Source organism: Mercenaria mercenaria, chromosome 11, assembly GCF_021730395.1.
Source record: "Mercenaria mercenaria strain notata chromosome 11, MADL_Memer_1, whole genome shotgun sequence".
NCBI classification, from domain to species: domain Eukaryota; kingdom Metazoa; phylum Mollusca; class Bivalvia; order Venerida; family Veneridae; genus Mercenaria; species Mercenaria mercenaria.
In genome coordinates this window covers 27,773,880-27,918,058 of record NC_069371.1, presented here as the reverse complement: position 1 = coordinate 27,918,058, position 144,179 = coordinate 27,773,880, and the positions used below count along the sequence as shown (strand labels likewise).

Genomic DNA, 144,179 nt, shown 5'->3' with positions numbered 1-144,179 from the left:
GATTGAATCTTGGTCATGTAGAATAAAAAACTAGGTCACCTGGTCAAATCAAAGGAAAAGCTAGTTAACACTTTAGAGGCCACATTTATGACCATATCTTAATGAAACTTGGCAGAATGTTTATCTTAACGATTATCAGGTCAGGTTCAAATCTGGATAAGGTGAGGTCAAAAACTAGGTCACTAGGTCAAATCTAAGGAAACGGTTGTTAACACTCTAGAGGCCTCATTTATGTCTGTATCTTCATAATACTTTGTCAGAATGATGACCTTGATAATCTTTAGATCTAATTTAAAGCTGGATCAGGTGGAGACAAACACTAGGTCACTAGGTCAAATCAAAGTAAAAGCTAATTAACACTCTATAAGCCACATTTATGACCGTATCTTAATGAAACTTGGTCAGAATGTAAATCTTTATGATGTTTAGGTCAAAATAAAATCTGGATCAGGTGGAGTCAAAAATAGGTCACCAGGACAAATCAAAGGAAAAGCTTGTTAACACTCTAGAGGCCACATTTATGACTGTATCTTCATGAAACTGTGTCAGAATGTTAATAGGTCAAATGCGAATCTTGGTTATTTAGTGTAATTAGTCACCAGATCAAATCAAAGGAAAAACTAGTTAACACTCTAGAGTCTACATTTATGACCATTTCTTAATGAAACGTAGTCAGAATGTTTATCTTGAAAATCTTAAGGTCAAGTTTCGATCTGTGTCAGATGGGATCAAAAACTAGGTCACCAGGTCAAATCAAAGGTTAAGCTTGTTAACACACTAAAGACCTAATTTTAAGTTTGGAACTCATGGAAATTGATCAGAATGTTTGTCTTGAAGACCGCTAGGTCAGATTCCAATCTGGGTCATGTAGGGCCAAAAACTAGGTCACCAGTTCAAATCAAAAGTAAAGCTTGTTAACAATCTAGAGGTCAAATTTATGATTGTATCGTCATGAAACTTTGTCAGAAAGTTAATCTTTATGATCTTTAGGCCAAGTTGGAATCTGGGTTATATTGGATAAAAAACTAGGTCACCAGGTCAAATCAAAGGAAAAGCTAGTGAACACACAAGAGGCCACATTTATGACATAATTTTTTGACACTTGGTCAGAATGTTAATCTTAATGATCTTAAGTTTAAGTGCCAATCTGGGTCAGCTGGGATCAAAAACTAGATCACCAGGTCAAATCAAAAGTAAAGTTTGTTAACAATCCAGAAGTCACATTTATGATTGTATCTTCATGAGACTGTCAGAATATTAATCTTGATGATCTTTAGGTCAAGTTTGAATCTATCTGGGTCATGTGGGGTAAAATCTAGTTCACAAGGTCAGATTAAAGGAAAAACTTGTAAACACTCTAGAGGCCACACTTATGACCATATCTTAATGAAACTTGGTCAGAATGTTAATCTTGATGATCTTTAGGTCAATAAGTCAGGTGAGCGATACAGGGACTTCATGGCCCTTTTGTTAATGAATGTATTGCAGCTCACATAAGGTGGGACAAATATTCTTCATATCAAGATGAAATGTAAAATTTATGACTCACGCTTCTCGCTTTAAGCCAGTGCTGTATAGAAACTACCTTTAAACTAGGTTAAAATGAATCCATCCCTTTAAACCAGTTTACAATGAAACTAGCTTACAACGTTACGAAAACGTTTTAAACATACTTGTTCTTTTTATGTCTTCGGTGTTTAAGAACTAAACCCAAAAAGTTGCCATCAAATTCAAATAAAACTCTGTTGACATCATCAACATGAAAGGGACTTGAGAATTGCATCGGGACTTTTATGCCTTATTAATTTTTCTGGATTTGTTGCCCTTTTGGACTTAAAAATAATTCATCTCATATTGTAAAATTAAGTCTTATATTTTCTATCCATCTAAATTGAAACTTTGGATACATCAACTGCATGAATAAATATTATTTTTGTACTTAAAAACATTATTAAGCCGTTGGTATACTATATCATTAAATGAAACATTTTCTGTCGACACCATTCTAGTTCCCTTTGCAACCTCCGTGAAGGAATATTGTCAGACTGTACCGATATGGGGAAATTACGAAAGACCCATGGTGACATTTAAACTTCATTATTTCTCGCTTTCTGCCAAGTGATTTCACGATTTCCACTTCATGAATTCACAAATTCACGATTTCTACTTCCTGATTTCACGATTTCCACTTCATGAATTCACGATTTCACGCAAAAACTTCACAATTTCACGATTTCAACATAACACTTCACGATTTCTTGATTTCACGATTTAAACTTCACGATTTCATGAATTCACGATTTCATGAATTCACGATTTCACCATTAAACTTCACGATATCTTGATTTCACGAATTCACGATTTCACCATTAAACTTCACGATTTCTTGATTTCACTAAATCACGATTTCACCATTAAACTTCACGATTTCACCATTAAACTATTTCCAGTTGGCCAATCCATTCCGTAACTCTCCATTCAATGAAGTGTATACGTAATGAATGGCCTGGGTTACCGAGGATGAGTTTATACTCCTGCATACGTCTGTGTGGAGGTTGGGGAGGGATATTGGTGCCTGTACCAACACAGTATTGGATACATTCAGCACTGATAGATGTATGAATACAATAAGATGCCCAAGTAGCTACACTTTTTTAGACAATTCCAAAAATGAGTATGTTTGTTATGCCCCCGCCATTTATTGCGACGAGGCATTAAGCCTTGCAGTTGTCCGTCCGTCTGTCCGTTATTTTGGAATCCGTCTTTCCGTCCACAGACACGTTAGTTTCCTTTCGTTTAAAAAAAGAATGTTTACATGGATTAAATTTATATTTTGTATGTATATCCTTTCCACGCCAGTAACGTAGTAAAAGGTCTAAGCCGCTTTTTTACGTTTAAAACGGGCCTCGTGGTAAGGCCATCCTCTTGATCACCTCATTTTGCATACCATTTACACAGCAGGTGGAAATAGCTTACATGTGAATAAGATGCCTCGCTTTTCATTGATTCTAAAACCGAAAAAAGGGACTGGATCAATTTCACATTTAAAGCAATAATGCTTTCTAAAAGTATTGTTTGTAAGTCTATTTCCTCATCAGTTGAGGCATTTTCGGCCAGTTTCCACTTTCAGTACCTAAGTTTGGTTGTGCAAATATATAACACGCCATCTTACATGTAACGAATATCACCCGCGATTTTCTACGTCATACATTAGCCATGTGACTAATAAAGTCGCGAGAAGTAAAAATTGTACTGTTATGAAATCATGAAATCGTGAATTCGTGAAGTGTAAATCGTGAAGTTTTAGTGTGAAATCGTGAAATCAGGAAGCAGAATTCGTGAATTCGTGAAGTGGAAATCGTGAAGTTTTAATATGAAATCGTGAATTCTTGAAGTTTTATTGTGAAATCGTGAAGTGGAAATCTTGAAATCAGGAAGTAGAAATCGTGAATTCGTGAATTTATGAAGTGGAAATCGTGAAATCATGAAGCAGAAAGCGTGAAACAATGAAGTTGAAATGTCACCACGGGTCATCGTAGGAAATAACACTGTTTTGGAGTTTGGTTCCTTTTCCAGCACTTTCTGAAGACATGCTAAAACACCTAAATGAAGGCCGTTATTGGCATAATTACATTTATTTGATATAACAGAGCTCAATCAGAATGACTGCGATATGTTTTTTGTAAACACTTATCATTTCTGAGTACAGTAGATATGGTACCTTAAAATTTAAATTGCATCTGATCTTACTTTCTGTTGAAAACTTAATACCGGAGGACCTCAATTATATAATGGTTTAATTTTCATACTTCATTTTCATGTTGAAAGGCAAATTTTAATCTGAAAAATTTGGTCATGCTTGGAAAAGTGAAGCCAGTGATAGATAACTCTTCTTAGACTACTTTGTTATCTGAACAAAGTATGCAAAGATTCGGATGTGTTTCAAAATAAAATAATCCAAATACTTCAAAATCTATGAATAATCATTCAAACAAAAAAGCTGAGCATAATCTTTATTTTCAAACGACCTTTTTCAAAGACATTTTTTTTTTATTTATTGCTGGCGCAGGTATGGTATGATCATAGGAAAGAAAACTATATTCGTGAGAGAAAAAAATAGACTACACTGTGTATATGAATTTTACGACATCGTTTCACTCAACATTTTACAAAATTCGTTTGCCTAGAGTTATCAAGGCCTCAAAAAGTATGAGTTAAACAACACCATAAGCACTTCAGCTTTGAACTTTGTTTGTTGTTGTCGTCGAATACTAAGCCATAAGTGTACCAGCTCTACGTACAGACTGAATGTTGAAAATGACTAGTCTGGTAGTCAAATTATTCAAAAGACGTAAGATTTTTTTTCCAAAGTTAGGAATGATTACGCATTTATTATATTAAACAGAACGTTTGAAAAAAGTAAGATAGTTCAATGAGGCAAATGATTTAGAGTAGAATATTTTGACCAAAAACCAACGGCGAATTATTCTTGATTTTTTTTATACTTTTTGACTGTACTATTGGAAAAGTGTTATTGGATCTATAACATCTGTTGAGAATGATAATCGGTATAAAGAACTCTCCCTTAAGGTAAACGGCGTAAAGAACTATCCTTTATTATATTTGGCGGGAATCGGACACGATTTCTCCGTGCAATATTTATATTTATAGTAACTAAAAAGTAGTCCGTCATGTCAACAAAAGACGATGAAAACAGTCGTTTGAAGCATTCTAAAGTATATTTTTAAACGTGAATCGTCAGCCTTTTAAAAACAATTAGGGTAATTTAAAGGGTGGCAGGAACTAGATACATGTCTTGTCTGTCTATTAATACATTTTAAACGGGTTCCGCACGTATTTTGAAGCAGCCCTTGAATTTGAAAAAAACATGACCAATTTTGTTTTCAAATTCTTCATCGTACGACTTATGTAAGAGTCGTTGTCGTAGTTTGACTATCTGGTCGAATACTTCGTTCCTAGACGAATCCAGAAGTATATACTTTTTATAACTTTTGTTCAGAAACAAACCCGCAAATCTAAATTATTTAGACCCACTATTTTTCCGATAGAATGAACCTTAAGGCATATAAACAATAATATGAACACAAAAAAGTAACACATACAAAGTGAATTGGGCCACGAGTTATATCAACATCAGCAAACGGCCTGTTCCACACTTCATTTTTCTCAGAAACGAAGTCTTTTCGTTTGAACTATATGATGTTGAAGTACTACAATTATTGAGATATGCTATTGATGGTATCAGTTATTAGTATAATTGACGTTATTACTTTGACAGTCACTGCATTCTATTAAGCAGGTTTAGAAGGGAAACTACTCTTCTGGTCTTGACTGGATATAGCGCCTGATATACATGGGATAGCATCCCCTGGTCTGTACGTTTGTTAGAGTCCGATACTGATTTTCTTTTTAAATAGATATACAAAATGTATCATATTTTCAATCTTGGAACTTGAATCATTCGCTCTAAAATGTTCAGTTGAGCAGCCACTAGTGTAGAATCAAGCCCGACTTGACACATCCGTGGAGTGCTTAAGACCTTCAATGAGGCATATGTCTGAGAGTAGAGCGCCTACATGACCACACACGAGTCAGTCAATACTAGACAAAAGTTGCCTCCTTTATCGGGGATAAGGCTGTAAAATCTAGGGATGTTCTGATGTGTGCTGCAGCCATTGGATATATGTCAATTTTATATAGAATAAACAAGAACAGCTATTTAATGTGTTATAACCTATATGGTCTTAATCTCAAACATTCTATGGGGGACATGTCTGTCACAAATCCGCATATCATTACTGACTGTATATGCCACTGTGAAGGTAATTATCTACCTAAGGAGGCAGTAAACAGTTTTCTGAGCTCCTCAGCCTAGAGTCGCCTACCTAACTTTCAAAACCTCACACAAAAGTCTGTAACCACACACCTGAAATAAAGATATTGCAACATTAACATCACTGTATGTCTATCGTTACAAACCATCTACAATACATCTCTAATATCTAGTTTTCTGTTTACAAGACCTGAATTTTGTGCTCTCCCGGTCGCGGAAACTGATGACGAAAAAAGCTAAATTTGCCAATTTTTAAATCGCTGCAGAAAATTTCCTGAAAATTATAGCCCCAACTGCTACACTGTTCCATACTCCAGTAACACTGTAAAATCTGAAAATAAGCTCAAATATATGTGCCATCCGTACCGTTTCTTCACTGTTCCAGTTTTCCTGAGGTCCCTGCTAAAATGACAACCCCACTTTAAGCTAGCTCAGAGGAAGCATGTATACGCTCCTGCAAGTCATTACGTCATACTATCAAGATCAAGGCTACTCAACTGATTTTTTTTTAAATAAGTGAAACTCAATTCTAGCCGCTGAAACTTCAATTCTAGCAATTATTATAATTTAGAAGTTCAAATATGCACTTCATTCCTTAAATTGCCTCTTACTTGTAAATTTCACCCCGGCCAATTCGACACTAACGGCTCAAAACTGTTTACTGCCTCCTAATGTTTGCCTGTGAATTGACCAAAAACGAAAGGATAAATGGTAAAGAAAATCAGGTTAAAAGGATTTTATCAAGAAGCTTCTATTTTTCTAATGTTGAAAAAGGAGACGTGGCGGATAAGCGCATTGTGTTATATGTATTTATGCCAAAGATACTCGTTTGTTTTCTACAAGTGTGGCTCTGATAAACATGTGTTTTACATCCATCCTTTCTTATATTACGCTTTTCCTACAATTGAAATTACCTCGATATATTCACATCCATACCATTGAAATTGAAACAGTATGTAAGGTGTAAATCTTAGTTGTCCGATGTTATGTCAACTGTGTCATAAACAATTGGGGGAAAACTGATCAAATGTTAATTTCGATGTGAAACTACGGGAAAAGCGGACCTGTTGGTTTTGCAGATAAAAGTATTGATTGCAGTGTAAACTCGCAGAGTAATAAAATGTTTAATCACCGTTAGATTACCTTCGTTGTCTTTCTGCTTTAATTAGAACCGAAAGTAATACTTGTGTAAGTTTCAGTAAGCAGTATTAGTTATGGACAATACGTTTCTAAAGTGGTTGCTTTAAGGACTTTAATGCTTTCAACTGTTTTAATTAGAACTACTTTTAAATCACAGTTCGTTGCCGAACAGCTTTTAAAATTTAGATAACTGGAAATGAGCCCCGTCATGATTAAAGCGTATATGGGTGGTATTCCACACTGCCGTTGTCTTTAATGGGTATATAATACTGAAGATAAGATAATATTGTGATACATGTAGTTTTATTTTCGACACGTGAATTCAAAACTCTAATGAATAAAAAAGCATTATCGTCAACATTAGAAACAACTACGAAGTGCGAATTATAAAAAACGCAAATAATTTTGTTATATCTAATCTTGAAAAAGAATTGACGAAAAAAGTATCCAGTCTACAACACTAAATGGTCATAAGAATCTGGATCTTTCTGTAGATTATATACTACAAATATATCACACCAGCTAATACACATTTATGGTCCATTACGCATTATAATTTGTAAATTCATTTCATGCGAAGCATCATGAGAATGGTTCTTGTGTAATTGTTTTTATTCTTGTTCATTTTATCTGTATTTATTCAGCGATTTTGTGGCATATTTAACTTCTTTATATAATGCATCTTTTCAGATATGTTACACGTCAACATATATATATATATATATATATATATATATATATATATATATATATATATATATATATATATATATATATATGGGGGTTTTTTTTGTTTTTTTTTTACTATACCGGAGAAGTGGGCAGATAGATATACGTTTGATCTATAGATCCGTAAACGGCCGTAGAAGTAGGCAGACTAACGGTACTGGAATTGAAAAGAATCTGTCCAGATTCCGTAAATCTGGGATATATAATTATATTCTGATTATTTTAATCTTCCTGCACAGGCATTATATATGTATACGACAGAATTTAAAAATAGTATACAAGTAAAAAATTAAAGTCACTTCATCTTAAACAATGCATTTAAATCATGGCTAAGCCAGAAGGAATCTAAAATTAACATAAAATTTTATAAAATGCAAAAAATACATTTATTCTCCAACTTCATGTAGTAAACAGTTTGCTTTCATTTCATACTTGTAGATGCACTAAATGAAATCTACGAAAAAGATCCTCTGGCAGCACAGACCACAACCAAGCAAAATGATAACAGACACGATTTAACTGAATCTGTTCTTTTCACGAGAGTGTGCATTTTCGCGCTCTTGAATGGCTGCGTTTGTATGTATATATCATGTACATGTATTTATGTATGTATATATAGTAGTATGTATGTATGTACGAACGTACTTATCATGTAAAGTGTCATATATAAATTCGTATATTAATATGTGTGTTTACAGAGACTTCAACTGCTGCACACTAGTGCAAAAGCTAGAACCTACGGATGGTTAGCATTAATCTGACTTTTGCTGGCTATGAAACGTTGTTGCTTTGTTTTGTGTGTTATGCTTATACGAAATATAGTGCACATGCTCATTTCATTTTACGCGGTCTCATATTTAGTCGTAATTTGTTCCCTTTTATATTTTTTTAAATTTCAAGATCCATGTCTACTTTTTGTAATATGCATGGAAATAAGTAATGTATACATTATCTTAACCAATATATATAATGTTATTGACATTGCAAACAGATTCTATTTCACAGTAAAGCACTTCATATGTGTGTATGGGACAAATATCTAGCAATTATATTCCAATCGAAACTCGCTAATTGGTTTCAAACAAATCAGATTGCGTCAATACTGTTTTATTAAAATGAAATGGTATATCTTGAGCATCTGCCTTGAAAAATTTCATTATATTTCCATAGGTTTTGTTCATAAATGCATCTCAAGCTACTTCTGCAGTAAATATGCAAGTTCGATAGATAATTGACAGGTTACGAGTACGGGATTAATGATGGTCCCTTAGTGGCACCTAGATATACAGGCTAAGGTACTTGAATTGATGCCAATATAATATGCAGTGATAACATCTTTACAAAAAATGACATACAAATTAACCAAAGAAGACACATTACCATACTGTTTAAAAGATGGCGAGAAATATCATTCAGTTTGGTTTTCATTGATAATCATTGTATATGACTTGTATACCAGGTAGTTACGAAATAAAATATACTGACAATCATCCGCGGATAGTTTCTCATATACGCCTACTCATACAGGGTGGTCTAAATCCCATTTATTTAAATGGAATATGAAGGATTTTTACATGAGCTATATTGTTGCAATATTTGTGCCGTGTAATTCACTTTATAAAAAGAAAAAACAAACAAAGAAAAAACAGGAACTTGTTTTATCCATAACAGCCACTATAAGAGAGAGTGGCAAATCGATTTCTAATTTAAACCATGCAAAATGATGAGATAAATATCATTAGGTTATGTTTTATTATATTCTAAGTCAAATTCAAGTAATATCCTAAACTGGTCGGCCAAATCATGCAAATACCCTTACGTTTGTATTTTACAGTATATTTTATCAAAAAGAACATACAGTTCACAGTTATATTAGAAGATAAACATACACAATGAAAAGAATACGAAATAATTATGAGGTAATAATTTAAAAAAGAAACTAAAATGTTTACATTTTATGTTAATTTCGTACGTGCACTTAGATCTTGTAAACCGTAAACAAGTTTAGAAAAATATTGAATATTTCATAAGAACCTTAAATACACTAAAATGCATTTTATTTTAGATGCGTTTATGCAACGTGAAGTGCGTAAAGGTATAATAGGTATTTAATCTATTTCAGTTGATAAGGGTTACTTTAAGTTTTATCGTTACCTGTCCATAAAATTAAACCCACAAAAAATCAGGAAGTTTCCAGTATGCGAATAAAACAGTGATTGTGTCAAAGAAAACCCTATTTGCACATATTTTCACATATAAAAATTCTTTTCGCCACGACCTTAAACTTAAAAATATAACTTCTTCAAGTTTTAATCATCTTTTTAAGCAATAGAAATTTGCGACGATGGAATAAAATGTTGGCAAATTATATTCCAGGAACCTATAGAATTAAATCTGCCTTCGTTAAGGGTTGTGGACTTTAAGCTATTGACGTTGTCTTGGCACCTTGTTTTATGCGATTAAATCCAAGTATCATGTTCTTGTTTCCGAATCACTTTTAATTCTATCACCCGCACTAGCTTACATAATTTTGAAAAAAAAACAGTATCAGTAGCTTTATTCTCAAATAAAACGGTTGAAAAAAACGATATACCTAATTTATGATAATGTTTGTGATGACAGAGGTCCATTTAGGGTCGATCGTTGCACGGAAGATCGAAGCAAACTTAGGTTGTAACGTCGAATGTCTGTCACATAATCTATAAACAATATACGTGTATACAGGAGTATGTTATATCTCAGCCAAAGCTGCTTATATACAGTCAACAGCACAACTTTTCAAGCCAAAACATTTCTTCTGAAGGTACCATTGTTACAGTGTTCAATCTATATAATATTTGTTTCTCTTTTTAGCATTGCAATCATGCATTTACCGGTTTCCCTGTGGGATTGAATTTCCTGTCTGTAGTACTGAATCCCAAACCTTTTCGTTTCTTTCTTAAGGGATGATACATGGATTACTAAGAGTTTGATGTTTTGGTCTTGAACAAAGAAGTCACCAGTGTGCAGGAAAAATGCGAGGTAACCCATGCTTACCATTTTATCATGCTGTCAACTATTTTACAAAAAGCGTTTACGGCATATGCACTTAGCAAGACTGACTTCCTACAGAGCAAGACTGACTTCCTATAGAGCAAGACTGACTTCCTACAGAGCAAAACTGACTTTCTATAGAGCAAGACTGACTTTCTATAGAGCAAGACTGACTTCCTACAGAGCAAGTATGAACATTTCATTCAGGACATGTCTGTCACAGGTTTTCAGATTGGCCGACTATATTGTGTCACTTAAATGTAATAATACACCTATCTTATTTTTATTTGCTTCTTGTTTCCATACAAAAACAAAAAACAAAAACAAAATCAGACACAATGAAACAACACCAGCCTTCAGAGGCATTCTTGAATAGTCTCAGCTCCTCAAATAGCAAATTTTATTATTGTTTTGGCTTTGGAATGGCATTTGTCAGAATACGTATTCATTTAAACTGATAAGACGATTAGGGCGTTTTATTAAGGAACTTTTACTATATTTACCTTCTTTGCCGTTGTGTTTCATCTAGAACAGAATGTAATAGCCATGCAAGTTTCAATACACAATACCAGTTATAGACAATACTTTTCAAAAGTAATTATTTTTGATATTTGAAAGTTTTTCGACAGTTCTGTTAGAACTACATTTAAATGAAAAGTATGTAAATTATTTTACGTCCAAAATAATTTGACACGAACCCCGTGTTATGTTAGTTTTCTATGGATTTAGAATTATCCACCGCTGTTTTCTTCCTGGGTCTATAATACTATAGACAGTGTATATTCGCGATAGCTTTATTTCACTATTTGTCGCGACTAGAGCAATACCACGGAATAATAAAAAACATTGTCTCCAATAGTAGAAACAATTACAAAGAGCGCATTCTTCAAAATACTAATTTCAAATCGATAGAAAAAAGTAGTGCGGAATTTATTTATAGTACAACATGGTTCGGTGGCATGTAAATAAGAATTTTACCACTCTGTTGATGATATATTACTAATGATGTTTTAGCAAGTAAATAGGAATCTGGATCTTTCTGTAGATGATATGTTACTGAAGGTCTGGTGGCAAGTAAATAGGAATCTGGATCATCGTGTAGATGATATGTTACTGATAGTCTGGTGGCAAGCAAATCCTGTAGATGATATGTTACTGATGGTCTGGTGGCAAGTAAATAGAAATCTGGACCATCCTGTAGTTGATATGTTGCTGATGGTCTGGTGGCAAGTACATAGAAATCTTGACCATCCTATAGATGGTCTGTTTCTGATGGTCTGTTGGCAAGTAAATAGGAATCTGGACCATCCTGTAGATGATATGTTTCTAATTGTCTGGTGGCAAGTTAATAGGAATCTAGATCATCCTGTAGATTATATGTTACTGCTGGTCTGGTGGTAAAATAAAAAAGAAGTCTGGACCATCCTATAGATGATATGTTTCTGATTGTCTGGTGGCAAGTAGATAGAAATCTGGACCATCCTGGAGATGGTATGTTACTTATTGTCCGGTGGCAAGTAGATCGGAATCTGGACCATCCTGTAGATTTAATGTTTCTGATTATCTGGTGGCAAGTAGATAGAAATCTGAACCATCCTGTAGATGATATGTTTCTGATAGTCTGGTGGCAAGTAGATAGAAATCTGGACCATCCTGTAGATAATATGTTTCTGATAGTCTGGTGGCAAGTAAATAACAATCTAGACCATCCTGTAGATGATATGTTTCTGATTGTCTGTTGGCAAATAAATAGGAATCTTGACCATCCTGTAGATGGTTTGTTACTGGTGGTCTAGTGGCAAGTAAATAGGAATCTAGACTATTCTGTAGATGATATGTTTCTGATGGTCTGGTGGCAAGTAAATAACAATCTGGACCATCCTGTAGATGGTATGTTACTGATTGTCTGGTGGCAAGTATATCGAAATCTGAACCATCCTGTAGATGATATGTTTCTGATTATTTGGTGGCAAGTAGATAGAAATCTGGACCATCCTCTAGATGGTATTTTTCTGACGGTCTGGTGGCAAATAAATAGGAATCTGAACCATCCTGTAGATGATATGTTTCTGATGGTCTGGTGGCAAGTAAATAACAATCAGGACCATCCTGTAGGTGGTATGTTTCTGATTGTCTGGTGGCAAATGAATAGGAATCTGAACCATCCTGTAGATGGTATGTTACTAATGGTCTGGTGGCAAGTAAATAGAAATCTGAACCATCCTGTAGTTGATATGTTACTGATGGTCTGGTTGCAAGTAAATAGAAATCTGGACCATTCTGTAGATGGTCTCTTTCTGATGGTCTGGTGGCAAGTAAATAGAAATCTAGACCATACTGTAGATGATATTTTATGATGATCTGGCGGCAAAATAAAAAGCAATCTAGACCATCCTGTAGATGATTTGTTCCTGATTGTCTGATGGCAAGTAAATATGAATCTGGATAATCCTGTATATGGTATGTTACTGATTGTCCGGTGGCAAGTAGATCGAAATCTGGACCATCCTGTAGATGGTATGTTTCTGGTGGCCTGGTGGAAAATGAATAGGAATCTTGACTATCCTGCAGATGATATGTTTCTGACGGTCTGGTGGCAAGTAAATAGGAATCTGGACCATCCTATAATTGATATGTTTCTGATTGACTGGTGGCAAGTAGACAGAAATCTGAACCATCCTGTAAATTGTATATTTCTGACGGTCTGGTGGCAAATAAATAGGAATCTGGATCATCTTGTAGACGATATGTTTCTGACGGTCTGGTGGAAAATAAATAGGAATCTGGACCATCCTGTAGATGGTATGTTACTGATGGTCTGGTGGCAAGTAAATAGGAATCGAGACCATTCTGTAGATGATAAGTTGCTGATGGTCTGGTGGCAAGTAAATAGAAATCGGGACCATACTGTAGATGATATGTTTCTGATTGTCTGGTGGCAAGTAAATAGGAATCTGGACCATTCTGTAGATGATATGTTACTGATGGTCTGCTGACAAGTAAATAGAAATCAGGACCATACTGTAGATGATATGTTTCTGATTGTCTGGTGGCAAGTAAATGGGAATCTGGACCATCCTGTAGATGGTATATTTCTGATTGTCTGATGGAAAGTAAATAGGAAGCTGGACCATGCTGTAGATGGTATGTTTCTGATTGCCTGAATGCAAGTAAATCGGAATCTGGACCACTCTGTAAAGGGTATGTTACTGATGGGCTGGTGGCAAGTAAATAGAAATCTGGATCATTCTTTAGATGGTATGTTATTGAAGGTCTTGTGGCAAGTAAATAGGAATATAGACATTCTGTAGATGGTATGTTTCTGGTGGTCTGGTGGCAAGTGAATAGGACTTTGGTCCATCCTGTGGATGATACGTTTCTGATGGTCTTGTGGCAAGTGATTAACAATCTGGACCCTCCTTTAGATGATATGTTTCTGATTGTCTTGTGGCAAGTAAATAGGAATCTGGACCATCCTATAGATGGTATGATTCTGATTATTTGGTGGCAAGTAAATAGAAATACGGACCATCCTTTAGATGATATTTATCTGATTGTCTGTTGACAAGAAAATGGGAATCTGGAACATTCTTAGATGATATGTTTCTGATTGTCCGGTGGCAAGTTAATAGGAATCTGGACCATTCTGAAGATGATATGTTTCTGATATGTCTGGTGTCAAGTAAACAGATTTCTTGACCATTCTGTAGACGATATCTTTCTGATTGTCTGGTGGCAAATCAATAGGAACCTGGATCATCCTGTAGATGATATGTTACTGGTGGTCTGGTGGCAAGTAAATAGAAATCTGGATCATCCTGTAGATGATATATTGCTGATGGTCTGGTGACAAGTAGACAGAAATCTGGACCATCCTGTAGATGATATGTTTCTGTCGGTCTGGTGGAAAATAAATAGGAATCTGGACCATCCTGTAGATGGCATGTTACTGATGGTCTGGTGGCAAATAAATAGGAATCTGGACCATCCTGTAGATGATATGTTACTGATGGTCTGGTGGCAAGTAAATAGGAATCCGGACCATCCTGTAGATGATATGTTACTGGTTGTCTGATGGCAAATAAATAGGAATCTGGACCATACTGCAAATGATACCTTACCGCTATAGTTATTGTTGTTGTATCAGTTTAGTTTAACACACATCCATTACAATTTTGAAATGTGTTTTGTACGTGTGTATAAATACAGAAAAAGTCTAGTGTTAACATATTTAACCTTGTTCATTCTGGCATTTTTTCTCTTCTTTTTCCTGTAAATATCGCACATCTTTTTCGAATGTATTATATGAAACAAGTCAAAAGACAGCTGTTATAACAAGCACTTGTTGATCAAAACTTTCATAAATTCTGACTGTCTTAAACTTCCTGATTGACTTTAATGAGGCCACCTCATCAAGAAAATATCGTGTGTATTTCACAAAATTTAAAAATAGTTTTCAAGCAAATAATCTGATTCAAACCACTTCATCTTAATAAACAATGGGGTGAAATCATGGTTAGCCAGATGGTAGCTAAAATTAAAACAAAAATTTAGAAATGGTATTTCATGTTGATGAAGCGTTGTGCTAGTTTTAATGACGCTAGTTGCATACTAACCCAAAGCATTCATGTCGAAAGTAGAATACAATCTTCCGAAGCATAGATTTATTATTTTTTTTGTTGGGTTTAACCTCGCACCGACACAATTATAGGTCATATGGCGAGTTTCCAGCTTTTATAGAGGAGGAAGACCCCAGGTGACACTCCGTGCATTATTTCATCACGAGCGGGCACCTAGGTAGAACTACCGACCTTCCGTAAGCCAGCTGGATGGCTTCCTCACATGACGAATTCAACGCCCCGAGAGAGGCTCGAACCAACATCGATGAGGGGCAAGTGATTTGAAGTCAGCGACCTTAACCAATCGACCAAGGAGGCCCCTAAATAAGCATAGAACGAAACTAGGCAAAGTAATTACAGACTCTGTCTGAATGAGTCTGTTCACGAGAGGTATAGCATCGGCTTAAAAACAAGAACAAATATCCAGCAGGAAAACCCACGTTCCAACCACGCATCCTCCCAAAACCACAACCCACAGCAGCACATGCATAAACTTGCATACGACCAACACACACACACACACACACACACACACACACACACACACACACACACATACGCACGCACACGCAAGCTCGTACACACACACACACACACACACATACACACACAAGCATGCACATACACGCATGCACACACGCACACACACAAGCATACAAACCATTGGAACGGTCAGCGGAAAAACCACCACTTGGGAGATTGAACCGATTATAGTGCGCACCAAACCTAACAACTCTAACCATGCTCCAAAATCACGGGACATTCGAAATAAAAAGTTTTCAAATGTGTGCAAAGTACAAAAATCTGATCAAATAAATTTCTCACATTCATCCACGTTCTTATGTCAAATTATTTTCAAACGGTTATATGTTTGAAGACTGAAATCCAGATTTGAAAATCACGGCAATTTAAACATGCATGAAGGGGTATATAAGAAAAAGTCACCTTTATATTCAGTCCCGAAAACATGTGCACAAAATATTATTTTAATACGACTTTGGGTTATTTAAAAGAAAGGTAAAGTAAAACGCTCGATCCCTTTGAATTCGAGATACAGAGTTTCAACTATGTATATATATGTACATATATATGTATAACAACAGAGATAAAGGATAATGTGCCAAGGTCGCAACCCGAAGCATAGTCTGTATGTATGTGTACAAAATTTAAATACAAATGTAGACGAAGTTATGAACATGTTATAGACAACAAAAACGAAAGCGAAACACAATGAGGCACCGCCTTTGAACGGACAGGAAAGGACGAGGTGTAGCAATGAATTCTTGCCTGGTCACTTAGATCAGTTGAAGCATAGGCAAAAAACATTTCCAGTATTAAATCGTCTGCCTTACGAGAGCACGATTTCATAAAGTTCTAAGAACCTAATGTTTTTGCCAAAATCTGTTTCACTTTGAATCTAGCATTTGAATATTAAAGTGGGCGTAAAAATATTAATTTTCTCTGGTCACTGATTTTCTTATTGGACATATTCCTAGACAGCTTAATGCGTTCATATGTTGTGTCCATGTATACACTATATACATATCCGTTACTGGGACAGTATATTCCTTTTTAGATTTTTACTCTAGTTTACTTTTTGTTTGTTGACAAGCTTAATCAATTTTAGATTGGAAAGGAAATGGGCAAACTGTTTTATGTTTTACTAGAGAAATCTACTTGTATGATGCTTTATGAATGTTTTTCGAAGGTTTAATGACTGTCTCAGTTAATAATCATCACATCAAATATTCTAAGGTGTAGTTTTACAACAATTTTATAAAACATATACAAAAGACATGACACACATTGTTGTGTTCGTATCTAATAAACACAAAATGGTATGTACATCACACGGATGCGGCTGGATCTAAATATTTCATAGAGCATTTATTCAATAAAACAGATCAACGTGGATAAAATGCGTCAATGCCCATACGTAAATAGGTAATATAGTATATAATTCATCTACAACTGATCTACATGATATGTCAAACTACTTTTTCTTCAAAGTACAAAAGAATCTAAAAAAACAATTACCGACCTGGACATTTCTAAACTGAAGGCTGTACATAAGACAATATCATTTGCGATCTTATAGGCTACTCGGCGTAATACTTGATAACTAAATACCCCATAGAAACGTGTGCATAATTAATGATGAGCAATGCAAGTAATGAAATACACTGGTGTTTTGAAGAAATTACTTGATATGTTTCAGTCGTTCGTTTTTACTTATACTTACTTAAAACTGAAAGTTTTCGGGTTTTTGTCTCTGTTTATAACTACAAACAAGAAAAGTAACTCCCTCGCGATTTTTTTTAGTATTTGAGAACCCGAATGATTTACTTTTTGCCTAAATAATCCCCAATTTTGTATTAAGTGCCTTAGAATTTAAGATTAAATGTATCTGGGATTTTCATGGACGATGTCAAACGCTAATACAAATGTACTGATCATTGTAGTTTAATAATGGTATACCTGAGTATGCTTCTTTTAAGGTCGGAATAAAATGCCATGACTTTGATCATATTAATGGCTTTTTCCTTAGGCCGGAATAAAATACTAGAATCTATGACCTTGCTAATGGTAATGACTTTTTCCTAAGGTTGGAATACAATGCTATGACTGCTAATATTTATTAATGCTTTTTCTCCTAAAGTCGGAATGGAAAGCTTTTATCTACTTTACTAATCAGGAATCGGTATAAAATTATATGTGGGTATTAAATCGATGATATTGATTCTATTTATCACATTCAACGTCATCATAAACGTCTATATTAAATTAATTCTATTCAAGTCCTACAAACCACAGGTACGCCTACCATTGTGTCTCTTTATACAAGACAAGCATTTATTTGGTTCCCTTTCAATCCGTCAACAAACAAACAGGCCAGTCATTTCACTGTAACTATGTACTTTAAGTCCAACTTAAAATTCACTTATATTTTAATAATACAGAAAAAAAAGAACATTTCAAGTTTGACATGTGACTCTACGAAATGAAAAATCCGTGTTCTCTAAAAAGTTGCTGAGTATATGATAGTATCTTTAACCTTGATAGACCAGTCCATTTTAGAAATTTAGCAGGACAAAGGTTAAGAAGATCCTTATGATATCTATGATGGACAGGAAGTGTAAAGCATTACAAATTATTTTACATCTTTTCATTTGATTCAGAGAACTTTTGATGAATAAAAAGAGAAAACAGATTCCAAGGAAACTGCACATGAGACTGAAAATATTTAGACAAACAACTAAAACATCAAAGAAACTGGTCTGTTACTGCAGTGATTACGAACCGACCCCGACACACCCATTCATCTTTTTTTTTTTTTTTTCTTTCTTTTTTTTTTTTTTTAAATATTGAAAGGCATATCTGCAAAACATAGAGTAAAATGCTGCCAAAACATCGGTACTTGTCTGAAAGAACAATGTAATATTTAAGTTCATAAAACTTCCCAAAATATTCTGATATAAACACGTTACCTATAGCATTGCGTGAGTTTTGGTCTTTTTTTAAAATTAGGGTTTATTACGGCTTACAAGCAGAGATCCATTAGAAGCAAAGAGGGAGTCGTAGCATAGAAGTATGTATTTACATAAGTAAGTAAAAGGATTCATGTCAGTTGCTACTAAGAACACCGTTGCTTTCATGTATGGGTTTTAGAAGATGTCTAATTTCAAAATGAATCCCAGCAATGGCATTTGTTTAAACTCTCATATACATTTACATAGGAGACATGTGTTTTTGTTTTATTTCAGTCTAAGATTATAATATCTTTCATCGAGTGAACATCAGATGCAATATTTTGAGAGACGTTACGTTCTGCGATCGTGATCTTATCGTACTTGTTTTTTCTGTGCATGTAGGCAACTCTAAATCTTTCGAAAACAAATTAGATTACGTCAACCTTGCTTTCTAAAATGAAATGAAATATCTTGAGCTTCTGCGCATTGAAAAAGTTCAGCCTACATCAGTAGGATTTTTATTCATAAACGCGTTTGATATGAAGAGATTAAAAAAGTGCATTCTGACAAATCCAAGTTCAATAAATGATTTCACAGGATATGGATTTTTGATTAAGGATCGTCCATTAGTGGCACCTAAAAATGCAGACTAAGGTACTTGTATCGATACAAATAGATAGCGTGAACGAATCGTCAAGAAAAGTCTGTAGTGTGAAGTTTTTTCTCAAGCTATTGAAATATGAATAGATCAATGCCCAATTTCCTTGATAATAAGTTAGGTGGTATTTTTGTTTAAACTTAACTAATACATTCGATAAATTAAACAAATATCCATCAACAGGTTTTGATAAGACTTATAAACCAGGTATTTACAAATGAAATGTACTGACAATCATTCTCGGATATGTCCACATATACGCCTACTTGTAAAGGGTCGGTTTCGATTTGAATGAAAGATTCATGATTTGTTTCGTGATTTGGATTATTGTTCTAGCAAAGTTTCTTTCTTGCGGAGAGGACGGGCGGCGGGCGGCAGGGGAGGTGGGTAAAATGAGGAAAACATTATTAGATTTGGGTTTAATTACGTTTGCGTTATATCTGAACTCGCCTCCCATATGCAAAAACGCAAAGTCGTGCAAATAGCCCGCACACATTTTAAATGTTTGAAGTTGTTTTATATTGTGTTCTACATGTTATCTGCAGATCCCTTACAATAATATTGTATCGAATGACTGCTTAGATAGTTTCTTTTTCTTTTCTTTTCAAATTAAATTTGCACTGTGTCAATAATTCCCATACTATAAGGTAGGTACATATTCTCAAACACTAAGTTGTAAATTGACGATAAAATTTAGTTGTCTTTAATGGAGAGAAATATACCATACATTGTGGTCAGAACTCAAATCTGCTGGTAGCGGGTAAATCAATATCAAAATCAATATGAATCTGCATAGAAGAACATAGAAGAAGTTTTATTCAGATTTCCACATATACAAATACATATTTGAACTAGGCCCTAGTGGCCCATGGTCAAACGTTATATACACTATACCTAAATATCATTCAACATGGCGGAATCTGAATACGTTTACATTTGAAGTTTATTTCATACATGTAAATTGTACAGTAAACATAAATTAAGTTTGGAAAAGGTGTATTATTTCATAAGATCCTTAAATACATCAAAATGCATGAAAAATCAGATATAAGAGGTTTTACATTAAATGCGTTGGTGCAATATGAAATAAGTAGGTGTAATGCGTGTTTGTATTTTTTGTATTGATATTTTATACGATTAAACTTCATTAAAGTTTATCATTACCTGTCTTTTAAATTTAACCCACATAAATTCATAAGTTTCATATTTACAGATAAAACATGGATTGTGTCAATCAAAACCCTCTATAAATATACCTATATTGAAACCAGGTTTTAATAAAAATAAAGTTTCGTTTTACCACCATTTGAAACTTTTCCAAATTTTACTTCAAATTTTGGAAACAATAACTTATTTCCCCAAGACGTAAGAGGCGAAAGTCAAATATCATATGTTCTGAAAAATTATAGAATTATAATATTAAAAGGTGTTACAAAATATCATGTTTTGTTGGAAGTACAAAACAATCTGAAAACCATTAACTACCTGAACATTCCAAACTGAAAGCTATTCATAAGACAATATCATTTGCGATCTCATAAGCTACTCGGCGTAATACTTCATGACTGAATACCACAAAAAAATACGTGTGCATAGTTAATGCTGAGCAATGCAAGTAATGAAATACACTTGTAATTCGAAGAAATTACTTGATATTTTTCAGTTGTTCGTTTTTACATATACTTACTTTACACCGAGAGTGTGCGCGTTTTTGTTTCTGTTTTATAACTGCAAACAAGAGTAGTAACTCCTTCGTGAAATGTTTTGTTCTTTTTTTTAATTTGAGAGCCTGAATGAGTTGGGGTTTTCTCTTCTTTCTTGTTTGTCTTAATAGTCTCCAATTTTGTATTAAGCGCTTAAGAATTTGAGACTGAAATAACTTCTTTTTCATTTCGATGTCAAACACTAATTCTGATCATAATAGTTTGATAATAGTATATCTGAGTAGGCTTCTTTTAAGGTTGGAATAAGATGCCATGACTTTGATTACGTAAATGGCTTTTTCCTAAGGTCGGAATAAAATATGACATACACATAAATTCATAAGTTTCATATTTACAGATAAAACATGGATTGTGTCAATCAAAACCCTCTATAAATATACCTATATTGAAACCAGGTTTTAATTAAAATAAAGTTTCGTTTTACCACCATTTGAAACTTTTGCAAATTTTACTTCAAATTTTGGAAACAATAACTTATATCCCCTAGACGTAAGAGGCGAAAGTCAAATATCATATGTTCTGAAAAATTATAGAATTATAATATTAAAAGGTGTTACAAAGTCTACACCAATCTCCTTCCTGGAGAAGCTAACAGGCACACAGCCGTTACAAGACAGAAGACATGCAAAGGTTCTGCTTCAAGCAGAGAAGTTCAGGTCTTTTCAAGACCATCCCATGAAAGCCAAGCTAGATGGCTACACAAAGAATCGGCTCAAACGTAGCAGCTTCGTACATGAGGCAAAGAAACTCAACCGAGAGTTCAAAACTGAGCTGAGCATACCAACGACTCCCCTAGATAGTGAAGACATTATAAACCCACTAGCGAATGATCTGTCCTCAGTGACTGTGAGACTTGCTGTTCCTCGTCTTGACCGCGGGAAGCAAGAGGATGAAGGCATTCGAAAGAGCCTCACACTTGCTATGATCAATGAAGACTATCCTCCGGAATCATGGACTCATGTCTATACAGACGGATCAGCCACATGCGCCGTCAAAGATGGAGGAGCAGGCGTTTTCATTCAATACCCATCTGGCAAGAGAGAAACACTACATGCAGCCACAGAAAAAACACTGCAGCAATTACATGGCAGAGACTGAAACACTCATGAAGGCCGTCTCAATGGTTGAAGACTCGGCAGAAGAAACCTCCTCAGTCGTCTTTCTCACAGATGCACTGTCTGTAATGGAAGCTCTAATCAACAATAAAGCTCCGCAGCTAGCCAGGAGAACGCAGAGCCTGAGTATAACCTGCAATGTAGCACTTCAGTGGATTCCATCCCATTGTGGACTTGCAGGCAATGAAGAGGCAGACAAACTGGCTAAGCTAGGAGCTCAGTCAGAACAACCAACAGAACCTGTGAGTTACAAGGAGAAAGTCACCATCATCAAGGCACTAATGAGACTAAGGATGGAGGAAGATGCTTTTCATCTCCTTGATCGGTCTGAACAAGTGATGATGGTCAGGCTCCGCTCAGGGCACAACAAGCTCAATGCTCACACGTACAAGAAATACCGACTGACATCATCGCCAACTTGTCCATGTGGTGAAGAAGATCAGACTGCGGAGCAAATACTTCAGAGATGTAAAAGGCATGACCAGGAGCGAGCTGCCACTTGGCCGATAGATACCTTAATCCACCAGAAACTGTATGCAGGCATTGAGGATCTGCGGCAAACCACAAGTTTCATCGAGGCTACTGGTCTGACAGTGTAGTCGCGAACGAAAAGAAGAAGAAGATAATATTGAAAAAGAGATTGTCCTTTGTTAGGGATTGTGGAATATACCTTGGTACCTCGGTTAATGCAATTTACCCCTTATCTCTCCTTTTTGTTCATTAATTACTGCCGTCGCAAATAACAACGTGTCCGTTGAAATATATTATATATATTGAAAAATATCTAATATTTTTTCTTGTCCTTTTTCTTTTTAACTGAATCTTATAATATCACACTTCCTAGTCTGGTTTATTTTGAAAGAACTCGAACAATGTCAATAACAGTATTCTTATAGTAAAAGTGAAAATTCTGAAAGTATATTTCCGATGACAGAGACCGCTTTACTGTAGGGAAGGCTACTTCGTAAGGACAACTGGGTTAAACCATGATTCAGCTGTGCCAGTTAGTCTAAAGGTAATAACACCGATGGTTTGGTACATACTCTAAGAACAATATACGTTCAAGAATAAATGCCCTCATTCAGGGCCAAAACTATTTTTTCTGAATTTGCAATTCAGTGTATCACAAATATCATGTAGCTTTCTCTTTTTAGCGTCACGATCACATAATAACTGATTTTCCTGTTTGTTTTTCTCGTCCGTTTGAAATTCATATCTTGTATGTTGAATCCCACAACTAGTTATTTCTTTTAAAAAAAACAACAGTTGGATGTTCTTCATCTTATGCGCGAATGTCGAGAGATTGCACATTTGCGAGGCTATGTTTTCCGCTGATACATGCCATATAATATCATGTTCTCAGTTTCTATACGACATATAGCAAAAATGATTTTCTATAGAACAAGTATTTGGTTTTAATCTAACACATTCCATGTACTCTCAGATCATTACAGATTGTATGTGTCACTGTACAGGTAATTATGGACCTAATTTGATTGTGCTACTTGTAACAAGGGAAATATACTGAAAAAGAATGAAATAACAGCGATTGTTTTTGCGGAGCTACATTTACTTGACAAGAAAAGAAAGAATGATGGGTAAAGAGCAGCTTCTTTTCAAATGTTTGAAAGGAAACGTGACATTGTGATATATGTATATCTGCCAAAGGTAATCAACAAGAGTGGCTCTGATCTACATGTTTACACCAATATATTCACAGCCACACCACTGAAGTTGATACAGCAATTCAGGTTTTAGTTTAGTTACTCGATGTTAAAGGTGAAATGTTGACAAATAATAATGAAACTACATATTATTTGAATTATCAATCTAAGGTGTGAATTTTAACTAAATTAAATTCAAACATACAGAAGTAAGAAAAGTGCATATATATAGCAGATATTATGGCATTGCATGTTATTTCCCAATAAGGATTTTTAATGAAGTTTCGGTATGAAACTATGAGAAAAGAGAACATGTGGGTTTTGCAGATAAATATATTAATTGCAGTGTAAACTTGCACAGTAATGAAATGTTTAATCATTAACATTTCGATAACGTTATCTGACCGTGTTTTAAATAGAACTGAAAGTTATATCTTTGCAAATTTCAGTATGCAGTATCATTTACGGACACTGACTTTCTAAAGTGGTTACTTTAAGACTTGTAATGTTTTTAAGTGTTTCATTAGAAGTACTTTGAACAGTTTGTTACCGGATAGCTTGTAAAATATTTAACGTCCAAGGTAATTGGACGTGAGCCCCTTAAATAAAGCGTGTAATGCCAGTTTTCTGTTTGTGGTATCCCACACTTCTTATGATACTATAGGGCAATATTGGTGATAGTTTTATTTTCGACATGTAAATTCAAAACTCTCATGAATAATAAAAAGCTACGAAGTGCAAATTCTAAAAAAAAAACACGCAAATATCTCTGTTGTGTATCATATTTTGAAACAAAATTGAAGCGAAAGAAATATTCATTTGGTTTGATGGCCTGGACCTTCTTGTTATAGATACATTACAAATAAAACGTTCGTTCTTGTCAAATCATTTAACACACATTCATTGTACATTATAATTTATAAACGTATTTTATGTGTGTAACTACAGACTGGTTCTTGTGTAACCATTTTTATTCCTATTTGGGGATATTTTGGTATTCATTTCTTTCTTAATATCATGCATCTTTTCAAATATTTAACATGTCAACATATACTTGTTACAAGTCTTTTTTATACGATTGTTTTAAACTTCTTGAACAGGCTTTTAAGAAGCCACATCATCGAAAGAAATTATAAGTGTATACGACATTATTTAAAAATAGGATACAAGTAAAGAATCCGATTCTTAGTCACTTCATCTTTAACAATGACGTTAAATCATGACTAGCTAGCAGTTAGCTAAATTTAACATAAAAATTAATGCTAAAAATACATTTTTTCCAACTTCATATTGAAAAAGCCTTGTGCTGATTTCACACTAATACAATCTATGAAAAAGATTCTTTGTAAGCATAGAACACAACCAAGCAATATAAAAACAGACTCGGTTTTACTGAATCTGTTCTGTTGACGACAGTTAATGACATGTGAAAAAAACTTATACCCCCAGCATTGGCTAAAAACGTTTTTTTTTTAATCTGCAACACAAATTCTAAGCGTATCGAATTCTTACACATATTCACGTTCATGTACTGAAATATTTTTAAAAGACTGTATATCTGAGGTTTGAAATCGTGGTCGGGAAATAAATTATTTGTAGGCAAAGCGTTAAAGAACACAGCTCCTTTAAACATAGCACGGATGTATACGTGACTAAGGGTAAGTCCCATATTTTGAGAAAAAAATCAAGCAACACCAAATCATAGAAAGAAAGGGTTGTTTTACATGAAAATTTAACAGACTATAAAACTTGTATATCACTAAATTAAAACAAAACAATTGTCAATTTACTGATATATAGTTTGATTTTCGGAGGACTGCAGAAAATGGACAGTTTATCACCATTTTCAAAGAGCTGTTACATATCTTCGTTTTGATGCATTTACAATAATATCCCAGTAATGAAATTTAACATAACTAGGTGCAACGTAGTTTTCAGCAATAATTGTTTCCCAATAGCATTCATTTTTCAACTTGTGAAAATATTTTAAGTATCCAGTCGTAGGGGACAGTATGGTAGAACTTGTAATCGACTGGTGTTTTGTTGGTAAAGATGCTGGATTATTTTACCAAATATTTCTGTGTTTTCGATGATTATACTCCTAAACCTTAAATATTGACAAAACTACATATTTTCACGAAGTAAGCATTACAGACAAAGAGCACGAAACGAACAAATAAAGGAGTCATTTTCATTTATTTTCAATATTTTCCTCTTACCTACAGAATCACTTTAATTCGTTTACATCATCTGAAAATTGTTCTCAATGTTTTCTTTACTTGGAATATGTAGATCAGGTCAGGGTATAACTAACTGATAATTGCAAGATTTACTCACTTTTGCAATATTTTTATATGTGGTCAGATCTTTGACTGACGCTTTGAATCAAGGTGTTTGTTTATTGTTTTCTTTTCTTTTCTTTTCTTTTTATTTGAATAACATCTGATTGTGACACTGCTGTATATGGCAAAGAAATTGTCTAATAAACCAGGCTGAATTTTATATATGCACTACTGCCAATAATGGCAGAAAACACTACAACAGTAATTGTACAGGCCTCTAAAATTTATTTCACATTTGGTTTAAACATTATTTTATTCATATATATTTACAACATGAAACGTTACATAATTACAGCATGACGGATTGAGTAGAAAGCCAAGTCTCCTTGTCACATTTATTCACTTACGTAGTAGTTTTTGTAATGTGTCAGCAGTGCCTTAATAAGAAATCCCTGTTTTATAGTAAAAACGTTAACTGGTTTCGCCTTTTCCTTGATAATATTGGTTTAAGGGCAAACTGACAAATGTTGTCTGTTTAGCAACCATGTTTAAAACAACTGCAGTACAAACGGGGCGATAGAATCAAAATGCTGAAAAGAATAATAATACAATTACGATACATTTTTATAAACTTATGGCTGGAAATAAGTGCATCACAAACATTTAAATTTTTGTTAGAATTTATTAATATTACTTTTTTATTGTCTGTAGATATTTAAGTTATATTCCTCTTACAGCAAATAATATAGATGATAATTGTTTGTTTCCAGTATGAGATCAAAATACATGATAGGGAACAGAATATCGTACTTAGTCACCATTTACATGAATATGTACAATCTGGTTTTCACGGCTGTGAAGTGAAGATTCAAAACAAGAACATTGTTGTCATTCCATACCCAGAAACTCTCGAAACTTCATATGCTGAAACTGTAAATTGGTTTTGTGATGTTTGTAGATTTTAACAAGATATGGCGTTTGTTACCTTTTTATAGAAATTCAATTCTGTCAATAGCACAACATGATTTTGAAGATAGATTTTTATATTACATGATAAACTAAACAGGATGTTATATCGTGAAACACTGGAAAACATAAAACGACTTTTTATCATGAAACAACTAACTTAACAACTGTACACACGTCCACAAGCAGTGTTTAGCGGGAAAATATTTCATGATAAATCCCCTTATCTGTCCTCGAAAAGTCATTTCCTTGTTGTTCATTGAACGTTTATTTATACGATTAAGGGAAAACTAACTTCGTTTTGTGGTTTTGTTTGTGATTTGTTGAGTTTTAAATTTATACAGACACAGCTGTAGTGTAGGTCATATAGCGACAGAACAACATAACGCTACTGCTTACACAAAGCACGATAAAAGAAAACATGGTTGATAACATTAGTATTAGGAAAACGTTTATGTTGTCCCAGTGGATATTAAATGCATGTATAGATGTATCAAAAGCTCCTTTTTGTGTTAAATTGTATCTGAAAGACTTTTAGAAACAAATTTACGGAATCTGTTCGTTATCCAAATGAGCTGTTTGACTATATCGCCCAGACATATCTATGGTTATAATGCTCTGTGAATGTTTAGCTGTATGACCGTCTCAGTTAATTGTAACGATATCAGAATGTTTTTCTGGATGTAACACTTCTCGTGGGGGAAGTTCCCTAGGTGCACATGTGGACATTACTTCATTCACGAGCGGTCACACTGGTAGAACCACTGACTTTCCTAAGCTAGCTGAAATAATTCTACATCCCTAGCGAGGGTTCGAAACCCACATGGTAGACGATTTAAAGTCAGCAATCATTTAACTATATTTAACCACTCGACTAAGAAGGTCCAATATCAGATATCTTCAATGTGTCGTTAAGTGATAATTTAACAGTATAATACTATTCGAAGCTATGTACTGTCTAATAAACAAGTTGTGGGCTGGGTAGTTTTAATACCCAAAGCATTTGTTTGAAAAACAATGTCCCACGAAGATAAAATGTGTCAATAACTACACGATAAACTATAGTACGGTAATTAATTCATTTGCACTACTGTCTGAATCATTGGCGAATGTTTTATATATCTGACCCACCCGATATGTAAAATTCTAGTTCAAGATATTTATGAAATTATCAGCCCGGGCAAAATTTGAACGTGTGAGAAACCTTTTATAGACTTGGAAGTTGGGATGGTTAACAGGGACATTGATTATGATTGCCTGTCTGGGTGAGGCGACAAGTTTGCGTCTAATGTAGTTACAGTCATGACATTATTTTAATAAAAGATAAGTGAATGCTACAAACTAACATTTTTATTTTTGTTTAGTGTATACACATAAATTACCTTTTACTTATCCCTGCCCAGGCACTGGAAATTTCTGAGATGCTCTTAAGTGTTTCCCACCTAACTAAGAGGCCTGTACTGGTTCTTCCCAGGAAAGACAGCTTCGTGTGTATCGGTGCTTTACAGCGGGCACGTTAAAGAACAAGACTGTCAATTCGCAAAGAGCTAGGCTAAGTTAGCCGGACAGGCTTGTATCTAAAAAGTGATTTCTCTCTATCTGTTCGGCTTTATCTTACTCTGACCCTCTGGTCGCTAGTAGAGGATGAATTTCGGGCCCTGCGTGGCTGCGTTTGCTATATTTAAAGCGCCTTTGAAAAGGGGGGCTATATAAATCTGGTACAATAATAATAATAATTATTATTATTATTGTTATTATTTATTTATTTTGTTGGGTTTAACGTCGCACCGACACAATCATAGGTCATATGGCGACATTCCAGCTTTTGATGGTAGAGGAAGACATTAGGTGCCCCTGCGTGCATTATTTCATAACGAGCGGGTACCTGGGTAGAACCATCGACCTTCCGTAAGCTAGTTGGGTGGCTTCCTCACATGAGGAATTCAACGTCTAGAGTGAGGCTCGAACCAACATCGATGGGGGTCAAGTGATTTGAAGTCAGCGACCTTAACCACTTGGCCACGGAGGCCCCAATAATACTAATAATAATTATAATAACAATACTTGATCTGTTTTGACCAAACGTTACAGTTACTTAACATTGAATTTTTAATCGACATAGACGTACATGTGTATATAATTACATGTTTCGCTCTTTTTTTTTTCAAAATTTTACATCAAACACAAAACTCAGATGAACTGATCCACGTGGACTCCAATTCTGTATTACTGAATCATTTTAGATTCAAATATAAATTTATTATTTCATTTTATTGTACGTAAAATACATGCTACTTGTACTGAATGATAGATCTATAACATAGGCGGGGTCATTTGAACTTTATTTCCAACATTCCGAATAAACTGCCATTGCCTTCCTAATGTTAATTGTGTTTCTAGCACATGTGTCAATGTGTATATCAAAATGTTTTGTTTAAAACAAGTAGCTTTATCTAAAATGTATCCGATATCAAAATATAATTTATTTACAGCTGAAATTGACGCATTAATAAAGTCTTCAAAATTACTTTAAACGTTATATATGTAAAATTCTAAATTTAAACATGAATATTAAAGCTTTTGTACTAATGTATAATCAAATATAGGCTAACTGAGTCGATATATTGACCCTATTTATTAATCGATTCCATTTAAATTACGGCAAGTACGTCAGAATCTGAAATCGATAGGTGGCTATTTATATCAGTGATGTTTAAATTATTAATTAATCATTATATTTTTTTCTAAACTTCATCACAAATGTGAATATAAGCAACTGTATGTTTTTTTCTTATAAATCTCGGGTATTGACAAACTTTCACATATATCATCAATTCTCTTTTTAAAAAATCAGAATCGTTTATTTGCTTTCCCTATCAATCTAGTCATCAAGCAAACAAATATATTGGCCATTTGTTTTTCATAAGTTCATCTTTAATTAATTCGTTTACTGACCTGAGAACAAGAGGAGTTTTATGAAGACTGACGTGAGAGGCTACAAATGACAAAATGTTTTCTTTCTAATGTTCCTGCGAGTAAATATAGATTTATAATTATAAGATTGTGAATATTGATAATAACCCTAAAGCAAAAGATATTTTAACGATTTAAAATGTATGTTTATTTCATTGTTTGTTTGCAATTTCTTTCTCAAAATACTAAAAACGAACAGGAGTATAAATGCGCGACTTACTTTATGTTAAAACGATAACATGAAACAAAACTAAACAGTAACACTATTTAAAATGTACTATGTATGAACTTTTCTTTAAGGTGACTGTCAATTGTAAGAGTGAAAGTTGCTGCAATTGGACTCTTATAAATCTCATAATATACTTTAATAGAGTAATTCCACTTTAGAATTGAGCTGATAAGACGAGAAAATCTATCTGTACTTTTTAAAAAGGTAAAAAATTGTCTTATCATTCATTGTACTAGGTGGATGTGTTAACACTTCAACGCGTCACTCGATGCAATTCGTTATCGTTATCTTTATATAAGTCCTATATTGAACTATAAATGGAAGCGAAACCGTACTATTTTCCCTAAATAGTTTGACAAAATATTTACTATATCCTTCATTATCAACGAAACATGATTATACTGAATTAAATGTCTGAATATTAGAAACATTAAATTGCATCATTTGTATCTATAACGTACTATGTTGTAATATATTTATGACGGTTTGTGTTGCTAATGGTTAAATTAATCTGCTAATTTAGGTCCTTCCTACAAGTACCCATAGAGGCTATACTGGTGCTGCGTGTTATACTGGTACTACGTGTTTATATCAGAATTTGCCACAAGCTAAAAAGTAAAATTTCTAGAAGCATTGAAATCAAAGGCTTCCAAAGTCACAAACTGCGCATCGAACCACTCACATCAAAGGCGGCTACAGGTGACACACAGAACATCAAACCACTCACACCAAACGCTGTCGCTGTTGCACACAGCACATCGAACCACTCAATCAAACGCTGTCGCAGCCGCATACCGCACAGCTAACCACAAACATCAAAGGCTGCCACTGTCACACATCGCATATAGAACCAGTCATATCGAATGCTGACACAATCACATACCGTCAATAGAAACGCTCATATCAAACGCTGCCACAATCACACACCGAACATAGAACCGCTCACATCAAAGGCTGCCACAGTCAAGCTGCCACAGGCACACACCGTACATCGAACCATTCACATCAAAGGCTGCCACAGGCAATTTGATTGCAAAATCCTACGACAACTTAGATTTTAAACGAAACACTTTTGTCCATTTTTGTACGTCTAGTTACATTTGTATATTATCGTAAAGTGGGGTCAAGCTGAAGTTTCAATTAAAGCACTGAGTAGTTTCAAACGAAAGGATGAGGCTAACGAAGAGACGACAAATGCATTAGTCAAAATAAACAGGAATTTTGAACTAAATGGGCTAAGTTTGCAAAATGCAGACTCTGTTGCATCTCTTTTCGAACACCTCTCTATATTACGGTACGAAACAGAACAAATGTAGAAACTGAGACGCTTTTCCGTTTGAGATGAGCATTTACTTATTCAGCTACTTCTACTGGTACTGTGAAACACCTTAACTTGAAGTTCAGTTTTTTATGGTATGCTTTAAATTTGACATTTAATATGCCTATCAATGAAATAATTGTTGAATTGTGTCTCCAAACGAGCCCTACTTCAGGCCATTGTTTACAGCAAGTAGACGAACATTAGTACTTGACTGATACGAATGTGTAGGATGATGATTAAAAGTTCTGAAGGGTGACAACAATTCTGCTTTTAAATATAGCACTGGGATTAATAATAAACAAAAAAACATCTTCATTCGTCTATTTGCCTGACTGCTTCGCAATATATCATTTTGAATTTTTTTGATACGGCCAAATGGGTGGCTTGGAATGCCTAACTAGGCACTGATACCCTGTACGAAAAGTATGTATATGATCAACTGATATTGTCTCATTAAAGTATTCAGTTATACCAGAATATACATGTCACGTGCTGCTGTTGAGAATTCAATATTTTTGTTAAAATTGGTTTACACTACAAACTAAAGGTCGCCTAACAAGACATTAATAAAAATGTTGCAGGTTCACTTTTACTATGTCTTCGTTAAGGAGTGTGTAGTATACTAAGTCGATGTTGTCTTGTCAACTTGGTCAGTGCGACTAGTCTTGTAGTACTAAGCCAAACCCTAATCCTATAGCGATTATATCCCCCGCGGTACATTAACTATTGCCTTCACAAAAACAACCTGACGGTGAAAGTCACCTGACCGTTACAAAGAAATTCAAACCGTATTTTCTTACTTTTAATTTGGTTTCATTCTGACATGTTTATTTTGAAAGTACTCAAACAATTGCAATTACTATATTCTAATACCACAATATGAAATTTTCTGATAAAACATTTGTGGTAACAGAGGGAAGTCCACTGTACAGAAGACAGAGTGCGCCAGTTAGGTCGAAGGTAATAACGTTGAATGTTTTGGTACATAACCCATGTGAAAAGTACGTCCGAGTATACAGTTTCTCAGCAAAACAACCGATATGTAATCAGCATTTCATTTTCATATCTGTTGTGTTGAATCCCAAAGCTAGTTGTTTCTTTTACAATAAACAGTTGAATGTTCTTGACCTTAAGCATGGACGTCACGGGATTGAGCTTTTGGGAGGCTATGCAAGTTATCCGCTAAATTGTAAGTTCCATTTATCATGCTCTCAGTTTATTTGCAGACATCGTTTACGATATATGATGCGAAGCTTTCTATGGGCCAAGTTAATGAAATTATAAAGGAAACCAGTAACTTAACAACTGTACATACGTCCACAAGCAGTGTTTAGCAGGAATATATTTCATGAAAAATCCCCTTATCTGTCCTCGAAATATAGTTTCCTTGTTGTGGTTTATACACTTATATATACAATTAAAGGAAAACTAACATTGTTTTGTGGTTTTGATTGTGTTTTGCGGCAGCAACAAAATAGGAAACACGCAACTGCTATACACATCGGACGATAAAAGAAAAAAATGGTTGATAACAATAGTATTAGGAAAACTTTTATGGTGTCCCAATATATATTAAATGCATGTGTAGATGTATCAAAAGCTCCTTTTTGTGTTAAAATGTATCTGAAATACTTTTAGATACAAATTTACGGAATCTGTTCGTTATCCAAATGAGCTGTTGACTATATCGTTTAGACATAGCTATGGTCATAATGCTCTGTGAATGTTAAGCTGTATGACCGTCTCAGTTAATTATTACCATATCAGAACATTTTGTTGGATGTAACACTTCTGGCCCAGAGCGAGTATTCTGCTAAATGGTTGGGGAAACTAAGGGCACATCTAGACATTACTTCATTCACGAGCGGTCACCTAGGCAGATCTACTGACCTTCCTAAAGCTAGCAGCTGAATAAATTCTAAACCCCAAGCGATGGTTTGAACCCAACATGGTAAGCGATTTGAAGTCAACAGCCAGTTAACCATATTTAACCACTCAACCAAAGAGGCCCCAATACTAGATATCTTCTATGTGTGGCTTAGTGATAATTTAACAGTATAAGACTAACCGAAGCTATGTACGTACTATCTAATAAACAAACTATGGTGAAACATAGGAAGGCTGTGTCGTTTTAATACGACGGAAATAAAATGTGTCAATAACTACAAGATAAAATATAGTATGGTAATTAATTCATTTTCACTGCTGTTTGAATCATTGGTCATGTTGCATGTGTCCGACCCAATCGATATGTAAAATTCTAGTTCAAAATATTTTTAAAATTATCAGTTAGGGCAAACTTTGTACGTGGCTCTAATTGCATGTGATAATCTTTTATAGACTTGTTTTGGAATGGTTGAGAGTGACATTAATTTAAAATTGTCTACATATCTGGGTGAGGTGAGATTTTTGCATCTAAGGTAGTTACAGTTACCCTTTTTTGGTTCACGACATTGTTTTAATACAAGATAAGTGAATCCCACAAACTAGAGTTTTTATTTTTTTTTAGTGTATACACATAAATTACCCTTTTACTTGATCTTTGTTGTCTAACGTTACACTTACTTAACACTGATTTTTTAATCAACATAAAAGTATATGTGTATATAGTAACATGTTTCGCTCTTTTTTCAAAATTTTACATCAAACACAAACCTCAGATGAACTGGTCCCCGTGTTCTCCGATTTTGTATTACTGAATCATTTTAGATATATAATAAAAACGTAATTTATAATATCATTTTATTGCTTATCTACGTAAAATACATTATTTTGGTCCTTGTACTATAACACAGAGTCATTTGGAATATATTTCTCAAGGTCTGAATAAACTGCCATTGCTAGAGTTAATGTGATTCTAACACATGTGTAAATGTGTATATCATAAACTGTTATTTAAAACAAGTAGCTTTATCTAAAACATATCCGATATCAAAATATGATTTATTTACAGCTGAAATTGACGCATTAATAAAGTCTTCAAAATTACTTTAGACGTTATTTAAAATTATAAATTTAAACCTTGCGCTAATGTATAATCAAAGTGTAGGGTAATTGAGTCAATATATTGACCGTATTTATTCATCGATTCCATTTATGTAACGGCAGATAAGTCAGTATCTGGAATCGATAGGTGGCTATTTATATCATTGATGTTTAAATTATCAATTATATTTTTTTAACCTTCATCACAAATGTTTTACGAATAATTTCCAAGCCAATACTACAAAAGCAAGTGTATGCTCTTTATAAAACACAGGTATTGGCAAACTTTCACATATATCTTTAATTCTCTTTAAAAAAATCACAATCCTTTATTTGGTTTCCCTTTCAATTTATTCATCAGGCAAACAAATATAGTAGCCATAGTTTTTCATGGGGCATACGTTCATCTTTAATTCATTTCCTGACTACAGAAAAAGAGATGTTTCATGAAGATGTGAAATGCTACGAATGGCAAAATGTTTTCTTTCTAAGGTTCCTACGAGTAAATATAGATTTATAATTATAAAAAAAATGTGAATTTTGATAATGACCCTAAAGCAAAGATATTTGACCAATTTGAAATAATGTTTATCTTAATGTTAGTTTGCAAAATTTACTCAAAAACTAAAAATGACGAGAATAATATGAATGCGCGACTAACTCCAGTTTATGTTAAAACGATAACCAGAAACAAAACGAAATTTTATTTAAAATGGTCTATGTATGAACTTTTCTTTGAGGTGACTGTCAATTGTAAGAGTAAAAGTTGTTGCTATTGGACTCTTACAAATCTCATAACATACTTTAATAGAGTAATTCCACTTTAAAATGTTTTCATATGTATAAAAGTTCGTACAGTGCGATTTTCAGCTGAAAAGACGAGAAATTCTATCTGTACTTTTAAAAAGGTAAAAATTGCCTTATCATTCATTGTACTATTCTGAAGGTGGATTTGTTTACACTTGTTTGTTCAACGCGTCAATTGACGCAATTCGTTATCGTTATCTTTACAAATAGTCCTACATTGAACTATAAATGGAAACGAAACCTTGCGATACTTCCGTTACAATTTTCTCTAAACGTTTTTACAAAACATTGGCTGTATCCTTCATTATCAATGAAACACGATTGTACTGAATTAGATGTCTGAATATCAGAAACATAAACTTGTATCATTTATATCTATATGTACTCTGTTGTTATATATTTATGACGATTTGTGTTCCTAATGGTGAAATTAATTTGCTAATTTAGGTCCTTCCTACTCAATCAAAGGCGACCACAGGTGACACACAGTACATCGAACCACTCACACCAAACTCTGTCGCTGTTGCGCACTGTACATCGAACTACTCAATGTCGCAGCCGCATACTGCACAGCAAACGCTGCGACAGTCACACATCGCAAATAGAACCAGTCACATCAAATGCTGACACAATCACACACCGAACACAGAACCGCTCATATCAAAGGCTGCCTCAGTCACGCACCGAACATAGAGCCGCTCATACCAAAGGCTGCCACAGTCACACACCGAACATAAAACCGCTTATATCAAAGCCTGTCACAGTCACACACCGAACATAGAACCGCTCATATCAAACGCTGCACACAGTCACATACCGAACAAAGAACCACTCATATCAAAGGCTGCCACAGGCATACATCGAATATAGAACCGCTCATATCAAAGGCTGCACACAGTCACATACCGAACAAAGAACCGCTCATATCAAAGGCTGCCACAAGCACACACCGAACAAAGAACCGCTAATATCAAGGGCTGCCACAGTCACACACCGCACATAGAACCGCTTATATCAAAGGCTGCCACAAGCACACACCGAACATAGAACCGCTAATATCAAGGGCTGCCACAGTCACACACCCTGCACATAGAACCGCTCATATCAAACGTTGCCACAGTCACACACTGAACATAAAACCGCTCATATCAGAGGCTGCCACAGTCACACACCCTACATAGAACCGCTCATATCAAAGGCTGCCACAGGCACACACCGAACATAGAACCGCTAATATCAAAGGCTGCCACAGTCACACACCGCACATAGAACCGCTCATATCAAACGCTGCCACAGTCACACACTGAACATAAAACCGCTCATATCAGAGGCTGCCACAGTCACACATCGAACATAGAACCGCTCATATCAGAGGCTGCCACAGTCAACACCGTGCAACGAACCGCTCATATCAGAGGCTGCTACATTCACATACCGAACATAGAACCGCTCATATCAAACGCTGCCACAGGCACACACCGAACATAGAACCGCTAATATCAAAGGTTGCCACAGTCACACACCGCACATAGAACCGCTCATATCAAACGCTGCCACAGACACACACCGAACATAGAACCGCTCATATCAAACGCTGCCACAGTCACACACCGAACATAGAACCGCTCTTATCAAAGGCTGAAACATTCTCACACCGAACATAAAACTGCTCACATCAGAGGCTGCCTCAGTCACACACCGTACATCGAATCGCTAATATCATAGGCTGCCACAGTCACACAACGAACACAGAACCGCTCATATCAAACGCTGCCACAGTCACACACCGTACATAGAACCGCTAATATCAGAGGCTGTCACAGTCACACACCGAACATAGAACCGTACATATCAAACGCTGCCACAGTCACACACCGAACATATAACCACTCATATCAAACGCTGCCACAGTCACACACCCTACATAGAACCACTCTTATCAAAGGCTGAAACATTCTCTCACCGAACATAAAACCGCTCACATCAGAGGCTGCCTCAGTCACACACCGTACATCGAATCGATAATATCACAGGCTGCCACATTCACACAACGAACATAGTTCCCCTCATATCAAACGCTGCCGCAGTCACATACCGCACATTGAACCGCTCATATCAAACGCTGCCACAGTCACACACCGAACATAAAACCGCTCTTATCAAAGGCTAAAAAAATTCTCACACCGAATATAAAACCGCTCACATCAGAGGCTGTCTCAGTTACACATCGTACATCGAATCGCTAATATCATAGGCTGCCACAGTCACACAACGAACTTAAAACCGCTCATATCAAACGCTTCCACAGTCACACACCGTACATAGAACCGCTCATACCAGAGGCTGCCACAGTCACACACCGAACATAGAACCGCTCATATCAAACGCTGCCACAGTCACACACCGAACATAGAACCGCTCATATCAAACGCTGCCACAGTCACACACCGAACATAGAACCGCTCTTATCAAAGGCTGAAACATTCTCTCACCGAGCATAAAACCGCTCACATCAGAGGTTGCCTCAGTCACACACCGTACATCGAATCGCTAATATCATAGGCTGCCACATTCACACAACGAACATAGAACCGCTCATATCAAACGCTGCCACAGTCACACACCGTACATAGAACCGCTCATATCAGAGGCTGCCACAGTCACACACCGAACATAGAACCGCTCATATCAAAGGTTGCCACAGGCACACACACCAAACATTGAACCGTTAATATCTGAGGCTGCCACAGGCACACACCGTATATCGAATCGCTAATATCAAAGGCTGCCACAGGCACTCGCCGTATTATTATTATTATTATTATTATTATTATTATTATACCACATTTATATAGCACTCTTTTCATGAACGTGTACACGTTCAAAAGTGTTTTACAGAATAAATTGCAAACAATACAAACAAATAAGCATACAAAAATAATGCATTCCACATTAACAATAATCATGAATGTAAAACATATATATTAAAAAAGACAAACATACATATATATAATTAAAAGTATTTAAGTGACCCTAGGATAAAATACTGTTCTACACTGTTTTTCGAAGAAGAAAAAAAAACATCATTGTATCGGTTAGTTAACAAAATATTGTACAAAGAAGTGGATTTTTAGCAGGCTTTTGAAAGCAACAAGCGTGTGAGCTTTCCTGATCTTGACGGGAAGGGAGTCCCAAAGCTTTAGAGCAGTGAACGAAAAGCTGCGATTGCCATACATCATGGTTTTAGTTTTTGGCATAACCAGTGACAGCGTGTCTTGTGATCTTAGGTTTCTGACCGGTTTAAACACTTCTATCATATCCCTAATATAGGCAGGGGGCTGATTGTGTAGGCCTTATAAAGGTGTGGGTCAGAACCTTGTCCTGCACCCTGTATTTCACTGGCAACCAATGGAGCGCCTTCAGAACCGGTGTTATATGATTGCGACGGGGCGTCTTAGTGCTGACGCGAGCTGCCGTGTTCTGTACATGTTGCAACTTGTTAAGTGTGCTGTTTGGAGTACCACTTAACAAGGCATTACAGTAGTCTAACCGTGAAGTAATCAGGCTGTTGATAAGGGTCTTTGTGGCATCACTGGTAAGATACCGTCTGATGTGACCTATTCTGCATAGTTGTGCATATCCAGCCCGGCACACAGAGTTGACTTGTTGTTCCATATCCGTACCGTACATCGAATAAGTCTTCGCATTTATTCATCTTTGAACATGGTTGTAAAAACGAATAACTAAGTTTAATTCATTGTAAATTTCACCGGAATCAAATAATGAGTAACTTTAAATATGATGATGGCACTGTCACATTCACTAATTTGCTGAAGGCGCTTTGTTCGGATGGTTATAGAAGTGTAGTTAAGCTCAAGAAATGTGCTTTGTAGGCGTTTTCATTTTTGGAACTCCTTGTACATTCGTGAGGAATTAGCCCACTCAGAGTTGATAAGGATTCTTAATATAGGTACCTCGAAGTAAGGAAAGTATGAGAACTAAGACAGACGTTTTCAGTCGTAATTACACGGTTTGAAAACTCTAGATGCACATCTGGACATTACTTCATTCACGAGCGGTCACCTAGGCAGAACCATTGACATTTCTAAAGCTAGCAGCTGAATTATTTCTAAACCCAAGCGATGTTTTGAACCCGCATTGTAAGTGATTTGAAGTCAACAGCCAGTTAACCATATTTAACCACTCGGCCAAAGAGGCCCCAATACTAGATATCTTCTATGTGTGGCTTAGTGATAATTTAACAGTATAAGACTAACCGAAACTATGTACTATCTAATAAACAAAGATGGTTGTGTCGTTTTAATACGCAAAAACAATGTTCGACGGAGATAAAATGTGTCAATAACTACACGATAAAATATAGTATGGTAATTAATTCATTTTCACTGCTGTTTGAATCATTGGCCATGTTTCATGTGTCTGACCTAATCGATAGGTAAAATTCTAGTTCAAAATATTTTTAAAATTATCAGTTTGTGCAAACTTTGTACGTGGCTCTATTTGCATGTGATAATCTTTTACAGACTTGGTTTTTGGGATGATTGAGAGTGACATTAATTTATAATTGTCTACATATCTGGGTGAGGTGAGATTTTTGCGTCTAAGGTAGTTACAGTTACCCTGTTTGGTTCATGACATTGTTTCAATACAAGATATGTAAATGCCACAAAACTAAAAAATGTATTTTTGTTAAGTGTATTCACATAAATTACCCTTTTACTTGATCTTTGTTGACTAACGTTACACTTACTTAACACTGATTTTTTAATCAACATAGACGTACATGTGTATATAGTAAAATGTTTCGCTCTTTTTTTCTAAATTTTACATCAAACACAAAACTTAGATGAACTGATCTCCTTGGTCTCAAATTTTGTATTACTAAATTTTATTATAAAAACGTAATTTATTATTTCATTTTATTGCCTATCTACGTAAAATACATGAAAAACTGTACAGGAAAAACTGTTCTTAATGATAGATCTATAACATGGACAAAGTCATTTGGAATATATTTCCCAAGGTCCGAATAAACTGCCATTGCAGAGCTAATTTTAATGTGTTTCTAACATATGTGTAAATGTGTATATCATATATTTTTGTTTAAAACAAGTAGCTTTATCTAAAACATATTCAATATTCAAATATGATTTATTTACAGCTGAAATTGACGCATTAATAAAATTACTTTAAATGTTACGTAAAATTCTAAATTTAAACATGAATTTCAAAGCTCTTGCACCAATGTATAATCAAATGTAGGCTAATTGAGTCGATATATTGATCCTATTTATTCATCGATTCCATTTAAATTACGGCAAGTACGTCAGTATCTGGAATAGGTGGCTATTTATATCAGTGATATTTAAATTATTAATTATATTTTTTTTCTAAACTTAATCACAAATGTGTATACGAATGATTTCCATACCAATACTACAAAAGCAAGTGTATGCTTTTTATAAAACACAGGTATTGGAAAACTTTTACATTTATCATCAATTCTCTTTAAAAAAAAATCACAATCCTTTATTTGCTTTCCCTTTCAATCTATTAATCAAGCAAACAAATATATTGGCCATTTGTTTTTCATGAGGCATATGGTCATCTTTATTTCGTTTACTGAAGTTCGTACAGTGCGATTTTCAGCTGATAAGACAAGAAAATCTATGTGTACTTTTTAAAAAGGTAAATATTGTCTTATCATTCATTGTACTAATCTTAAGGTGAATTTTTAACATTTCAACGTTGGCTTGGAATGCCTAACTAGACACAGGTACCCTGTACGAAAAGTAAGTATGTGATCAACTGATATTATCTCATTGAAATTGTCGGTAAAGTATTCAGTTACACCAGAATATACATGCCATGTGTTGCTGTTGAGAATTCAATATGTTTCGTTAAAATTGATTTACATTACGCACCAAACGTCGCTCAACAGGACATTACTGAAAATGTTGCAGGACCACTTTTACTGAGTCTTCGTTAAGGATTTTGGAGTATAAATAATAACCCTAATCCAATAGCGATTATTTCCCCTCGCGGTTCGTTAACTATTACCGTAACAAAGACAACGTGCCTTGCCGTTGCAAAGAAATTCAAACCTTATTTTCTTACTTTTAATTTTGTTTCATTCTTTCATACTTGCTAACCTTATTTATTTTAAAAGTACTGAAACAATTTGTTACTGTATTATAATACCACAATATGAAAATTTCTGATAAAATATGTGGTAGCAGAGGGAAGTCCACCGTACAGAAAACTGAGTCAAAGCATTATTCAATTGCGCCAGTTAGGTCGAAGGTGATGATGTCGAATGTTTTGATACATAATCCATGTGAAAAGTCCGTTCGAGTACAAATTTTCTTAGCAGAAGCAAATAACATTCAATCAGCAGCTCAGGGCCAAAATTAGTGTTCTGAATGCATTTAGAATTCCTCATGTAACGCGAAACTTCCTCTTTTTACCTTTTCTACCAAATATCAACTGATTCCCCTGTATGGTTTTGTTTGGTTTTCATGTGCATTACATTTTCATATCTGTTATGTTCAATCCCAACGCTAGTTGTTTCTTTTAAAATAAACAGTTGAATGGACGTCATGGGATTGAGCTTTTGGGAGGCTGTGCAAGTTTTCCGCTAAATTGTAAGTTCCATTTATCATGCACTCGGGGGTTTTTTTTTGCAGACATCGTTTACGATATATGCACTCAGGAGAAACAGCTTTCTATGGCCAAGTATATGGTCTTAACCTCAAGCATTCCATGTAGGACTTGTCGGTCACAGGTTCTCGGATCACTTCTAGCTATATGTGTCACTGTAATAGCAGATATCCACGTGCTATTTGTAATCACGCAAACATCGTAAGCGAAACATACTCTGATTTCGATGAGCCACATGTACTTGACCAAAAACGACGGAGTAATCGTTAAAGAAAGTAAAATTCCACATAATATTTCATCAAAGAGCTATACACATCTTAATGTTGGAAAGGGGACGAGGCCGATAAACAAATGGCAAACTGCCGAAACTTAAGTTATGACAAAGTAATCTTGTTTTTTTCTACACCAAAAATGGCTCCGATCTACAATTTCAAACTACATCAGTATATTCACGCCCATACTACTGAATGTGATACAGTACTCAAGGTATAAAACTTGAATACTCGAAGCTCTAGGTGGAATGATAAAACTAAATATAGTCCGAAACGGGAACGGTTAATGGTGCAATAAACCACGGGGAAATTAAACCAGAAAATAACTTAAAACATCTAATTATAGCAAATATTTATTATTATGGCATTGGTCTAATGTCCGCATACGTTTGTGAATAGCATGTATCAAATTTAACATAAAACATAATTAGATGTGCCGCCCTATCATCATTTTAACAATACGTATAATGCCGGTTACTAGTCTATCCTTGATATTTCGCCTTTTCTTCTGCTCTGAATTTAAGCTTTTCATCTCTCTCGTTTATATGATTCTGTAGAGTGTGTTACGTTTTGCAGTTGTTTTATTTGCGCTAGTTTTGCTAGGCTGCTGCGCTGCGTGGTTGCTAGGCTGCTGCGCTGCATGATTGCTAGGCTGCTGCGCTGCTGGGTTGCAAAATTGCTAGATCGTCAGGCTTTTGAAGTGTTTTTTTTTTCATTAAACCGACTTCAGTGTTTATGCTGAATAAAAAACCGGGTATCGTGACTTATTCAATGATAGGTTGATATGAGCAGCGCTGTGCGGAAATCGTTGTCACATAAACTAACACACATTCATTGTCCATTATAAAATGAAAAAAAAGCTGTTTTAGATCTATGTGAATAACTACAGAATATTTCTAGTGGAATTATATTCACATTTTTTTTTTCTACGAGATTGCCCTGTGTCTTTTCCTTCTAAAGGGCATGCATCTATTACATAAATCATTAAAACTACTTTAACATGTGCATTTTAACAGTTGTTTTAATCTTCATGAAAACGATGTAATGAAGCCGACTCAACGAAAGATAAGGTTAGAATTTAAAAATGGTAGTCAAGTAAAAACTCCGATTCAGAAGCCACATCATCCTATAAAATGAAGTTAATTCATGGTAATCAAGATGATAGAAAAATTCACAAAATGCTAAAAATACATTTTTATCTTAAGCTATGTATTTCATGTTGACAAATCTTTGTGGTTAGTGAAACATGCTACTTGTTTATGAACACGACGTATACTTGTCGATATAATTGAGCCGTGCCATGAGAAAACCAACATAGTGGGTTTGCGACCAGCATGGATCCAGACCAGCCTGCGCATCCGCGCAGTCTGGTCAGGATCCATGCTGTTCGCTTTTAAAGCCTACTGCAACTAGAGAAACTGTTAGCGAACAGCATGGATCCTGACCAGACTGCGCGGATGCGCAGGCTGGTTTGGATCCATGCTGGTCCCACACCCACTATGTTGGTTTTCTCATGGCACGGCTCAATTATGAATAACATCTACTTAACCATCTGTGGAATCATAGAACGTAACCAAGCAAATTAAGAGAAGATTCAAATGGGTCTTTTTTCATGAGAGCAATACCTATCTCGCCAATTAGCAGCTACAGGTGTGTGTACAACACAGCCATGTTGTGTATCAATTTCTTACATAGATTCAAATTCTTATAAAGATATGTATGTCTGTAGTCGGAAATTCAGAGTCCTTTTTATTTAAAGATACAACAGAGATAAATATCCAAAAGTAAAAGCCCAGCAACTACATAGTAGTGTACCTATGTGTATGCACTGATGTGTTTATAATAATATATACCCAAAAATACATGGACAAAGTAAAGAAACATAAACGATGACGAAACAAACAAATAAAGAAAAACAGTTTTAGGCACTGCCTTGGAACAGTCAGTTCCAATAAATCAACATAGGTCATCTTCTTTTTCGACTTTTTTTCATTTTTACCACAATCCAGGTAGTCACTTAAGTTTTTTGTCAGTTCGTTGACTGGCCATTTGCGGTGTCAGATTTCTGGTAGTAAACTACAAATATGGCAATATATTTAACGCTGCAGTTTGATTTAAATCTTTTGCATTGAATGGCGTAACTTCACACAGCTGAAAATAATGCCAGAAAACTACATGAGCATTTGTATATTTTAGTAGAGTGCCAATTTCGAAAGATCTAGACAGGTTGGACAAAAGGACCAAATTTTGTAAAACCATAGCTTGGGACAATATAAGACTTTTGGCTGTAAGGGCCAAGGTCACAGCTCTTTGGAATTCTATTTTTAGAACATTCAAAATGGCCACCATTTAAACAAATAGCTAGTTAGTAAAAGTTAGTTTTGATCATATTCTTGTTACATATTTATGTGTAAACTGATTCATACTTACACTTAGGGTCAAGTGATGCATTTATATAAAGTTAGGTCATGCCACATAACGGCCTGTCCGTACATTCGTCCGTACGTACGTTAAAAATGTCATCTTTTTTAAAACCGTAAGATTTTACGAACGTACATCATGGGCCCTGTAATGTGCTGCTTGATCTCAATTGATCTAGAGGTGATAAAAATGTGTAAAGACTAATTTATTTCTTTGTAGAAGATATGTTCCATTTGCTTCGTTCGTCTGTCTGTCTGTCTGTCTGTCGCAAAATCGTGTCCGCTCTGTATTTTAATCATACCGAGACCACGGTAGCTTGGGACAATATAAGACTTTTGGCATTAAGGGCAAAGGTCACAACAGTAGCTTGGGGCACTATAAGACTTTTGGCTGTAAGGGCCAAGGTCACAGCTCTTTGGAATTCTATTTTTAGAACATTCAAAATGGCCGCCATTAAAACAAAAAGCTATTTTAGTAAAAGTTAAATTTTATCTTATTCTTGATACATATTTATATGTAAACTAATTCACACTTACTGTAAGGGTCAAGTGATATATTTGCATAAAGTTAGGTCATGCTACATAACGGTATGTCTGTACATTCGTCCGTACGTACGTTAAAAAATGTCTTCTTTTTTAAAACCATACGCTTTTACGTGTATGCGTCATAAGCCCTGTGACGAGCTGCTTGATCTTGATTGATCTAGAGGTGATAAATATGTGTAACGATTAAATTTTTTTAGAAGATATGTTCCATTTTGCTTCGTTTGTCCGTCTGTCTGTCTGTCTGTCTGTCTATCGCAAAATCGTGTCCACTCTGTATTTGTAGTCATAATGAGACCACATGTGGAACGCAACATCAGTTTTATATTACTGTTGAACATTGTAGACCAAATGATATAAAGGCATCATTTCATGTCCGCTAAGGCCTCAGATGACATTCAGATGCCAATTCCGTTAATCCTTCTATTGAAAAAAAGCTATTTTGGGAGACATGGCTCATTTTCATTTATGGTTCTTTTGCATCATATACATGTATCAAATAATAAGCTTTTGTTTTTGGTTGTTTTAGCATCGCATTAACACAACTCTATGTCATACGGCGACTAAATAAGCTTTGTGATAAGCTTTGTAATTCCCATAATAGAACACATAAAACATATATTTATATAAAATCTCTATATTCAAATAGTTTTATTTTGATATAACTAAGTATGAATATGGTCATATCTATATGCATGTATCTTGAAAAGTTTATTGTAATGGGAAGTTAAAACGTTTCTTTAATGATTATGTCTTTATTTACTGGATTATTGTTATAATTTATCATTTAGAGTTGTTTACATGATTTATTGGCACCCCTTACTTCATCTTTTGCATGAACAAATAGTTAACTCAAACAAATTTAACATTACTTGCAACTGAAAGCTTTGACCACACAGGACATTTTTCCTGTTCAAATCATCAAACCGATGTCTTCAGGTGTGATACTTTTCATGTTTATCCCGGTCACATATCATGCCAGAGCCTTCTGGTACTAGAACAGTTTTGTTGGGATAAGTCACTCATCAAGAAACTATAGGTAAGGGAAGCGGTTGTCTAGAGTTTAAGGTGTCGGCCGCTCAACCCAGAGTTTGATACCGACATGGATCATAACCAAGCCTTCTCAAATGACACCAGTACTCGATTTTCCAGGAAAAGGATTCGAGTGTGGTTCAGATAAGCTTCTAGCTTTCATCACAATTGAGTTTAAAGATAAATTAGTTAAAACTAAAAAAGCTCCCAAATAATTATGCTATTTCACTACAATGCCCCATGTGGTTCTGGGACGATCTGTGTATGAAAAGAATTGGAACCACTGCCTTACCCTTGCATGATCGTAAGTGGCGACTAGTAGGGTCTTAACACTTGGTTTTGCTGTAACTCTGTGATTCCAGCAGGTATGCAAATTTTGATTCCATACCTCATGTTTTTATTTCGATGTAAATGAGATGTGAAACCAAAATTTGTAGTCCTGTTTGGCGCCATATAACCTATACTGTGTTGGTGCGCCGTAAAACCCAAATAAATAAATGAATAAATTTCACCACAAATTATATCATCAGAAGTATCTGCACCTTTATGACATATTCCTTATGAATAAATGGAAATACTATGCAACAAAATTTTATAGCATAATGAAACAATCAAAGCCTTGATTGCAGCATACATGTATTGACTTTTAAATACTTATAAATGTACCACTTAGATTTATGACCTCAATTCCTTCTTAAACATGTCTTAACAGATTGAAAGCAGCATACACTATTTGCATCAGCAATAAAAGAAATGGGAGAAACTATTTTCCCTTTATCTTCAATGTTAATCTTAGACTAGTATGTTTTCATCACACTGGCTTAAAATGGCATTGTTCGGGCAATTAGCTAATTTATTTCAGATATAGGCCTACTTAAATTAATGATTGATCAATGCATAATTCATTTATAAGCATAGCATTCTGTCTCAACAAGTAAAATACATAAGCTGTTATACAATAATCATCATTACATTGATTAATAAAGCAATTTGCAGTTAATAATGCTATGAAATGACCTTACACCTAACTCTCTAACCTTGAAATAACCTCTAGAATGCGTTAAAAACTTTGCCATAAGATAACACATTTGTTATAGATAATATAGGTACATGTAGCAAATGGTGCTCTCTATACAAGACATTAAGAAATAGGTACATGTATCAAACATGATTTTGAATAGAGATTAAGAAAATGTTTCCCTCAACCATCTTTAACAGTTGTTCAACATGCCTAAGGTACTTTTCAATAGGATATTTTGTCACGTCTGTTTAGGTGAACTTCACTGTGTTAAAATTCCATAATGTTAAAACCCGATACAGCAACTCTCAAAAACAAAGAGAATATGCATAATAACGTGACTGGAAAAGCACTTCTTTCAGTACTGCACATGTCTTTATCCTTTTACATGAAAGGGAGGTAATAAAAAAGAATGGACTCAGTAATACTTTATACTTTGTGAATCATACTTTAAATACCTTTGAAAAATATGTCATTAATAAAGTATCAAAAATAAGATTTAACAAGTTATTAATATATTTTATGTTCATAACAGCACATGCGGCAGTCACATAATAAACAAAGCCATAATAGCCCTTTAATCAGTTAAAACAAATCGTTCCTATACATTTTTTTTTTCATTTTTAACAGGGTATTTCAGGAATAGTCACTTGAATATTACAAAAAGCAATAGGCATTTAACAATTTATAAAAGAAAGATAATGTCAAAAATCTTTAAAAAAAAAAACCCTCAGATTTAGCCAAAACAGCTGTTCTGAGGTCTATGAATTTTGTGTCGGACGGACGGACAGACGGACGGAACAAATAATAACATGTTTCACCTAAAAGTTGGTCAAACACTTTTTTTTTCAGCTGCACCAATACATAATTGAAGTCAAGCTGCACATTACTGGGCTCATCTTATAGTTATAGTATACTGTTTTACAGTTTATAAACGGCATTTTTGACGTACAGACAGACGGATTTACAGACAGACAGACGTGAAAATTGACATCACTTCCTGCAAATGTATCACTTTAACTCTAACAGTAGGTATGAATCAGTTTACACATAAATATGTATCAAGAGTAAGATAAAAACTAACTTTTACTAAAATAGCTATTTGTTTCAATGGCGGCCATTTTGAATGTTCTAAAAATAGAATTCCAAAGAGCTGTGACCTTGGCCCTTACAGCCAAAAGTCTTGTATTGGTCCAAACTACCTCTGTGCAAAGTTTGGTACTTTTGTCCGGTCTGTCTAGATTTTTCAAATTTTATGAAGAATTGGAACTAAGCTATTTCTCTTTCTGAAGTACTTTATGAGGTAGTCTTGATTTTCAGCAATGTTAAGAAGGAATCTATTTCAAGAAAACCCCCTTTACTATTGCTGAAAAATCATCTAGTTAAAACCGGTGACTTCCTTATTTTCCTTGTTGTGGTTCCTATAATAAGTTCTTGTTTTACAAACAAACTGGACGGTGAAAAGAAATGGGAAAATTATTTTTAAATAAATCGAATGGACAAAATAGTTATTACAGTCAGAACCATGTTCAAATCTTTATATGATAATGTTTCCCTGAATATTAAGTTAATAACTAACAGAACTATTCACTGGTGAAGTGATTACGATGTATATACGATTTTACTCATTTAGAGAAAATCTTTGACGTTTTTAAAGTTCAGTCAGAAATCGGTATTCTTTTTATGTTTTGTGAAGAAATTGTATATCTCTAACTCAGAAAATGTCAAAATGATCCAGTTTAATTATTGTAACTGTGTTAATATAAAATTATCTCGTTATTCTGCAGTGATGAAACGAATGATTTGTCATTGCCCTTTTATATATTGTGAAGGATGTTTATGATTATGAATTATTGCTTTGTAATGTAAGTGGTTTTGTCTCGGCATACACTTAAAAAAATTAGTTTCTTGCTTGATTAGTAACGTAGCAGACATAGTTATTTAAATCATATCCAGATATCTGGTACTTTGACACATGATTTCTGGCAAGTTAAGTGAACTATAAAATGCATCAGATATCTTCATTGCATATTTTAGTTATGTTTTAATGAAACTATATGACATATTTTGTTGCATACATATGTAATAAACACGATATGGTACATCACACAACTGCGAATAAATTGTAAAATACCACAAATATTCATTCTCAATAAACATACGATGTGTTATTTAATATCATTAATTCATATGCACCGCAATTTGAATCATTCGAAAATGTTTTAATACGTCGGACCTACACAATATAATATGTTAAATTCTAGTTCAAATAGTGTGATAAAAAATATTTGATATTTCTGAATTGTGATATACTTTTAATCGTCTTGGTATTTGGGATGGATAATAAGAATTTATCGTCTGTCTGGAAGACAGTTACGTTTCTGTGTCTTATTTACTGTTTATCTTTAATTGCGCAATAGTTTTGTTTTTTCTGACAGGACACAGCTTAGGAAATATGTCCGATACCGTAGAAGTGAGGTCGAGTATAAAACCCATTTTCTTAATTAAAAATCCGGCGAAGCAAATATAAGGTATCGGAATTTAGCGAAATAATTTCTCTTCCAAAATAAAATATGAATATCACTTACAACCTGGGTAGTTCCATATTGTAAGGCTATGCATAACACGGTTTGAATATTTTTTAATAAAACTGTTGCTTTTTTATATATATATATATTTATATATATATATATATATATATATATATAGGAGAGTAAACGTGCACTGTTAACACACATTTTTATGTATATGCGCGTTCCGTGGCAAAGGAGTTTCTTTTTATGATGCATATAAATAGAATCCCTCGGGATACATTGGTACCTTCGCCCTATCAAGCTCAGAAATCAACAAATCTCTCGGCTGATGAAGATAAAACACGGGAAACAAGTGTTCTACTTAACGATCTTTGGAATAATAGAACGTAACTAAGCAAATTAAGAGCAGAGTCGGTTTAAATGGGTCTTTTTTCATGAGAGCAATACCTAGCTCGCCACCTAGCAGTTACAGGTGTGTGTATAACATAGCAATCACGGTGGTCGTATCAACTTGTCACATAGATTCACATTCTTTAGAAATGGCAGTTTGTCTGTTGTCTGAAATCCGGAGTCGAAACTTACAACAATTGAAATACAGGTGAAGGAATATACAGTTGAGATATTAAAAATAAAATATTAACTTCTTTTTATTTAAAGACCCAACAGAGTAAATATCCAAAAGGTAAAGCTACATTTCAATATCGCAGCAACTACATAGTAGTGCACCTATGTGTATACACTGATGTGTATAGAGCTCTACACTAAAATACATGAAGAAAGTGAAAAATATATACAAAGACGAAACAAACAAATAAATCCAGAATAGTCAAAATGATTTAGTATAATTATTGTAACTGTGTTAACCAAAATATAATAACTGAGCCGCACCATGAGAAAACCAACATAGTGCATTTGCGACAAGCATGGATTCAGACCAGCCTGCGCATCCGCGCAGTCTGGTCAGGATCCATGCTGTTCGCTTTCAAAGCCTATTGCGATTAGAGAAACCGTTAGCGAACAGCATGGATCCTGACCAGACTGCGCGGATGCGGATGCGCAGACTGGTCTGGATCCATGCTGGTCGCAAACGCGCTATGTTGCTTTTCTCATGGTCTGGCTCATATTATCTCGTTATACTGCAAGGAACCCGAGGAATCCTGAAATGAATGTTTTGTCATTTGGCCTTTTATATATTGTGATGGATGTTTGTGATTATGAATTATTGCATTGCATTGTAAGTGGTTTTGTCTCGGCAGATACTTAAAAAAGAATATTTTCTCGCTGGATTAATCACTTATCAAACATAGTTAAATCATATCCAGATATCTGGCACACTGACACATTATTTCTGGCAAGTTAAACCGTTGTGAAAATGAATTATAAAATGCATCAGATATCTTCAAGACAAAAAACAAATATGACATAGTTTGTTGTGTACGTATGTAATAAACACGATATGGTACATCGCATGGCATATTATATCCAACTGTGGATAAAGTTGTAAAATACCACAAGCATTCATTCAATTAAAAAATGCATCAATAAACATACGACGTGTTATATTATATTAATTCATACGCACCCCAGTTTTGAATCATTTACGTCTGACCCACCCGATACAATATGTTAAATTCTAGTTCAAATGATGTACTGATAAAAAATATTTGGTATGTCTGACTTTTGATAGACTTGGTGTTTGGGATGGTATGAGCTTTATTTGTTATCGTCTGTCCGGTAGAGAGTGACGTTTTCTGTGTGATGTTTAATTGCGCAATAGATTTTTTTGTGTAGCAAACATGTTCGATACTGTAAGTGTAACAATTCATGCGATTTCTACATTGGTACCTTCATTGAAAGTTATTCAATGATATAAAATATCATATGATATTATTATACACTGATATCATTACATTAACCTAATTACGTCCTTTGACTTGTTTTTATTAACTATACGATAAGTGAATACCACAGTTTATTATTGCATCTTGTTGGCAATGTACATAATAAAATGCCTGAAAAGTTTGGTCGTTGTTCATAAATCTGTTTTATCAGAGAGACTTATTCTTTGTTTCCCGTTCGTCCGTTTGTCGTCACACGAAAAGGGATCTTGTGTTAACTTTAAAATACAAGATATTTTTCATGAAACTTGGTAGATAGATAGATGGCAATTTGGAAAATATACAGGTTATTTCATTTTGTTGCTATATCAACAAATAATTATTATTGCTGTGGTAACAAATACTAAAACGGTGACAATAAAGTGCAAAGGGGTATCCTGCAACAACTTTAAAAGTACAAAGTATTTTTCATAAGACTTGGAACATGGGTGGACGGCAATATGTAGATTATATTGAGAATATGCAGATGCAATGGCAATAAATAGTCCAAAAAGTATGACAAAGTGAGTTTTCTGCCATAACTTTAAAAGTACAGGAAATTTTTAAAGAAACTTTATATGTAAATAGAAAACTATACGGAAAAACATGCACACTATTTCAATTCCCCTTCTACCATATGTATGTCAGCTCTTCTCTCACTTATTGCCGACAAAATTGTGAATTCGGCCATAACTTTAAATGCATAAGAGATTTTTTTCACGAAATCTGGGACATAGATATAAGGCATTATAGACAATACGCATATAGTTTTTGTCTGTTTGCCCTTTCAGTCATCTGTGTCACAAAAAAATAAATCCTGCAAAATTTTCACAAAGTTCAAACGATTTTGTCATGAAACATGTTTATAAATGGTGGACTATTTTGGGAATTTTCAGTATCAGTTCAAAAAAGTGTAGTTCCTATGAATGACAGCAAATGTGATTAAAGTCTCTTCAGGTAGAGGACCTCTATGACTAGGCAATTGTCTTGTTACACTCGCACTTACTGTACACGATCTTTCTTCTTGTTCAAAGCGAAGCATTTTCCATTGTCTGAGTCTTTTTCAAACCTAGAATGTGAGAGAAGGACACTCATCATAATAGACTTGTTCTCAACTGAAACACTACATGTTTTGTTGAAACCATAAAGTTATTTTACCAGATCCAACTTATAATTAAGTTTTCTTTCGTGGTGCTAACAGAATATGCGTTTCCATTTTGTCGCATGTGTATGTAAAATATCTAATTTTTATAGAACTTTAACCTAAATAACATTTTCTAAACAAAAATATTTTTTCTTGCTAGGCCCTAATAAAGTGCTTTCATTTCTTTACGCCATACCGATGTGCATTTCACAGTGAGGCTTGTTTTTAATAGTAACACATTCGACGTGTTTATATATTTATTCTTTTTTTACAACAGTATGTTATGGCGTTTCCAGCACAGTACATATGTTTTTCTACGACATAGGCGATTGTATATGTAAATTTAGTATAAATAAACCAAGTAAATACCGTATAGATATACCAAGTAAATACTAAATAGACAAGTCAAGTAAATACAGTATAGACACGCAAAGTAAAAACATTTAAATGCATTATAGACAATGCCAAGTTAATGCAGTAAAGACATACCACGAATATACTGTTGACATGCCAAATAAATTGTGTATAGACATACCAAAAAATTTCAGTACCAACGTGTCAATAAAATACAGAAAAGACATGCCAAATAAATATTCTCTAGACGTGCAGACATGTCAAGTAATACAGATTCAAGATCTTTCAAAATTAGTTCACATCTACATGTATATCCGTTAATGAAATATTGATGTTCATCACTTACGTAAAATTCTATTTTTAAACGTAACACTCTTGCACTAATTAAATAGCAAAATGTAGGTAAATTGAGTCGATATATTGACACTATTTATCGATTCCATTTAACTGACGGTGAAGAATCGATCAGTAGTGTTTTTATCAGAACTGTTAAACTATTCATTTTTCTTTTATTTGTCATCGCAATTTTATACTTATCCTTTTCGTACCATGACTACAAAAGCAACGTTATGCCTTTTTTGTAAGGTAAAAGACACAATCCTTTATTTGCACGCCCTCTTACTCTGCCCACGGAGCACACAAACACATCGGTTACATCACCACAACTATGAACTTTTTATTATAAAAATTATAAGGCGATCTTTTGGATGCTAGCACTCGGTTTGAATGAGTCTGTTCATGAGAGGTGATGAAATATGTCACACGTACCCCTCATGCCCCTTTAGCACCGACTAAAGCGGAAGTATATTACTGTAAAATTGAATGGACTCCATGACCCCAAAGAACCAGAAAATGAAACATCTACAGCCGCCAGACGGCACATTTAGACTATTGTTGTTATACGTAATAAAACCCACAGAAGATTCTGTAGAAGCCTAGAACGCAACAAAGCAAAATAATAGGCATAAGGCATAAGTTTTGCTTCTATATATGAAAACAGAACCAGAAGACTTATACGGTTTGACGTAAAAAAAACACGAAAGCAAAACTATGTTTTCTTTCTAAGGTTGCTACGTTACTGTACCATTTGACTGCAATTTTATCTCAATTTTAAAAACCAATTAACCGCATTAAATCAAAGTACTAAAAAGGAAACACGCAAAAAATCCAGTATATACTAATAATACATTAAGAATCGGAATTTAAAGGGAGCCTTAATGAAATGTTAGACGTGAAAGTTGCAGGTATTGGAAACTTACAAACCCCACAAATATACCTTAATAAAAGTAACAGGTATTTCTACTTCAATTACAAAAGTTCGAACAATGAACAGGCTTACAATGTTTTCATTTGCTGAGAAGAGAAGGGAAAACACAGTTAAATTTTATCTGATTACAGTCGCTGGTTTACCATTCAACTGCTTTGTACCATTCAACGGGTGGATTTGTTAACTAGTTGATCAATGAAATTCCGATATCGTTATCTTTATTTCGTCTTACACTGATCTATACGTAGAACTGAAACATTTGCGATATTTCTTTCAAGTTTTTAACAATTTTTTTTTCTGTATCCTTCATTAAAAAGAAAGACGAAGGAGCTGACTTTAGGTGCTTGAATATAAGAAACATTGAAGATACATTATTTATATTAAACATTTCGTACAATGTTGTCGTATATTCTTGACATATTGTGCCGGTAATTGTAGAAACTTGCTAATTAAGCTAATTAAGGTCCTTGTATTACTTCATTTGCGTCTACAAGTAATCCCACAGATCATACTTGACTACGTATGATACTGACAGAATATGCGGAGAGACAAAAACTAAAATCACCGGACGCATTGACATTGAATGCCGCCACAGCCACACACCTTATATTCGAGTCACTCACAAAGACACTGTGATGGAACGATGACAGACCCGATGCCTAGCTAGACAGTGCCTAAAACGGGAACTATGCGATCATTGACTAAGATTTGAGGTACAAAAAAAACGTACATATGCCATGCTGCTTTTTGTAATTTATTCAATTTTGATTGTTTTACACTTTCAATGTTGTGACCTCTTGACTGAAACATTGAGCACACCGGTTCCGAACCCCATATGCACTCTCCTTGCAAAAGTTTCGACACGAGGATATCAACCAGGTAGCATGCAGAAAAATGGTGGTTTTGAATGTGTATGTAATTCATATTGTATTTCTCTTAATCAATCAATGAATATGTAAAAAAATTAAATGAAACTATGCTGATGTAACGATGTAATCATGCCCGCGGAAATATTAAAAATTCACTTCTTTTTTCTCCCGTATGAAAGTCTTCCCGTTTATATAAGTAGCTTATTCTTATCAGCTCAAATTCAATAACCTTGAATTTGTCGGTGCTGTTTTGTCTTCCGGGTGCATTTAATGATTGATAAAAATAAACACAAAAAGTTTCTTATTTGTTCAGAGTCCGCACGTGTTCAAGTGGAAAAAAATCTCTATATACAATTCAAACAAAGTGATGTGTTAAATGGGATGCACAGTATTTGATACGCATACATCTATTTACACTGATGTAGGGGTTGGATTTGAGGGACAACGTTCTCCGAAACGAGGCTTTACCTGCTGTATTTGTATCCTTTAAATAGTCACAGGACAAAACCTTCTCTGCTTCGTTTTTCTCTGCCAGGATCAGAATATTATCCACCAAAGAATAGGTTTTGCCTAACCACTGATTCTGATTCTCTATATTTTAGTGTTTGCAGCTTTCGTTCTCGTCATAATACGTTTATTACCTAGTGTTATTGCATTTTAATGTAGAGTGTAAGCGGTTCTGACTGGAGTAGACCTGCAGGTAAAAGTAGATGCCTATCAGATTATTCACATATGAAACACAAATGATCCATTTATACACGTTTGTCGGGAATATTGTAAATCAAAACATATATTTTCTGTGATTTACATATCGTATCTTTTTGTACCTTAACGTGTGTAAGGGTTTTTCTTTGTGGGGATTATTTTCATTGTAACTCTGGAACATTATTGTGATTACGAGTGTAGCTTGTTGTCTCTAACCAGTTTCTCCCTAGCTTTTGGACACTTTAAAGTTCAAAGGCGGCTCCCCAAAGTCGTTCTTATTGGTTGTTTTTACCTTTAAGTATTTAAAAAGATACAAATTCTTACAAACACTACTGTAATGGTCCAGTTTGAAACAGCTGCGTTCTTAAAACATGTTTTTCCTATAGGATGTTTGTCATAGTTCAAATCTCTGATCAGAAGAACTGAAGGAACTGAAGCACCTGTCCACTGAGCAATGATTAGCAGGGTTCAGCTCATTCACAATTAGTAAAACCACTTAGACATATCATGGTACTATACAACAGTTGAACAAGGCTATTAGAATCTATGTGCCATTGAATCGCGTGCAACTTGTGCAATTGTTTGTTTTTATGAATCATAGGAATGATTTTGGGAAGTGTCAGTCGGTATATGTTTAGCTTGTTGTACTCATCTGTACACTAAATAAGTGTTCGTACTCAAAGTAACTCAAATGTAAAATTATTATTCTTGAAATTGTGTTCCTGTTTACCGAATGTTTAAATAATGCGCAAAATCATGTTTGCAATAACAAAAAAATGGGGAAAAAAAACGTTTAAAAATCTTCAATACATGCCTTGGGTAACGTTGCTTTGTGGGCCCCAGTTACGGAATCTATATATGTTTGTCGTTTCAAAGAACAACAGAATGGTAAATAAAAATTGTACCGGAATCGTTAAGTCATCACATATGTAAACATTACATTTAGTCTTCGTGTTATGCTTGTTATGCAAGAATAGCGACAATACACTTTTGTTTTGTGTATTAACGTTTACAGAAGCCCTTGGGATATGCTTGTGACCTTGACCATCGGTCTCGTCACAAAACATTCCCGCGGGCTTCTGCAGACGTTAGTATACAATAAAAAACGTGTATTATATGTATAACGGCAATATTTTCAAATGAACTCGGAGTGGAGAGCAAGTTTATATTATTTTTGTAATATTCACAAATATAGATGCGTATGTAACAAAACGTTTATTATTTTTGCATCGAGAAAAATGCATTCGTCCTTCCGCTGCTGACTCAAACACATTTCACAATACAAAGCTAGTAACATACAAATATTTGCATATGTTTTTTATTACACATCAAATATTGCGGTAAAAAGTTCATTATTGTCGATTAATGTCTATTTCTGCAGTGGCAACAAACGTATATTCGAAAAATATGCGCTCTTTTTTTCTTGTAGAGTAATTTCTGCTTCAGATTTCTTATATATCCTTATAACCTATAACTATAAAGCATAGATTTTACATTTAAAGTCTGCAGACAATTCCATAATTGATATTTCATTTAATTATCATGAATTATACCATAGCAGTCAATTGGTATCATGCCACATTTGAGCCAAACGAAGAATATTAAGAACCACCTAATTTGTTTTGTGGGTATCCAATAAACAGGATATGGTGTGAATATATAATGTTAGGTGGTATTCAATAATTTGCGGATCGTGTGGTAAATTTTAAAAAGGTATGACCAAATACGTCAATAAACCTTTTATTACACGAATTATAGTATTTTTTTTTTCATAATTGACAATATGTTGTAGCAATATGATTAATATAAATTTTCAGGAGCGAACGAGATTTATTAAAAGATCCGGCATTCGGTATGATTGGTCTTAATTATTGCATTTTTGGCAAAAAAAAATAACTTTATATTTCATCGTGTGTTAAGGTGGGACCTTTGCCAGTTTTCTGTTTACGTAGGAATGTCAGGTGTGTTTTAGTTATTTCAATTCATTCCACAAAACCACATATAAACAGGTTCTATTTCGCTAAATTCATTGAAAAATAGAAAATGAGCCGAACCAGTATTAAAAACAAAATGGCAACATTTATTCTATAGCTTACATACGTTTTAACCATGCTACTTTAATGATTATTATATTACTGTGGTTTGTACCTTACATTGTTTCAATATCTAACGGATGAATACAACAAAAAAAACATATCTTAGATCTTAAATCAGTATACCTGTAATAAAATCGTTTAATAATAGTATATTGTCGTGTATAGTTAATTGCGTGCAATGCACAAAATAAAGTACATTGGTAAAATGATTTAGGTATCCAGCCAATTCTATTTCCTTCGTTAGATTCCATACTAGGCACAGACTTTCATACTGTGGTTCTTGTACAAAAAATAGTAAAATATTCCTGAAATTTTGATCCATGTGTGTCAAAACTTTACCGGGTCTTACTGAGTCCCTAATTTTGTATCACTTTTAGATATATTTCATAAAGTACTCAAGGACAGATAATTGACCTTTTCAAGTTTATAGCGCCCCATTGCCTAACTAATTGTAGCTTAAACTTGAATTTAATCTTTGTAATATCTTTATTTTAGAAGTGCCATATATTTTGGACATTTTGATGTGTTTTAGTTGATAATAGTTTTCAAAATGTATATATTCATACCTACAGTTAACACCTAGGTTCAGTTTCTTTATTTTATTCCATTCTGATTCCCAAATAAATGTGGAACATCTAAATATAATGAATTTGCAAAGATGTTGCACAGACGGTTTGCAAACAGGAATATGTATATTTAATCAAGACCAATTTGCTATTTCAGTTTATAATTATGGTGTGGGACATTTTCTAGACAATGAATAATTATTATTGGAACTATGGTATGAGCAATGAAGAAACGTATATATGTCATAGTTTAATGTGTAGTTATCGATTATACCGCTTAGGATTCCCTTTGGTTGTAAGATTCTTTCAGGTAAGGAAGCCTTTCAGGTAAGGAAGCCATTCGGGTGGCTTGCGGAAGGTTTAAACAATGCTCGGAGAGGCACCTGGGGACTTTCTCGACCGCAAAAAATAGAAGATCGCCATATGTATACAGCATAAATGTGACAGTGTAACATTAAACCCAATGATAAAGAAAGTTGAACAATAACATAATTGAAACTGATAACTGAAGTATCATATTTTGTTGGTCTGCAACTTCATCTTTTATACTCTTTAGTCAGTTGCAACGTAGAATTATATGAATTTATAGGACGGACCATTTCAGGTCAAGTACTATGAACTTTGACATGACATTGTGAGCTACCTTTATTAGACCTGACGTCTGGGATCATTTTTAATATAGTTTAAACATAGTTTAATAGTTTAGATTAATTTTGCACTGTTTTTATGATGTGTTTAGGTGGAGTATGTGTGATCATGCCAAAGGAGGGAAGGAAAGTCATGTACTTACTAGTTCGTAAGTAAATCAATGAACCAAGCATTAAAGAAGAAATATTCTGACATATTACGTTCTGCCTTGCAAATATACAAGAACAAGTAATATAAGAGCTCGTAAGTGACCCGGAAATGAATAATAAAGACAATGACACAATATACAATATCATTTGCATTTTTGTCTTTGATATTTATTGTGTACTAGATAAGCCACATTTACTCTATTGAAAGGTTCTCTTTAAATTGATATTGTATATGACATTTTTTATTGCAATGGTACATTTTTCAAATTGTTTCCATACCATACAGGTGACAACGACAAATGGCAATTATCCTGAATCTACCTGCACGAAATAAAACGCTTTACTATTGTTTAGGTTAAAGCTTATCGCAAATAGTGCACAAGTTGTTTGACAAGCACTTTGAAGTGTTTCAGTTGATAACAGTTTCCAAAATGTATATATTTGTATTAACACGTAATACATGGTTTCATTTTCTTTATTACATTCTTTCCATTTGCACATAGTTTCACTTTCTGACTCTTAGTAGTAAACTATTTGACATTGACAGAACCCAAAAGGAAATAAAACAGAAGAGAAGTTTAGATTGATTATAAATGAAAATCTAACGTTCAATATTGTACGTCTTGTACACTTTGTCTGTATATGTTATTTAAGCTCATGGTTTGATCACAAGTTTTACGTTGAACTTGACATTATCATTCTATTTTAAACACGAAAGCTAAAGCTCTATTGGCTCCGGTGTTACCGGCCCCATTTGAATGATAGCTAGAATTAATTAACATCTATTTTTTTTTAGTGATATATAAAAGTCAACAGTTGGGTCCGAAGTCGATTGTCAGGTTGTGAAGTAGAAAAAGTGTCTTTTGGCACCCAACTGTTTTTTACCACTTTACTAATTAATGGTCTAGTGGGGTTACCCCTATGCAACTTGCCTAATGTGTTAGGAACTGGTAAGTGGGTCACTTTGATTATAACTGATTGGTGGGTCAAAATTTTATATAAAATTTATATAGGGACCCATTATTTAACCAAATATATATATATATTATTCAATGAATGACTATTCAATGCTAAAACTACAAGAGCGATTTCATGCCTTTTGCCATAAACCAGGGATATTGGTAAACTTTCACATATTAGACCCTTTTTTGCTTTCAAGCATGTTGTCCATTTTATCCCTGATGTGGCGTTTTGTTTTTCTAAAATGCAGACAAAAGCAAAAGGATTTTCTTCCTACTTGCTATGTGATGTTACCGAAAGTAAACTATATCGAGATATTTTCTTGAGATGTTTCAAACAGATTAAATCGCTTACGTCCTATTTTGAGAAAGTGTACGTATTTAATATAAAATGTTCAGTTCAAAATTCATGCTTTCCTTCTAAATTTTAGAAGCCATATACTAATGGATACCGAATTCACTGAAAGTGCACAAACTATCAAGAAGCACATATTCAGAATTTGAAAAATGTATATGAAAATAAACTTAACACGCAAATTAAAACTGATTGAAATTGCACTTTATTTATGTTTATTGAAAAGTACATAATACAGCCTTTCAGGAAACTTAACCAGTTTCATTCCTCGATAACTTGCCTTAAGAATATTTTAGTTTTCCAATTTCTGAGTACAGTTTAGGTTTTAACACAAACTGATAAGCCCAACAGCATTTTGGTACGAGTCATGCCTGTTATACTAGGGAGTAAAAGCCAAGTCATCACAAAAGTGGGTTTTGCAGCTAAACATTTAATTTTTCCGTATGTAACTTCCTCCTTCCTATATAATTATCTTTAATTTTTTTCCCTGTTGCATTTTCTCTTCCGGATACGTTCATTAATGATCAAAGTAAGGACAAATGAAGATTAGTATGTTTTAGAGTCTTATTTTATATCATTAGGTTAACCAAAACAAAGTTACAAAGGTTCCAAAACAAATTTACAAAGGTTATTTGTATGTGTTTTGACCACAAAAAAAATATTGGTTCAGCAGGTCGAAACTTTTTTATTTTCTTTCCAGTTCGGCTAACATCAGAATATCACTACTATGAATATTTTATACTTGCCTGAAAGCTAATTCTGAGATTTTTTAGGTTTTCTCTTTGTCTATGTACGTTTATAATATTACCATGAGTCCATGAGTTATTGCATTCCAATGTTAGATGTTCAGTGCAAGGATAATTAGGCGCCTACCTGATTATTCAATAATGAAACATTCATTTGTATTTTGGGTTTACATACAATGTTGTCTTGCAAGCTGTCTGTCTTTATATGTTTAATGTCTCTAGTCAGAGGAGGTTAAATAATGGAAGGACATTTATCAGCAGATCCAAACACTTCCTTGGTCTTTAAGAACAAGTATTATCTATGTGAAGATTCATTTGCATTTTGTCTCAGCTTATTATACCTATATGATGTTCCAAGAACCGCTCCTTGGCCCGTTATTATCAAAGTTATGTGTCTGAAACTTTTAAGCGCAACATTTTCAAATTTTTATCATTTAAATTTGGTTTTGATGCACCTATTTTACTTAAACAGCGCACAATGTTTTGTCCATCCGCAAAAGGCGCGGGAAATATGGTAACGTCCTCAATCCGCTTCTCCGTCTGTAACATTTATGAGGATAATAATAGAAAAGGCACTAATATGACCTGAAAACATCTAGCTTACTTTTAGTAGAATTTACTTGCACGGGGTATTACTTTAAAATTACACGAAGGAATTATTCAAACTGCTTTTCAGTGTCAGAGAATGTTACTGGGAAAATGTGTTTGCCTAAACACAAATCTGCGCTGTCTCATTCTTGATTTTTTTCCCTTTATATTTTACAATACTTATAAAAATAGTTACTAATGACTGTTTAAGGGACATTGTTCATATTTCATACAATGATAATGGACATTAAAGGAAAGAGCATTGTCAAAGAGTCATAACTCTACCATATATATCCCAATTTAAATTATACCCCTTTATTATAATGTATCCTGTTTGCCTAAAATAAAATTCAAAAACTATTCAGGGTATTTAGTTCATTAACATTACGAAGAAGTGCCTTTTGCAGGAAACATAACTCTATCGTCTCGGTCAATACACTATTAATTCAATTCCTATTGTTAGTCACCTTTCAAACGAAGCGAATGACAATGTCTTACTTAGTTCTTGTTTTAAGTGCTTAACTTGTACAACATTGTATTACTATAACTGACATATGTTTACAAAAGGTGGGAAAAATTAATTCTATGTACGGACTCCCAAGATCACAATATGAGTAGTGATAGACTATAAGTAGTATGAGAAAAGTAGGAAGAAAATTCCAGTATATGTATTTAATTTAATTATCATAAGACCATTAGTATGATGCTGTGCATGTATATATGAGCAATATGAACAAATATGATGACACAGTTTGTTTGTTTGTATCCAGTAAACAGATTGTGATGTAAACATCGCGTGTCGGGTGTCAATAATGAATGAACCGTTTAATGCCTGAACAGTTTGTAGGAACAAATACGTCAATAAGTAAGACAATTTGTTGATCTACATAAATCTTTGCATTCAACCCATAGACTTAAGTTGACCCTAACTCTTATGTAGTACTAGCCTTCTGTAAGGACTGGGGCTTTCAGTTTTGCGTCAGAACTACAGATAAAAATGGTTCCTTTTTATAATCAAATTTTCTTTCAGCTAAATTACTTCTTAATTCTAGGACAGAAACAAGAGGACGTTTGGCTGCAGAATTGCTTATATTTCCCAGACGTACACATATTGCTAAACAACATACCAGAATTATACGTTTTTTTTGTCGAGCCGATTTTCAATAAACTGAATTTTAAGGCAAAATTTGTAACAAAACTTGATGTGGGTTTTTCCGTTCTGACGTCACAATATCGTCTCTGACGTCCTAAGCATTTTCTGGATGCAAAGTGACAATTATTTTGTATTTTTCATTGATATGACATTCAGAGCGTAGGAAAGGAAAAATGCCGAAAGCACCCGGAAGTGGGCGTTGCACGAAAAGTGACGTCAGGGGCCATGTTTGTGACACAATAGCAAATAACACGAACAATATGGCGACAAAGTAAAACCGGAACTCAATCGCATATATTTTGAATTTTGTACAGTATAAATTTCAGGACGAAACACGGCAAAAAATTTGGGGCGCATTTCACCTTAAAGGAGAAAAAAAATAAAGCATGGTTATGGTAACATATTTCAAAACATGTCGGCGTTATATGTCGCAGTCTGTGTAGCACACGCGAGGAAATTCGTTATGAAACTGAATCAAGTGAGGAAGATATTTAATTAAAATGACAGCCATTTTCCCATGGTAACGTAAATCACTATGGCGGATTTATTTTATTTATAGAATTTTGTTTGAATTTCCTCAATTTTGAAAATTGATTTTTATTCTTTTTCCATCTTTTCTGAGAATGGAAGTAAAACTTTGCATCCTAAAATGAAGAAATCAAGGAAATTAATCTATCTATTTAAAAAAGCCTTTGCTAAATACTGCTTTGTTAGAGAACGTAAATAGCATAAATATCAATTTCTTCGTGGCTTATTCTAGTTCTCAAAAAATATTAACCAATATATTGTGTTTAAAAGTACCGGGTATTTCTGTTGAAAATCAATATTTTTCGGCTGCCCAATATATCACACTGAATGCATAGATATCTTCTTCCAGGATAATAACTACTTCTACATATGGAACAAACATTTATTCAAAGTTTTCAATTACGAGCACACTAAATGAACGTACATAATATATAGAGGAAACAGATTTTAAGAGCATAGTTATAACAATAATTCAAACTCTAATAACAGACACATATAATTTTGGTAACATGTTCGTATTTTAGGCTGTAAATTACTTTTAAAAAAAACATTGTAGCTTTATAGAAAATTCCCCTAACACTATGCTATGATGTGTCTACGGGAATATCTTTCGATAGCGTACCTTCACCTAGGAACTGTAGACACAGGCTTACATATACTTTTTTGAAAAAGTACATTTGGTCACCTATAAATGCATTTGCTACTGAAATCGTATATGTCATTAAGATAATACACAAACTATACACCATACGGTATTATGTTTAATGAAGTTTACGCGTGAAAAGGACACTGGAAATGCAAGGCACTGGACGAAAGCTGTTTTGATTTCAGACCTATAAGAGCCGCAATGATTTCTGGCGCTATCAATAAACATATCAGGTGATATGCACCGTACAACCTTGAGGTAACTTCCTGTTTTTCGGTGTGAATTTCATTTCTTTCGTTTTGTTCCCTGTTGTAGTTTCTCCTCCTGATACGTTTAGAAGTAAAATCAAGGATTACTATAGGTTTCAATTTTTTAAATGTTCAATTATCTTGTTAATAATTTAATGTCTTTCCTTCACATATATATAACAAAGTGTGCCTTTATCGTGGCTTTATGAATTTTGAAATGAATCTCTGTTCAATTCTACCTTTAAAACTTTTGTATTTGAATCTTCAATAATTAACTGTTATTTCCACTTTTTTGAATATTTTACTGGCCGAGTCTCTGTGGAAATTCATGTATCATTTGATCCAGTTAATTAATGATGAGTTTATGTGTATTATCTAAAATATAACGTCTACAACTATTACATTGAAAAATAGAATAATAATGTATATTATCTAACATTCATAGACGTATTATTTCATGATGCACTTTTATCAGCCATTTATGGCATCTAAACGTCGACGTCCATTTGGCGCGTCAACGTCATTTCCGTATTTCAGGTTAGAGACCACCAATTGTTTTCCCATAGACTTACGTTGTAACACTATGGCGTGTACGGCCTTCCATACATCGAAACATGTATATCTAATTACAAGTTTTTCAAGAACTATCTTAGTTCTACCAAAATATCGGACGAAAAACATATGAATAGTGATACTTTATTTAAGTAATTTTCGTGTGAATGAGATGACCCCCTGTTTACATCATTGACATGGCGGGAGAAACTCGTTTGATAAAACTTTTTTTCAAAACACATAAAATGTAGCAAATTTTGTCAAAATGTATAATAAAATACTGTAAATGCAGTAAAAAAATATCAATTTTGAAAAAATAATCACTTCCTGGGTTTGTTTACATGACTGACCAATCAGAACGCACAGACGTTACCTTATTCCCAGGTGTACACTTACCTCATTCCCAGTAAGTTCCCTGTACTTTTTTGAATTGGTGGTCTCTGACCTATAGATGAATGTTTCGTATCACGTTTTCCATTTTTACAGTGATATTGTGAAACATGATCCAATACCAAATGTCTTACAATGTTTCATAAAGAAATGTTCAGTTTTAAGAAAGATATGGACAGTTTACTGAGGCCACCCCCTGTCGATTTATATGCCCATACTCAGTCCCTGTCGTCGTCAGATTGCATTTTTTCGTGAAAAATTCAGTTATCTGCATTTGATTTGACTTTAAAGCTGAAATGCGATTCATTCCGTAAAAAATAGAAATAGGGTCCAATAATTTTGATCACTCTCTAACATTACAGAGATAAAAATGATCCTTTTTGGCCCAAAAACTCAGATAAAAATGGGCACATCTGTTAAAAAAAGAGGCCACAATTTAAAAAAAAAAATCAAATTTCACGCTTATTTTTGCACGAAAACGTCTTTCTACATCATTTACAACAGATTTATGGCCATTTACATTACCTGTGATGGCTTCCGACGAAAGTCATGTTTTAGCTCTACTATAGGTTAGAGACCACCAATTGTTTTCCCATAGACTTACGTTGTAACACTATGGCGTGTACGGCCTTCCATACATCGAAACATGTATATCTAATTACAAGTTTTTCAAGAACTATCTTAGTTCTACCAAAATATCGGACGAAAAACATATGAATAGTGATACTTTATTTAAGTAATTTTCGTGTGAATGAGATGACCCCCTGTTTACATCATTGACATGGCGGGAGAAACTCGTTTGATAAAACTTTTTTTCAATACACATAAAATGTAGCAAATTTTGTCAAAATGTATAATAAAATACTGTAAATGCAGTAAAAAAATATCAATTTTGAAAAAATAATCACTTCCTGGGTTTGTTTACATGACTGACCAATCAGAACGCACAGACGTTACCTTATTCCCAGGTATACACTTACCTCATTCCCAGTAAGTTCCCTGTACTTTTTTGAATTGGTGGTCTCTGACCTTCACGTGTCATTGTGTATGTTATTGTCAACTGAAGAAGCTTATTAAAGCGAAACATGTTTTGACAAAACTGTGTTGGTTTATGAATTTTCAACATTATATAGGTTTCAATCTCATTTTTTGTATCAAAAGGAGACAAAACCCTTAATGAAACATTGAAAAATTAAAATGTTATGTACATTTGATAAGAATTTGACAGAAACATTTTAGTTCAAAAAGTAAACAACCTTTTTGTAAGTTTTTCCTGTTCTGCTAAATACAATATATCCTTTCCGCAACTGTAACGTAATAAAACCTACTAGCATCTGATGGCCCTTTTACGCTTCCGTAGAATCAACATTTAATATAAGAAAGGTCATTTGAAAATAAAGCTTACATATTTCGGTCAACAACTCTCAAATACGGAAATATCTGACATCTGGGGCATATACTGACTTTAAGGCGACGTATAAAAGGACCAGTTTAAGGGTCTGACGAAGTTCCAAAAATCTTCATATACCAGTGTGAATAAAGGCTGACATGTTATGCTCAAGCCCAGATATTTTCAAATCGTAAGAATCTACATTAGCAGCGCATACATTTAAACAGCGTGAACCCTGCACGTGAACATTGAATGTAGACCAATACAAATGCGACTTTTGTTTTCAAGTTTTTCCTATGCACTTTCATTTTCTTCACTTTCCGGGAAAAGCTGAAGGTCGTCTGACTTCATTTTCTGTGATCATGCGTATGAAAAAAATGTGCCAGTTGTCCGAACTAGTTTTTGTAGTTTTCGTTTTATATTTGTTCTATATCATTTATTACTCTGAGAACAACATTCCGTTGCAAGTGAATCTGTCTCGACTGGCACTGAGAGGAATAGATTATTCTCGTGTTTGTGAATATGTTTTACCACGTTGTTTTTTTTAAACAAAGGTTTTAGTTTTACGTCTCTAGTCAGGAGATTTTTTTTTCTATTTGGGTTTTACGGCGCACAAACACAGTATAGGTTATATAGCGCCAAACAGGACTACAAATTTTGGTTTCATATCTCATTTACATCGAAATAAAAACATGAGGTATGGAATCAAAATTTGCACACCATGGAATCACAGAGTTACAGCAAAACCAAGTTTTAAGACCCTATTAGTCGCCTCTTACGATCATGCAAGGGTAAGGCAGTGGTTCCAATTCTTTTCATACACAGATCGTCCCAGAACCATATGGGGCGTCTGGTCAGGAGAAGTGAAATAAGATGTGTATTAAATGACATAAATTGAATAACAGGTGGGCAAGAATGTATATAAGCTAAAGAAGTCTAAAATACCTGATACACTAAATATGTATTAACTAAGCTTCTTTAAAACATTACTTATTACAACTAATATCACTTTCATTGCGACATCTAGAGTACATTTATTGTGTCGCCCTCCTACACTGTAGGCGTAGATGAAACTTCAGTAGGAATGGAGTAAAGTCAATGCAGGCAAACCCCCAAATTTACTTTTGAATAGTACACGGCTACTAAACGCTAGCGCCACCACCAAATTGTGGTGATAAGGAAAAGAGCTATCGACATTTCCGTGGTGCAGCTATCGCCCGTTTCTACTTGTAAACATATGAGTAAAATTTATATTTTATCTTGTATTTTTATTGATAGAACTTTTTTCGAAAATCGGAGAATGTAGTTCCGTGTAAGGAAACTTTTACTACAGGTTGACGGTAATTTCATTAAAATATTATGCAAATTGTGGTGCCAGGAGCTTTTCTCCCGAATCTGACAGTGGCATATTTTCATATCGGCCAGTAATCGAACACCATTCCGAGGAATGGACACACTGTAAGAACATACCTGCGCATGCAAATGGTGTAGAAATGAATTACACGTATTCCTATACACCAAAGAATTACGAAAAACACAGTAAAAAGTTAAAACACGACTATTTTTTAAAGTGATGGCGCTATCACTCAAGTGATGGCGCTATACAGTAGTGGTGGCGCTGTTGTATATGATTAGTGGCTAATATATTCAATTTTAATATATGAAAATGTCTGTCTGCAAGCCACGGAAATTTCTACAATAATCGATGTTATCAGCCTATCCCACACTATACCAAAAATACGTTACTCAAAAAAAAATACATGTAGCAACCTCTACATGATCGCAAAATTATCTACATGTATAACATTATGGAATGTTTCATAAAGGTAAATAAACTATAATCGTGTTTTTCTTCTTAAATAACATAATTCCTTGCAGGAAAATTATCAATTAGAAAATATTAGTGTTTGTTTTGTTCCGAATGCGTCAGCAGTTCGTATTATTGAATGCCTTAACAGCGCCACCACTACTGTATAGCGCCATCACTAGAGTTATAGCGCCACCACTTTTAAAAATCCTGGTAAATTTCTTCTAACCCGAGATTCTATTATTCATGGTGTGTGTGTGTGTGTGTGTGTGCGTTTTAATTGTTTATCATTTCTACACAATTTGCATGCACAGGAATGTTCTAACAGTGTGCCTATTCATCGGAATGGTGTTCGAATACTGGCCGATATGAAAATGTTCCACTGTCAGATTCGGGAGAAAAGCTCCTGACACCACAATTTGCATATTATTTTAATGAAATTACAGCCAACCTTAGTAAAAGTGTTGTTACACGGAACTACATTCTCCGATTTTCGAAAAAAGTTCTATCAATAAAAATATAAGATAAAATATACATTTTACTCACGTGTTTACAAGCAGAAACGGGCGATAGCTGCACCACGGAAATGTCGATAGCTCTTTTCATTATCACCACAATTTGGTGGTGGCGCTAGCGTTTAGTAGCCGTGTAGTATTTCAAAAACCTGTAAACAAATTATATATCAAAAATATACTGACACTTTTAAATATAATAATTATGAAAGTGCACACCACAGACAGACACTCCACATAACACGTCATATCGCGCGATATAAATAGGTATTCGGATAAAAAAGAGCATTGTCAATGAAACTGCCTGTCGCCAGAATATTAACGGCAGCTGGGGTATGTGATTTAATGAATGTCGCTATTGCCGTAAATTAAGGTATTATAAACTAGAGCTATCACTCATTGAAGTGATATATATCCCCACCAAAATCGTGCTTTATAAGTGAATGATGTTTGCTTAAGATACTGCTTAAGTCTCAGTCACACTATACCGTATAGCGTTAACGGACGTCCAACGTATAACAAAATTTTTAATCCGTCTTTGTCCGTTCGCATGCGTTTCTTTTCCGTTTCTCATGCGGCGCCTGCGCTCCTTGTCCGGCGACGTTCTTTCCATCCGGTGGAAGGTTTTTATCATGTTCAAAATTTAGAGCGTACACCACCTGACAAAGTTGTCCGTTAGATGTACGGTAGCAATGCACTGATATGCGTTTTGTTCGTTACTCGTGCATTCCCTATTCTGTGCTTGTCCGGTTCGCATCCATTCTTGTCCGGTGGACCTGATTCACGGCCGGACTACCACCGGACATGCAACAGATGTAACGTATGTTCAACGGACGATAACTGACAAAAAACGTTTTGTCAGTTTTTTATGCGTTGCGCTTACGTTTTACGCGGTACAAATCCGTTATAGTACGGTGATATCCGTTAGTTGAACGTTGTGCGTCCTATATGTGTGCGTTAATCTTGCGGTCATTGTGCGTTTTATGCGCCCCATACACCGATCGGGAGAGCAGCGAGCAGCAGCGGGGGATGCCTTTCGTCACTGGATAACTTTCTGCCGCAATTTTTCTATACGTTTGGCGTACGTTAACGCTTTACGGTGTAGTGTGACTGACACATTAAGGTGAAATACATTAAACTCCCGTAATAAAAAATATAGTACAAATTTAAAAATATATATTTGATTGGTTTCAGCTTTGCTTGACATCACTTCATTATTTGTTATTTCTTTCAGGTGGAAGTTCATTCAAGTGACCGGAATTTCGAAAGATGCAAGACATCATTCTACATCCATTCCGCAATATAAAAGTCTGAACATGTTTATATGTATATTTTAGGGGACAGTTTTTATTAAATTCAACTAATATAGCTACTTAAAGTGCAAATAAACAGAATTACTAATCAATGACCTGGAAATGAAACATTAACTAGGCTTAAAGGCATTTTGTATAATGAATACAATCTGTGATCTGAGATAGCTTTATTCCTTACCTAATATGTGAATAAAACTATACACCTGTAATACGGTTTGGTTTCGTGTATAGTTCATAGCGGACATTCAAGTGATTAGCAGGTCTTTAGTTTCGAAATATGCCAAATAACATTTTTCCAGGGTATCTTTTTTCGGATGTTTTTTATGCAGACCTTTATCGCCATGTTGTTTCGAATTAAGACCTTCGGTGGACTTTGTCAGAGTGTTGAAACGTTCAATGTCAAAAGATAAAAAATAAAGTTGTATCCGTTGGTAGCTCACCATGAGTTCGAAGATCTTAATGTGGGCCTCTGTGGTACACCTGCGTTCTTCGTCGTGCGTAGTCAACAGTTTTACAGTTTTATAAAACTTTTATTGTTGACACTCTAAATTTCACACTTTATGACACTTGATCATAATGTTTCCCCCACTAAATTTTCTGTGATTTCAAACTGTCTCGTATGGGGTCAAAAACTAAATCGCTAGGTCAAATAATAGAGAGAAAAAACTTTGAAATTACAGGATGCTGAAACTGTACAATTGTACAAGAACAACTTTAATACACATACCAAAGATTTATGGTGATGAGTTCCTCGACCATTGTGTTTTGAACTTGCAGGGGAGCATTTTGAGATAGGTGCACATTACGCTACGTGTGGTCTACGTTAATGATGTCATGATGTGCCCCGGTCGCCGTTATATGCTCCACTTTGCATGGAATCCTAATTATTAAACACATTTTACTGTTATTTAAGAGTAGTAGTCCTAAATGTCATTTAAAATGACGTTGAAAACACCGTGAATTGCTTTCCACAATCATCTATGTTATACCCAGTGTCTACGATTAGTGGGACAGCCCTCGTGTATGACCGGATTAAGGTACTTTGACGAGTTAACTGTCAAATTGATTACAAAATTATGTCTGTCTTACACCCATTTAGTTCTATCGTCGGATATCCATCGTGATGGCATGTAGAGTAGCGAGACAAGGCATAGGATGCAATGTAGAGTCATTGTAATAAGGTACTAGAGGATATCCGACGGATGTAGCAAACATGACTTGGCTTCTTTGCAATTACTGTCAGTCAAATGATTTGACGTCAGACGATAGCGCTGACAGACGTTGTCCGTATTGTTAAATAGGTATTGACGTAGAAATATCACCGTATACGTATTTTTCCATTGATGTGATCTTATTCTCAGGTCGTTTCCTCTGTTCGTCGTACCTGAATGAAATGTTAGGGTGGCATTAAGCCCAATCAAAAAAGTTGAAGAGTACTACATTTGAAACTACTTTATTGTTATGTCATATCTTGCTCGTCTTCAGCTTCCACTGTTATTTTAGTCATTTACTATATGCACTAGAATAACTTAACAGACCGGCCAATTCAAGCCAAATATTGGTCGTTTTGTAAGCCTTTCTATAAATTAAAATTAATTCGACACTATTTTCTATAATGTGTTTAAGCGGGGTATTGAATTTAATGTGTAACTATGCCAAATGAGGAATGGAACGTCATTGACAAGTATTTTCCGTTAAGTTAAATTCATTCTACAAAAGCACAAAATATATCCTTTTTCATCTCACGTAAAACACTGAACAAAGCAGTTATGGTATATTACATTCTGTCTTGCAAATATCTATACAAGAACAAATACAGTGATTATGGAGACAGTGACACAACATACACTGTAATTTGTATTTTGGCTTTGTATATTACATATGCAACATTTACCATTTTTATTGCAAAGGTTCTTTTCCCAGTGATATTGGATATGCAGTATTTACCACTTTGATTACATTGTTTTCATACCAAAAAGATGAATAATACAAATTATCTTGATATTGCATTCACTTAATAAAATGCCTCACTGCTGTTTAGGGTAAAGATTCATGATAGCAGGCAGTGCTCAAAATAAAATATCTTGGTATCTGGACAGCTTTCTGACGTGTTTCAGTTGATAACAATTTTCTAAAAGTATATATATTTATAACACATTGTTTCATTTAATTTCACCAGTTGGTACTGAGTTTCATTTACGGACTCCAACGTAAAAAGGTATTAATTAAGTATAGTAAGCTAAATAACATTGACAGAACCTAAATGGAGAGGAAAACTGGACAAAACTTCAGATGGCTTATAAACTTGTTAAATATTGTACGTCTAGTACCTTATTGCATGTATATCTGATCGGGAAGATCTAATATTAGTCGTTCCAGATCTAGTCTAGTCCAGATTTCAATAAATGTGAGAGGTACAGGCATTGTGTTAGTATTTGGTCCCATATACTTTTTTAGTATAATTTGGGTATGCTGAATTCAAAAATATATGTTGGCCATCTGACAAATGATTTTTTGTAGGTCAAAATGGCGGAAAACAAAATGGCCGCCAAATTGAGATATTTCTAATATAAATATATAATAGTACTACAATATCCAAAAATATGTGGAGATTTTTTATCAAAGTTATGTGTAACATAGTAACAGATTAAATTTACAACACTTTTTTCAAAGATAAATAGCTTTTAATCCAAGTGTGTGCTCCGTTAGGAGAAAAAAGCATTAAAAACCCACACTAACTTGACTATATCGCCAAAAAGATGATGATGATTATTAAATAAATCACGTTGGTTATAATTGCAAAGCCTTTGCTGAATACAGTACACTAATTTTATAGGACAGAAGCTCATCCATAAACTGTTCATATAATCATATAATTATTTCAAAATAATATAGATTGAAACATTTGCTTTCACAGTCCTATTTCATGTTAATTTCATGTTCATTTCGTGCCTCGAGTCCATACAGCTGGTAATGCTTTTATCGCATATACCTAATTTATATCTGTGCATAAGATCCCAGTCTTTTTACATTAACATCTGAGGGTCCTACATCCAGGTTTACACTTGCAAGCAATGAACTCAATACAAGCTTGAGGAATTGGATCACGGGTAATAAGAACTAGCTTAAGTGTGTTACCTGCCACCTTCCATCCCATGTCGTAAGGTGCAGGCAGGTCTGCATTGAGAACAGTTGATTGGTTCCATACCAGGGCTTGATAATGAGTTCTTTTAATGTGAAATGAGCAAGCATCACTGGTTGGGGGTATGTGTTCAGGACTTGTAGACCTGCCAAACATAACATTTTGAGCACTGTCAGTACTTACAGCATCTTGGCCATACATTTTGCAAATAAAATATTCACAGTTTTTCATTACTTCATCAGACAGTTGTCCATATCCAAGACCTTCTATCAGTTTTGCACTTGCTGTAAACACTTCAAATACAGATCTTTAGAGATTCCACATAAATTTGATGTTATGTCTCAGCCAGTGAGTGCATGAAAGGCAAGTAAATTTCTGCGCAACTCTTCAGTTATTGAGGAGTTATGTAACACTGTGTTCACTTGAATGTATTTTCGTCTCTTTCACTGTTCCAGCCATCATCCATACTGTTGCATTTATTTCCTGCAAGTGGCATAGTTAGAGCAAATACGGCAGTATCTCTGGCAGAAACAATTTGATCGTTTACTGCAGTGAACAGCATGGAGAATGATTCTTGTGTCAGCTCCCTCGCGTTTAGCCTTTAATTCATCCAAATTAAGTTCAATGGCAGAGTTTTCAACAGTTTCTTCTTCCTAAAAGCCGACACCAACAACCAACGTCCTTTCTGTAGGCGATTGCATGATCAGCTTCTGATAAAAATCTACTACGTCAATTTTATTTGCAAGTGCTAAAAAAGCTTCACCAGATTTCAAATAATTCATTGAAATTTGTAAACCACCCATTCCAGGGCACTGCCTATTTCAAATCCACAAACTTAAAGTAAAGAGCCTGGTGAACAGTTATAATTGAATGCGACTGTCCCAGTCTTTCTGATATATGCATACACTTCTGAACAACAGTGTTTAATGTGTCGATATTTCATTCCCAGTAAGATTCAGCGGAATAACATGACCAGTTTCAGGATCCATTGATTCCAGGTTGTTGTTTTGTTTTTTCAGCTAAAGATGTGTCTACTCATAGTATGTCTCTGTAGCTCTATGTGTGTCCTGTACTATAAAATAGGTTAACTAATGTTTTAACCTAGTCATCTAGTGCAATGTACTTGCAAGATCAATGTGTTTAGGGTTCCATCTTTACCATCACTCACTCCATAAACAATATCTTGTGCTACACTATTTTTGTTTGCCTATCAGATTCAGGATCTTTATGGTCAAATTCTTCATCTAGAAGCTCTTGGCCACCATACGTTAAATACAGAATCATGAAAAGACACTCCGGAACACAGTTTACTGAATCATTTTCAGTCACACTCAGTCCAGAATGTCCTTTCAGAGAGAACAAATTAGCCCTTAATTTAAGTGCAACATTTACTTATGACAAGAAGTCGTCACTGGAATTATATTTCTGTACTGTCAGCTGTTCATCACTATTACCAGCAATATTATAATGGGCATCTCTAAGCATTGACGCAGCACATTCATATAGAACAAAAAGTGCATTACTTTCATCAGAAGATATATGAAGTGGAGTTACAAACTAAAACTGGTTTCTCAGTTTATGCTGTATGGCTTCAGTACGTATGCGGTATCTGTTCCGACTGTTTGAAAGCTGCAGTACTTGCGATTTCATTGCAGCATACCCACGTTCATGTATAAGAAACATGATGGCAAGATCTGTATTTGAGTTGTCCAAACTCGGTTTTGTGGACTCCGTATCTAAATTTTTATGATAGTTGCCCTCTGTTGACATTAGAGAGTCATAATCGCATCCTTTAAAATACTATCACTGACTAGTTATGTAAAAGAGTTCTTCATTCTTCATGTTCTTTTTTATCCTGACAGAACATACACATTTCCCAATTTAGTAGGAGTATATGATAAGTTTGATGAGGATGCAGCTTTATCTGATGTTTATTCTATATTTAACTTAGCTTTGACTGGATTATATATAGTATGTATTAGTTCTTTGTGGACAAAATTAGAATAACACTTCCTATGGCAATGTATTTTGTCATTTTCATCAATTTTTTTCAATTCTACTAATGGCTTCATATTTAGAAAAAATCTCTAAAAGAAATCTTGATTCAGCAAACTCTTTTAGAGATGTTATGCCTTGAGGCTGTTTAGTTTCAAGTTGCCTTCTGACAAATGATCCATTATTTTGTGCTATCTTGAAATGGTCTCTTGAGATGCAAGTCTTGTCCATTCTTACTTTGGAATATTTTAACACCTATGGAAACAAAATAATATTTAGTACTTATCATTCACAAGCAATTATAGTATATAAAAAGCTAGCTTTAACAGATTCTTATAAATGAACTTATCACAGATACTGAAAGTTAAAATAAATACAATTTCACCAAATTTTGAAATATAACGAAGTATATATAAAGCAAAGCATCTCTAAAAAATTTTAGAAATAGAATATACATGTAAATTTGTCCTGTCTGTAAAAAATCCTTCGAAAAGTCCTGATTCCATGAAGTATTCTTGACACCTCTAAAACCTTAATGATCATGAAAGTGTGTGTCTTGTTAGAGTTAATTTGCATTAAACAACAGATAAAATACTCCAAAGATTTTAGATAAGGACTTTAACAAAAACATGATTTGACTCAGATTGTTATTGTGATAGAGACCTGGATTGTGTATACTGATTAAGTTCACATTAGCCTTAATCTTAATCCCTGTCACACTTAATTTTCATCAATTATTATGATGCTAAGGTATTAAAAAAAATGATTATTAATAAAAGTGATCGTACAAAGATAAAATGCGTTCTACATAGTACTTTGTTCATTACAGACAATGTCATGTTAATTAAGTTTTAACTTCCCCATTGTTTATTTTTTCTTAAATGACTATTTAAAAACTGCAATAACATTTCATCAAAAATATCATTTTCTTTTTGACATTAAAATTCCTGCGGAAGTTTTCAATCTAATACTTAGTCTCATTTTTCTATTCAATAAATGATGTTGGATATTTTTTTTATTTTTTTTTTTCTAAATTGTCTTCAAATTCCCCTTTATGAACCCCGTAAAGTTCACATTTTTAACTTGTGATATATTTTATTGATAAACATTCACTCAATCATACTAGTCACATGAAATAATTTGTTGAAACATATCTAAAGATAAAGATTTGTATAAAGTAATATCGATGGAATTTTTTTTTTTAAAAAATAGTGGTCATTTTGACCCCATTTTTAACCCTTTCAGAGGCATTTGCCAAATGGCCAACATATATTTTGGGATTCAGCATACCCAAAATATGTTAAAAAAAGTATGTTGGACCAAATACTAACACAATGCTTGTAACTTCTTAAATAAGCTTATATCTGCAAAATCGGACTAGACTAATCTGATCTAAAGTCAGGATCTGGTCACAAGGTTTACGTGAATGTAAAATTATCAATCTATTTTTAAACACGAAAACAATAGCTCTAATCAGTTTGTAGGTTAATTAAGTCAATTTATTGAACTCGGTGTTATCGGTCCAGTTTGAATGAAAGCAAGAGCACCAGTGTCTGGAATCAATTAACACCTTTCTTCTTCCAGTGATATATTAACTATTTAATGAATAGAGAATTCAGTGAGCGATTTTATGAATGTTGATTTAAACTAGTGGTATTGGCAAGTTTTCACATATATCATTTAAAATACTCTTTTACAACATATTTAACTTCACAAAGAAGCATGTCGTTCATTTTATCCAAGATGCTATTTTTATTTGTACACTGGGATTTTGTTTTTCTGACATGAAAACAAAAGGAAAGGGATTTTCTGTCTACCCGCCATCTCATGATGCAAGAAAATCTCTTCGAATATTTCTTAGAGATAGAAGCGTTCACGTCGTATTTTGAGAAAGTGTACGCATTTTAAGTATAAAACGAGGACATAATTATGTTCGATATTAAGAATTCATGGGTTTGTTCTAATTTTAGAAGTCAAATACTTATGGAAACCAAATTCACTGGAAGTGCCAATTTCAGTGCTGAAAATTATACAGATGCATAAATTCACAATAAAAAAAGTGTGTATGAAAATAAAGTAACACGCAAATTAAAACTGATCGAAATAACGCTTGCGAAGTGCCTAAACCAGCACTGTAAGGAAACTTAACCTGTTTCATTCCTCAAAACCAAGTCTTAAGAATATTTTAGAGTCTTTCAATGTCTGAGTGCAGTTTTTGGTATAACCAAACTGATAAGACTGACAGAATTTTGTTAGGAAACATGTCTGTTAATCATTTAGGCCATCACAAACGTAGATTTGTGTTGCTAAACATTTATTTCCGTATGTAATTTCCTCCTTTCGCTATCCAATTATCTTTAATTTTATTCCCTGTTGCATTTTCTTTTCCGGATACGTTTAATAATGATCAAAGTAAAGACAAATGAGCCGTGCCATGAGAAAACTAACATAGTGGTTTTGCGACCAGCATGGATCCAGACCAGCCTGAGCATCCGCGCAGTCTGGTCAGGATCCATGCTGTTCGCTAACGGTTTCTCTAATTGCAATAGGCAATGAAAGCGAACAGCATGGATCCTGACCAGACTGCGCGGAAGCGCAGGCTGGCCTGGATCCATGCTGGTCGCAAAGCCACTATGTTGGTTTTCTCATGGCACGGCTCAAATGAAGACGGGTATGTGTTTAGAGCCTTATTTTATATAATTATTAAAGTAATCAACTCAATCAAACCAAAAGCAAAGATATTAACAAAGGTTATTTGTATGTGTTTTTGCCACACAAAAATATTGGTTCAGCAGGTCGAAACTATATTAATTTTCTTTCCAGTTCTGCTAACATCAGAATATCACTACTATGAATATTTTACACTTGCCTGAAAGCTAATTCTGAGATTTTTTAGGTTTTCTCTTTGTCTATGTACGTTTATTACCATGAGTTATTGCATTCCAATGTTAGTGGTTCAGTGCAAGGATTATTAAACGCCTACCTGATTATTCAATTATGAAGCATGTTTGGTTCATTCATACAATGGTGTCTTGCAATCTGTTTGTCTTCAAGTGTTTAAGGTCACTACATTTCCAATGTGTTAGCAAATGGTTAGCAGATCAAAGTACTTCCGTGCTCTTTGGAGCTACTCGCCCACAGTTTGGATGAAAATTTTCAACATGTTCATTTCCACCAAGTATGACATAGAATATATATACGACACTGATAAATGATGAAAATAAAAGTTGGAGAGGTAAAAATGCAGAGAAAATTAGCATTATTAACGGTTTACTACCTTCTGCACAATATGTTTTGTTATTCATAAGAATATCTTGCAAAAACCATATGTCAATAAATTTGTACCAAAGGTCAATTTAAGAATACTTACTTAAAGAGAAATTATTTTTCGCCTAAAATGTGTTGGGTTAGTCCTTTTAAGAACATGTCACCTTTTCACAGTTGTGATATTTACTCTTAATATAGTCTTATAATTCATTATTTGAATGGCAGTGTATTTCGGTTAACTTGTTTTATTCTATTTGTTAATATGATGTTTCGATATATAACACATTGATGAGACTTTAATAAAGATTAAAACCTTAGTTTTTAGCTCGAATATACGAAGTATATGGAGAGCTGTCCTACTCACCCCGGCGTCGGCGTCTTTCCGCGTTCCCACCTTGGTTTAAGTTTTTTTACACTTTCTCTTTTTTCTCCTTATCTCTTTAATTACTTGATGGATTTGTTTCAAACTTCAAATAGTTATTCCTCATCATCACCCACATCATATGGCACAAGAGCCATAACTCTCACACCAATATTTCATGAATTATCCCCCCTTTTTACTTAGAATTTCATGTTAAAGTTTTGGTGCACTTTCACTCTTTCTCAGTTATTGCTATCTGGATTTGATTCAAATTAAAAATAGTTGTTCCACATCATCACCCACATCATATGACACAAGGTTCATAACTCTGGCACCAATTTTTCATGAATTATGCCCCCTTTTTACTTGAAATTTCAGGTTAAAGTTTTGGTGCACTTTCACTCTACCTCAGTTATAAATAAATGGATTTGATTTACACTTAAAATAATTGTTCCACATCATCACCCACATTATATGACACAAGGTTCATAACTCTGGCACAAATTTTTCATGAATTATGCACCCATTTTACTTAGAATTTCAGGTTAAAGTTTTGGTGCACTTTCACTCTAATCTCTGTTATTACTAAATGGACTTGATTCAAACTTAAAACAATTGTTCGACATCATCACTCACATCATATAATGCTGTGCATGTATATATGAGCAATATAAAAAACTGAAGTATGACACAGTTTGTTTTGTAGGTATCCAATAAACAGAATCAGCATCGCATGTCGGGCGTCAATAATTAATGAATCGCTTAATGTCTGACCAAATACGTCAATAAGTAAGACAACTCATAGACTTTACACTATTTAACTCGTGTGTATAGCTGAACTATCCGTCCATAGATCGTACATTTAAAATGGCTTAGTAGGTTTTTGGATTGGGGCTTTCAATTTTGCGTCAGGACCACAAATAAAATCGGCGGCTTTTTATAATCAAATTTCCTTTAAGGTATTAGGTCACTAATAGTAATGTTTACAAAATGGCCTTTGCTTGGTATATTATGAAAGGTAACCGTGTTTTGCACTATTTTGCAAATTTTAAACAACTTTTACCGTGCCGTTTTTAAAAAAATTTGAATAACTTATGGTATCTCCTCAAGCTCAAGTAGAGACAAATTTCAAAGAGATAGCCACTATCCAAAACGTTTGCAGAGAACTCATTTTACCATTAATTTCAATAGCAGAAACATCAAACTATTGGTAAACAATTATAAAACACAATATAAAAATGTCAATATCATTTTTTTCTATGGTGCCTCAAGTAAACGGATTTAATGAGACATAACTCATACTTCAACATTGAAAAAATAAGGTCGAAGGCTGTGTTTCTGTTTTGAATTTTGCTTACTCCATTTAAAAATAACATCAGGGAAGACGTAAAACCTACCTAAAATTCTTCCACAATATATAATCTAAGAGTGAAAGCAAAATAGAGAACTTTCACCGTACGTAACTCAATATTTTTAAAGATTTGTAACTCTACCCCTTCTGTTAAGTAGTAAATTCTCTTTGAACACCAAGAAATTGCTTATAAGATTCATCTTTTTCCATTTTTGTACAAAACATCAATAATAAGTCTTGAAAGAAGTAAAAACTTACTAGTAAAAAAGAAAAATAAGAAAAACAAAATTTGGTCCCAGTAGGGCTTGAACCTACGCCCCCCTAAGACTTGCAGTAAAAGTAGGTTTATGGTAGGAATTGAATACTCTTCAAAAAGAAGGTTCTCTATTAGTGATTTAATACCTTAAAGTAAACTAGTTCTACATTCTGGGTAAGAAACAAGAAGACGTTTAGCCTCACAATGTCTTACATTTCCCATTTTACTTAACAAAATTAAAAGAGTCGGCAGGTGTATAAATACCTTACATGAGCGCATTTCTTTTTTGTTTTAAAAAAGGAATTTAAAAACTAACCTAAAAAAAAGAAAAAGAAAAAAAGCACAACAATAACTAAACAACTGATCAGTGACCTATTAATGACGAAGAAACAAAAACTTACCATGAAGGCTTTTAAACATCGAATGCAATTTAAAGGTACACAAAATAAAGCGTGGATATGGTAACATGTTTTAAAAAATATTGTGGGCGTTTTATGTCGCAGCCTGTGCAGTATCACGTTATGAAACTTAGTCACAATTATAGGTCATATGGCGACTTTCAAGTTTTAAATGATGGAGAAACACCCCGGATACTCCTCCCGGCATTATTTCATCACTGGTGGGCACCTGGATAGAACCATCGACCTTTCGTAAACAAGCTTGATGGAGTCTTCACATGATGCATTCTACGCCCAAAGCGACGCTCGAACCCACATCAGTGAGGGGCAAGTGATTTGAAGTAAGTCAACTTAAACCACGCGGAACAGAGGTCCCAAAATTCGAAGCACAGTTATGACAATAAATCAAACTCTGGTAACAGGTTCGTACTTTAGGCCATTCTCTGTAGCTTTAAGAAAAATCCTCCCAACACTATAATACTATGACGTGTCTAAAGTGAGTATCTTTCAAAAATCTAAATAGGCATCCGTGTGCTACTAAATCGTATACATATATATATGCATTTAAGATGATATACTAACTATTAGATTCTACTATACGGTTTGAATTTGATAGAATGTATATCTAATGAAGTGTAGGGGAGACGGAGTCTGGTGTTATTTCGGACCAATAAAAATCGTCACGATGTTAGCTATTACTTATTTAAAAGCCAAGTCAACAATAATGTGGGGTTTTGTGAGTGACTGCATCAATATGCACCGTACAACCTTGACATCATTTTTACTATTGTAACTTCCTGCTTTCGGTGTGAATTTCATATCTTTCGTTATGTTCCCGATTACGGTTTCTCTTCTCGATTCGTTTAGATAATTATGACTTTCAAGTTTACTTTGTATTAAAAACAGCCAAAATCCTTATGTACATTAGATAATGTTATTTTGACAGAACTCTTAGGAATACTTTATATTCGCACAACAACTACTTCTCAGTTTTTTGTAGCTTTCGTTCAAGTAAACTAGAGCTATCACTCAATGTAATGATACATATTTCCGCCGAAGTCGTGCCTTGGAACGATGTTTTGCCTAAAACAACGGCTCTGTATGAAATACATTAAATTCCCGTCATTTAAAAAATATTACATGGTCAGTCAGCAAACAGGATAGTGCATCAAGATGTAGGTAACATTGCCTCTTTTTCTTATTCCTTTTATTAAAAAGATCACAAAAAAAATGAATTAAAATGGAAGTTATTTTTTTAATTGGCTGAAAAAACTGGTTCTATAGGAACTTCCGGACGTGAAAGATCGAGTAGGGTTTTTTTTTACATTTGACGATCAAATTTGTAGGCCTAATATTAAATAAGTTATGAATATCGAAAGCCAGTTTTAAGACAATTTTCATAGAAACAATAATCAAGCTTGATCATTTCTGAATGAAGTTTTTGTGGAGGAATACCTGAAACATTACCAACAGACATAAACATTGGTGAAAAAACTTCATAAAGTTGGACTGAATACTTCATCATGGGCAGTATTAGCATTATATTTATGACCCGATCCCATTATGATTAATTCTCGTTCACGCACTGACAAAATTTTGTATCTCGGCAAAAATATGGTATCACTGGTATATGTGAGAATGATCTGTCATAAGGTCAAATAAAATGCTTTGTTAGGTTTGCTATTCTCGGGAAAAAAAATACCTGATTTTAGTTTTATTTCAATGAATTGATATAACAACACCATTGTTTATTGTTTCTTTCATGTGAAATAGTGCACGGAAATAAAGCACGAGTAATTTCGAAAGATGCAAAATCTTATTTTACATCCATTCCGCAATATTGAAGTCTGAACAGGTTAGTTTTAAAGGGAAAATTTTACGTAAATTCAAAAAGTATAAAGGTATTTGAAGTGCAAAGAAACAAATTTACTAACCAATGACCTGGAAATGACAAAAAAAAATAGGCTTAAAGGCATTTTTATAATGAATACAATCTGAGATCTGCCATACCGGATATATCTGTTACGGTGGTTTAGTCTTTACATTGTTTTCATACCCAATACGTGAATAAAACAATAAGCACTACTATATACCTGTAAAACGGTTTATTGCTGTTACAGTTTCGTGTGGACATTCCCTGGTATTTTGAAGAGATTTCTGATTGTTACAGTAGTTCATTAGTTTCGAATTATGCCACATTACATTTTGCAGTGCGTTTGTTTTGAGGGGATTTTAAATGCAAACTTTATTGGCGTGACTTTTTCCTGAATTTAGGCTTCCTGTAGACCTTGTTAGAGTGAGTGTTGAAACATACAAAATCAAAAGATACAAAAACAAAAGTTGTATCTGAACATAGACCAATCTTTATAAAACTTGGTCACAATGTTTCCCGCAGTAAATTCTCTCGTAATTTTGAATGTCAATGATAAAGTCACTAGGTCAAATAATAGACAAAAGAAATGCTTTGTTAACATTCTAGAAGCCACGTGTTCTAACTTTTTTCCATAGAACTTTGTCAGCCTGGTTATGTTCAAATCTTGGTAACCAGAGGTCAAAAAATAGATCTCCAGGTCAATTCGTTAAGACTTCAGATGCCATATTTTTCACTAGATCATCAGTTATTTTGTCAGTATGTTTGTTTCTATGAAATCTAGATCAAAGTTCATAACTGTGAAACCTATGGTTAAAGACAAGGACACTAGGTTAAATTCCTTTAAAAGACTGTTAACATTCTAGAGGCCACATTTTCTATTTGCTTTTCATATACTTTGTCAGAATGTTTGCTTCTATGAAAGCTAGATCAAGTTTAAAACTGAGACATATTAAGTCAAAAACTAAGTCACTAGATCAACTCATAAAATCATTTTTTAACATTCTAGAGGCAACTCTTTATATTTTTTAGAATCATAATTCTTTGTCAGAACGACTTTCTCTAATAAATCTAGGTCCGGTTCAAAACTTGGTTACATGAGGTCTTAAACTAGGTCACTAGCAGGGCCCTCACTCTACTTTGGGGGAAGGGGTCCGCAGCCCTCAGGCGGGGGAATTTTCGCGTCGTTTTAGCCAAAAGTGGGAATTTTCATTGCCTTCAAAGAATAACATACTATGTAAGAACTATAACATGTATAACTCTCATTACACTAAAGTTGTTTTTTTTTTCTCAACATACTACTGGTAACTGCAATTATATCATGTCAAGATCAGCTTTTCAGGGGTCAAGCTATACTGTTATTAATGAAACTTTCACAAACTTTACCTAAAACAAGTACATTTATCATTACAGATTTTTTTAATCAATTTATATTTTAGTTGTCTAAAAGTGGGTGGGGTTTGGTGCCTTTGCATTTTATTATCAAAAAATGCTTCAAAATAAGGGCTGCTTTTGCAACAGTGATCATATTTTTCTTAAATGCAGACTTTCAAATGGCTTTTTATTTAGACTGTACTAGAAAAATCTTGTAAGAAATGATGAAAATGTCCGAAAATTACGATCGCGAAAACGGGTGATAAATATGGAAAACGAAAGTAAACATTTAAAATTCTTGATGAAATACCCGTTTTAAATTTCTTTTTTTTTTACCACACCTGTTCAATACTTACAATTTCTGCTTATTAAAGCATTTAATTTATTTTGGACCAAACAAAAGCCTCGGCAATGATAATAAATTTTCTATAGGCCGTAACGGTTGACCGGCTCACGTAATCGTATCAAGCAAACAAAATAAACGAAATAATGATTTTAATTATCCAATCTGTGCAAAGACGATAATCTAAAGCTGCATTGTTTATCAATTAATTTTTAAACATTGATCAGTAAACACCTTTGATAATGACAGGGATTATTGTACTGAATATAAACCGCGAGATGACAACATGTCAATCGGCGCGTGGCGTGATTGACATCTGTTAGCAGCTAATTAACATATGACGCTCCGCCTACTGCCATACTTCCGCGAATGACGGCGAACAATATTGAAATTAACTGGGATTTTGATTGACAAGGGGCAGAACTTTCGAACTCGAGACGTATCAAACAAAATTTCCGCGAGTCAACCCGACGCACGAAGCATATATTGTGCGGGTCAAATACGAGTTTTTCTCGATTTTCGCGGATCAAAAACCCGGGATCTCGGGTCAACCGAATGCCCAGTAAGGGGGAATTTTTTTCTCAGGAGGGGGAAAAAGGATACTATTTTGGCGGGGGAAGCAGCCGATATTCGGCGGTAAAAACGGCCGATCGAGGGCCCTGACTAGGAAAAATCACAGAAAATATTTCAACACTCTAGAATCTGCAGTATCTAAATAATAGTAATATATTTTTGTCAGGATATCTGTCTATATGGAATTTCGGTTCTGTTCAAAACTAGGTCACTAGGTTAAATCATAATAGAGACTTGTTTACACTCTAGAGACTATATTTTCCACTTCATCTTAAAGCTTTGTCAGAATATGTCTTTATGAAACCGAGGTCAAATATTAAACTGAGTTGTATGATAAACTAGATTTTTTTTGTCAAATAATAGAAAAAATATTGTTAACATACTAGAGGCCACATCTTGCATCTGATCTTCTCAAAACTTTTACAATTTTTTAATGTCTCTAAAAAGTATAGGTCAACCTTGAAACTGGATTGTCTAACATAAAAACTAGGTCACTAGGTCATATCGTACTTGTTAATACTGATAAGGCCATAGTTTCTTCCTGGCCTTCCTGAAAACTGGATACATCGGTTTAAAGTCTATGGCAAATTTGTAACTTTGTATCTTGGGTAAGGTAAAACTAGGTCTCATTGTCAAATCTTAGTTAATCATCTACTCGATTGTCAAAATGCCTTAGATCAAATTAGATACTAGATTATCTTGAGCAATATAAGGCCTCCAGAGCTCCTTTTTGTTTTAGTAAATGTGTTGACAGCAGTTTAGCCTTCAAGTTTTAATTTCTTCCATCAGTATAATTTATCTATATTACAGCACGGAATTCCTCTCCATTACCATAAGTAATACGAGATATAATTCTGACCTTATTACATATTCTAACACGACCAGCAAATAACTTACATACATGTAGAGCAAAATCTATCTCGGGTTATTCTGCAATAAACCACTCGCGTGCAATAACGTCAACCGATCCAGGTGCGTAGCACGGTGGTAAAAAGTAGTTACCATTTTTTCAAACACTGTTGATATTAGTAGGTCGTGTTAGAATCGAAATAATAAGTTCCCAAGTGTGATTTATCGTAGAATAACCCGAGTTTTTCGTTCTTATGCGAAACAATATATCACTCAGGCCTACGGCATAAGAACTCAAAAGTATGGGAACTTATTATTTCTTAAATGACAGAAGATTCTCTCGAATTATAGAATGTAACCCATATTCGCTCTGGTCAAGTTTGTTCTTGAGAGGTAGTGTACTGTTATTAAATACATTAAATTCCATGATCCTAAGTACTAGGAAATATAACACTGAGTCCAAGCACGAAGAGAGTTTTTAAGGCCACCACACTGCACCTGAAATTTGCCGTTATGTAAAAGGATCGTATTTTCTTAATGCAGTTGAAACGGGTTTTAAAATGTCTCATTGTCAGGACACGGAGTACACAAATCATACGTTTGATACCATTTTCGGCTATCTATGGATTGCATGTATATTTCTGATTAACTTAAAGCTTTAAACGTGTCCATGTATTACATGAAATTCTATTTTTAACCATGAAAAAGCTCTTGCATTAATCAAATGCCATAATGTAGGTTAAAATGTAGGGTAAATTCGATATATTGACCTTGTTTTTCATGTCGGCAGACATCAATGACTAAAGATCGTTTCATATGACTATTTTTGTCCGTGATATTTAAACTATTCAACCTATTCGGGCTTTATTTCACAAAAATGTATACTTATGAAAGCCTATGGCAAGTGTCCAAAAGCAATCGTTTGCTTTTTGTTATAAAATGTAATGTATTTGGCAAATGTCCATATATATTATATATTCTCTTTATATCTTATTGATTTTCCCTTTTCAGTTTGCCCAAGCAAATAATTATTAAGTTCAATACACCACAAGTTTGAACTTTGTATTTTGTAATTCTGTTTCAAAAACAATATTCGTCTATAATACGGCTCCAAAACAACAAGGTTTTCGTTCAATTTTGAAATATTTTTCTGTATAAATTCGTCTGATTAAAAAAATAAGTTAATATTTTATTTGTAAACAGCACACTTGATTCAGATTACTGGTCAAAATAGTTTTAGTGCATTTAAGGTTTATATTACTTTGATGAAAGCTTGAGGATTATATCAATCCCTCTCAAGTCCGTTTCCTGAAAATCCCAGTACCGGTGTCATATGACGTGTGGTCGTGACCTTCAGTGTGGTTCGAACCACGACCTCCGGGTTGAGCGGCCGACACCGTAACACCTAGACCAATAACTGAAGTTGAGTTGTGGAAATTCTTCTATCCTATTTTGCTTTAATCTTCATATAATACGCAGTTACGTGATCTTTCATTTCAGCCTGAACTCTGCCAGTAAGGAAGAATTAACAAACTTTTTCTTTAAAATTTTTAATTTATTTGTCTAACATAATTTAACAACAACAAAATGATGTGAATGATGAAATATGATAACTCTCTCTCTCTCACACACACACACACACACACACACACACACACACGATATGATTTTATCATATTAACTATTTAAAACAAAATCCGGTACATATATAAACACTTTGATAAACCGAGCATGGTACCACATGGATAGTTATCCTGAATATAAAATGATGAAGAATGGTTTTACTTAGTCATCAAATCACGTTGATAATTTTCAAACAGTTTAAAATTTAAATTTATAAGGCGACCGTTTTCACGCCATGATACAGTATACCTATGTCTAGACGTAAAAAAGCTGATTTTTTTTTCTTTCTGAATGGTTGTGAGTAATAAATAGGTGAAGCTTGAAATGAACGTAAACATCTCGCAATTTCGTATCACGCACCCGACAAGTGATCAAATATTACACAATCTAGGATTATGTTTTCAGCAAAAATGTAGGACTAAATGAAAAAGCTCTCGTGAAAGATAAATTAATGAAAAGCAGACGATATTTTATGAAATATAATACTGTAGTACTGACTATTACCATTGTTGGTATCAATCAACATGTCAACCATATGTAATTATTTCACACAGCTAAAGCAACAACAAGTCACTCCGTGTATTTGTTTTTATCAGTGAATTTAATAATTAAATGTATAAAATTAATGAATAAAAATAGTCTTATAGCTTGTTGAAGGTTTAGATCTGTTAAAGCAAAACTGTTGACTTGTTTCGGAAATTTGAAAAGATTATCTTTGGGCTATATGCGCTGTCTGAAATTTTAGAAAAGTTATCAATTTCAACAGTCTTTGAAGCGATCATAAACCTCGAAAAATATGCTCCTATTAAATGTTCATGCACATTTGATTCGCCCACGTAAAATAGCTGCGGTTTAGTTTATAGTAGTTTATAGATATCTATACTGAAAAACAAATAGATATTACATTAAATCTAAAAATATTCACAATGTTCTTCTTGGAAACGAACAAATACACTATGTACTTTTGATAATAACAAACGATTGTGGATGATTTAAGATAACTGTTAACAAATCGTCTGCATTATGTTGATAAAAATAAGATTCAAAACAATTCAATTCATTGTTAAGTACTTCGGCAATTTCCGCCCAATAATACACATGATGCTCAAGACAATGCCATTTGTACATGTTCACTGTCAGTTTAAATCTGAAACATAGTCATTTTATGATGAAATAATGAGAAATGTATTAAATGTATAAATGCTTATTCTGGTATAGTCTATATTAAATTTATCACATTTTACATTGGGACACATCACGTTAAAAAAGTCCACCTCTTAAAAATTAGCCCTTCTGCAAAAGAAAATATAGGCATACGTATTGTATTTTTGATTTATTCAAACTGAAGAGCAAAATTATATTTGATGGGTGTTCTAACGTGACGAAACAAATTAACCTGTCCCCTGACATTTTTTTTTCATTTTCTGTTTTTATTCATTTTTTTTCTTCGTTTTTCTTCTTATTTTAACAAATGATTTTAGTACTTTTAGAATGTACAGATAGTCTGCCGCTAACTAGCACTGGCTGTAGCACTAATGAGGTCATTCTATATAAGCACTTTAAATGTTTTCAGTTTTATTGCACTGAACAATGTTTTAAGCACGTGAGGACATCCCTATCAAGGGAGCCAAAACACAAGATGTCTATCATCACTCAGCGTGATGAAAACACTCCTTCCGTCTGTCTGCTCGAAAAGCACTTCTTTCAGTACGTAGCTACAATGCTGTCCGAAAGTATTCTACATCTAAGCACGTACCGAATGCATTTTAGCACGTCTCCACTTAGCCTAGTCTACACAAGCACGCGGGAGAAATGCCTTCCAAGCAGTCTGTCGCCATTGCCCTCAAATCAACCCGTATATGTCCCGCTTGAAGAAGTGTTCGCAATAAAATTTGAATTTATAAACAGAACTGAAGTCTTATTATAGTTGGTCTGGTTCCCCAGTTCATGCTTTGTTAATAATGAGGGCGCCGATCGCAAAGGCTCCAAGAGCGCCACCTATGATGACAGATCCCCATCCGTTGCCCCTTTCCTCTGGTTTCTGTGCGCCGTTCGTGTAGAAATCAACTATGCCTTTCTGCAATTAGAAAATTAGGAAACTAATGCAGATGATGCATTGTATACATTTAGAAGTTGGGCAAAGTACACAAAGCGCATGCCAGTGAGTAATCACTGCACGCTGTGTTGAAATTATCAAACAGAGGTGAATGTTGCCAAACTCTTAATAACACAAGTCTTGGATTTCTGACTACGAAAAATTAGTCTTTTAAAAGCTTATATCAGTGATCTAATCGATGATTTCATTATCATCATATTTGTCAATAGGAGCGTCCCAAAAAGAAAGGTACTAACTGACACAAGTTATTTATCAAAATCATGTATTTATTAGTATACCATCATCTTCTGATAAGGAACAGATACTTATCAGTGGTTTATGGGAGGGTAATGTTGTTAGGAGTACATTTACAGCGTAACTTATTGGTGTCAAACACGAGTTGATATGGTTACCATATACGTCAACGTACGATATATGTTAACTATTAATTACTTCCTTTAATTAACCGCTTGATAGATGCAAAAAATCGATAACAATAATAAATTGAAAATCAATAGAGGTCATCAAATAGAATTCAATCGGGATTCGCGCGTCACCAATTTAAACAATACTACTGCTATCTTGGTCGTGTCATCAACAAATCAAAGTACAGAACGATCTCGTTCCTATATACATGTATACTTTGTTCATTTCCTTTAAAGGAAATGCGTTAAGGACGACCGAAGTGTTTGAGTCATGATTCACTTAATTTTTTGTTAACTTTAGTATTTCATGTAAAATGACACCGGAACTTATGGAAACGCTTAAGCGATTAAATGTCCCTATATCTAAACAAGGGTATTCTCTTAAAATTGATTTCCGCCAAGAGTGCATTTCTCTCGTTTGAATAACGATTACATTAACGATGTAATGTGTTTCGATTATTTAACCTCAAAACAAATAAGAAATTTATTCATCTACTTTCATATAAAAATCCCCAGGATGGAAACGATTAGAATGTTCAACCGGCATACTCGTGCGTGTTCCGCTTCCGAGACACACGATACACGTGCATCACATCTCATTTAGCCACATCTACTAAATCTGGGTCAGTATGTCACCTACATGATAGGATTAGGTAAGATTAGGTAAGCCGTCATAAATTTTAAAAGTATTCTTTATAATTCAGTTTAAAAGTCAAGAAGGAATGTCACCTCGTTTTCTGTCGGTGACACAGTTGACACTGATACTCCGCGTTGGTAATTCATTATCATTTAAATGACAGTCAAAAATGTAACAGAAATACCCGGGTACAGTCTGAACTATGTCTGTTTAATCTACAGAATGACATAATTCATTACAGCCCAAAAAGTCTTTCATTTGATCTTTAAATCTATGCTTTTTGTCCAATTTTATGCCTTTGTTTATATTTCAATAGACGGAATGTTCTTTTGTTATGATGATTATCTTGCGGAACGCGATCACCATGCGAAAAAAACGAATATAACTTATCTTTCAAATATTTTTAGATTCCCCTTAAATCAGACTGTGTGTGCCCCTTTGCTCAAATACCAGGCCTACGGGTTCAGTCCTGAAAAACTTCTTTCCAAAGCCGGAATTCAATGCCATTTTCCATTTGAGTTATAAAAGGAAACTCTTACAATCAAGGCCTGAAATCAGGACCAGTTCTGAAAATAACTAGATATCCCCACTCCCCGCAAAAAGGCACAGGTCAATCCCCCTAGTATGAAAATATAATAGAATTTCAGTTTGATCATCTACATATACTTCATTCTTATTCCAATCTTATTCCAAGAGAAGCATGCTGCTATAGCATGGCAAGTTATTGATGGAACGATTTCACAACACACCAAGGACGTGCATTATTGATCCCTAATGGTAAGATCGATTTTGCTTTTGAAACAACTGGTTCTTTCGCAGTTTGTAATTGTTTGGTTCTCGATACTTTGTCAATACTGAAAGAAGCAGACGAAGAACCCATTTATATCGCGGGTCTACTCTTCTAAGGGTGAGGCGGTTACTGACGATGATGATAAACAAGAATAAAACTGAGAATAAACTACTATAACTCGATTATACAGGCATGAAAGCCAATATAGATTTATGCAAGAATCTAATAATCACACAGCTGGTTTCGCTACAGTATGAATATCTGGAAGGGAACCAATATTTTGAATGTTTTATTGTCTGAAAGTGTAATACGTACCCATCCGTTATTCTCGTTTATCCAGTTTTCAACTTTGTTGTCTAGAAACTGACATGTCCACTCTCGGATCCAATCAACTCGTTCAGTCTTTCCGTTTTCCATACAATACACCGACATAGCACCAGCAAATGAAAATATTGCAACTACCCTTCCCCAGTGTAGTCCGTCAACAATCAGTTGGTCTAGAACACCCATATAATTGTTAGAATTCAAGTCAACTTCAGCACAAGCTAAACACATTTCAGAGAATTGCTTTTCGTAGCGTTTCTCAAATTCGCCGCACAGTTTCTTCACAGTGTTTATTACTTTGTTTTCAGGGCAGTTTCTCGTTGGCGAAACTTGCCAATTATATCCAGCTTTCTGTATTTTATAAGAAATATATTCCGCCATAATACTACTTGTACCGATAGAAAAGTCATCCTCTTCCATTTTCATGATTTTGTGGTGATTTAAAGACCAAAAAATACCCAAACACGACAAGATTTAATGTTATGTACGCGAACCTACTTTAGCGTGTTATGCCTTCCAGCTGTACACCGATATTGACGTGCCCGGCGCAGTTGCGCACTGATATAGTACGATAATACTTCGGAAATTTCCGGTATTTATTTTTAGCTTTCTACCAATCAAGAATGAGAAAAAAGTTAAAATCCCAATTTTCAGACTGAAATGTTCCAGTGAATCCACTTTTAGCAACCTATCGCGGACTTGTAAGTGATTCCAGTCAATATTTCCGATATATACTCAGCATATGTAACTGTATATGTCCTCAATAAATATATGAGCTCATTAACATAACATAAACATACTGTTTACAAAATAACTGAGTTGGTCAAGGACATCGGTGAATCATTTTGGTAAGAAAAAACTTCGAAATAAAATCATTATTTACTTGAAACATTGTGTTTATGCTGTATCAATATTACAATGGACGTGCTGCAAAACATACGGTTACAGAAAGCAGTGTTTTCCTTAAAAGACCACCTGTCTAAATGAGACTACATTTTTGCTCTCCCTTATAAAGTGAACTCTAAAAACAAGATTCTCGAGCAAGTTGACTAGTAGCCTACAGGAACTTCCGAAGTATACCTTTGGCAACTTGGCCTTGGTTGGGCTGGTTGGGCGTTGTGCACAAGGTTTTTTGTTGCTGTTGTTGTTTTTTTTTTTTGGGGGGGGGGGGGGGGGGTGCGGTTGTTTTGTTTTTTCTGATCTGCGATTGAGAGAATAAAGATTCTATTAGAAATTTAATTTTAACAATTTTTACTTAAATAACTGAAATTTGTGTTATGTGTGTATTTAATCCATCTACATTTCTTTTATAAATCCCGTCATGAAGCAACCTCTGAAATCTCCTTTCAAACTGAATAAAAATGTGAAAGACGTGTAGCATGCAAGAATATAAGAAATATTTTTTGTGATTGAAACACTGACATTTTTTTACACCATTTACGCAAAAATTCAACATTATCATTTGTGTGCATCTCCTAGGGCATTACAGTATTATGCAAATGGGCATTTCAGTCTTCATTGTGATATTTTAGTGGATGAGGATGAGCTAAGTTCTTGGAAATTTTGCATAAAAAGCTTAAGTTAGAAGTTATTCAAAGCTATGTAAGTGCTGTGTTTTAAAGACTTTCAGATTAGGCTTTGGCAATAAGCTGATGTCCACTTCATATATAAGGCGTTCGGGTTATATATAAATACTTTATAAAATTTCAACGGGCCTTAATTCCTTACTCGTGCATGGTACATGTATGGCCTGACATAATTATGACACGTCCGCTACCTAGCGCTATACCGTTCTTTTAAGTTAGTCAAATAAAGTATTCTGGAAATTTTCAAACTCCTTAACCATGAATGGAACACGTTTGGCCTGACCACTTCACAATGATACATTTCTGTAAGATTGGGCTAGCTGCCTTGAAAACGGACGGACAAGACGGCTATCCTCGATATTGTCCGGGGTTATATGCTGCAACATTTGAATTTAATACGGTTTGAATTCCTATTACCAAATGCATTTTGGAACAATGTAGTTTCAACATTGTGATTACCGTGAGTGCTAAACGAATGTTGTTGTTGTGAGATGGAATAAGGGAGAGAAGGAAGGGTATATTGTTATTAGTAGAGTGTCGGTTTTCTCCCTGTGTATACAATTTACGTAACTTTGTTTTATCTAATTAGGGTCATACAAGAAAAAACGTGATGCATATCATCCAAGTCTCCGTAAACAACTTTTATCTTTACCTTACAATCATAATTGCACAAAATAGACTACTTAGATTAACTGTCACGCAATTGACTTATTTCCACAATGCCGTAACTATAGGCCTCCTAGCAGGCCTGAACAAAAATAAAGGTTTTTTATAAAGGCTCCAATCTATGGAAATAAAGGCCTTTAAGTGTAAAATATTAAAAAATAAAGAGTAAATAAAGGCTATTTTTGACGGAATTCTCGTTGAAAACACATAATATATATAGGTATTTACTACATGTATGTGGTCTGGTGAACACAACAGCATTCTGAAAAACTCAAGATGAAAGATACACAAGCAGTATCCTAATAACAACACTTACAAGGGGGGAAGAAATACAGTAGTTTAACCATTACTTGCTTTAAACTGGCACGGCAAGCAGTCTGAACAAAAATATAGGTTTTGAGTGAAAATTGCAGGCTATTTGGCCGTTTTAAAGGTTTTTTCAGAAGATTTGAAGGTTTTAAAGGTTTGCTCTGAAATTAAAGGTTTTTAAAGGTTTTAAAGGTTTCAGTAGGAGGCCTGTATAATTATAGGGAAACGACGTATAAAGATTTGAGTGTCACTACGTACATCCTTGTTCCTGTTTACGTTAGTTCTACAAAGCCACAAATTCACCATCATACAGAAGTCATATAGACATACCTAATGACACTAAAATCTCAATTTTGCCAAAAATGGACTTAGGTCTACGGCATTGTGGAAATAAGCTGACGAATTGTTTAAATAATTTTCACTCTTGCGACCATGTCTAAAACATTTAGTAACAAAAGAAAATGTTCATTCCGGCACGGAGTTTTCTTTAACATTTTAAAGACTTTTCTTGTTTACAGTAGTATGGTCCGTACTGCCCCGTGGTTTGGGCTGGGGATGTCACATACCCTTCATTACTAGCACAGATATAAACAAAATCATTAACTTCATTTAGTATTTGATTAAAAAATAATAATAATAAAATCACTGAAATGCAATGGGTTTAATTTCTTGTGATTGCAGTTTTGCGTTAATTCATCATGGGTCAAATAGTGAGCAAATTAGAAAAATCATATAAAGGATTTCTGTAACTTTCATTTTTTCATAGCATAAACGCACCCCGCCGCCGAAGTTCTGGTCCGCAATGTAGCTGAAGTGTATGAACAAGGCATATGTAGGTACCAATTAATGAAATATGAGCCCCTTTCAAGCGGTGTTTAACATAGATATAAATATATTTGGAAAGAGGCTCCTTTATAAAGTATGAACGTTTTTGTCACTTATTGTTGATTCAGAAAATTTAGTCAATTTCTGTAAGGAAATTTCGCGGTTATTCTGTTGATTGGTCAAAAATTACTATCATAAAAAACAAACAAATGAAATATCATAGAATTTTATGAAACGCAGTTTAAAAATTTCGGCATTCATAATTTGTTGAAGTAGTGGTTGCTTGCAGTGATGTCATTTAGCTACCAAGAAGTGGTAGAAACCCGTTGTGTGCAACTTTGTTCTGTAAAATGAAGAACATGAGAGTTAACATGGTCACAGTGATTCAGTCTATGTAAATTCATTTATAGACCTGTAACCTAAATATTTTCGGCAGATTAGGTTTAATGTGGCACGAGTCACGTGCATACCTTATATCACTTTAGTTCTATGAATAACCAGGAATAACCGAATCTGTATTTTATATGAACACCATACACCCAAAAACTATGTCCCAAGTATAGGCTTCCTGACACTTAACCACACTTGGTTGCTGTTAATTTAGAAAGACCAATGCCCCATAGTTCTGATTATTTACTGGCAGGCCACTCAATGAATGCTCTATTACGCGACATCAAAATTAATTTCCACATTTTTTATTTTTGACTTAGCCCAGTAAACATGACTGTGTTGAGAGAGGACAAGTGACTTATATTATGTAGTAATGTAATATGAAAATTATTGATTATTGTAAAATATGCTTAGAAGTGAAAATAACATTAAGGTATCAGATCACTAATAGAGAACCTCCTTTTTGAAGAGTATTCAATTCCTACCATAAACTAGTCTGGTTCCCGTCGTACTGCAAACCGATAACGATAGTAGGGGCAGGTAATCCAGACTAACCATAAACCTACTTTTACTGCAATTCTTAGGGGTGCGTAGGTTCAAGCCCTATGGGACCAAATTTTTTTTTTATTTTCCTTTTTTACTAGTAAGTTTTTACTTCTTTCAAGACTTATTATTGATTTTTTGTACAAAAATGGAAAAAGATGAATCTTATAAGCGATTTCTTGGTGTTCAAAGTGTATTTACTACTTAAACAGAAGGGGTAGAGTTACACATCTTTAAAAATATTGAGTTACACGCGGTGAAAGTTCTCTATTTTGCTTTCACTCTTAGATTATATATTGTGGAAGAAATTTAGGTAGGTTTTACATCTTCCCTAAGGTTATTTTTAAATGGAGTAAGCAAAATCCAAAACAGAAACACATCATTCGACCTTATTTTTCCAATGTTGAAGTATGAATTCTGTCTCATTAAATCCGTTTACTTGAGGCACCATAGAAAAAATGATACTGACATTTTTATTTTGTGTTTTATAATTGTTTACCAATAGTTTGATGTTTCTTCTATTGAAATTAATGGTAAAATGAGTTCTCTGCAAACGTTTTAGATAGTGGCTATCACTTTGAAATTTGTCTCTACTTGAGCTTGAGGAGATACCATAAGTTATTCAAAATTTATAAAAAACGGCACGGTAAAAGTTGTTTAAAATTTGCAAAATAGTGCAAAACACAGTTACCTTTCAGAATATACCAAGCAAAGGCCATTTTGTAAACATTACTATTAGTGACCTAATACCTTAAATATAACATAAGCCAAAATATAATCAGTAATCACATCATATTTGTTAAAGTTATCCAAAATTGGACTACATGTATGCAGTTACATCCCGAAGTAAGGTACGGCTTCAAGAGCTAAAGTTTGAAATAATCCGTAACCAAATACATAGTAATCAAAGTTCAAATACTAGTAAGGGACTACTTTCGAAAAAGTGCGTACTCCCCATACTGCTTCATTTGAAATGGTAACTGATATGTAACACTGATATGTAATATATGGGCAAGTGTTTGGACAAATCCATCCATGAATGACAAAGTTACAAACATGACAAGATTGGGAGGGACATGCAATAAACGGAGATAATTCAAACTTTCAAACTAAGACTCACACAAGACAAAATCATGTCATGCTGACCATTGGTAACAAGTTGTTTGTTGTTTTTTAATTCATCCATGAATGACATAGTTGCAGACTGGACAGGAAATCTAGATAAACATTCGATAAAGGGGGATAATTCAAACAGTAAGAAGAGTTGGTTTTTAGTTTCTGTACACAACAAATTGCCTTGTCATGCGGATCTTTGATGCAAAGTTTTTGGAAATCCATCCATCTGTTACAAACAAGAAACAAAATCGGGATAGACATTTAATAAAGGGAGATAATTAAAACAAGAGGACCATGATGGTCCTGAATCGCTCACCTGTCCCCACATGACCCAGTTTTGAACTGAGTATGACGTCGTTTTTTTCTATTATTTGACATAGTGACCTAGTATTTGAGCTCATGTGACCCAGTTTTGAACCTGACCTAGATATCATCGAGATAAAAATTCTGACCAAGTTTCATGAAGATTCATTGAAAAATATGGCCTCTAGAGGTTCTATTATTTGACCTAATGACCTAGTTTTTGAAGGCACTTGACCCAGTTTCAAACTTGACCTAGATACCATCAAGGTGAACATTCTCACCAATTTTCATGAAAAGTATGGCCTCTAGAGAGGTCACAAGGTTTTTCTATTAATTGACCTAACCACCTAGTTTTTGAAGGCACATGACCCAGTTTCGAATCTGACCTAGATATCATCAAGATTATTCTGACCAATTTTCATGAAGATCTCATGAAAAGTATGGCCTCTAGAGAGGTCACAAGGTTTTTCTATTTTTAGACCTAATGACCTAGATTTTGACCGCATGTGACCCACTTTCGAACTTGACCTAGATATCATCAAAGTGAACATTCAGACCAACTTTCATGAAGATCCATTTAAAAATATGGCCTCTAGGGAGGTCACAAGGTTTTTCTATTTTAAGACCTACTGACCTAGTTTTTAATCGCACGTGACCCACTTTCGAACTTGACCTAGATATCATCAAGGTGAACATTCTGACCAATATTCATGAAGATCCATTGAAAAATATGGCCCCTAAGGAGGTCACAAGGTTTTTCTATTTTAAGACCTAATGACCTAGTTTTGGACCGCACGTGACTCAGTTTCGAACTTGACCTAGATATCATCAAGATGAACAGTCTGACCAATTTTCATGAAGATCCATTGAAAAATATGGCCCCTAGAGAGGTCACAAGGTTTTTCTATTTTTAGACCTACAGACCTAGTTTTGGACAGCACTTGACCCAGTTTCAAACTTTACCTAGACATCATCAAGATGAACATTCTGACGAACTTTCATAAAGATCCCTTGAAAAATGTGACCTCTAGAGTGGTCACAAGCAAAAGTTTACGCATGCACGCACGGACGACAGACGCCACGCGATCACAAAAGCTCACCTTGTCACTTTGTGACTGGTGAGCTAAAAAGTAACATGGGTAGATTTATTGTTCTTGTATGTGACACATCGTCATGTTATACTGATCAATTCTGCCAAGTCTTTTTTTTAAATCCATCCATTAATGACAAAGTTACAGACCAAATAAGACATCGGGATGAAAGAACTAACAAACTCAGAACTAACAAACAGTTCAGTAAGTCGGGGCATAGAAAACAAGAAAAGTCCTGAAAACAATATTACATTTTATTTAATCAAAAAACAATATATAACTCATATATTATAAAGTATAAAATAAAGACATAACATTGGTCTTTTAGAACAATTAAGCAAAGTCTAAATATAAATCTATTATTCTAAAATGTTCCTGTTCATTTAAAATTACCTGTGCAAAGGCAATTTTAACCAAAAAAAAACTTTAATAAGTTTTGTGTGCTTACAATTAGTTTTATTATCATTGTCACCTACCACATGCTGCCCTGCTTTTGAATGTAATCTCTAGTTTAATAGTAAAAACAAGAGGACCATGATGGTCCTGAATCGCTCACCTCTTCCACATGACCCAGTTTTGAGTATGACGTATTTTCTATTATTTGACATAGTGACCTAGTTTTTTAACTCATGTGACCCAGTTTCGAACTTGACCTAGATATTATCAAGATAAAAATTCTGACCAATTTTCATGAAGATCCATTGAAAAATATGGTCTCTAGAGAGGTCACAAGGTTTTTCTATTATTTGACCTATTGACCTAGTTTTCGAAGGTAAGTGACCACGTTCTGAACTTTATCTAGATATCATCAAGATGAACATTCTCACTAATTTCCATGAAGATCTCAGGAAAAATATGGCCTCTAGTGAGGTCACAAGGTTTTTCTATTTTTATACCTACTGGCCTAGTTTTTGACCGCACGTGACCCAGTTTCGAAAATGACCTAGACATCATCAAGGTGAACATTAAGATCAATTTTCATGAAGATCCATTGAAAAATATGGCCTCTTGAGAGGTCAAAAGATTTTTCTAATTTTAAACCTACTGACCTAGTTTTTGATCGCAGTTGACCCAGTTTCGAACTTGACCTAGATATCATCAAGATGAACATTCAGACCAACTTTCATACAGATCCCATAAAAAGTATGGCCTCTAGAGAGGTCACAAGCTTTTTTTATTATTTGACCTACTGACCTAGTTTTTTAAGGCACGTGACCCAGTTTCAAATTTGACCTAGATATCATCAAGGTGAACATCCTGACCAATTTTCGTGAAGATCCGTTCAAGGGTATGGCCTCTAGAGAGGTCACAAGGTTTTTCTATTTCAAGACCTACTGACCTAGTTTTTGATCACAATTGACCCAGTTTCAAACTTGACCTATATATCATCAAGATAAACATTCAGACCAACTTTCATACAGATCCCATGAAAAATATGGCCTCTAGAGAGGTCACAACGTTTTTTCATTATTTGACCTACTGACCTACTTTTTGAAGGCATGTGACCCACTTTTGAACCTGACCTAGATATCATCAAGATGAACATTCTGACCAATTTTTATGGAGATCCATTCACAAGTATGGCTTCTAGAGAGGTCACAAGGTTTTTCTATTATTTGACCTAATGACCTAGTTTTGGACCGCACGTGACCCAGTTTCAAATTTGACTTAGATATCATCAAGATGAACAGTCTGACCAATTCTCATGAAGATCCATTGAAAAATATGGCCTCTAGGGAGGTCACAAAGATTTTCTATTTTTAGACCTGATGACCTAGTTTTGGAACGCAGTTGACCCAGTTTCGAACTTGACCTAGATATCACCAAGATGAACATTCTGACCAATTTTCATGAAGATCCATTGAAAAATATGGCCTCTAGGGAGGTCACAAAGATTTTCTATTTTTAGACCTAATGACCTAGTTTTGGAACGCAGTTGACCCAGTTTCGAACTTGACCTAGATATCACCAAGATGAACATTCTGACCAATTTTCATGAAGATCCATTGAAAAATATGGCCTCTAGGGAGTTCACAAGGATTTTCTATTTTTAGACCTACTGACCTAGTTTTGGACCGCAGTTGACCCAATTTCGAACTTGACCTAGATATCATCAAGATGAACATTCTGACCAATTTTCATGCAGATCCCATTAAAACTATGGCCTATACAGAGGTCACAAGGTTTTTCTATTATTTGACCTACTGACCTAGTTTTTGAAGGCACGTGACCCACTTTCGAACTTGACCTAGATATCATCAAGGTGAACATTCTGACCAATTTTCATGAAGATCTCATGAAATATTTGGCCTCTAGAGAGGTCACAAGGTTTTTCTATTTTTTGACCTACTGACCTAGTTTTTGATCGCAGGTGACCAAGTTTCGAACTTGACCTAGATATCATCAAGGTGAACATTCTGACCAATTTTCATGAAGATCCATTGAAAAATATGGCCTCTAGAGAGGTCACAAGGTTTTTCTATTTTTAGACCTACTGACCTAGTTTTTGGTCGAACATGACCCAGTTTCGAAATTAACCTAGATATCATCAAGTTGAACATTCTGACCAACTTTCATGAAGATCTTGTGAAATATATGGCCTCTAGAGAGGTCACAAGTTTTTTTATTTTTAGACCTACTGACCTAGTTTTTGATGGCACGTGACCCAGTTTCAAACTTGACCTAGATATCATCAAGATGAACGATCTGACCAATTTTCATGAAGATCTTTTGAAATATATGGCCTCTAGAGAGGTCAAAAGCTTTTTCTATTTTTAGACCTACTGACCTAGTTTTTGATGGCACATGACCCAGTTTCGAACTTGACCTAGAAATCATCAAGGTGAACATTCTGACCAATTTTCATGAAGATCCATTGAAAATTATGGCCTCTAGAGTGGTCACAAGGTTTTTCTATTTTTAGACCTACTGACCTACTTTTTGTTTTGGCCGCACGTGACCCAGTTTCGAACTTGACTTAGAATTTACCAAGATGAACATTCTGACCCATTTTCATAAAGATCCCATGAAAACTGTGACCTCTAGAGATGTCACAAGGAAAAAATTACGCACGCACGCACGACAGACGACGGACGCTGCGCGATCGCAAAATCATAATTTTAGTGCTGCCTGTACTGTTCTTCTGTCAATATCTAAATATGATCCATACCAGTGTTATCATTTAATTACAATTATCATGATCCCAACAATTACTATGTTCCATATCAATTAATTTACTTGATTACAATTACCTTTACCATATCATTTCAGATGTTCAATTACAATCATAATGCTCATAACCAATTACATTACTGCTCTTAACCAGTCACAATACTATGCTCTATATCAATTTTATAAGTCCTTAATTTACATTTTTACATTAAAGTAACCTTCTTACAATTACAATACTTCTTATGATTAAACTCTTCAATTACAATTCCTATGCTCCTTTATTTACTTGACAAAAATTAGTTTAATAACTATATTAACCATTACCAATTAAACAGCTCAATTACATTAAACTAACACAAGCAACTTAATTATAACTATTACTTCATATTAAAATTACAATATATTACTTTTTATTACTACTAATAGTCCAATGCGGCACTATATGAATTTCTTGAACTTGCAAACATGCAATAATTCAAAAGAAAACAACATTTATTTTCACCGTGCTATTTTTCACCCTGTTACATTTCCAACTATGGAGAATAACCATAAAAATTGATAATTTATATCTCAAATTAAAACTGATATTTCTGTAAATAAATTTTGAGCACACAATTTCTCTCAGTAGTGATTGAAAGGTTAGTTTTCAAAGAATTGCACAAAATGTAGGGATTTCAACTGAATGAATATAGACAGTGTACACACACAACAAGAGGCATAATGCATCTTACAACTTTTACACCTATGAAACTTCTGTGTAATAGTTACAAACATCTAATGTGTCTTTTAACTTAATAAAATTAAGACCACCCTCTAGAACTTTTATCAAAACAATATCAAAGTTCCTCGGATGGGGATATTACGGTACTTAAAAAACTGAAATTAAAGTGATCAAGAGCTGTCTAATGAAAGCACACTCAGCTATTTGAAGCCTTTTCACCTAATACTAGTGTACAAGCAAAAGCTCTAGCAACATTTTCTAACTTGAAACAGGGGCATAATTTTCTGAAAGTGTAAGTTAAAATATGAAACTTGACATGTGAGGTCATCCCATGATGCCAAAAATGTGTAGAGAATCTGAAAATATTTGGTCAAATAGTTCCTGAGTAACACGTTTTATACACAAAACTCTTTATTTTTCTATGTTAAACACACAATTTTATCAAAACAAAACTAGTTATGTTATACCAACTCATGATGCCTAAGGCATGTGTGAAGATTGAAAGCATTCCTCTTTTTTTTTTTTGTTTGTGTATAGGGCGGCTTGACACATAAAGTGTGTTCTCTTCACCACTGTACCTATGAGTCGTGCAACATCAAGTTGTAAAAATGAAATGAATGAACTGGCACGCAGAAAAGTGCCATTCAAATATTCCACATGACATTGCAAACACAACCAGCCGTGTCCAACTGTATAAAACCAGTTTGGTTAATTCCGAAAGACACGCATCAACACATCCCGACATGCACCAACAGTAGCCCGATGAACTCCCCGGAAACAATACCAGATAAATTCCCTTGCGAAGAATTAATGGCAAGTTAAGGCCTTTACGCGCGCGCAACGCTCCTTGCCTATCCGGCCCGAATCCGAAGCAACCCCCAAGCAAAACTGTTCACATGTCTTCTTCAAAGTTAATATCTTCCATGAAAAAGTGATTATGGAGATTTTTGTAAACCATTTGTTTTAAATCATTATTCATTATTCAGTTTGTGTAAGGACCTGGCTGGATCCTTATTGAAGGTGGCCACCAGTTCAACCGTGTAATCACTATGAATATCGTAGATGATAAGACAAAAGTGTTATGTAGTAATTGTGATGACCATCTAATCTGCCTTCTGTTCCCAAAAATATTTTATATTATATGTGTCATTGGTTACTTGCATTTGATTCAGATCAAAACGGCTGCTGTTTGCCACCCAAAAAACATCTACTGAGTCAACAAGCAATCTATCCATCCTAATATCCATGTGATCATAAAACAATTCAGGCGGTGAAACATCTAAGCCCTAGGCCTTCTGGTATATTTTTAGAAAATTTTTGAAGATTTTCTTAAGTAGAATCTAGTGACCCCTGGGACGGGGTCAAATTTGACCCCAGGGTCATGATTTGAACAATTTTAGTAGAGGTCCACTAGGCAATGCTACATGTCAAATATCTAAGCTCTAGGCCTTCTGGTTTATTTTTAGAAAACTTTTGAAGATTTTCCTGTGTAAAATCAAGTGACCCCTGGGGCGGGGGTCAATTTTGACTCCGGGGGTCATGATTTGAACAAATGTTGTAGAGGTCCACTAGGCAATGCTACATGTCAAATATCTAAGCTCTATGCCTACTGGTTTATTTTTAGAAAATTTTTGAAGATTTTCCTATGTAAAATCAAGTGACCCCTGGGGCGGGGTCAATTTTGACCCCAGGGTCATGATTTGAACAACTTTAGTAGAGGTCCACTAGGCAATGCTACAAGTCAAATATCTAAGCTCTAGGGCTTCTGGTTTTTGAGAAGAAGATTTTTGAAGATTTTCCTATGTAAAATCAAGTGACCCCTGGGGTGGGGCCAATTTTGACCCCGGGGGTCATGATTTGTACAAATGTTGTAGTGGTCCACTAGGCAATGCACATGTCAAATATCTAAGCTCTAGGCCTTCTGGTTTATTTTTAGAAAAACTTTGAAGATTTCCCTATGTAAACTCAAGTGACCCCTTGGGCGGGGTCAATTTTGATCCCAGGGTCATGATTTGAACAACTTATGTAGAGGTCCACTAGGCAATGCTACATGTCAAATATCTAAGCTCTAGGGCTTCTGCTTTTTGAGAAGAAGATTTTTGAAGATTTTCCTATGTAAAATCAAGTGACCCCTGGGGCAGGGTAAATTTTGACCCAAGGGTCATGATTTGAACAAAATTGGTAGAGGTCCACTAGGCAATGCTTCACACCAAATATCTAAGCTCTAGGGCTTCTGGTTTTAAAGAAGATTTTTAAAGTTTTTCCTTTCGGTTGCCATGGCAATCAGGGTTCTGCATGGAATTCAATTCTTTGAACAATTTTGAAAGGGGGCCACCCAAGGATCATTCCTGTGAAGTTTGGTGTAATTCTGCCCAGTGGTTTTCAAGAAGAAGATTTTTTTAGAAATTGCTGACGCACGATGCACAACGCACGACGGACGACGCACGACTGACAGTGGACGGTGGACATCAAGCGGTCACAAAAGTTCACCTTGTCACTTTGTGACAGGTGAGCTAAAAAGTAACATGGGTAGATTTATTGTTTTTGTATGTGACACATCGTCATGTTATACTGATCAATTCTGCCAAGTATTTTTTGAAATCCATCCATTAATGACAAAGTTACAGACCAAACAAGAAATCGGAATGAAAGAACTAACAAACAGTTCAGTACCAAGTTGGGGCATAGAAAACAAGAAAAGTCCTGAAAACAATATTACATTTTATTTAATCAAAAAACAATATATAACTCATATATTATAAAGTATAAAATAAAGACATAACATTGGTCTTTTAGAACAATTAAGCAAAGTCTAAATATAAATCTATTATTCTAAAATGTTGCTGTTCATTTAAAATTACTTGTGCAAAGGCAATTTTAACCCAAATTTTTTTTAATAAGTTTTGTGTGCTTACAATTAGTTTTAATATCATTGTCACCTACCACATGCTGCCCTGCTTTTGAATGTAATCTCTAGTTTAATAGTAAAAAAATTCATAATTTTAGTGCTGTCTGTACTGTTCTTTTGTCAATATCTAAATATGATCCTTACCAGTGATATCATTTAATTACAATTATCATGATCCCAACAATTACTATGTTCCTTATCAATTAATTTACTTGATTACAATTACTTTTACCATATCATTTCAGATGTTCGATTACAGTCATAGTGCTCATAACCAATTACATTACTGCTCTTAACCAGTCACATTACTATGCTCTATATCAATTTTATAAGTCCTTAATTTACATTTTTACATTAAAGTAACCTTCTTACAATTAAACAATTACAATACTTCTTATGATTAAACTATTTAATTACAATTGCTATGCTCCTTTATTTACTTGACAAAAAATACTTTAATAACTATATTAACCATTACCAATTAAACAGCTCAATTACATTAAACTAACACAAGCAGCTTAATTATAATTATTACTTCATATTAAAATTACAATAAATTACTTTTTGTTACTACTAATAGTCTAATGTGGCATTGTATGAATTTCTTGAACTTGCAAAAATGCAAATTTATTTTCACCTTGCTATTTCTCACCCTGTTATATTTCCAACTATGGAGAATAACCATAAAATCTGGTAATTTATCTCTCAAATTAAAACTGATATTTCTGTAGTTAAATTTTGAGCACACAATTTCTGTCAGTAGTGATTTAAAGAAGTTAGTTTTCAAAGAATTGCACAAAATGTAGGGATTTCAACTGAATGAATATAGAAGTGTACACACACAACAAGAGGCATAATGCATCTTACAACTATTACACCTATGAAACGTCTGTGTAATCGTTACAAACATCTTATATGTTTTTTTACTTAATAAAATTAATACCACCCTCTGGAACTTTCATCCAACAATATCCAAGTTCCTTGGATGGGAATATTACGGTATGTAAAAAACTGAAATAAAAGTGATCAAGAGTTGTCTAATGAAAGCATACTCAGCTATTTGAAGCCTTTTCACCTAATACTAGTGTACAAGCAAAAGCTCTAGCAACATTTTCTAACTTGAAACAGGGGCATAATTTTCTGAAAGTGTAAGTTAAATATAAAACTTGACATGTGAGGTCATCCCATGATGCCAAAAATGTGTAGAGAATCTGAAAATATTTGGTCAAATAGTTCCTGAGTAACACGTTTTATACACAAAACTCTTTATTTTTCTATGTTAAACACACAATTTTATCAAAACAAAACTAGTTATGTTATACCAACTCATGATGCCTAAGGCATGTGTGAAGATTGAAAGCATTCCTCTTGAAGTTTTTGAGAAACCTGCTTACATGCATTAAACCAAATTTCTAAGTTGAAAAGGGGAATAATTTTAACAAAATGAAAGCAAAAGTTATGTTACTTGTCCAGTGAGGTCACTTCATGATGCCAAATTCATGTCTTAAGCTATAGCATTTGACAAAGAAGTTTTAGAGAAAGCTGCTTACATGCACAACCAATGCTGACATATGTGTGACTGTGGAAGCTTTACTATTTCAGTGACAGGAAGCAGTGAGTATCCTAGCTTCAATCTTGAGCTGCGGACCACTAACCCCAAACTCTACAGGGATCTAGTAATACTTAGTCATTATGTAAAGACTGAAAGCGCCAGGAAACGTAAAAAATAACGAAGTGAAGTGAGGTCCCTATGGTGTTAACCCTAAAACTAACAGGGGTTTTGAAAACTGTAACACTTGTATACTTTCTTGTTTAAGAGTCTTCAATCAGAAAATGCTGGCAGATGATCAATGCAAAACCATGATATTTCCTCTAAACAGGTGCATCAAAATGTGTGGTGTTTTTCCTTGGTTTCATGTAATATTTAGGTGATTAGATTACTCAAATGCAATTACTTTTTTTGTAATTGCTTATCTCAGTTTTCAACAGTTACTGTGAAATCATTAATATTCGTTGGGGACTAATTTTCGTGGATTTCGTGAGTCAATCCATGAAATTTAATCCCAATGAACAAGTAAAATCCCCATTCAGTTTATGTTCAAAAGTTGTAATCTACGAATTCACATCCCCACGAAATTGCCGTTTTGACCAAAACCACGAAATTTCATGCCCACAAAATTAAATGATTTCACAGTATCTGGTACAAGGCAATTTGTCTACCATATGTGACAGTGTTGTAACAGATACAAGCCCAACAGCAAAACATATAATAGATATTTTAATACATTCACCCTCGTAACATATTTCTGTCTAAATGGTATAGATAAAACAGAAATGAAGTAAGCAAACTAGTGTGAGAAAAACTTCCTTAATATGAACATTGTTATGACTTTTCAGGTTTAATGAAATATGAATACACAAGAGGAAAGCAAAGGTAATGAATTTCAACAAGGGCAACATGGTTTGGTGCATAATTAACTTAACCCTTAGCCTGCTGGCGGCAAGTGAATCTGCCTTTGCGACCAGTGCAGACCAAGATCAGCCTGCACATCCATGCAGTCTGATCATGGTGTGCACTGTTCGCTATTCGGTCAATAAATTTTCATTGAACACCCCTTTGAATATCAAATGGTATTGCCCAAATTGAATGATGGACCAGTCCATTTCAGAAATTTAGCAGGGTAAGGGTTAAAAGAGAGAGCTTTTTTTTCTTTTGTGAGATGCAAAATGAAACAAATAAAGATTAGACAGTATTTTTCTTTTCAGAACGGACATTAGTCGTGAAATTCAAATATCATATGAAGAATTACTGTACTTGTAGACCACGCCTTAACAACAATAGCACAACCAACAACATACAATAATATTTACATCTGTGTTACTACTGTACAAGTCAAAAACAAAAACAACATCAATGTCCATGGAACAACAAAGCATATTATAAATGCTGAGGGTTTGTTTTTTTTTTCTACATTACTGGAAGATATGTGTGCCTGCCACAAAAACAGTCCTTAAACGACACCTGACATACTGAAACATCAATGCCCAATCACCTACAACCATTTATAGGCTACAATCCTAATACAGGATTCTTGAAGCATTGAAGTGTGTCAACATTTACACAGGATATTAAAAGCTTTTTTCCCAAAAAACATGAGGTACAATGTATACTATGTGTATAATCTAGAAAAAAAGTTAACAGAAACTCCTAAAATGACCATCTTAACCAGAATATTATTTAAGTATTGGTCAATTTGTTTGTTCTGCCATAGTGACAAAATTTTAGGTTATGTAATGAGTTTCAAGATTTTGATAGCTAAGAAGACCCTAGGTGCCTAAGTAGGCATTTTCAGGCCTATCACCTGGAGAAAAGCAATGTTATCTAGCTGGACTGCTTCCTCTCATGACAAAATTCTAAATCACCTACAATGGGTTTCAAACCCACAGTGGTAGGGGTCACAAAGACTCCACAATAACGGCTAAAATCTAATCTATATTTTTTTTTTGTATTTTTCAGATATTCAATATTATTGCTTACACACAGAAATTAGCTCTAATAGCTAGACATTGCTAGATTCTATGTATCATTTAAAACCTTCATTCAATACTTTGTCCCAAAACTCTAGCATATAAAGTTACGAAACAAGGCAAAACATTTTTTTAAAAATGAATTTGAAGTTTGGACATGGTTAAAAACTGGCCAAATTTTCAATCCCTGCTGGACAGTGAAACTGGACATGCCAAAGGCAGAGTTACAGATTTGATAGTTTACTTTAGTATATATTAAATGGTGAACACTAAATTGCTGTGTAGGAAAAATACAAAATGAATTCTGGTAAAATCGGCTTAAACTGGACTGTGCGCAAATACCACGAAGAGCAGTATAAATATAATTATCTTCCTTACCTAACAATTAGAAATAAAATAAATATGCAATAATTCAAAAGAAAACATTTAAACTGAATTTATGTATGAAGGTCTGATTACCTTGTATGAATTGATAAAAAAACCAACTAGAATAAAATGAATAAATGCATATATCTGATTTAAAAATGTTGATACCATTTAAAAATTGGAGCAGCCGTGTCATAGAAGCACTTACAAATTATAACTAAACTTCCAAAGCTACTTATTGAGTTTTGGTAAAAACTCTGAATGTCTTCATTTGCACAAAGTTACAAATAAAATTTATGTCCGACAAAAATTACGAAACAGTAACAAAGTATTGACATAATCTATTTTTACGTAGCTCTTATGACTTTGAGTGAATTCAACTCTTTCAAAAATCACTTACAGCATATACAGAAGTACATCCTTATTCAAGAATGAATAAATGAAAAACTAACACAGAAAGCATGAACAAAAAACTGGTATGGATTATAGGCAGCAGCAATATTTGACAAACCACCAATACAAAAAGCTCAGCAAACTTTAAAGAACTCATTCCTGATAATAGATACCGGTAAATGTGTATCCACTGGACACTGGTGCCCAACATACTATCACTGTACAGTCATATGTCACTTGTTGACAATTAAAGACTGCTCATACAACGTCCAGTGGGAGGGAAGGGTAAGGAAGCTATAAAACATTATCAAGAAACACAAAATATAGCAGTGATTTTTTTCTCTTTTTTTTTTGGTGTATGTGTGTGTGTGGGCCATGGGGGTGGGGGGGGGGAGGTAAAATGCATTATATGTTTATGAGGGGTAGGGACCGTGAGGTAAAGCCAAAATAACCATCATTTATTTATTTATTTATTTATTTGGGTTTTACAGCGCACCAACACAGTATAGGTTATATGGCACCAAACAGGACTACAAATTTTGGTTCCACATCTCATTTACATCAAATTAAAAACATGAGGTATGGAATCAAAATAAAATAACCATCAGGTGCATAGAGTCTCATGTGCAGGATATAATTCCCATAATGTTTCATGACTCCAGGTGAAATACTTTTGAAACCTGTGACACAAACTTTAAGGTCCTTTATCTTAGTTTAAGCACATTTTTGACAAAGTCAATGACAACGACTTTGGTCTGGCTGAATGAAAAGAAAAACCAAATTGTGTGTGTGTGTCTTGTGGGGGAAGGGGGAGGCACAAAACAAAGTTACTATTACATGTATTGCACAGTTTCTATAGTACATGCCTATACTAAAATAATCTATGTACAAAATTTACACAACATATGTCTAAGCATTTGGAAATATTAGTTCAGATGGACTCTTTGGTATGTTTATTTATTATGCCAACAAGATCTACTCCTATTTATGCAACACAAATTTCTCTGACTGAGTGCATACTCAGTATATTTTAAAATGCAAACCACAGGCTTTCATGGCATATGGGTTTACATTGATTAGCATAAATAAAATGAGAAGCTTAGAAACAGAATACATATTCATAACATATAAAAAGATGGATGTCTTCTGACTTCTTATTTCAGAGAAGATTTGTACCAAACATTAACTAAAATGTACATAAAAATCACTCACAAACATTCAGTTATGAAATTACTAAACCATTCATTTCACAAATCAACAATTTATCAATAACAGAATATTTAATAGAAAAATATCCATTAGACTAACAGTTGAAGAAGTCAGAATCTAAACAGCTAGATAAAATAATTTGGACCCATTTTTAACAACAAGTCTCAGGAATAAAGAGAAGTTACACAACAATCATTTAAATTCAATTACGAAGCTTTATTGTTTGCCTAACAAAAGCCATAAACTAAATTATTTTGGATAGAATGCCCTGGACTGTTCACTTTCTGGGATGTGTCCATGGTTTTCCGAAAGCATCTAGATATAAGGCCTTTGGCCCTTCATTTTCAGGAATAGATCCATAGTCCTCAGAGTCTGAGAGAGGTATTTTCAAGGGAAAGAGATACAGTTTTTCAAAAATTAAAAGATAACTAAAAAATTGCCATTATGAAGGATAAACTCAAATGAAATCCTTGGACAGCAAAAATGTTATATGTCTTGATCATAACCCATGGTGTATGATAAACAAATTCTCATACAAATATACTTAAATCATCTTCAAACCAAAAAGATACTGACTGAATGGCGAACAGTGCAGATCTTGACAAATTAATTGCAAATGAGGTAATAAATCAACATCCTGCGCAGTCAAAAACATACATAATAACTAAATAAGTTATAAACATACATCACTTAAAGATGACATCATCAAAAGATCTTGAGCTACAGATATAGACATATTAAGAAAAGATACATGTACATTTGGTGTGATTAATACAGACTTGTTCATCAGTCATAGGTACAAAATCAACATCTTGGCCTCTTTTACACTTCAAAGATTTTGCTAATATGCTTTCCCTTTTATTACATACATATATTTAATTTCTTAAATATCGTAATAGGTTTTACAGCCAACTTAATAAACATAACATTTGTAACAAAAACTGTTTAACAACCAACAATCATCACATAATATGTTAGAGGTAGCTTTAAGTTGGGCATGCAGTTTCACAATATCTAACACTACTATATACCATATTGATTTTCATTAATGCTCCCCCCTAATTAGTGTCTCCAAGGTGAATTTACATCTGAAACCTATACCTTACTAGAAAGTAAATAAAATCCATCACTTCTGGCAATACATGAATGAGCAACTTAACTTCTAGTAATTCATAAAAAAAACATCAATATTAACTGAGACCAAGTACTACTAAAGTGGTTCTAACAGGTGCCCAATTACCCCCAGGGGGCACTAATAAGAATTCATATGGTATGTTACATACTTCTTATGATATATATTATTTAAATGAAATTCAAAAACATGACTGCAGACAAACTTTTATCTTAAAGCACTTCACATAAATTCCTTACATATCGGTCAAAAAGCATGTGAAGCCATGAAAACGCATAAATGAAAATCTTTTCCTGACATTAGTTTCGTGCTGATTTGGCTTTTACATGTTACAACAATGCAAAGACAATGAGTATATATGCAGTAACATGTTTCTCTTAAAAGCAAATAAAATTATGCTCAAAATTTCCAATGTATATTTTCAGAAAATGTTGGCCAACATACAAGGCTGGAAACCAACTGCACTTCTTTACTACCGGTACTCACAATATGATACCTCGAACACTAAATTCTTGCAATGCTTTTAACTGTAAATTCTATCACTTTAAAAGTTTCAATAAAGCTTATTTAAGAGAATGAATATCTTGACTTAAGCAAGTGCACTGCAGAGGTAAATTTATGGTTAGTTTTGCAGTTTTGTAAACTTAAGTTTTTGAAGTTACAATGCTTGTTCTCTCCCCTATCAGGAATTCAAGAATCAGAGGGCAATATTTTGGGCAAACTGTTTTGGCCGTCATCAAAGTTGCCACTGGTAAATCTTATTCATTTCTATTTGCAGCTATCCTGGCCTAAAATTCTAAGTGCATTAATTCACATTTTCATATACTCTAAGCAGTACAACACCAATTCATACTGCAAATATATTTAGCTCCACTAAGCAAAATTCAATTTTTGATTTACTGATACAAAACAAGAGGACCATGATGGTCCTGAATCGCTCACCTTCTCCCACATGACCCAGTTTTGAGTATGACGTCTTTTTTCTATTATTTGACAAAAGTGACCTAGTTTTTGAGCTCATGTGACCAGTTTGACTTGACTGATATTATCAAGATAAAAAATTCTGACAATTTTCATGAAGATCCATTGAAAAATATGGCTCTAGAGAGGTCACAAGGTTTTTCTATTATCTGACCTATGACCTAGTTCTCGAAGGTACGTGACCCTTTTTGAAACTTACCTAGATATCATCAAGGTGAACATTCTCACTAATTTTCATGAAGATCTCATGAAAAATATGGCCTCTACAGAGGTCACAAGGTTTTCTATTTTTTACCTACTGGCCTAGTTTTTGACACACGTGACCCAGTTTCGAACTGACCTAATATCATCAAGGTAACATTCAATCAATTTTCATGAAGATCCATGAAAAATATGGCCTCTAGAGAAGTCAAAGATTTTATATTTTAGACCTACTGACCTAGTTTTTGACCACAGTTGACCCAGTTTCAAACTGACCTAGATATCATCAAGATGAACCATTCGACCAACTTTCATAGAGATCCATGAAAAGTATGGCCTCTAGAGAGGTCACAAGGTATTTTTATTTTTGACTACTGACCTAGTTTTTAAGGCACGTGACCCAGTTTCAATTGACAGATATCATCAAGGTGAAACATTCTGACCAATTTTAGGGAAGATCCATTCAAAAAGTATGGCCTCTAGAGAGGTAACAAATTTCTCTATTTTTAGACCTACTGACCTAGTTTTTGACCGCACTGACCAGTTTCAAACTTGACCTAGATATCATCAAGTGAACATTCAGACCAAATTTCATACAGATCCATGAAAAATATGGCCTTAGAGAGGTCACAAGGTTTTTCTATTATTTTAACCTACTGACCTAGTTTTTGAAGGCATGTACCCACTTTTGAACTTGACCTAGATATCATCAAGATAAACATTCGACCAATTTCATGACAGATCTCATAAAAAATATGGCCTCTAGAGAGTCACAAGGTTTTTCTATTATTTGACTACTGACCTAGTTTTTGATGGCACGTGAACCACTTTCAAACTTGACCTAGATATCATCAAGGTGAACATTCTGACCAATTTTCATGAAGATCTCATGAAATATATGGCCTCTAGAGAGGTCACAAGGTTTTTCTATTTTTAGACCTACTGACCTAGTTTTTGACCGCACGTGACCCAGTTTCGAACTTGACCTAGATATCATCAAGGTGAACATTCAGACCAATTTCATCAGATCCATGAAAAATATGGCCTTAGAGAGGTCACAAGGTTTTTCTATTATTTGACCTACTGACCTAGTTTTTGATGGCATGTGACCCAGTTTCGAACTTGACCTAGATATCATCAAGGTGAACGTTCTGACCAATTAACATGAAGATCTTGTGAAATATATGGCCTCTAGAGAGGTCACAAGGTTTTTCTATTTTTAGACCTACTGACCTAGTTTTTGAAGCACGTGACCCAGTTTCGAACTTGAACTAGATATCATCAAGATGAACATTCTGACCAATTTCATAAGATCCTGAAAAATGTGCCTCTAGAGTAGGTCACAAGCAAAGTTTTGAGCACGACGCCGCACGGACGCTGAGCCCACACGCGACGACGGACACGGACACCGCGCGATCACAAAAGCTCACCTTGTCACTTTGTGACAGGTGAGCTAAAAAACAACAACATGTGGAGACCCTTAAGCATTTCAAGGCAAACGTCTAAAATTGTTTTGCTACTTTCTGTCGTCACTTAAATTTAGACCTGTACATGAAGTTGTATTCATTTAGTACCTTTAACATACTGTAAGTTATAATTTAAGTTCATTTCTTGCAAGAATTCTAAGACTCTGTTGATTTCTGTTGTTCTGTGTCCAATTCTGGAAACATCCAAATCAACTCTGATGTCTGTACTTTTCAATACTGGTGGTATTCTTCACTTCTAATAATCAATATGGTAGGTAAGTACACTGAAATATGAAAAATAAAAGATATTTTTACATTATTTCAGACAAACAAGTCAAACTCTAAATCTATAAAAAAAAAAATTCTGAAGAAAACACCAAACTGCTATCATAACTAAGTCTAATGGTACAGACTGCATGTGTTGATCCAAATGTTAAAAGAGACTGAATCCCATTTTTGCCTCTACATCTAGGATATGAAAACTATCAAAACAGAATTTGAAGTAGCAAAAATAATATAAACCTGAACACATTATTGTAATATTGGTGCGGTCATTTTTTAGCATTGTGAAATAAAATTTTTAACATCATTTTCATATCAATATACAATTGAAGTTCGCTATCTCAAATTCCTAGGGATTGGTTATTTCTACTTTGATATGATCAACTGATATCTGGTCTTCACTAAATGTGTTGTAATACACTCCTTTAAATGTACATGTAAACAATAACATTTACATTTTACATACATGTTGAAAGTACCTATCATTTTTAAATGCATTTTGGTCATAGTTTTTATTAATTCTTTCTTTTTGCAACACATGTTCATGTCAATATTTTCGGGAACAAATTTTTACTTTGAAGCGCCAAGATGACTTTAAATTTGTTCTGTATCCAATTCCTGAAACATCTAAACTCTATCTAACTCAGATGTCTGTCCACAGTATGTCAGATTGTGTATATGAATTCAAAATTTGATGGGTCTTGAAAACCTTATTAAACACAGCCAGAATTTCGAGAAAAGAAAGTGCAATATAGTGATTTTCAACTTTATAAAATTACAGTTTGTGTTTAAATTTATTTTTTACAACTTATTTCAGTCATAAGAAGGCACCCACTAATACAACTATAAGGACAGTGGTCTGGTGGTAACATGCTTGACTGTAAATCCACCGGTCATGGGAACGAATCCCAGTCCAGGCACTGGGAATTTCGAAGATGCTCTTGAATGTCTCCCACCTAACTAAGAGGGAAATGCTGGTTCTTCCCAGAAAAGACAGCTTTGCAACGGGCATGTTAAAGAACCAGACTGTTTATTCACAAAGAGCTAGGCTAAGCTAGCTGGACAGGCCTGAATCTAAAGGATTTCTCTCTCTCTGTTCTGGGGGCTTTGTCTCACTCTGTCCCCCTCGTCAGATTGCTCTGTGTCTGTTCTAGTAGAGGATGAATTGGTACCCTGAGTAACTGCCTTAAGTTTTTTTATTACATAATTATGAAGATTATAAACACGAAGTTCCAAAAATCTCCATATATTACACAAGCCTGTAATATGGCGCAGCCGGTAATATGGCGCAAACGACGTCGCCATTGAAAATGCTTGTAAAATACACGTTTGTGGCAAATTTGCTGAACAAAAACACGTTTAGGGAGGTACAGAACAGCGAATTATAAGGCGCTAATGGGTTTGGGTAGATTGGAATTATTATAATTTGAACATTGAATACTTTATAGGATCCATGTTTTTATTGTTTTCACGCAGAAATGTAAAATCTGATGAATAACCTTAATTCTGCAAATATTAAGCATGCAAACTACTGTTAAGATGTTATTGTCATGTTGTTTTACTGTGTAAGTTTAGACACCATGTTGCATTATTTTAGACTATTCTAATATTTTTATCACTTGAGATCACTCCTGTACTACTGATCCCTACTAGAATTACTACCAAGAGGGTCATGATGACCCTGGATTGCTCACCTGATTAATATGAGCTTCATGTTTCAAATGTCAAACGGATGCTAAAATAAAAAATAGAAAGTCAGTAGGTCAAATTCATGGTCAATGAAATTCCGTTTTACGATCAGTGTGCAAAACTGTGTATGTCATCCAAATTTCAAGGCTGTATCTTAAAAAACAGGAAAGTAGGTCAGCAGGTCAAGGTCACTGTCAAGTGACGTCATATTACTTGGGGTCATCAGGTAACTATAATTAAACAGTCTTGGAAATAGGATCAGATAACTTTTGAAGTATTTTTTCCTATATAACTCATATAATAACTAAGTGACCCCAGGGCAGGGCCTCTTTTAACCCCAGGGGCATAATTTGAACAATTTAGGTAGAGGACTACTAGGCAATATATCATACCAAATATCAAAAGCCTAGGTCGTATGGTTTCAGACAAGAAGATTTTTGAAGTTTTTTCCTATATAAGTCTATATAAAACTTGGGACCCCCAGGGCAGGGCCTCTTTTCACCCCAGGGGTACAATTTGAACAATTTTGGTTGAGGACCATAAGACAATGCTACAAACCAAATATCAAAGGCCTATGTCTTGTGGTTTCAGACAAGAAGATTTTTAAACTTTTTTAGTCTTTGTAAAATTTGGGACCCCTGGGGCGGGGCCATATTGATCCTAGGGGGATAATTTGAACAACCTTGGTAGAGGACCACTATATGATGCTACAAACCAAATATCAAAGCCCTAGGCTGTGTGGTTTTGTACAAGAAGATTTTCAAAGTTTTCCCTATATAAGTCTATATAAACCAATGGTTTATATATGGTCACATTGTGACCCCCAGGCGGGGCCATATTTGACCCTAGAGGAATAATTTGAACAATCTTGGTAGGGGACCACTAGATGATGCTACATACCAGGTATCAAAGCCCAAGGCCCTGTGGTTTTGGACAAGAAGATTTTTAAAGTTTTTCCTTTCAGTTGCCATGGCAACCAGAGTTCTGCATGGAATTCAATTTTTTGAATAATTTTGAAAGGGGGCCACCCAAGGATCATTCCTCTTTAGTTTGGTGTAATTCTGCCCAGTGGTTTTCAAGAAGATTTTTTTTTAGAAAATGTTGACGGACACAAGACGCACGACGGACACTGAGCAGTCACAAAAGCTCCCCATGAGCCTTTGGCTCAGGTGAGCTAAAAACACTTAAAAATATACATATTGTACGTGCCAGTAGCTAAAAACTGTTTTATATGACTTATATTACACATTGCACGCAGCTACGTCCTTGGGCGCCATATTACTGGAAATGTAAACAGAGAGCGTGGAGAAGGGCTGTGTTGTTATAGATGTGAAAACAAGTAATATTCAATATTATATTTGCTTGAAAGTCAGTATGATAGATCAAGTGTTGTTTGTTTTTATAATGAATTCACATTTTGGTGAAAAAGTAGGCGTTTTAATATTTTTAGCAAATCAAAAAGTCTTAACTGCGCCACATTACATATTAAAATTGGCTGGTCAGTAGTTTGTGTTTCAGGTCAACTGGCATATCATTCAATAAATGAATTTTTGACAAATCAAAATAAGGAGTAATACCTGTTTATGAATAACGCATACCTCTAGACAGGCTGTTATGACTTTTGCGTAAGAAGAGCTCCCAATGCCAGAATTCCAGCAGCACCAAGACATATTCTTCCAAATGACGGCCACAATGATTGGTCATTTTTATCCGGGGATTTCTCGTAAAATTCTGCTAACCCATTCTGTAAAACAGAAACATTTAATCACATTATAATACAACACTATAATAAACAGGATTGTAACAACTGTGATATGATAATGATTATAATATGTCATGTATCAACACTGTAATTCCAGTGTTTTAATAAAAAAAATATTTTACCAAAAAAAAATAACACACCAAAATAACGGTTTCAGTGTTTTTTCAAAAACAAATATTAAAAGAAACAAACACATACAATATATAGGGAATACTATTAAGGCCTCCCAGTTGAGATAATGCTCATGAGTTCATGTATTTTCATGAAAAGTTTATAAACAGTTCATGAGCATTCATGAAGTGTTCATGAATTGCTCATGATCTGTTTATAAAGTGTGTTCATAAACAATAATTATTCATGAAAAGTTCATGAACAAATTTGAGGTGGTTCATGAACAAAACATGATAAATGAACAGTGTAGAAAGGTCTCTTGCATCAGGTACTGAGCCAAATTATGTTTTATACCTATAATAATTGTACCACAGCTATGTTAAATAACCTAAAAAAAAACTTAAATGACTTAAAGGTCCATTACTAAGGGAAAGTGAGTTGGCAATTTTTTTCATAGCCAGTGCATAGACTTCTGCAAGACACTAAATAATGAAGATTGGCAGGTCAAAATTTACAGAAGGTCTTTGGAACTCAAAGAAATGTATGTGTATTATGTTGAAATTTCAATGAATCGACAGAATGACCCCCCAGGTCTTTTTAACTTTCTTCATACTTCATAGAAAAATAATTGTACATATACTGCGATTTATTTCGAATTTCTACATACCAACTTTCATTTTCCAATAAAATGGAATAGTTTCTGTGCTTTTTAAAAGAAATTAAAATGTTCACTTTCCTTAGTATTGGACCTTTAATACTCTTTTTTTAAACTAATAAAAAAAACTTTAAAGAGCAATAATTATATTTTAAAATTACAGTACCATAGTTCCTTTGACATAAATTTTCAAGTCAGCATTATTATTAGCAAACAAAAACCATTTAAATCAGGCTTTAACTTCACTTCTTATGTATGTTATGTATGTTATCTTACTGTGAAATCAAATAAAATTGTTTGTTCACCTCTTGAGACTGGTATGTGCAAATCTTACCAAACCTATGTAATATATTATATAGGTTGTACGAAACAATATAAATTTAAAGTACATGTTACTAAGTTCTAAAAAAGACTTTTGGGATAAAATTCCTTTATATATAGTATAGCAAGTAAATTCTATCAAATGCAATTTTACAGCATTTTTACGGCATGCAATATGGTACACTAGATCACTGAAACTATGCAAGTTATAGAATCTTAGTGTTAGTGTCAGGAAAAATGAATTTGTATATATATATTTCCATTACATATCATAATTTGTTCCTTTAAGAAAAATTATCATCAGAGGAAATAGAAGGATTTTTTAAGTTTACATTACATTATTATACATATAGCTTCAGGGCTGGGACAATAATCATAAAGATAGTTATACCAATGAACCTGATCTGAAATCAAACCAAAATTTATTTGTGCTTCCTTACACAGCTATATATCTTTATAGGAACTATTTAATACAAAGGAATAAAAGGTGATACTTCTGAAACTCCTATCTAAATTCATATGAGATGTTGAACCTTACTGTTAAATTTGACTTATGATAACTTCCTATTAGGAAATGACATACAGGAAATTTAATGAATATTTGCAACACGTCAGCAGCATCTTAAACATAAATGGTTGGACCAAAATTTTACGATGTTTATTGTCTTATTACAAATAATAATCCCTTTTCTTAAATGTTTACCATAAACACTTCTATACTGACGTCAAATACTTGATAATATTTGAGTCAATATGTCATATCAGTTCCGACAACTGAAAGTTTTCTCCTACTTTTATGTTATAGCTCTGACATACTTTGTTTTGAGTACCAGTTTGTTTGTTTGTTTTGTTGGCTTTTAAGTCCAACTGACCCTATTTAGTTCACATGTCAACTTTCCTGATTTAATGGTGGAAAAAGACTGCAGATGCCCCTGCTTTCCAGTGATCACCTTGGTAGAACATAATGAACTTCTGCAAGCCAGGTGGAATATGGGCTTTCTCACATGAAAGAATTGTGAAGATCGAAGAAGCTGTGTTTCAAGCCTTGTAACTTCCTGAAGGGTCAACTGTTTCAAAGTTGACTACGCTTTAACTATCCATGTATTTTCAGGTGACGGCATGAAAATAAGAGCCATTTTTTGTTGTTGTAGAAAGTGAAAAAACAGCTAGGCCTATTATAAAAGTAATAATCATAGTTACCGTATTTAAGCTTTGTATTGAGATATATCATATGTATAATTACATGACTTTTGCAGTGGAGATAATGACTGTGTAGTTTCAGGAGCGCATTATTATTCCAAGAAAGCTAAAAATATCTTCTATTCAAATATTACATGGTATCCTTTACAATAAGAAACAGAGATGGGGTTTTTTCCTTATCACTGACATGCAATTTCACATCATAATACGATTTGATTTTGCGTATTATTTTGATACTGATTGATGCTAGTTTTTGCATCTTGGGTTTTTCTGTTTATGAAACAGAAACATTAATTTCCCATGTGGCAAAATGATGTAAGACACAGTATAATTTTAATTACTATGTAATCAAAACTAAACAACCCTAGAAAATAATATTTCTCCTGTAATCTGGGTTGAATAAAGTTACATTTTGATATAATTTCCACATCAACGATGCGTAAATGAATATTTGCGCTTAACACTTACCATGCTAAACACGACTGATTCTGGCTTTGCGACCAGTGTAGATCATGATCAGCCTGCACATCCATGCAGTCTGATCATGATCTGCACTGTTCGCCATTCAGTCAGTATTTTTTTGGCAAGCACCCCTTTTAACAGTTAATGGTACTGTCCAAATTGAACGATGGACGAGTTCATTACAGAAATTTAGCAGGGTAAGGGTTAAGACGCAGTGACAGTGACATTACTTCTAAATCAACTGTTGTAGAATACTAAATTACTCATTTATCTCTGATCAGACAAAAAGTTCAAATCATGTGATGAAAACAGCTCAGGCATCATGTGAAAATTTTGTTAAGTGGCTACGTATCATTAATTTTACGTTTTCAACATAAATACAAATATAAATTTCATGCGAGAAAAAATTTTCTATTTGTATTTTTAAGGCTGAGCTAAACACGTAATTTTACAGACAGTGACTAATTGTCTCCCTTTATGTACTTTAGTAAGTCACAACAAGGTACAAATTGTCTCCCTTTTGTATATTATAGCAATTTTCGCAAAGATACCAGTTGCCTCCCTTTTGTGTACTCTGATAATTATGTTCAAGTTTGTCCTGATTACCCCACTTTTGTCCTTCATGTCCGGCAAAATGTTATATATTTAAGCTGCTTAAAATTCTATGGACTGGTGGCTGTGTAAATTTCTTATCATTTCTAAACATTCAATAATTAATCTCAGCAATAAGCATAGGTGTCAAATTAAAATCAATTTTCTGCCTTTTATGACTTCCAAGCAATTAATGGTACTGCCTAAATTACAGATTGATTTTCACCATGTTTTCAATGTTCTATTGTTATTCTGATTAAAACAGTTCAAATACAGGTTAGAATTTCACATTAAAAATAAATCAAGCAGATGCATGTGCTGGCCCTAAATTTAAGAAGTTCAAAAACCAATTTTATTATGAAAACCTTTAATTAATGGGATTCTAATAAAGGATTGAAGGAAATTAAACAGCAAATAATATCTTTTGAAATTAAAACCGCAGACTTGCTAAACAGTTTTGTTTTCACAATGTATTCACAGATTCATCATCATGAACAAAAATATCTATTCATTTTCTGTTATTTTTCCAGTTTTTTGTTAACCCTAGTACCGTGCCAAATTTCTATAATGAACTTGTCTATCTTTCAGTTTGTACAGTACCATTAACTGTTAAAAGGGATACATACTAAAAAGATACTGACTGAATGGCGAACAGTGCAGATCATGATCAGACTGCATGGATGTGCAGGCTGATCATGATCTACACTCACTGGTAGCAATTAAAGGCAGAATAAATGGTGTCCAGCATGGTAAGGGTTAATGTTTAAATCTCCTGTATTTATATACTTCTAGTTCAAGTAAAACACAGAGTAAAGTATTATTAAACCCATTTTTTGTGATTACTTCCCTTTATCAAGAGCTCTGACTGTGTATATTCATGTATAGTATCAAATGTTGCGCTTGCTGAAACATAAAACTTTATAATTTCTTTTTGAACACCTGTCTTTATTTTATTTTCAACAAAAAAAAACTCAAAAGGAACATTGGAACTTAATTTAACATGTCAATATTTATTTATATCTACAGATTTCTTATATGAATCCAAGGACACCTCTACCATTTAAGACAATGATGGGGCATCAATAAAACAGACGTAAAGAACCTTCAGTTAAATCTTTGTCTCACAATTCACTTATTACTCAAGACACTCGGTTCACATCAGAAATTTTCACCAGTTTGTTTTTTCTTCAAAATTCATTAAAAATGCAGCAAAATGTTCTAGCTAGCTTTCTTTCAACTTCCAAAATTTTTTTTGCAAAGGCAATTCTTGAACCAAAAGTGAATACATCACTATTTTCATCCTGGAGTTCATAAAAACAATCTAAGAGAAGTGGCAAGTCTTATAATAATCAATTAGTAAAGTTTTAAGCCAAACGATATGACAGCATACAGGGAAACCAAAATTAAGTTGAAAGTAATTGCTGCGGAGAAAAATAACTACGCAATTTCTTCCTGACTATGACAAATAAGGCAAAGTTTCTTAATTGTTAGGAAATTTTGTTTCTATTTTAGACCAGACTATATTAGTAACTGACCAGCATCACGTGACTTCTCAGAATTTCTCATTTTTTCCCTGTCTGCGTAATGACCCGTCATTATAGTCATCGATTTCCTAGATATCATTGTTATTATGATATCAGAATTTATTCCAACCAGCTAATTTGTCCATCATAAACACCCTGGCGGAATCTCTAGCAATCAATTAAGAGGTTAGAAAATATATATATTGTATAGTGCTGGTGAACATAGCATACAAGATTATGAAGTTTTTTGTCACATGCTGTCTGGCACGCTGGTCTGTTTTCAGGAGATAATTATTAATCATATCTAAACATGGTAACAATAACTGTCAAACAGCAATGGGGAGTTGTATGAAAACATCAGTCTGAAAGTGCGTAAATATTAAACAAAATTGCATATCTTGTTGTTTTATTGTTTTGGTTAACCGTTTCAACATATTCAGTCATTAAGGATTAACCTAACCCAGTTTCTGGATTCTGTACCATACAAACTGTTCTCCGCAATAAACTGCCATTTCCCCAATGAATATCAGTGGAGACTAATATTTCAGACACATGTCGTTTTCAAATAGCGAGACATACGCCGCGAGGATCGACTCGCGACCCGGTCCGTAACCAACGCCTTACTACTGACTAAGGCGGGCTTGCATATCTTAGAATAATACAAATTATCACCCTTTTGGTATTAATGGCTTAATTCGCAAACATCCTGAAAATATCATTTTTTTTTCTGCATCTTCTCAGAAAACTGTGTCTGAGTATTTTGAATCACTTTTGAGTCTGGAAATTGCGTTACCTGTTGAGAATTGGTCAGTACATGATTGTACTGAAACTGTATACAGAAACACTGCTCAGGTTCAAATGACTGAAATTTCATACAAACAAAATACTGGTAAAAAAGGGCGTTAAAACATTGAAACAAACAAATGGTTTTGTGTATCATCACTGGCTTGAACTTATTTTGCCCTTACACTACAGTATAGGCAAGTGTAACTGTCAAATGTTAATTGTCCGCCCTTTGTGTACAGATCGAAACTGTCATTTTCAAACTGATTCAAATCTGTATTACACTAAACTGGTTTTTGTTCTGATGCATTTAATATAGAATAGTTTATGACAGTTGGAAAATACACAAAACACTTTGCTCTTAGCTGTGACAAAGTCATGACAGGTCATACATGTACATCTGAATTTCACCACCTAAAAATAGTCCCATTTGTTAATTTGTAGTATATTTTGCACAGTTTGAAAAAAATAATGTACAACTGCTGCACAGACAATGCTTATATAATAGCTTTGAATTTTTTTCATTATTTTATATGGTCATATTAGAAACATATATGCAAGACATATTTTTACTAAAGTCTGATGTGAAAATTTCAAAGTTTGCTTTGTAACTAATTAATTGATGTAGTAAATATCTAAAGCAGTTCTAATCCCCTGTGAAAAAGGTTCATGAACTTCATGAATTTGTAAGAATTCATGAATTATTTCATGAATTATCAAAAAAGTTCATGAACTACAAGGAAAAGTTTACTAACTTAAATTCATGAAGTCTCAAGTTCAAGAATATTACTTTCATTTCATGAACTTGTAAATGTAGTTTATGAACATTTCAGAAAATCCATTAAATGATTTAAAATGAAATTCAGATAATGATTGAAATTGTGATTCAGGAACTACAGGGTTTTGACCCTGTAAAAAATGTTCTAGAAGTAGTATTAAGTTCTTGAACATTCAAGAACTTCTGAAGAACTTAGAGAACTGTTCTTGAACCAGCACAACAGTTCTTTGACTGTGATTCTAGAACAATGATAGTTCTTGAACATTGGTTCAAAAACTGCAAAAGTTCAAGAACTTATAGAACTTTACCAGTTCCTGAACAGTTATTGTTGGTCTAGACTAAGACTAAGAACCAAAATTGTTCATGAACACAGGTTCATTAAAAGTACTAAAATTCATAACCTTTTACTAGTTCAGTGTAACCAATTCTTGAACCCCATTGTGAGTTTCTGAACTATTCATTCATTAAACATATAACTTAGGTTTATTACCTTTTACAATAAATGAATAAGTTCATGAACTTTTCATGAATGTTCATGAACATTAAATTCATAATGTCACATGATCAATTTCCATTATTTTGTTGCATGCTGGGAATTTTTTTGCACATGTGATTCAGCAATTTCTGAGAAGTTTGTGCAGCAAATAAGAAGGAAATAATTATCATACTACAGTTAGGAATGGTTTAAAAGGAACATGAGTATACTGAAAAAGTATGGTGTTGTCATAAATCATTCATTTTAAACAAGAGCTGTCTCCATAGGATGACACATGCCCCCGATGGCACTTTGAATGAATAGTTATGGTTGATGTTAGAGTTTAGGACCTTTGACCTATGGAACTGGGTCTTGCGCGCGACACGTCGTCTTACTGCTGGTACACATTCATGCCCAATAATTTTAAAATCCATGCTAATGACAAGATGACCGAACTCAAGCCACATGAAATTGGGCCTTACGTAGTTGACCTGACCTTGACTAGATCGTATGCGTCAACCTCGCTACTGTACAATCATGCCAAGTATTGAACCACCATGTACATATGGACGAACGATGCACTATAGAAAATGACTTACGTCTAAGTGTGACCTTGACCTTTGAGCTACGGACCTGGGTCTTGCGCGCGACACGTCGTCTTACTGTGGTACACATTCATGCCAAGTTATTTGAATATCCATCCATGGATGACAAAGATATGGACCGGACACAAAAATTGCAGACAGACTGACAGACCGACAGACTGACAGACGGTTCAAAAACTATATGCCTCCCTTCGGGGGCATAAAAAATAAAATCTTTTTAAAATGTCACAAGTTTTCGAGACCCTGAAACAAAGCTAGTATCTGAATTTCAATCTTGAGATTAAAGTAAATTATACATTGTTTAACTTAATGTTTTGTATTTTATACAGCAATTGTTTACTTCTTATTATGCACCCAATCCCACACTAGTTTACTGTTTTACTCAACATGTCATTTGTCTAGGGTGGAAAATGTCATTGTCACAGTGTGACCCAGCAGAGACTAAAAAAACAGTCTCTGGCCAGGCTAACTGAACAACACTTTGACCTACAGGATTTCTTTCTTGAATCAAGCTCTACCGAAATTGTTAAAAGAATTACATTACATGCAGATCTCTCAGGTTTCATAGTGTTACACTCCTACCAGGTTTCCTGGACTAGTTCATGAATAAGTTCATGAACTTTTCTTTTCTTTTCTTTTTTTTTACAAAATAGTTCATGAATAAATATTCATGAAAATCAAAATTTATGTTTCATGAATTTCAATATTCATGAACTAGCTCATGAATTAAAATTCATGTATGATTTTTAATTCATGAACAAGTTCATTAATACTGAGTTCATGAAAATCAAAATTTATGTTTCATGAATTTCAATATTCATGAATTTGTTCATGAAAAAATATTCATGAGAATCAAAATTTATGTTTCATGAATTTCAATATTCATGAACTTGTTAAATTCATGAACAAGTTCATGAATATTGAAATTCATGAAACATAAATTTTGATTCTCATGAATATTTATTCATGAACTATTTCTTGAATTTGTTCATGAATAAATTCATGAAGTTCATGAACCTTTTTCACAGGGGATATCAGGCAATTAAGTACTATTTCATACCAGAATGTCCAAAGCTGGTTCATTTTCTGATCGATGCATTATTCGGGAACCTTTTATAACTAAACTTTCTCTTGAGGAAATATATTATCAATCAGGTGAACTCTAAATGCACACATCTGACAAAATTCTGAACTGCCTGCAATAAAGCTTTTCTGCACATACATGTACAACTGCAAGTTTAGAATCCAATCACTGATTTTCTATTGTAGGATGGCTGAACAATTTAAAAGAAACCAGGAGAACTTTTAAAAACCTGAATATCTTAAAAAAATAGCTTTTTGATGAAATTGTCCCCCATCGATAAAAATATATAAATTTAATTGTATATAATCAACTTTTTCATTCAATGAACAGTAAAAAATTAAACAAACCACTTATACACTCTTATTTACGTAAATAATGAGATGATACACCTATGAGACAAACAAATGAATAAAACTAGAGCTGCTTTTGAGAAAAGCACTTCAACTGCCTAATCATCTAAATAGTAAGTCAGTCATTTTATACTGTTTATTCACTAAAAATACACCTTTGAAGAGTAAAACGGCTGATTTTGGGTAATTCATGGGCCATAATTTCGAAGTGCCTGGGCCAATTTGGCCAGTTATTGATCTTGAATGAGGACTTATGGTCACACACATTTTGTCTAAGTTTGGTGAAGATCGAATGAGAAATGTTCGACTTAGAGCGCCGACAAGAGTAAAAAGGATGATTTTCAGTAATTCAAGGGCCATAATTCTGAAGTGCCTTGGCCGATTTGGCTAGTTATTGAACTTGGCCAAGGACTTATGGTCAAACACATTTTGTTCAAGTTTGGTGAAGATTGGATAAGAAATGTTTGACTTAGAGTGCGGACAAGAGTAAAAAGGACGATTTACGGTAATTCAAGGGCCATAACTCCAAAATGCCTGGGCCGATTTAGCTAGTTATCGAACTTGGCCGAGGTCTTATGGTCAAACACATTTTGTTCAAGTTTGGTGAAGATGGGATGAGAAATATTCCACTTAGAGTGCGGACAAGAGTAAAACTAATTTAGGCCGATTTTCGGTAATTCAAGGGCCATAACTCCAAAATGCCTGGGCCGATTTGGCTAGTTATCCAACCTGGCTGAGGCCTTATGGTCAAACACATTTTGTTAAAAATTGGTGAAGATCAGATGAGAAATGTTCGAGTTAGAGTGCAGACAAGATTTGTGACACACACACACACACACACACACGCACACACACACAGAGACAGGAGTAAATCAATATGTCTCACACACCACTGTGTGGTGGGAGACATAATTATTAATGGACCATCATACAAAAAAGTGCATCTTTAAATGCTGTGAAATTATATTTTCCACTGGCATGGACCTTCTTTTTAAGACAAAACAGATTATGTGTGGACATACATTTACATTAGTGATCATATTCTCCTTGTAAGGGTAGAATTTTATAAAGCTTACTAATAATACAGTCAATTAGATGTTAATATAACATTCATATTCACCAAGGAGACCAACTGTCTATGAATTCACCCTCATTAGTTTATGTTGCTATGATTATTCACAGTGAGCTTATTCAGCATAATAACTGCTATTTCCTAGAAACTGATTACTGGCAAACAGAATCTGTTTGAAGAGATATAAAAATGTATACTATATTATATATATTTTTTTTATACATGTATGAGGATAAAAACAGTAACATCTAGAAAATCATATAAAAAAAATCATAAAAAATGTACTCACTCATAATTCTTGAAATGACTTATTTAAACCAATCAGAATATATATAACTAGATGATGCTTTTGTAGAAAAGCGCATGTCTCCCAATGTATATTAGTAATAGGCAAGAAGTCAATAGGGGAAAGGAGCAAAAGTCCAAGAGATACCAATGATTGGCTGCAATAGGGCTCTGATGATGATCTACTCGGCCTGTTCAATCATCCCAAGAAGTTTCAACATACTGGGCCTAGTGGTTCCCAAGTTATGGACTGGAAACTGTTTTACATGTTCTGGCCCCTGTGACCTTGACCTTTGATCGAGTGAGCCCAAAATCAATAGGGGTCATCTACTCTGCATGTTCAATCATTCTATGATTAAGTTTCAACATTCTGGGTCAAGTAGTTCTCAAGTTATTGATTGGAAATGGTTTTCCATGTGCAGAAAAGCGCACGTCTCCCCCAATTTATAGTAGTAATAGGCAAGAAGTCAATAGGGGACAGGAGCAAAAGTCCAAGAGACACCAATGGTTGGCTGCAATATCCATCTACTCGGCATGTCCAATCATTCAAAGAAGTTTCAATATTCTGGGCCTAGTGGTTCTCAAGTCATGGATAGGAAACGGTTTTCCATGTTCTAGCCCCCGTGACCTTGACCTTTGATCGAGTGACCCCAAAATCTATAGGGGTCATCTACTCTGCATGTCCAATCATCCTATTAAATTTCAACATTCTGCGCCAAGTGGTTCTCAAGTTATTGATCCGAAAGAGTTTTCCATGTTCAAGCCCCTGTGACCTTGACCTTTGCTCAAGTAACCCCAAAATCAATAGGGGTCATCTACTCTGTAAGTCCTATCACTCCATGATCATGAGTCCATGAAGTTTGAAGGTTCTGGGTAAAATAGTTCTCAAGTTATTGATCAGAAATGGTTTTCCAATTTCTGGCCCCTGTGACTTGAACTTTGATCAAGTGACCCAAAAATCAAAAGGGATCATCTACTCTACATTTCCGATCATCCTATGAAGTTTCAACATTCTGGGTGAAGTGGTTCTCAAGAAACAGTTTTCCATGTTCAGGCCCCTGTGACCTTGACCTTTGATCGAGTAACCCCAAAAATAATAGGGGTCATCTACTTTGTAAGCCCTATCACCCAATGAAGTTTGAAGGTTCTAGGTCAAATGGCTCTCTAGTCATTGATCGAAAATGAAGTGTGACAGGCAGATCTATGGCCCCTGTGACCTTGACCTTTGATGGAGTGACCCCAAAAACAATAGGGGTCATCTACTCTGTAAGTCCTATCACCCTATCAAGTTTGAAGGTTCTGGGTCAAATGGTTCTCAAGTTATTGATCGGAAATGAATTTCCATGTTCTGGTCCCTGTGACCTTGACCTTTAATAGAGTGACCCCAAAATCATAGGGGTCATCTACTCTACAAGTCCAATCATCCTATGAAGTTTCAACATTCTGGTTAGAGTGGTTCTCAAGTCATTGATCAGAAATGGTTTTCCTTGTTCATGCAGGCCACTGTGACCTTGACCTTTAACAGAGTGACCCCAAAATCATAGGTGTCATCTACTCTGCAAGTCCAATCATCCTATGAAGTTTCAACATTCTGGGTAGAGTGGTTCTCAAGTTATTGATCGGAAATGGTTTTCCTTGTTCATGCAGGCCACTGTGACCTTGACCTTAACAGAGTGACCCCAAAATCATAGAGGTCATCTACTGTGCATGTCCAATCATCTTATGAAGTTTCAACATTCTGGGTCAAATGGTTCTCAAATTACTGATTGGAAATGGTTTTCCATGTTCAGGCCCCTGTGACCTTGACCTTTGACTGAGTGACCCCAAAAACAATAGGGGTAGTCTACTCCATAACCCCTACCATCCTATGAAGTTTGAAGGTTCCAGGTCAAATGGTTATCCAGTTATTGATTGGAAATGAAGTGTGACAGACGGACGAACTGCCTGACGAATGGGGCAAAAACAATTTGAAAACTGAAAAATGTCATAAAATGTTGCTCAAATGTGATTGACTACTAAAAAAGTTCAACAACTGGTGTTCATAAACTGTTTGGTCAAGAACAATAATATCCAGAGTTCCTTACGTTGGTTTTCTACCTAAAAATTAACTGTACTTAATAGAACTCAAAAGCTTGATTTTACAGGTGCACGTACAATGACTGGCCTGCCAGCACTTGATCCTGCATACATGTACAATGGTATGTTGTTTTGAAGTCACCAACTGAACACCATTCACTAATCAGGTCAATAATATCATAGTAACTTTCAAGCTTTAGCGGATCATGAAGACCCCAGTTGCCCCTACCGGCAGAATTTAAAACACGAGCTCAAACTTACAGGTGCAGGACCAGGAATTTTATGTGAACAATTTCATGCAGTCAGCTGCAGAAGCCTTAATGATATCAAATATAATAAAAATCAATATCATACACTTACTGAATGGATTGCTGGTCAACATTTTTGACTACTGACTGGAAAGACTCATTCAGAGTTAAGTGTTTTATAACATCAGAAATAAATTTAATACACCATAGACCAGTCAAAAGTATGGACCAGCAATTTATATAAGGAGTCATGTAATAATAAAGTATGCAATATGAAATACTACCTTAATAAAAATGATTATAATATATAACATGAATGTATATCTCAATAATTATAATCTGTCACCCCAATGCAAATAGTGGATTAGTGAACTGACTTAAAGCAGCACTAACCAACTTTCTGCACTAAGGTGATATATTATAATGCAACTGCCTCAATTACTAAAGTCTTATTCTTATATTACACACTTATACTGGATACAAATGTAGGTTGCACCATAACATTAATATTATAAAAGTGTGGGAAAATGTCAAAGCAATAGAAATCTCGGTAATTTACATATGAATGAATAATTCATTCAGACTTCAATGATATGTACACTCCTTCAATAATTTAATCAGCTATCAAAAGAAAAATGTCAATAAAATATAGGATTGGCTTCTTGATTGCACAATATAAAAAGACCAAACGTTTTAATAATCTCCACTGGGAGTTAAAGTAAAATATTTCATATTATTTCAATAATAAAAAAAAAGAGACATGTTACTGTTTATACATGTATCATCAAATGTACGTGTACTGCTATCCTTGAAATCATACTATAATTACTATTTTAGTGCCCACTAACAATCAGTTGTATTATACTTACTGGTGGCAAAAACCTTTTAATAATAGAAATTCAGTAGAACAGATTTTAATTTTAAAACAAGAGGGCCATGAAGGCCCTGTATCGCTCACCTGACCTATTGACCTAAAGATCATCATGATTAACATTCTGACCAAGTTTCATTAAGATATGGTCATAAATGTGGCCTCTAGCGTGTTAACTAGTTTTTCCTTTGCTTTGACCTAGTGACCTAGCTTTTGATCCCACATGACCCAGGTTCGAACTTGACCTAAAGATCATCAAGATTAACATTCTGACCAAGTTTCACGAAGATACAGTCATAAATGTTGCTTCTTGATTGTTAACAAGCTTTTCCTTTGATTTGAACTGGAGACCTAGTTTTTGACCCCACCTGACCCAGATTATAATTTAACCTTAAGATCATGAAGATTAACATTCTGACCAAGTTTCATAAAGATACGATCAAAAATGTGGTCTCTAGAGTGTTCACTAGCTTTTCCTTTGATTTGACCTGGTGACCTAGTTTTTGACCCTACATGACCCAGATTCAAACCTGACTTAGAGGTCATCAAGATAAACATTCTGATCAATTCCCCTGAGTTTCAAACTTAAAATTAGGTCTCTAGAGTGTTAACAAGCTTTACCTTTGATTTGACCTGGTGACCTAGTTTTTTACCCTACTTGACCCAGATTGAAATCTGATCTAAAGATCTTCAAGATTAACATTCTGACCAAGTTTCATTAAGATATGGTCATAAATGTGGCCTCTAGAGTGTTAACTAGCTTTTCCTTTGAATTTACCTGGTGACCTAGTTTTTAACCCCACATGACCAAGATTCGAATCTGACCTAAAGATCATCAAGATTAACATTCTGACCAAGATTCATGAAGATATAGTCTTAAATGTGGACTCTAAGAGTGTTAACAAGCTTTTCCTTGATTTGACCTGGTGATCTAGTTTTTGATCCCACCTGACCCAGATTTTATCTTGACCTTTAGATCATCAAGATTAACATTCTGACCAAGTTTCATTAAGATATGGTCATAAATGTGGCTTTTAGAGTGTTAACTAGCTTTTCCTTTGATTTGACCTGGTGACCTAGTTTTTGACCCATCTGACCCGGATTTGACCTAATGATCATCAAGATTAAAATTCTTACCAAGTTTCATTAAGATACAGTCATAAATGTGGCTTATAGAGTGCTAACTAGCTTTGATTTGACCTGGTTACTTCGTTTTTGACCCTACCTGACCCAGATCAAAACTGAACCTAAAGATCATCAAGGTTAACATTCTGACCAAGTTTCATTAAGATATAGTCATAAATGTGGCCTCTAGCGTTTATCAAGCTTTACCTTTGATTTGACCTGGTGACCTAGTTTTTGACTCCACTTTAAAGCTGACCTAAAGATCATCAAAATTAACATTCTGACCAAGTTTCATAGAGATATTATCATAAATGTGGCCTCTAGAGTGTTAACAAGCTTTACATTTGATTTGACTTGGTGATCTAGTTTTTGACCCCACCTGACCCAGATTGAAACTTGACCTAAAGATCATAAAGATTAACATTCTGACCAAGTTTCATTAAGATATTCCAATGGATGTGGCCTCTAGAGTAATATCTAGCTTTTCCTTTGATTTGATCTGGTGGCCTAGGTTTTGAACCCACATGGCCCAGATTCAAACTTGACCTAAAGATCATCAAGAGTAACACTCTGAGCAAGTCTCATGAAGATACAGTAATAAATGTGGCCTCTAGATGGTTAACAAGCTTTTCCTTTGATTTGACCTGGTGACCTAGTTTTTGACCCCACATGACCCAAATCAAATCAAATCAAAATTTATTTATTGTCGGAGATATTTAACAAATTAACATAAGCTATGTATAGCTTTTTACCGACACATGAAGCAATGATTACAAATATATATAACATAGTAGCTACTCTAAAACAAACATAGTATTAATAAACTTGCATAAAATATGACATGTTAAAGCAACATAAGAGACAAAGAATAAAATTTTAGAAGCAGCAGGTAAGCAAGATTCGAAACTGAACTAACGATCATCAAGATTAACATCCTGACCAACTTTCATGAAGATACAGTCATAAATGTGGCCTCTAGAGTGTTAACAACTTTTCCTCAGATTTGACCTGGTGACCTAGTTTTTGACCCCAGATGACCCAATATCGAATTTGTCCAAGATTTTATTGAGAGTAACATTCTGACTAAGTTTAATGAAGATAATCTTAATTAAACTTAGTCAGAATGTTACTCTCAATAAAATCTTGGACAAATTCTGATTGGACTGAAATTGTGCCCTCTAGAGTGTTAACAAGCTTTTCCTTTGATCTGACCTGGTGAACTAGTTTTTGACCCAAGATGACCCAATATCGAACTCGTCCAAGATCTTATTGAGGGTAACATTCTGACCAAGTTTTATTAAGATTGGGCCAAAATTGTGACCTCTAGAGTGTTAACAGTAAAATTGTTGACAATAGATGGACGACGGACGAAGACAGAGGACGGACACAGGGCGATCACAAAAGCTCACCTTGAGCTTTATTATCAGGTTGATGCAAAGACATCCGTAAAATACCTACAGGTACCAAACAATGTCTATACAGTAAATGAGGAAAACAGTATAATGGACTTAAATTTTAACAAATATACATGAACATCAAAAAATTCTCAAAAAAAATTATTAAACTACCTATACTTCTGTACATACAGTAAAACACAGGTATTTATTCAAACATGTGGTTTTTGGCCTTATTCCAGACTGGCCTAGATCAATCAAAGGTTTGCCTTCAATGCATAATTAACAAGATTTTCCACAGATAATAATTTGATAAATGTACACTTTGATCAGCTTTAAAGACATGCAATAGAATTCAACCAGAATATTATTAGTGTTTCTAGGTAATATTCTGCATTAATCAGTATGCTCAAAATTTTTGGGATTTTTTTTACTCAAATAGCTTGTATGTTATAAAACAGTTGAAGAGCATTGACAAGATACATAACTCTTTGTATATCAGGAAATGTCTGTTATTATACATAATATTAAGCTGTAGTAATTAATTCATCCATCTGATTAATTACACAGACCTATATGATGCCCGAGGATTATAAATAATTACATAATCACTGACTCATTACCTGGAAATAACTTGAACTTTTACATCATCTACATTATGACAGGCAACTTCAGCTTAGTGTGCACAGCTCTAAGCACTAAAACACTTTGATGTAGGGAAATGCTACTCTGTGGAAATGTTTTTATTTACTAAGAAAACATACACTTTGTATGTACATATAGGTATCCCCCACCCCCCTGCAAATGTGTTGTTAAAAGTCACTGGCCACAGAATAGCGTAAACTTACTTTCCTTGATATTCTTACTAGTTAATAATAATAAATATGAACATTTCATTGGGCCAGTTTGTTTCAGTTTCCAGCTCGTCTGGCTTAATAGCCCACTAGAAAGTCGTTTTAATTTTTTTGGAAATATTTTTTTCTAACTTTCTACATTCTTGCTTTTATTATCTCAGTAAAGTTTCTCTAAGCTCTGAATTAACTTACATGATTGTACAGTGTATGTATTTAGCAGAAAATGGGAATAATTATACAAATTTTGAACAGCCTCTGGAGTTATATTCTACAAACACAACACAGGGTCAGAATACAGACTACCAGTCCTGTTTCACCATCAGCAACCAGCTATAATGCAGCTGCTTCTTGATTTTTTTTCTTACCAATCAACTTACTGCTGTATGCTTGAAAATACCATGAAAATATATTCCACTTCTTGTCAGAGGTGTTGCTATGGCCATAATGCATTAATAGAATGATTAACTGCTTGAAGTTTGGTCATATTATGAACATTAGAATATGAGTTTTTGTTTCTAAACTATCTTAAAAATGCCATATCAAGAAGAAGAAAAATATGCCCGCATCGGAAATTGAACCCGTGCCGCCGCAGCAATAAAAACTTTTCTGCTGTCTTTACCAACACTGACATGGAGGATACATATTTTAACGTATTAAATATAGATACAGTATTTATAATTAAGTTTACCTAGAGTAAAGCGATACAAATGCTTTTCAATTGCTTTTTGACATTCATTGTAAAAATTTGTAAAAGCAACAAATTATCATGTGTTTCCAATGACATATAGTCTATCAGTAATTAAGCTTTCTTATGAAATATAGCATTAATTTCCTGATACCTATTTTTTTTTTTAATTGTTGTTGAATGAACTGAAGGCCACTGCCTTTAAAAGTGACTGACTACCTTTAAATTGTTGAGTTAACTTAAGATAACATTTGACCTTGGATACTCTATTACGGTATTTAAATATCTACAGTATGTACAATGTAACTGGTACAATTGTTTTAATCTGGCTAATCTCTTATATCTATCAAAATATTCTATGTGGGTGAGCCTTAGTATAATCTTTTATCATTAAATAAGCCGCGCCATGAGAAAACCAACATAGTGGGTATGCGACAAGCAAGGATCCAGACCAGCTTTCAAAGCCTATTACAATTAGAGAACCCGTTAGCGAACAGCATGGATCCTGATCAGACTGCGCGGATGCGCAGGCTGGTCTGGATCCTTGCTTGTCGCATACCCACTATGTTGGTTTTCTCATGGCACGGCTCAAATATTTCAAGATTTATACAGTATTAATGCACTTTCTTTTTAACTTCCTGAAAAATAGCAAATTGCAAGTAGTTGATCGAACACATCATGATTTGAACACATCATCAGTGTGAAACCAGCACATATTTAGAAGCAAACTCATGAAAGCTTTTAAAAACCTGGCTGAACTTACAAAAATTAGAAGGAAATAGACAATACTTTTTTTCTTCAAAAAATGAATCAAAACGTTTGAGAGATACCGGTAACTGAATGAATATACGCCATTGAAGGCTTGTTGAAGGAAGTTCTTGGAGAACATTTCTGCGTCCATGAAACACCGCATAAATTATATTAACATTAAGAAATTCTTTTGCTTTAAACCTTATAAAAGTAAGTTGTATATATTTTATTGCTATTAGTCTTTACAATCAAAATATTTAGGTGTCAATGAAGTTCAATGGGCATATTGAATACTGAACAAGAGATATTATAAATATCTATATATGAATGACATGATTTCAAGGTATTTGGATTGTTGTCAATTATTTAGGTTTGTTCAATAAGCTTTAATACCAAAAAATGTATTTCAGTACACATTCAATTTTCTCAGGGCTTTCCTAGATGACCTTGCACATAGCTAGCTTTTTAAAAAAAAAACTATAGACATTAATAGAAGTATATATTTCTATCAGTTCTTATTATCACTGAATGGTACAAACCTACCCAACTGAAACATTATGGAATGTTGAAATTCAAGGAGTTATAGTCGAAATTCTAGATTTTTGCAACACAACATTCCAGTACTTCTTCAGGCTTTTAGACATTTTCAAGGATTTTTCAAGGATAATACCATCATATTCAAACCGTTTAAGCATTTTTATTAGTAGGTGGTCTGAAAACTGACGGTTGAATCTGGCACCATGTGTTTCATTATTAATTAACTCATTGTTTTAATTACAAGTGCAAGTGATCATCTGACTTGATAACAATTTTAACTTTCAAGTCCTGTAAAATTCATTAATTACAAGCAGAGGTTTGAGAACTGCTAATTCAACAGTACCCGCTTTAGTAAACAAATTCAATTTTAATATACATGTACCGCAAAATTACTTTAAAAGTGGTTTAACCTGAAATGAAAATACATTTGTATATATTGACATTTTTGATGAAGCTACAGGTAGCCCATAAAACCACAATAATGTTGAAGATGAGAAGATGGTAATGCTTCGATTCATTCCACTGTATTTAAGTTGTAAAGAAATTACATATAATTTATTCTATTTACTTTAAAACACTATTTTTATAGTATGATGGGGTGAAAAAATCAAAATATTCATTCATATTTCTGTTACTCAGCTTACTCTATACAAAATAGGACCAAAGTAAATCTATAACACAAACATCTTTGAAAAAGAGTTAAAAAACAAATACTGACCCAGTACATTTGAAATATCCTACTGACTGATGTACATGCACAATGTACTCTACAAATGTACCCAATATGATCATTTTGACAGTGGATTTTAAATTACTCTTGAATCCACTCAGTTCTTAGAACAAGTCAGCTATGATTGTTTTTTGAGTATGAATTCCTTAGTCGCTGCGACTGGACAGTTGGTTCAACTAATTTTATTAGGTCAGAGAGATGCCTCTTTTGAACCAGTCTGGTTCATTTGGATCAAGATTGCAACAAGACCACAACTCCACAAATTCTTTGTAAGTTCTACAGGATAAGCTGCCATTTCAACTAGTCCTGTTGCAATTTTATTTGTCCTACAATTCACCAAGGAAAAACAAATTTTATCCACAGCTTCTATAATGAATTTTTTTTTTTTAATTCTATTTAAAGACAGTTCGAAACCTTACATACTAGAATCTATGGAGGATGCCATCAGGATGGAGTATCAAGCTACACAAATCTGGTGCAAAAGAGGCATCTCTCTGACCTGTTTCGGGATCTTTTTCAGATTTTGAGAAGGTACCTGTTCCAGTAAAATGCATTGTAAATTATGGATTTGGGAATAAAATGATGGTAACAGAAACTTGTGCAATACTACTAGCAGGTGTTGGTGTGGACATCAGTAGACCTAAACAGTGTTAAAAGTGCTGATGTTCTTTTTTTGCAAGAACATAGTAAATTTAAGTATTAAAAGAATTCTTTTAAAAAAAATCTTCTAATGAGTCAAGATAGACCAAACTGTCCAAAGTCAGACAGAATTTAGATCTGTTGTGGCCTAATCTTGCTCAATAATTGCTCAATCACCATCATAATACTGTCTATTCAATAGATTTTTATAGATATTATAGCATTTGGCATGCAGGTGTCACTGCTATCACTATATGGGTTGTACGTCAACTAAAGTGTTGAAATATGTATTAAAGTATGAACTGAAATATTATATTGCCCAGTAAAACCCGGGTTTTCCTAGTATTGTCCACTGGGCTGGGCAATATGCTTAAAACCAGGATTTTGCCAACCCTGGTTGTGGGTTTTTTGGGGGATTTGCAAATTGTATATAAAGTCCTATACAATTCAAGTATCACTTCAATTTTAACATATTATAATTTATATTATTTCAATAAAACCAAAAAAGAGGCATCTATATAGATCTGCATTGTTCATATCCTAATATTTATAGCCATGAATAGATCACTCTTCAATGTTTACTGGTACAATATACATTGTATAAACAGTACCAGAATGTAAACAATTACATTATATCAGCAGTGTCATCAAAAGTATGACAGTGAAGTGCGCACTACTCAAGTGTTGTCTGCTGCAAGAAATATTCAATGGCACTGGAATATGTTCTAATTAAATAGGGATTGAAAAGATAATGTTCATATTACAGTTTTCAGATGTACATGTACCTTTTTACTTTTCAATTGTACTTGGCGAGTTTTTGCTTTCTATTTGGGGAAAAAAGACTTTTTTAGCTGGGGTTACACTCCTACTATGTTGGTAAATAGCTATACATAGCTAATGTTTTCTGTTTAAATATGCACCGACTGAATAAAATTTGTATTGTATTGTACTGTAACTCCATTTACCAAAGTTACTGCAGCCATGTCAATGTATGAAGGACAATGTTGGCAAAAAGCCGGTCAATATGAGTATTGACCGGGCCGGCGGTCAATACTGGTTAAAACCGGTCAATACTGGTCAATACCGGTCAATACTGGTCGATTCAATACTTTGGTTACTCTTGGGTGGTCAATACTGGTTTATTCAACACTTTTACATAATGCACATTAACAGATTAGAACAAGATGTAACAGTTATGTAAAAATTATAAAGCAATCTAATAATACAAAATTTTGTTTATTAAAAAGTATAGTGGATTGATGGCCAATACTGGTCGATTCAGTTTTGGTCCTTGGCAATGTGTCCTGGTCAGGCTCAGTTCTGGACAATATACTTAGACTGGTCAGTGGTCAATACTAGTTAAATGCTTTTATCACTTTAAAGTATAGCCTTTATTTTGAATTAATTAAAAAATTATTACTATAAATTACACTCATTGAAATGGACAGTACTGGTCAAATTTTGGTCCTACACAGTATCCCTGATCAACACATATTGTGGTCAATACTGGTCATTTGAATACTTTGAATTGCATAACTAATTTTTTTAGATAAAGTTACTATGTTCAAGCACCTCATTGATACAGTGGGATTATTGATCATGACAGCTAATAAGTGACTAGATAGACAGGCCTGCAACATATAATCTGTTGTATATTGTAAGACATGGTGTCAATTAGGCAATGTGACACTTGCTATCAAAACACAATTAAACCACAAAGGGTCCAGTTGTAGGCAGCAATTTTTCATTGAATAAAATACCAGTAAAAATAATTAGATTTATCACTTGTGAATCAAACACTTGACTGCTACAGTTTATGAAATACTTTCTACAAATGAAGTTCAGTTAAATTAGCAATATAATGACCAGTATCAACCAGTGCTGACAAATTGACCACTTCTGACTAATTTGGGAGTATTAATTTGGTTGCTTGAACTAAATATAATGCATGCAAACACCTTCATCAAGCCCCAAATGCTCTTAACAGTCATTATTTAAATTGTTCATAAACTCTGTAAAATATCTTAACAGTCAGTATTGACTAATTGACCAGTATTAACCAATCGACCAGTATTGACCGGTATTGACCACTTCAGGGAGTATTGACCGGGGCGGTTTTAACCGGTTAAAACCGCTGGTTAAAACCGGGGGCGGTTTTAACCGCCCAACATTGATGAAGGAAAATATCCCTACATGATTATACTAAAATATACGTACCCAACCACCTTGCGATGATATCCACTGTTCTAAATTAGTTTGCACATATGTTGATACCCAGTCATATATTGAGTCTACTAAATGCACCATGTCTTTTTCATAACATTCAATTGCAATGGACCCGCCAAATACAAACAATGCCACTATTCGGCCCCAATTAATACCATCTATAAATAATTCCTGTGCAACTGCCTTAAATGTAGCATATGCCATGTTCGGCGTTATGTGTAACTGTTGTACCATATCACTAAATTCTGCTGTATATCTTTCTTCAAAGTCATCTGCTAACTTTCTCATAGCTAAGTGAATTTTATTTGTGACTTCAAGGGGTGGGCTGTTGGCCCATGTATGGCCATGTTTTCCGAGCCTATACGTCAAGTAATCTGCCGCTAAGTAACGTGTACTCGTTGGATTCATATCTATATTATTGTTAACACTCATCCTCACCCCATCGTCTTTCATAATACTCCATAAATGCGATCCGATATTCATTTAAAAAGATGCAAGTTTTTGTAAACAACACTGTGAAAATCCAACGAAAATGCCAGAAGAAATCCGATCTCATTAATAAATTGTTTAGTAGGCGGACGAAATACCAATCTACGCAACGACCGTTGACCGGATGATATTTGCGGGTATTAAAGTTATAAATAGAATATGGTGCAATTTTCGTGCTAGATAAGTATCCGAAGTATTTGATTAATCACATCTATGATTTCTAAGAAATTTTCTGGCAATGACTAACAAACAGGATACAAACGAAACAAACAGGAAACAAAAGATGTGGTTGCTGATTTCAGTGACGAAAAGTCAGAATTCTCGCGAAAATGCGCCTATTTAATGCGTCCAAAATGTACACAGTTTTTCCAAGTCTATAAATCCTCGAACATAATAAATCAATATAATTTTGCTTCTTATTTACAATTTCAGATGGACGACAAAAACAAATAGTTAAGCATCATGTATACACATTCGCGAAGTTCTTAATAAACAAACGTATCATAACAAGATTAAGTTTTATACATTATTCCTGATAGTTCTGGTATTGTTTTTGATAATCCGCCAACAAAATTTTTTCAACGATTTTCGAAACGATCTCCTTAATTATACACGTGCTGAATTTTGATATCAAATTGAGCACTGTTCTGTTTGGTAACCCAGGATAACATGACTATGTTTACTCAAGATCGAAAGTAAGAGATTCTCTTCTTCTTTCTTTCTTTCTTCTTTCTTTCTTCATTTCTGTTCCCGACATATTCTATCTTTCTACAATATATACCCACACATCTATTTAACAACCCCCACTTTTGCTTTTATCATATAATGTGCCCTTTTCCACTTTTTACGTTAATGACGATTAGGCTATTATTTTCATGTTTTGAATATTTAAATTCAATATGACCATACAATACAGTTTTATTGTGTCCGCCAAGGAGAAAAATTCTATAAGACAATCATTTCCTGTGTTGCTTTGATCAAAGTATGATATAAGTATTGATGTATGTTCTTCATTTTTGGGAATGAAATATGCTTAAACTAACAGAGAAAAGGCACAGTCAGGCGCGCGAACTTTTGACGTACATGTTGGTCTGCGTACACAGGCACAAACGGGTGCAAACGAAAAAGTCCATATCTTCGCGGCCTGTGAGGGTAGTCGGATTTATTAAATGGTAAAACTAACTTTCTCGGACTCTCCATTTGAGTAAACTCTATTGACAGACAGCTCAGCTTTAGGCAGGGTTTCGCCTTGTGAATTGTTTCACTGAATGATAGGCTAAAAAAATTCCACACGGCTTATGATATCCTTACATGCAGACTTTCCAGCTTTATTGATGGAGGAAAACAACTGATTTAAGCGTCAGGGACATAAAGAACTTAACCATGGGGTCTCCTACATGTGATCTGAAATCAGCGACATAAGGCCACAGGCACGGGTCCAGTGTATATTTTTTTGTTTAATATAAAAAAAAATCCATTTTTTTCACAAAATTTTATACTTTTTATATGTTAGACAAATGAAAATAAATTATGACAAAAAATCCGGTCACAGTATCATGCTGTGATCATACTGTGACCGGATTTTTTGTCATTTTTTTTTTCATTTGACTAACATATAAAAAGTATATTTGTGTGAAAAAAAGGGGATTTTTTATATTAAACAAAAAATCACTGGACCCGTGCCTGTGCATAAGGCATGCAGAAAAGTCGCGCCTTTGCAAATAACTTTAGAACCATTTGACCTAGAATATTGAAACTTCATAGAATGATTAGACATGCAGAGTAGGTGACCCTTATTGATTTTGGGATCACTTTGTTAAAGGTCAAAGTCACAGGGGCCTGGACCTGGAAAACCATTGCCGGTTAATAACTTGAGAACCACTTGACCCAAAATTTTGAAACTTCATGAAGTAAGAACTGCATACTCACAGATTATCTGGACAGTCAAAATAAACCTACTGTATTTTTTATCTTTGTGTTTCATATTTAGCTAATATTTATTTTTAGCGGAACCCGGG

At 34.3% G+C, this 144,179-nt stretch overlaps 2 protein-coding genes and 2 long non-coding RNA genes across 5 annotated transcripts; 1 reads left to right on the top strand and 3 right to left on the bottom strand.

The window, feature by feature from the left end:
- Positions 1-5,906: 5,906 nt before the first annotated feature.
- On the bottom strand, positions 5,907-6,523 carry LOC128546865 (uncharacterized). The gene is made up of 2 exons (XR_008366193.1): positions 6,221-6,523; positions 5,907-5,947 (listed from the first exon to the last, which is right to left on the bottom strand). It is a non-coding gene; the product is annotated as an uncharacterized LOC128546865 (long non-coding RNA).
- Positions 6,524-59,428: 52,905 nt separating this feature from the next.
- Positions 59,429-71,140, top strand: LOC128547073 (uncharacterized). The gene is made up of 2 exons (XR_008366311.1): positions 59,429-59,743; positions 70,853-71,140. It is a non-coding gene; the product is annotated as an uncharacterized LOC128547073 (long non-coding RNA).
- A 17,779-nt stretch (positions 71,141-88,919) lies between these two features.
- On the bottom strand, positions 88,920-93,159 carry LOC123530735 (bcl-2-like protein 1). Its single transcript, XM_045311507.2, has 2 exons — positions 92,596-93,159; positions 88,920-90,410 (listed from the first exon to the last, which is right to left on the bottom strand). The coding sequence occupies exons 1-2, from the start codon at positions 93,028-93,030 to the stop codon at positions 90,279-90,281; spliced, it is 567 nt and encodes a 188-aa protein (XP_045167442.2). The 5' UTR covers positions 93,031-93,159; the 3' UTR covers positions 88,920-90,278.
- Positions 93,160-115,450: 22,291 nt separating this feature from the next.
- LOC123531413 (bcl-2-like protein 2) lies at positions 115,451-142,330 on the bottom strand. 2 transcript variants are annotated; one of them, XM_045312345.2, is made up of 3 exons: positions 141,664-142,330; positions 119,058-119,224; positions 115,451-115,793 (listed from the first exon to the last, which is right to left on the bottom strand). In XM_045312345.2, the coding sequence occupies exons 1-2, from the start codon at positions 142,153-142,155 to the stop codon at positions 119,093-119,095; spliced, it is 624 nt and encodes a 207-aa protein (XP_045168280.2). In that variant the 5' UTR covers positions 142,156-142,330; the 3' UTR covers positions 115,451-115,793; positions 119,058-119,092. The 2 variants fall into 2 exon arrangements, with proteins under 2 accessions (XP_045168280.2, XP_045168281.2); XM_045312346.2 differs by having other exon boundaries at positions 119,079-119,224; positions 141,664-142,327.
- Positions 142,331-144,179: the final 1,849 nt, after the last annotated feature.

What these genes read in the sequence shown, in the direction of transcription:
- LOC123530735 (XM_045311507.2), bottom strand. Translation starts at nt 93,030, where the DNA reads ATGAAAATGGAAGAGGATGACTTTTCTATCGGTACAAGTAGTATTATG. An exon ending in TAAACGAGAATAACGGATGG is followed by an intron (nt 90,411 to 92,595) that starts GTACGTATTACA and finishes TTCTAATTGCAG; the next exon opens with AAAGGCATAGTTGATTTCTA.
- LOC123531413 (XM_045312345.2), bottom strand. Translation starts at nt 142,155, where the DNA reads ATGAATATCGGATCGCATTTATGGAGTATTATGAAAGACGATGGGGTG. An exon ending in TATCATCGCAAGGTGGTTGG is followed by an intron (nt 119,225 to 141,663) that starts GTACGTATATTT and finishes TCTGTTTTACAG; the next exon opens with AATGGGTTAGCAGAATTTTA.